Genomic DNA, 138,495 nt, shown 5'->3' with positions numbered 1-138,495 from the left:
CCAGTTCTAGTTGGGCCCATCCCAGTACTGCCTGCCTTAGGGCCCTGCTGACTTGATAGATTAATTTCAGCCAAGGCATCACAGCTACGTGTATCAATGGCCATAGAGCATGCTTCAGTCTCTGCCTTCCCCTAGGAGATGCTGTTTCCACACAAGTCGGGAGGGGACTGGGTCAGGGAAACACATGACACCCTCCGGCGAGACCACATAGCCCTGCTGAAGGTGAGGCAGAGCTTCCACACTGGGGCGACACCCAAACGTGAGGTTTCAATGATGCAGAAACACGGATTCACTCAACAGCCAGAACACAATCCATGAGGTGCCACGGGCCAGGCACCACCTAAGGAAACACACATCTAGGGAGACACAAGAGAAAGGCGCCGAACCAGGACCCTCACACTCTCAGATGCCTGGAACAGGTTGCTGAGGTCAGGTTTTAGATGGGAAACAGTCCCTACAAGGGCCCTCGGGCCGCGCGGGCTTCTTGTTTCACCGGAGAAGAAAAGTGGTGTCAGCTTGGTGTTCACTCAGTAGTTTCCACGTGTTAACTCAATCCTCACGACAACCTTCTGAAGGAGCTACTATTATTATCCCCGTTTCACAGGTGAGGAAACTGAGGTACAGAGAGGTGACATGACTTGCCTCAGGCCACACAGCCAGTGAGAGGCAGAGCCAGGATTCAAAGCTCTGAGGTCTGGCTCCCAAGCGTGGGCTCTCGGGCACCCAGGCCCGCTCCACCAGCACGGTCACCCAAGAGATGGGCTCCTCACATGCCAGTGCTCAGGGGCTCATCTAGCCCAACAAAGGAGGGGATGTGACTTGCCCTGATCCGCTCAGCTAGTGACCTTAGATCAGGGAGGCTCGAAGGCCCACAAGGCTGCCACAGGGGGGTCTCCCTTTTTCTCCCCCATGGGAATGACCCCAGAGAGAGGGGTTGTTTCTCTAGTGGCCACTGCAATGCCATGGAGCACACCCTCTCCCTTCTCACTGCCCCGTGCTGTGGTGGCATCAGGGAGTGTTAGGCAGGGATATCACTCCCAAAGGTAGCCTCCCCATGACAGGAGCTTGCCTCGACCTCCTGCTGGGCTCCTTGGCCATGACATCTTAGGGGCTGCATCCCTCTGCCTCCCAGTGTACCTGTCAGCTTTGAGTGAGCAAGGACGTACTTCTAGGTCCAGCTGGTTGACGGACGAGCCAGATTCATATTACAGACACCGGCAAATAAATGCTCTCACGAGCTTAAAAATAAATGCATGACAGTATATTCATGGAGGCTGGGGAAGCTGCTTGGCCAAACCGAAATTGCTGAGATGCTCCGGGCATGGCGGTTGGGCCGTAAGCACTCTCGTCTGCCCAGCTGGCAGGGCTGCAGGTTGAGGTGCTTGGGGAGGTCTGGTGAGCAGGCAGGCAGGGCTCCCCTGGCCAGGCAGAGGCCGCAGAGCGCCGGGAGCCCATGGCCCTCTGAGGCCTAGTTCCCACGGACACACAAGGCAAGCTGGAAAGCCAGGCCAGGCCCAACATGATTCTTGACTACAAACCAATCCAGGCCCCGAGGAGTCTGGATTCCATTGACACGCTGCTTCAGTAAAGAGCTGGCATGTTGAGACGGCCAGGCAGCTATCTGCTATGGGTCTCAGGCTTCAGAAGGAAGGTCTGGGCTGAGCTGCAGAGTGATGTGGGAGACGGAGGGAAGGCAGATAGATGGAGACACAGAGCCAGAGGCGTGCAGGAAGCCGGAGCAAGAAGGCACAGACCTGGAGTCTGGCTGTGTAGCTCTGACAACATGAGAAATAGAAATGCCTTTTGGATTTTATTGGTTTTGGGTTCTCTGCACCTCTGCTCGCCTCCATTTATTTAGACACTCAGATCTGATGAGACCAGACAAGAGCTGGAGCCTACGGAAGCGGATGAAGGTCACATTTCTTGTCCTTCCAGGGAAGCCTCCCGGGGTTGAGGCTCCCCGAGACAGCGGTTTCTTGCAGGCTTGGCACCATAGTCCCACAGATGGGAGAGGCCAGACGGTGAGCTGAACTTTACAAGTCCCCAAAGGGCCCTGCCCTTGGCTGGCACACCATCCAGGGCTCCCCCAGGCAGCCAGGAGACTCCAAGCTCCTCAAGGACAAGCACCAAGGCCGGTGCTCTCCTTTCTCCACTGTGGAGTGGTGGCTCTGGGGCCTGGTGCTGGTTTCTAGGTCAGTCCTCCTCCCCAGATCATGCACAGAGACCCTCCTGCCTGAGAAAACAGGAATGGAAATGTAAACACCATGTCCTCAGGCTTCTCAGCACTCCCAACCCTCTGTACTGATGACCCTCTCACACATTGGTGGCCTCATGGCCTCTCTGACTGTTCCCACGGAACAGAATCGCCAAAACAAATGTGATAGGGACACAGCAGGAGTGTCCCTCGTCTACACACAAGTAAACACAGCATGATGACACCGGAGTCTCCCGATGAAGTCCTTGGCTCCGTGGTACAGCTTGTTCCTTCTTCTGTATCCGCACCTGGTGTGGCCTTCTCAGAGCTCCACTGCTCACAAACTGTATGACCTCGGGCAAGTTATTCCAGCTCTCTGGGTCTCGGTGACCACAGGCAAGCACCTTACAGGCTAAGTGTCACTCAGTGGAAACAAAGCAAAAGCACCAATGCTGGCACCTGGCAGAGATTATCACTACGGTAGCTCTTGCCCTGACCTGCATCAGCCCTTGTTCTCACGAGCGACACAGCTCAGGCAGGCTCCACCGAGAGATGCGTGCCAGTGTGCAGGTAAACTACAAAATGCCAGGTTCAGGTACAGTATTACTAGTAGTATCATCACTAGTTCACAGGACTCAGGGGCCTGAGAGATGCTGAGGCAGAGCAGAATTTTTTTAAAGGAACTGGAAAAAAACTGCATGTCACTGTCAGGCTGCAAAATTAGGGCACTGGGAATCTGAGATGACAGGACTGGCCCGGAGAGACCGCTGAGCCAGACGCAGATGGCCCTGAAGAGCGACTTGCTGAATTATAGAGCAGCCCTGAAAATGAGCGTCCGCCCTGACCAGCCCGGGCAGGGACGCGAGCAGGGAAATCAGCTGCCTTGAGTGCTGGTTCAGCAGAAATTACCACTTGTGCTGAGAAAGTGACCAAGTGGTCGGGGGAGGAAATGAATACCTGAGAGGACATGATCACATGCAACCCACCTTCTCTCAGTCAGAGTCCCAGCAGAAAATGAGCGGTGTGTTTAAAGGGGTTTAAATGAAGAGAATTTTTAGAGGGACTGCTTGTAGAAGGGCATGCAGGATTAAGGGAACAACTGGGGGTGACGAGGCACCCAGGGACCAGCACCACTGCAAGGCTGTAACCATCCCTAGACCTGAAGGGCCGAAGTCAGGGAGTGGTGTCACTGACCCAGCAAGAGGAAGGCCACAGAGGGACAGGATGACACTGCAGCAGGGAGGGCGCCGCTGGGATAAGTACCTCGACCTCTCTCCCTCCCCGCCCCATCTCCTGCCAGTGCCAATGTCCTCCACTAGCCAAACCCATGGGAAACGGGGCGGGGGGGGGGGCAAGGAAGCCACTGGTGCACCCCACAGGGTCAGCCTCTGAGGCACAAGGCAGGTTGGAGACAGGTGGAGAGAAGCTTGGTGGGAGGAGGAGCAAACTGAATACTCATGGCATCAGCTACAGAAGAACAGGGAACTAAGAACTCCAGAGATCCAGTCCTCACAAAACCATTCACATGGCTGTCTCCTTCCACCACCGAGAATAGGGTTCCACCTCCACCAGAACTCTGGCGAGGCTGAGCACCCACTGATACTGAGCCCCACGGAGAAAGACCTGGGCTGTGCCCTCTGAGCAAGAAATCCAAAAGGGGGTGCCCACAGAGGCATTGACATACACGCCAGAGCTAACTACCTGACCTGGCCGACGTCGTGGAGGGGAAGCCCAATTAGCACATTTGTTCACTGGGTCTCCTCACCCTCTTCACTCTCATAAGCAGCGACTGGAGCAGGCTGTCGTGCCTTGATTACAAACACCAATGGTCAGGAGGTACCATAGCTGGAGAAATCCCACCAGTCCTCTGTTTTATATCAAAGAACCATGTTCTGTCAATAATATTCATGTGCTATGTGTATAACTGAAGGAAATGGTGAGCATCAGTGTTAAAGCCAGAGACGGGGCGGGGACAGGGTATAAATGAAGGCAACAGAGAAGCAGAGCCCCCAGAAGGCTGAGGCGAGCTTCCTGGCAGGAGCTGGTCAGACATAGATTAAAGGAAGGGAGAGCAAGGATGATGAAGGAGGCAAAGGGGAGGCACGGGATGGGCCCCAACTTCCCGCAAAGGCACCCTGGGAGAGGGGGCCCTCTTTGCAGAGGACCGGCTCTGATGACCCAAAGTTGGGCCCCTCTGGAAGAGCGGTATTGTCACTGGGAAGGTGCCACTGTGCACAGAGGAACCAGAAGGCGAGAACAAAATGTACAGGACCGGCTTTGCGAGCATGAAAGGACAGAGAGATGCAATAAAGCAGAGGCTGTGCCCAGATCAGCCCAAGGCTATTTTTTTTGCAGGCTCCATGGCCCTGGGCTCATTCTGGAACAGTCCCCATAGCTCTTCCTTGAGAGGAGAGTTAGGGAAGCGGAGAGGTCGATCAGTGCCATTAGAACTACAATTCAAAAGGATGTCACCCCTTGTCACGCGTCCACCAGGTAAATTCCATCTGGTTTTCCCCTCCTCTCCCTCCCCCGTGTGCTCTGCAGGCACCATCACGGTGCATCTCCGAAAAGACAGCCGAGGCCATCTCAGCCTGGTAGCGAACCCACTGAAGGAGAACCGGGGGCCCTTCAAGGTCTCCACGGAGTCGGCGGCAGTGGCAATATGGCAGACTCTCCAGCAGACCACCAGCGGCAGCGGTGGCGCCCACACCCTCGCCCAGTGGCAGCACACTCAGCTGGCACACTCACTCAAGGAGAGGTGAGGGCCACTTGGCAGGATGACAGAAACCCACTGGGGATCAGCACCGCTCCCACCTGGGCCAAGCCTAGCAGCTCCCCAATGGGGCCAAGAAAGTGAGAAATTCAGATAAAGGCTCCATCTAGAAACACCAATGTGACCAAAGGAACGAAAGGACTTCCGTTCATGCCATTTTAGAGGGAGGACTCCGATGCCTTTCTCTCAGCAGCTGCCGCACATGCAGAGTCCTGCAGAGAGCAGGCATTTAGTACACGCTTGTTTAATTACATACCTGTTTCACTGAGACCATGAAGTGTCTCTGGTGGGGGGAGGGGGTGGAATGCAAAGACCCAGAACAGTTGACACGAAGCAAAGTGGCTAATGGTAGTCAGAAATCACCTTTCCTTAAGGGCCAGGAAGGGACGAGGAGAGAGATCAACACAGCCACCCTGCGGGACCTAGGAGACGCAGGCAGCTCAGGGCACCCGAGGTCCTGGAGAGGTCTCCAAAACCTCTGATACTGTTAGCTGACCTTTCTCAGATGGAAAGCACCCCTGGGGACTTATAAACCATTTACGGGGAAACAAGAGGGAGCTAATACAATGAAAATACCTCCCTTCCCCAAGGAGCACAGCGGATGTAATTAAGCCTCTTGGCTCAGCATCAGGAAGCGGGTACACATTATCTCCGTTTCACAGATGGGGAAGCCAAGGTGCACAGGACAGGAGAGAGGGTGGACCAAGGATCCCTGATTCCCACCCCTGTTGGCATTTTGAGGTCTCGAGGAAATAACAACACGGCACACAAACAGCCTAAACCCCGAGACTTCTGATTCCAGGCAGGGTCGCCGCCCCCGTGCTATGTTGCCTCAATAGTGCGAGAGTAATCCAGATCACTTACAAGTGAACTGAAACCACCACAGCCCTCTGATGAGGTGACACGCTCTAATGAATTATTCTGGGGTTTAGAGGGACCCCCTGCCAGGGCGGCAAGGTGGCCTGATCTGGTGCCCAGGGCCTGAATGCGGCAGGAGGGACTCTCCGAGGCCCCGCAGGCTTCCTGGAGAGTAGCCAGAGACAGTGCACTTCAGCGTCCAGCCCAGGAGAGCCCAGTCACAGGGACAGGCACCGGTGCCCTGACTGTCGTGCGCTTCCCTCGCCCACAGCTCAGCCACGTCCCTCCTGAGGTCAGAGTTCCACCTCAACGCCCACGTGTCCTCGCTGGTGGAAGATGCTAACGGAAACCAGGCCGAGAGGAGGAGCTTTAACCCGTGGGGTCTGCAGTGTCACCTGGCCCACCTGACCCGCCTGTGCACTGAGTACCCGGAGAACCAGCTGCATCGTATCCTTGCCCGCACTCCCTGCCCCCTAGTGGGGTGGGGGTGGGGATTAAGAACAGCCATGCCGACGGAGGTGGGAGGGGAACAGGGCCAGGGGAGGGGTGGGTGGCGAGACAGAGACTGACACGTGAGGGAGACTCTGAGGCACAAGCCCTCAAGCCTAGGACCTAGAAGAAATCTCATCTCTCCAAAAAAAAGTCAGAGCGGATGGGGAAGTCAGACTGGGATCTGGTCAGGCCGCTGCCTCTGCCACCCAGGGAAGCAAGGACAGGCTGGGCCAGGGGTCTCTGGGGGCAGACAGGAATGATGACTGCCACGCCGGGTGGGGGCGGCACACCCCATCCCCTCTTCTATCCCTCCAAATCCTCCCTGCAGATGTCTTCCTGTGGAGCTGATGGCGTGAGGGGGTGTGGCTCCCCCCTCAGGGAAGTGCCCCTAAGTGGACTCTTAGAGGAGTCACGACCCCCTCATCCTCAGGCTGCCATGTTCTCAGCGAGCACATTTAGGCTTGCAATGCCCCTTTGTCAGCGCCGGGCTCCTTCCTGCAAACGAGTGACTGGTTTCACAGTGTTTACTAAGACACATCTGCAACCCTAATCCCTAAGAAGCTTTTGCAGGATAATTACTCCGCTGAAATTAATATTCCTGCAACTCATCTCCAAAGCTAACATCAACCCACTTCTCCCAAAAGGTATTGGCCCATTCAGTGACTTGAGGTTTTAGCCTTATGATTTTCTGCTATAAAATGTAAATTGGGCATGGCCTGCCAGGGATTTCACGCCCGCATTTAAATTTCAACCTCAGAGCAAAAAGGAAAAGGAAAAGCAGCTCACAGGCTCATAAACTCCCCCTAAGTAAATGGACTTATTAAAGCAGCCTGCAAAGCTAATACCTTGAATTCTTAAGAGGGACGCCGGACTTGTCTGTAAGGAGAGAAGGGAGAGAAGGACTGGCACTCAGGGTGGGGGCCTTCACGTCCTCGGAGCCTTCCTGAACTTGGTGTGACCAGGGTTTCTGTTGCTGGAAAACGTCGTGTCACAGTACAAGTACCCCTGTATCCTTGACCTGAAGATGGGGACCCGGCAGCACGGGGACGATGTGTCCGAGGAGAAGAAGGCCCGTCACATGAGGAAGTGTGCTCAGAGCACGTCAGCCTGCCTGGGCGTCCGCATCTGCGGCATGCAGGTAGGTGGCAGAGGGCCCGCTGGAGGGCGGGGCATCCTGGCACGTCCACTGTGGGGCAAGGGTGTCTCCCAACTGCCACCACTGCCCACGGAGCCCTTCGCTTGGGAAGCAACACAGGAGGCAGTCGGGCACAGCCCTTCCGCCCCGGAAATGCATATCCCGGTCTGTGACACGCTGGGATTTTTTTTTTAAGAGACCCTTTCAGGATAGTGGTGTCAAAAATCCACCATTTTTTAAACTCGGTCTCAGGGTCTCTGGCAGCTGAACTTCCCGGCGGCCACATGGGTCCTGCCCACAGTGAGAGCAGACCTTTGACCGCAGCGTGTGAGCAGGGGCTGAGGAAAGAGCTGAAAAGGAGCCTCTCCGCTCACTCGCTCACTCAGCGCACTCCGCTTCCTCAATTACTTGAATGATAAAGTCGAACCTCTCCTTCTCAGGGACTGTTGAGGCACTCTGCTCTTTGAATTCTTATTAGCCATTCCTTCTTCCTCCTCCACCTTTTCTGCTTTTCGCTGCCTGTTCTGGTTAGTGAAGTGGGAAGGTGGTAACCTGTTCAGCGGAGGCAAAGGAACGGTTAATTTTTTTATTGCCCAGACTCTACCCTGTTTTTTGCAGCTCTGATGTGGCTTGTGGCAGAGGGGCTGCAGAACGGGAAGAAATAAACTTTCCCCACGCGTTCACTCTTACAGTCTATCTCCTCAAAGCAAAACCAGACACCGATTTGACGGTACACGTTCAAGCTTTCCTTAATTGAAACTGCCACCCCTTGAAGCTGGAAGTTGAGTCTATAAATTTGTTGCACAGATGTCCCTTGGGAGGCTTGGAACGCAGTCCTCAGGAGAATGCAGTGTGATGATTTGGGGTGTAAATGGAATCTCTCTCTGGACCTCAAATCTTCTGAAATTGATCTGATTTATTTAGACAGTGACACCCGTCGTGTATTTATGACGGCTAATTTAGCAGCCGATGTCCAGCCCTCCAAAGCAAGTCTATCATATCTTTCTGATTTTTTTCCACACTGGTAGAAACATATCACATAATCTGAAGGCAGGAAAGACCTGAGAAACTGTCTTGGCCAGGTATGGGCTGCCCTTCCCAGGTGAGCCAGGGAAAGGTGTGCCAAGTCATGGCCATGCCAGCCACCGGCCTCAGTACAGCCTCTGCCATCTGAATGAAATGGGAGCGGTTGCCACTGTCCCCCCATCAGTATCTCCTCCATCTGCTCCCTTCCTGTGGCCAAGACATGACAGGGGAGGGGAGAGGAGCTGGTGCCAAGGAGGACCCACCAGCCCCACAGAGCTGCTGTGAACTGCCCCCCACCCACCCAGTCCAGGCTCCCCTCAGCTGCGCTGGCTGATCCATACCTGATCGAGCCCATCTTTTTATCTTTTTCTCTTCAGTCACCCTGCTCTACCCCAAGAGCTCTGTTTCCTTAGAATCTGCAGAGAAAGGACTTTATAAACTTCAGTGGGGAAAATTGAATCTAGTTGGCTTTCCAAGGCCATTGGCTGTGATTTCAGATTCCTGCTAAAGCTTACTAGTTTGGATTTGCTAATATTTGAATTGAAGAGGGCCAGAAGCCAGGGTTTAAATCATGATCTGGAGGATGACATTGGAAATTCACAAGAAAGGCAATCCAAAGCTTTTCCTCATGGGTGGAGGGTCACCTCTGTGGAGTGAAGGATCTTTACACCTTGGATTCCTATTAAAGGCCTGCACAGAAAGCATTTTAAAATGTGAAAGTTCCACTGGTGCTTGATGAAAGATCATCCTTCCATTCATTTCAGCCACTCTTGCCCTGCATCTCCCGGAAATCTGTTTATATATCACGTTAGCTTGTAACACTGCAACCATAGCAGGGACAATATTTTTTTTAAGTTGGCAATTCTTCACATTTTCTTTCTCTTTTTATTGGAAGGTTTATCAAATTGATAAGAAGCACTTTCTCTGCAAAGACAAGTATTATGGAAGAAAACTCTCTGTTGAGGGGTTCAGACAAGCCCTCCATCAGTTCCTGCATGATGGAACCCGCCTCCGGACAGAGCTCCTGGAACCCATCCAGCGCCAGCTTCGGGCCCTCCTCTCGGTCATTCGGAACCAGAGCTCGTACCGGTTCTACTCCAGCTCTCTCCTCATCATCTATGATGGGCAGGAGCTGCCAGAAAGGACCTCAGAGGGCCTGCATCCTCCGGAGGCTCCGCAGCCGGACCACGGCAGCTCTTCTGGAAGCCTCTCCAAAGTTGACATCCGGATGATCGACTTTGCTCACACAACATACAAAGGCTCCTGGAATGAGCATACCACTTATGATGGACCAGATCCAGGCTATATTTTTGGCCTGGAAAACCTCATCCAGATCCTGCAGGATATTCAAGAGGGAGAATGAGGCTTGTTGCGCCTATCCAGATTTTTCTGGAGCGCAGATATCAAAAGGGACCTATTGGCAGCCGGGGTACTCTAGACACTGTTAGAGGTCTTTGTAATCATTATATCCATGTTTGAAAGCCATACGTGGCATATTAATGGCTGCTAAAGAAACCAGCTCTGGAGATAATTCCATGTACTCTGGCATCTTATGCTAATGCTGGTCGTCAGAGGCTGGACACACAGTGTGAAATGGCACCATTTTAGAGTATACTGGAAGGCTGCAGCTTGAGTGAGAAGCCAGCATTACAGTGAGATTCTGGAGAATTCGCATTTAAAAATGCTTTTTGTTGTCATGCCGAAGTCTTGGCAAGCTGTGAGGCAAAAAACTCTACTTGAAGAAGACTTGAAGAGGGAGTTCATGAGTGTATGGCTTGTCTGCTCGCATGGGCTGCCCACTCCAAGGGCAGATACAACATTATAATGAATGACTGTCTCTTACCTTCTTAAGAGGCATTCTCTGTGGGGCAGGAAGAAGTGGGACAGATCTGCCCATCTCACCACCTTCCTGCCCGGGGTCTGAATGGACAAGGTCAATCCAGATACAGCCCAGGCAAATCAAGACCCCAGGTTCTCCATTGTTTCCCGTGGAGATAAGGGTCTCTTTCTAGACTTCCGGGTACCTGTTGGAAGTGATGACTCTGCCAGAATCTGGCCACAAAATGGCTCTAACCATGAAATGCAGCTTCCAGGTGGGGGTGGATTGCACAAAAGAATGAGCCACTGATGTTACATTACACTCCCCGCTTTCTATTTATTTATTTTGGGGGTGGGGTGGGGGAGTCAGAAGAGAGAAGCCTGGAGGGCCAAAGAAACCAGGCGCAATGTTTACAAGACTGGTGGACAAGTGTAAATACGGAACAAAGAGCAAACAGTTCTAATTAATTCCTTCTTCTGCAGTGTGGAAACCTATTACAATGCCCTTGAGTCGAGCACTAAGATACGTTACCTAATTAGGGAAATAAATTTGTTAATAAAATTGCTGAGGTCACCAGTGATTATTTGGTGCGCCTTATTACCCTTTCTGTTTGTTTATTCTGATCATCACAGTGCACGAAAGTTCCAATTTATGGCTGACTAGAGTATACAGCAAGAACAGTTCACCGATTTCCTGCAATCCTTTGGGGATCCGTGGGTGGGAAATGGTGGCTAATACAATATTTCCATGCATCTACAAGGCAGGTAGCAGGCCTGGGAAGTAGGTGGTCCTTTTATCTGAACTTTAGACAATGCAGAGTTAAATAATTTCTGTATTCTCGTGGCTAATTACCATCAACTTTCCAAAATCCACATTTAGAGAAGGAAAGAGTGGCCTGGATAAAAAAACAAAAACATTGTTTAATTTTAGGATACATTATATAGATTTCAAAGCAAGTTAACTTCCCTAATTAGGTTTGGCTGAGGTAACGATGTGTTAACTTGCATGCTTTGCACCCATGGTGGGAGAACTGAGTCCAAGTATGTTGGGTGGCAAAAGGAAGTCAGCCGAAAACTAAATATTTGCTAATGACAAAACGGAGCCCTAAATGCTGCTTTTTCTAGGCCACTTCCTTGCTTGAAAATCTGGTTCACCAAGTCCAAAGCTCCCTGCCTTCGCTTCTGATTCCTGCCCCCGTTCTCAGCCCTGGGTCCTGTGGGACCTGCCTGAGGATGAGGGGGATGATCAGCAAGAATACGAGTCTTTTAGGGCTGGCCACCCATGTCACTAACTGTGCTGCCATCGCTGTGCTCGCTCCTGCCCACGTGACCCTTCTTCCCTTTAGTCACTCCTTTATCTGACAGTACCCTTCATATGAGGACTTCTTCCTCCTCCACCAATCACTCAAGCCCCAGCCCAAATCCCCACCTGCCCCTGAAGATGTCACCAACAAAAGCGCAGTTTGTCGCAAGGGGCAAAGTTGGCTAGTGGTTTTAGACTGTGCGTCCCAGACCACTGGGCTCACAGGGGTCGCTGCTGTCTGAAATGTATATGAGGCTTTGCTGATCCAGCTGAATGAGTCAACCCAAGCACCGTAAACCCGGACAGAAGGGGAAGAACAGAGAGGCAGGGAAAGTAGAGAAGATGGCGGCCATGTATGTATTTGATCTCCAATGGGAGTTTACTTTAAAATGGCAAGAGGGGTGAGGGAGCCCTGAATATCTAGTAACCAGCAAGGGTACACCGACCTGAGAAGCTCTCCCCTGTCCATCTTTTTTGCTAAGCACTGGGGAAGATCCAGCTCTTGGGAGCATAGATTCTAGTTGAGGGGGCAAGAATAAGACACGTGAACTGACGACAAACCGCATAAGACAGTACCCAGTGATACAGAGGATTCATCTGTGTGGTGCAGATGATCAATCCTAAGAGTTGAAGAGGTCGGCTGACAGACAACACACATCATAGAAACTGTCGGAGGAGGTGAGACTTCATCTGGGCGCTCAAGGGTGACAAGAACAGGGAAGGGGTTGGCTGAGTGGAGGCAAGGAAAAGTCCAGCATGCTCACGAGTCTGCCAAACCATCCAGAATGGGGATTTTGTGGTTGGGAGTAGTACAATGAAGAGTAGAGAAGTGGAGTGAGCCCAGATGGTAGAGACACTTGAAAATCTGGCTGAGTAGCTCATTCGTTTGTGATTTCATTAATCTGTCCTTCCTTCCTTCCATTCATCCATCCAACAAATACTTTCTGAGTGCCTGGTACATACAGCACAGTGCCAGGGCCGATGTAGAAAACAAGGAAGTGTGAGGATCATGTCGTTATCCTTAAGAACCTTATGACTTCATAAGAAAGTGAAGCCTCTCATATGAAAATACCATGGCGGCTTCGACAAGGCATGGGAGCCGTTTGCTCAGCCATACAGAGTGCTACCCAGGAGAGGAGAGGCAGTTAGGGCTCACTGTCATGTGGGGTGATCATGGAGGTGTTTGAGGCGTGCCTTGAAAGGGAGGCAAGTCTGAGAGGTGATTAAGAAGGCAGGTATTCCTGTTTCCGATTCTGTGTCTCCCTCTCTCTCTGCCCCTCCCCCGTTCATGCTCTGTCTCTCTCTGTCCCAAAAATAAATAAACGTTGAAAAAAAAAAATTAAAAAAAAAAAAAAGGGGCGCCTGGGTGGCGCAGTCGGTTAAGCGTCCGACTTCAGCCAGGTCACGATCTCGCGGTCCGTGAGTTCGAGCCCCGCGTCAGGCTCTGGGCTGATGGCTCAGAGCCTGGAGCCTGTTTCCGATTCTGTGTCTCCCTCTCTCTCTGCCCCTCCCCCGTTCATGCTCTGTCTCTCTCTGTCCCAAAAATAAATAAACGTTGAAAAAAAAATTTTTTTTAAAAAAGAAGGCAGGTATTATCGATGAGCGTGGGAATAGGAATCAAGGGTTTTGCTCAGGGAACAGCAGCGGAGGGTGTGGGCCACAGGGGCTGATGTGAAGAGGTACCAAGAGAGATAAAGACAGACCTGGAGAAAGCCCAGCACTTGAGGACTGAGAAGGACCTCCCAACCTTCCACCTCTATTGCTCCCTCTTGGCAGGAAGCCCAGAAGGGCCTCCTGGCTGGCTTCCCTTTCCCGGCGCTGGGGAGCGCTCTTCTCCCTTGAACTGAGAAACATACAGGGATTAGTCAGGGTGGGTTAGCCGTTATAACAAACGCCCCCCAATAACAGGAGCTTCATGTTACAATCAGGTTTGGTCAGCAGAGAGCCTCCGCTCCACACAGTCATCCAGGGACCTTTCATCTTGTGACACCACCACCTTCAATCAGCCTCAAGGACTAAGAGTGAGACAGCACAGAGAAGGCACGCACACATTCCATAGGCAAGAACCAGCCATGCATGGGCCCTGCCCAGATGCCAGCAGGCTGAGATGTAGTTTGTGTGCCTGGAAACGGGTTTGATGAGACCCCGGTCAGTCTCTATTATAACCTCCAGGATCCTCGTGCCAAATTGATACCTGATTTAAGGAGGGAGAAAGAAAGACACAAAGAGCACATAAGGGGGCACAGGGGGCAACAGGGGCCTGGCAGTGCCAGAGCTGCGGGCCCTGAGCAGATCCTTCCCCTGGCCATGTCCTCATACAGTGAGGGTGAGCCCAGAGCGCTGGTGGACCTGGTTCACGTCTCCCTACCTCAGCTGCCTCATCTGCCCCCAGGAGCTCTCACTGGATCCTCGAGACAGGTGATGCAGAGGAATAACCTTCTCCTGACCTCCCCACCAAGGGGGGACAAGGGCAGCCTGGGAGCCAGTCACCCAGCCCTGCCTCCTCCCTCTGTCGTCGCGGTGTGATTGAAGAGGAAGCGACAGAGTGTTATTACAGCTTTTCCATGATGCAATGTCATCAGGAAGCCCTGGGCCTCTGGACAGCACCCTGGCAGTCCCATCGCTCTTCCCAGCTGCCTGGAGTCTTGTAGCCCATGCTGGAAAGCACAGGAAGCGGTCTAATAAAACAAATGGCCAAGCAAGGCCACTCATCAGCAGCTCTTCAAAATGATCTAAACTTCTGACTTTTGATTTAAATCTGCATCCACTGTGGCCAAAAACAGAAAACAGAAGATGAGGGAAGGAACTGAAATGAAGGCGTGGGTGCCAAGAACTGGAGGGGAGGGAGGGAGGGAGGGGGAAGCAGCTCTGGGACAATACCAAGTTGAGCACCAGCCAGGCCGGGCTGACTTGTGGCCAGGTTGGGTCCTTTTCATTAGGCATTGCTCAGAACTTCCCTCTTCTGTTCCTAGGCTGCCCTGGAAAGGCACAGGAAGTTTGAGGGCTAATCTGAATCCAGAAATCGATCTGCTCCTGATTTGCCCTTCACCCTTCTCCCTCAGACCTCTCAAGAGAAGAATCTTACAGGGGCGTCAGGTGGGGCCTGGCAGGCCAGGGGACCCGGGTCTGTACTCTAATGCCGTCTGTTCTCTTCAGATCGTTTACTGAGAGATGACTGTACCGCCAGGGCCTGCTGTCGAATAGTGACTAGTGTTTTGCGGGGGCCAAGAGTGGCAGGGCCACTCCTTGAACTGGGGGCCAGGGAGGACCTCTCTGAGGTGACATCCACTAGAGCAGACTGAAGGGAGGGAGGCAGGGCCCAGGACAGAGGACACACGTCTCCACAGAGCGGAGGGGCTCTAGGTATGCTGGGCTGTGACTTAGGACCCCACCGAGGCCTACCCCAGCACACCTCAAACACCCGCCGATCTTGGTAAACAGCTCACCTCCGGAAAAGGGCCGCAATCTACTGCCAGCCTGACCCTCCCCGGGCTCACCTCTATGCAGGGGCATTAAGTGACTAACTTCTCCCAGGCAAATCCAGACCCACTTTTGGTGGTAACATATCTGCATATTGCAGCCAATCATTTTCTCTGGTTGAATAAGTTGAAGGAAGAAAAATCAGGCGATCGTGCCCCACAATACAGCTAAGTATTTAATTCGTTTTTAATGTTTACATTATTAACACCGGCATTACAAAACGATATTTTTACTTTCAAGCGATTTAAATCTGCAATTCGGTGTCTCAATTACTGGGATCATTATAACCTGAAAAACTGAAGCAATGCTCGCTCCCTCCTCTCCTCCCCCTGTGGTGCCGGTTTCTATAAGGAGCAACCGGGACTCCATGGAGCCCAAATACCCATTCCAAATGGATCAGGAGGCACTGCCCTGGTAGAGGTTTTCAAGAAGCCAGGGGAGGTCGCATTCGGTGTGGAGTGAGTGACAGCCGGCAGGTGGGTGTTAAAATGGTCATCAACTCTCCGAGGACTGGCACTAACCAAGTCACATTCCAGGCGGTTGCCTATTAATGTGTCCAGAATGGCGCTGGGTGACTGACAAGCCAATGAGCTCAGACTCTGGCTCTGGCCACCCACAGGCATGAGAAGGTGGAGGGCACAGGTAAAACAAGACTGGAGAGGACCCATGTGTCCTAAACCACACCACACATGCAGTTCACGGTAACACTGCAGAGAGGCCGGAAGGGGCATCCTGATGGAGGGGGTGAGAGCGGGGGCTCTGGAAGCCACTCAGCTGGGGTGCAAGTCCAGGTTTTGCCACTTACCAGCTAGTGACCTTGGCAAGTCCTCATCCTCTCTGTACCTCAGTCTCCACCTCTGTAAAATGGGGACAATGGTGGTACTTCTGAGCGCCATTATGAGGACAAAATAGCCAGTATTGTGTAAGGCGTTTGCTGTGTGCCTGACACACAGCAAATACTCAGTGAGTGTTACTTTATCACTTTAATTCCCATTTTTTAAAGAACTGAAGCTCAGAGAGATTAAATAACCCACCCAAGGTTGGCTGCTCCAAAGACCTCTGCTGCTCCTGTGCCTGGAAGCCACTCCTGCCCCTCGTGTGACGCCAGTCTCTCTCAAATACAGGCTCCTCCAGACCACCCAGACCCCACCCCTGCCCCAATCGCTGTGGACCCAGCACCCTGCCTCGAATCTCTCCCTCGCACTTACTGTATATGAAATTATCTTGTTCCTTTATTAAATGACTTAACACATTTAAAAGCACTATTTTCATCGTTATAGGACACGTGTTCGGTTTGTTGCCCATCTCGTCTGACTTAAATGTAAAACCCACAGATCCGGAGGGGAGAATGGAGGGAGGCGGAAGCAGCTTTGGGACGATACCAAGCTGAGCGTCAGCCAGGCCGTGCCCTCGCCCGTCTTGTGCACCATGGGGAAGGAACTCAGGACTGGCTTCATGGCTGTGTGAGCTGTGCAGTCACACAGGGCCCTGCACTCCGAAGAGCCCCACACTTGGTTTAATGCTCTGCTGTTATGGTCTTACAATTCTTAATAATATTTTAACAAGGAACTTTACATTTTCATTTGGCAACGGTCCCCCACAAATCATGTAGACAGTCCTGAATGAATGAATGAATGAATGAATGAACAAGCCCACATTCCAACCCAGGTCTATAAGACTCCGAGGCCTCACTACTGAACCAAGCCCAACAAGATTCCAGTGGGGGTAAGAGAGGTGGGCAGAGCAGTCTGAACCAGGGGCAACCACAGCCTACCTAGAAGACATTGTGATGGGGAAGGGAGAGCCTTAGAAGCAGACATTGGTTTGAGTTTCCTAGATGTCTAGTTGTTCTCAATCTCTCATTCCACTTGCGCCTCGAGTGGGGTGAAAACCATTTAATGCCACCTAATGCTACTCTTCCTCTCACTGAATGAAACAGGGACCTCAGACCCTGCCTCCTAGGACACTGTCAGCCAGCCATGTGCTCTTCGAAGCCACAGCTGTGGTCAGGCCTCAGGCAGAATGACAAGGCCTCTGGGCACCCAGCACAGCCCTAGGCGCCTGGAACTTGACAGTAAACAGATACAATCCTCGACCTTTTAGGCCTGGGGTCGGCCATCAAAACTATGTGGCTATAAATACAGCTGATGATGAGAGCAGGGAGGTACTGTTGGACCGGGAACGAGGTGAAGATGCCCCTGAAAGCCTCATTTTTCCACTCCTCCTGAGCTCTTCTAATCTCAGGTAGGCACCCCCTGAACTCACTTACCTCAAGTGAGCATTGCACACCCCAGGTCCCCAGTGGTCCTCGTTCAATAGGTCTTTACTCTTAAGGCCTTCAGAACAGTTCAAAGCTGATCCTTGCTAAAATCATTCATTGATCTTTCCTCAATTAAACCCCTCCCTCCTCTTCTCTCTCCCATTTCTGCCCCAGGCCTGGCTCTTACTGCTCACGTCCCTCCATTCCCACTTATCCAAATTCTAACCAGCCTTCAAGGTCCAGCCCAAATGCCATCTCCTTCAGAAGCCATCTCCGATCTTTCTCCCCTCACTCCCCCGAACAACTAGAAGTAGTATTTCTTTCTCCAAACTCCCCAGCATCCTCTAACATTTCAAGTAAGGCCCTCGTGACTTTGAACTTTGGGTTGCGTATTCACTACTCCACATTCTACTCCTTGAAGGCAAGAGTCTCCTGGGTTCACCTTTACAAAGTGGGCAGGTAAGAAGAAAGAGGTTCGGAGAAGCTGAGTGTTGTAAGCAGAGGATGGTCTTGGCTAAACGCCAGGACAGTGAAGCTACAGAGCAGGGCTGAGGATTTCTTAAGGAAACTGGTGGGGTTATCTTGGGAAGAAAAATGATGGGCACACCTGGGTTGCTCAGTCGGTTGAGTGACCGACTGACTCTTGATTTCAGCTCAGGTCATGATCCCAGGGTCCATGGACGGAGCCCCTTGTCGGGCTCGGCGCTGAGCATAAAGCCTGCTTGGGATTCACTTTCTCTCTCCCTCTCCCCTGCTCACGCTCTCTCTTAAAAAAAAGAAAAAAGAAAAGAAAAGGAAAAAATGATGACATTCCACATGATGTTGCAGCTGGAGATGTAAAAGAGAAGACTGGGTAAAACAAGTTTCCGAGGCTGAATCAACCCAGCTGACTTCACTCAAGCTGGGAAATCTATGCCTCCCATGGAAAAGTGCCTGGTGTGGGCAGGGGGGCGCTATGAAGGGATACTAATATGGCTGGGAGAGAGGAACAAAAGCTAAGGAGCAGTACCAAGTGGTAGTGACAGGTACAGGGGCTGTGAGAAGAGAGAAGGGGAGGCGAACAACTTGTGCCTGCTACATGATTAAATTCAAACACATCTTCATCGAATAACAACCCGTATTTACATGCAAATGTATTCGTTTATGCAAATTAGCAGAGGTCTCAGAGGAAGTTTTTTAGTCTGGCTCTTGTGCAGTCATTGAAAAAGAGAAGCAAACCTGTCCCTGGGGTACTCCGCGTCTGACTTGCCCCTGGGAGCTGGGCCGGCTCCAGGAGGAAGGAAGGCTGAATTAGCTCCGCGAGCAGAGACAGGAGAGCAGCGCCCCCATCCGGAGAGCGCCAGGGCGCCCGCGAAGTCGCGCATGCTCGTTCCTCCCACCCACCCCATCTCCTCGGGAAGCCGGAGAGCCTAAGTGCGCAAGCGCCACCGGCCGCTCCGACTCCTCCCATGAGGGCGGGGACAAGCGGGGCCCAAAATGGCGGCCAGCCGCTACCGGCGCTTCCTTAAGCTCTGTGAGGAATGGCCAGTGGACGAGACCAAACGGGGCCGGGACTTGGGCGCTTACCTGCGGCAGCGGGTGGCACAGGCCTTTCGGGAGGGAGAGAACACCCAGGTGACCGGACTGTGGGGTCCTCCTGCAGCGGGGAGGCGGTTGGGGCGATGGGAGGAAAGGACGAGGCAGGGACGGGGCCAACGAGCGGCTTGCCGAGGTGTTCACGCATGCGCGCGCCTTCCCACCCCGGTCGCACGTGCGCGCGGACCCTCCTGTACCCCCGGGAACTGCAGAGAGCGAAGACCCAGCCTTTTATTCAATGCTCTCATCTGGCTGCACTTTGGAGTGACTGAAGAAAGCTTTTTAAAAATCTAGATGCTCAGGACCATCCTGAATCAGAACCACTGGGGGTGGGGCCTTGGCCTCAGTATTTTTTAAAGTTCTCCAGATGATTCAAGGTGCAGCCAGGGTTGAGACACACAGCAGCAGTCGTAGACAGTGACAGTCGCAGGCTTATAGCTCCCCCGACACGGTGCTGGTACCTCGCAGTGTTGTGCACTGACGTTGAGCTGAACCTCCGGGACCTCTGTAGGGCCTGAGCTAAGCCTTTGTGTGCTACCTGGGCCCCTGTTAGCCCGTGCAGCAGGTTTGGGACCTCAACCCATGCCCCTGTGTGTAAGTAGTAGACCTGATTCCTGCTATCCTCCAGGTTGGTGTGACGGCAGCTCTGGGACTCATTCATAAAGCACATCTTCGTTGAGCATCCACCATGTGCTAGGTGCTGGGGAGACGGATGAGGTCCTCTCTGCATCTCAGCGTGAAATTTAAGCTTAAATTCTAGTTCGGGACACAATAAGGAAGTAGACCTATGTAAAGTAGTCCAGATCAGTACTATGCTGGGTGTAAAACAGTAGCATGATAAAGGGGTACTATTAGTTATGGTAGAGGAGGACTTGCTCAGGAGGTGACACATAGATGAGACATAAGGGAAGATGAGCTGAACTGATACTAAGTGGGAAGGGGCATGCCAGGCAAAGGTCCTAGGCAGGAAACAGATTGATGTGTTAGGGAGCCGAAAGAAAGCCAGAGTGGCCGAAGAGGAGTGAGTGGGAAGGAGTTTGCTAAGAGTTGAGGTCAGAGGAGGACAGGAGCCGGGCACAGTAGGGTCTTAAAGGCACTGGCTAGGAGTTGGATTTTCTCATAAGGCCAGTGAGAAGCCATTGGCGAAGTTTGTGGAGACTGAGTGTCCTAATTTAGTTGTTTTAAAAGATCATTCTGGTTGTGTGTGGTGAATGAATTATAGGGGGCAAGGATAGAAACAAGGAGGCCAGGGGTGCCTGGGTGGCTCAGCCGGTTAAGCATCCAACTTCGGCTCATGATCTCATGGTTGGTGAGTTCAGGCCCCGCATCGAGCTCTGTGCTGACAGCTCAGAGCCTGGAACCTGTTTCAGATTCTGTGTCCCTCTCTTGATCTGCCCCTCCCCCATTCGCATTCTATGTCTTTCTCTCTCTCTCAAAAATAAATAAACATTAAAAAAAAAAAACAAGGAGGCTAGAGAAAAGGCAAGAAACAGTGGTGGTTTGGATGAAGTTAGCAGCACAGGAGATGGAGTGACCAGATTTGGCTTGCAGAGTGAAGGTTGCTTCAACAGGACTTGCTAATATAGTGGATGTGACGTAAAGGAAAAAAGAGAAACCAATGATAACACCTAGATTTTTTTGGCGTGAGCAACTGGGTGGGAGGAGGTGCCGTTTATCAAGATGGGAAAGACTAGATGAGGAACAGGTGGGGTGTGGGAAGAACATCTTGAGTTCGGTGTTAGACATGTTAAATTTGAGATGCCAAGTGGACTTACCTCCAAGTGGAAATGTCAAGTAGTCAGTGAGATATTTGAGCCTGGGGCTCAGGCAAGAGGTCAGAGGGAGGAAATGGGATACATAAACACACAACCTGAACTTTTGCCAAACTTGGCCAAGACCTATCAAAGCAAGGACATGTTTTTTTTTTTTTTTGCAACTTAGCCCAACACAGAGCCAAGCCAGCCCACCTAACAGAGCAGGAACATGGCCAGTGGCATCGTTGAAATCAGATTCCAGATTGGGTAGAGAGCATGGATGGAGTGTCTGGTTCAGGGCTTGTGAGGAGTAGGGCACTACACTGACACGCCTTTTACACCGGTCTTCACTGGTCTGATGTATAAAGATCTTGAAAGCAAGAACTGTACCTCGCCCCAACTCTGCAAACTCCATAGACTTTCTAGGATTCTGCTCCCTACATCATTTTAGTGTGAGCTTCCTGAGAAAAGAGATGGTGCCATTTTTATCTTTCTCCCCTGTCTAGCATAGTTCTTGACACATAAAAGACAATCAGTAAGTGTCTGGATAAACAAATAAATGACTGATTGGTTATGGCTCATGAGGTAAAAATCATTTGAATATGGTTCCAGATGTGGCAGAACTAGATGGACAGAAGTAGTGAAGAGAGAGAAGGAATAATTCTGTGTCCTGAGTGGTGAGAATTAATTTGAGAGCTTGCTGTGCGAGAGGGGGGCAGGGGGTACTGTGGGAACTCCAGAAGAGGGACACAGCCTGGTCCTTACCGCCAAGACAGAGCCGGGCAGATATGCAATTTACGCTACTGAAATCCCAGCGGTAAAACCAGCCAGCAGTGAGGCTGACAGAGGCTGGAGCCTTGGGGAGGAAGTGTGATGTTCGCCTACTTGACTTAGTGTAAGAGGAGCCAGAGAAGGAGGGTAGAGCTTTCTCTTTTGGAGTTGTCATCCTTTGTCATCACCTGGGGAGATAGTTCTAATCAGTCGAAGGCGCACACAAATTTGAGTCACGGTTTTAGATGCAAGTCATGGCTCTGTTGATGGTTCTGGAGCAGCTGATGAATGCATCCCTAGTAGAGCAACCCAGTATATCATGATGGCAGCGAGCACATTACTCAGGACCACTGTCATGGTACCTCATCCTGATGTCACCTGAGAATACTCCTGGGCTTCGTAAATCTTGGTGATAATTTTTAGAGGGAGCAGCCCCTTGCCAGAATTGAGAACAGCACTGTGAGTCGCTCCCACTGACGCCCCCGGGTCATCTATAAACCTTGAGAAAGAGAGGTGGTTCTGGTAGACTTTTCATTAAGTTGGCAGCCGGCAGCAGGCATTAGACCCGGTTGGCTGATTGGTGTGGAGTTTCTCCTTGGTTATGCCAGTTGCCAGAAACACAGGACTGGAGGGGGAGGCAGCTCTAGTCCACAGCCTCTTTGTTCCTGTAGAGGAGAGAGGCAGGCAGTCCTCTCGGCCTCTTGGCTTCCTGCGTCTTAACAATAACACTGAGTACATGCCTGGCACATTGTGCATGCATCATCTCATTTAATTTAATCCTTAGTGCGGCTGACTGAGGCAGCCATCGCTTATTCCCATTTTACGGATGAGAAAACAAAACCAGAAAAATAAAACAACCTCCTCAGGGTCCCATGGGAGTTAGGTGGCAAGACAAGTAAGCAGCAGACCCAGCTGTTCTGGCCCTGATCTTTCCTCAGCTGCCGTTTCTCCCAAGTTCTTTCTTGTTAGAAAGTCCCCTTGGTCCACAAACATCAAGCCACTCCTTTTCCCTCGTGCCCTGCTCAAGCCTTTTTGGACCATGGACAGTTTCGCCAAAGAATTAAATACCTCCCTGTGTTTACCCACCTGCTTTTCTTTGCCCCGGCCATGACCTCCCTACTGTGGATGGGAGGAAAGATGACCCTCGGGTGGGACAGCAGTGCAGGAGAGCCAGACTCGCTGGAAGGCAAACGAGCCCTTCAGACTTGAAAGCAGAGTACAGAAAGCACCGCCTCCATTTATTCCACCTCAGGATGCCCTTTGGGGAGTCTCACAGTCCACCCAAAACCCACCAAGAAGGAGGTGTGGTGGGAAGCAGGAACACACTCAACACCTCTTACACCCTCCGTCCTTTTGTACAGTTTTTTCAAAGTTAATGGTTATGGGCTTTGCCCACTTTGAATACAGTTTCTTCAAGAAACACGTACCCTGCCGCACCAAGAGCTTAATAAAAGAACCTCAATGTGGGGGAAGGTGGCAAAACAACCGTAATTGTTGACTTAAGTACAGGGAAAGGAGCAAATCCTTCTACTGAGTTCATTAGGTACCCAAGCAGCTTCCTTTAAGCTCCCCAACTGCACACCAGCACCCACTAATCCAGCGTGGGGCACAGCTGTGAGGAACAGCCTGGAAATGCGGCCACCCGGGAAGGGGCTCACCCACCAGTGAGTTCTTGTATTATGTCCAGGTTGATACCATACCCACCTCGTTTGGAAAAAAGTTGAACTGTGTTCTCAGGCTTGCGGTAATGGAAATGCTAGTCCCAGTTCTCAGAGGAGAATGTGAAAGTGTGTATAGAATTCTGTTTTCTCGGTCATCCAGCAGAGCCCCGGTCTTCGGCATTCCTGTGTGGCCGGGACTGGCTCCCAGCTTCCTGGCATGTGCTGGCAGGGGTGACACTGCCTCAGCGCTGCCCTGCCCCATATGTGGGCCCCCCGAAGGCAGGTTTTTGAGGAATGGGCTGAGGACAGATCATGCTGTTTTTAGTTGCAATATTGAACCCATTGCAAAACAGGAGTTACGAGGAGAATCATCTCTGAGGCGGAATGCAGACGTCTCCATCTTTCCTCCTCTCCCAGGTCCAGGTGGAGCTAGAGTGGGGTGAGGTAGTGTTTAGACCTGGGGATGGCAGTCTTCTGTGCTTGGTTAAGGATGCAGGTGCTTCTCGGTGGGGGACAAACTACTGACCACTTTCAGTGGGTCTCCGCTTTACTCAGAGCTCTTTGGGTCTGCCTGTTGCCCTCTGAACAAGTGGCAGGCAGGTTTGTGAGGCCTTCACCGTCCTCTGATCCTTGGCGGCAGCCTGAGTTTTGCCTTGCACCGCACCCCAGCACCGTACCCTGGTGTAGGGTGTCTTCTCTTGCCTCCCAAATTGGCTACGACGTTAAGTGGTTCTTAACCCTTGAGGATCTCGTGCACTGTAGACACCGCCCCCCAAACACACAAGGCTTGCCAAGGTTTGCTGCCTTCCCAGGCCCTCCTTGGTGGCTCAGCTTAAGACCCTGCTTGTCTTTGACCCATGCATCCTTGTCCCCTGCCTTTTCACGCGTCCTGCCAGCCACTCCTCTGATCCGTATACCACCCCAGGCTCAGTCCCAGCCTTGCCAGGACGCTCCTCAGTGCGGGACTCTGGCTCCCCCTCGCTCTGTGAACTGTCACCCGCGGTGAAACTTGAGACCCCTGCCACACCTGCCCTGTTAGCCAAGCCTGGTGACCCGCTCCCACCTCTGATTGCCCGTTAACTCTGGCTCTCAGTTATACGCTACCCCGGAGCCATGTTTGATTTTTAATGCGCGCGTGTCTTGTCTCTTCAGCATGATTGCCAACTTCTCCAAGGCCGAGGCTGGGTCTTTATGTCCCCTCACAGCCCCTAGCAGAGCATTCTGCATAGTAGGTGCTCAAGAAATAGATTTGCAACTGAAGGGAATAGGCTCCCATAACGGAATGAACTCATTTCAGAAGTTCATTACCAAGCCATGAAAACCTTTTTTCATAGATCCTCCTGGACTGAATCCAGCTCTACCTTAATTAGCAAAGCAATTTGCGACACCCTTTCCCAAAAGTGCTTATGCGTCCCTTTGTGTGACTAGAATCAGGGCCGCCGTGTGTACCAATTGCAGTCACCACCCAAAATTCAATTTTGAAAATCGAAATCAGTGCCTGCGGCACTGATGTAGATTTGTATGTATAAAAGTTTAATATGGTAAAGAGAAATACACTGACGACTGAGCAGGGGAAATGCAAAAGGAGCAAAAATAGAGCCATAAAGGACACTGTGTCAGTTGCACATCTATTTTATTCACATTTAGGGAGCAGAGCTGAATTTTTCATAATGTCCCACTGCTGCCTTTCTCAAACCCAGAGCTGCTATTAGTCCTAAAATGTCCGTAATCTCATTAGGTGTGAATGCAAAATCAGGTAATTTAAAGCTTGTCTATAAGAATATTTCTAAAAGTGCACAGTACATTTCATCAGGAAAACTGTATATTTCAAAATTCAGAAATGTTTGTGCTGGCATCTGTGAATAAAAGTGTACGATGTACAAGTGTGGCCAGGCTTCTGGAATTAGAAAGATATTTCTCGATAATCTTTTAAGCAGTAACTGAGACTTTTTTAATTGCTGAGCTTGGGTTGGCTGTGCCTGGGACCCAGAGTTGGCCATGGCCACTTCTCTCCTTAAGCAGTAACATCTGGCCAGAAGTTGGCATACCTAGTTCTCATCGCCTCCGTCAAGCCGCTTTTACAGCCTGATAGAGACATCTTCTGACTTCAAATCAGAAGTTGGGTGACAAGTTCATTTTTTGGTGGTTATTGTCAGGTGTTTGGTTCCTTCTTGGATCGTTAATGGAGCACCAGGCATTATGTAAAATATCTAGGAGACTGTGTCTTTACTACTGAAGGAATTTTAAGAGATGGAAAAAACTCAGAGGATCCCTTTGTTGTTTGCACTCAGACCCTGTGCTCTTTGCCCTCCCAGGAACAGTGCTCTGCAAGGGTGACCTCAGCCTCCTCCTGTGCCCTTCCTCTGCCCTTTCAAAGAAGGGAAAGGACAGGAAGGGAGAGGACACCTGTCACCCACTTGAGGGTGTATGTGGTAGGAGGTAGCTGAGTAGCCCTGTAGCAAATTCTCACGGTTAGAGAAGTTGGAGGAGCAGCAGGAGGGGAGCTTGCATGGGCAAGATTTTGGAGGGTGAGGATCTGGTCAGAATGGGGGTTTGATCAGGAAGCGCTGTGTTGGTGGCCGAGGAGGGCAAGTCCACGGTGGGAACCCCTTTCCTCCACTTGGGTGGGAAGGTGGTCGGATGGTGGTAAGAGGGGAAGGTCCAGATGGGCGGCCACCAGGTGAAGAATAAGTGTGACAGATGACTGCTCACTTGGCAGAGACTGAGGGTTGGTGTTTCATCCCCGGCGAGCTGACCGCGGAATGCTTGGTGACCGCCGAGAGCCTCAGGTCAGAGCCGGTGGTTCGGTCAGGTGCGGCGATTTTCCCTGCCTACATTACTCCGTCTCTAGCCACGCCCCAGCCATCACACTGGCATCACTGATCCACCGAGAATGCCATCACTGCCTTTTCCCTGGACATGTGCTTAAGCCTGCCCTGGGCCTGGAAAGCCCCCACTCCCTTCTGTAGCCATGACCCTTCGGCCAGTCTTCCCCGGCAGTGTCCACGGCACCCTTCATGCCACTGTCACCAGGATTATCTATCTCCAGGCTTGTCCCGAACTGTTCTGCTCTTTCCTCTTGTAGTTTGCAAGCTAGAGGCCTGTGCTTCCTTCTACAACTATTCACTACCAGTAATATTAACAAAAGCTGATCGCTCACATTTATCAGTGTTCCAGGCCCCAAATTCAGAGCAGCCCAGGCATTACCTCATTTTTCCTCACACCGCCCTCAGAAATAGGGGCTATTATTATCTTCTCTTTTAAAAGAAAGGTTAAGTTGGCGGGTATGCTTCAAAAATGTCAGTGCTTGAAAGACAAAAGAAAGGCCGAGGCACGAGGAACCATCCCAGCTGAAAGGAGAAAGATACACGACAGATAAATGCAGTAGGAGATCCTGGACCAAAAAGATTTTTTTTTCCTGTAAAGAGTATTACTGAGACAATTGACAGAATTGGAATATGGATGATGAACTAGATAAAAGTGTCATATCAATGTCAGATGTCCCGTATTTGATCACTGAACTGTGGTTATGTAAAAGAACGTCCTTGTTCTTAGGAAACATACTGAAATATTATGGAGTAAAGGAGCATCGTGCTCCAACTTGCTACCAAATGGATCAGAAGGAAAATGCATAGAGATGGAGAGACTGATAAAGCAAATGTGGCAAACGTTTTCTTTATAATTTTTTAAATTTATTTTTGAGAGAGAAAATCTCTCTCAAAGCATGCGTGCACACGTGTGTGAGCAGGGGAGGGGCAGAGAGGGAGACACAGAATCCGAAGCAGGCTCCAGGCTCTGAGCTGTCAGCACAGAGCCCGATGTGGGGCTTGAACCCATTTATTTATTTATTTGTTTGTTTGTTTGGAGGAGCAGCAGGAGGGGAGCTTGCATGGGCAAGATTCGTACATATTTATTCACTTACGGAGGACTTAGTGGCAAATGTTTTCTAAAGTGTGGGAGGCAGGGGGAATTGCACGATTCGCCCAACCTTCTGTAGCTAGCTGATAAGTGAAGGGGCCAAGATTCAAAGCTAGGCAGTGTGACCCTACTGCTCTCCACAGCCACGGAGACCTGCTCATACACAGGGCCGAGCACGCCGCGGGTTCTCGGTGCGCGATCTTTACGTGTGTAAGTGAACTCATCCTCCCAAGAACGAAGACAGCAAGCAAAAGATGAAATGCGTGATTTTCTTTTGATAATTGACGGAATATTCTTCAAAACTTTGTGCTGGCGTTGTTCTCATTCCTTTTGTGTCATGTACCTTCTGTTCCCCTACCTTCCGTGTTAGCTCTTGGTCGCGCGTGCTCTGCTGAAGCCAGGATGTTCCATGTGCTTTCCTCCAAAGTGCATCCTGCAGAATTCTGCTCCAGCTGGACTTTTCCCTGGAAGCGCTGCCCCGCAGGGGTCAGAACGTGATCTCTGGTAGCACATTTCCCCATCCATTCTTTCTGTCCTTCCCTCAGCGCCAATCCACTCAAAGAAAGACTTTGATCATTATTCAGTGAACACTGGCTACCTCCCCAGCCCAGAATCCTCTCTCTTCTGATGTGGCTACCTGGGCATTCTCGTGATGAGTGGCCTCAACCCGGGGATGGATCAAGTTAAACTAAGTGATGGATCGTCTTTTTTGTTGGCAATAAAGTGGAGACCTCATTTGACACGCGCAGAGAGGCAGAAGCAGAGCTGACTTATTAAAACGCTTAACTACTGATTTATTTATGCTTTGCCTTCTTGGAGAAAGGATTTAAGTTGGAAAAATCTATCATTTGAATTCTGGGGAAAAAACATAAAAGTGAAAGTTTTGTTTTTGTTTTGTTTTTCTGGGGAGGTTTCAGAATTCTTGGCAGAGTAATATAAGGAACTGTAGATAAATAATAGCAAGAGCAGAAGGAAGGGAAAACTAAAAAGAGGTATGAAAGGGGAGAAAACACTTCGCATCTGCACGTGCCGTCTTTCCTGGAATTTCCAGCAGGGGCACCAAGGGTATTTATTTCTTGTTTTTTTCCCCTCTCTATTCACAAGGCCTCAGTGTTCGGGCCCTATCCTTTCCAGCGGCACTTAATTGGACTCTCCCTCTTGGTTCTCCTCAATTCAACTGTCTCATCTTAAAATACTGCCTTCTTCATGTTTCTTTCCTTATAAAATTGCAGCAGCTCACCACAGATGAGCGCTCAGACGATTTTCTTTTTTCTTTTTTGCCTTTCCTAAAAGAATATTTAATACATTTCATATTGAAGGTTTAACTCAAAAAGCTCCTTCTCCCACCCAGGTTCTTACTGCATATTCGGGCCCTCAGCCAGATTGGTCTGGTCTGAAGCATAGATAGCATTCCTGCCTCCTCTTGCTCACACCATCCCCCACCCGGAAGGCCTCTCAGCTCTCCCTTCTGCTCCCCAACTCCTTTGCATCCTCCAGAACCCAGCTTAGTGTCACTTCCACCATACACTGAGCACGGGAACTCCCCCTCCTCTGGTTCCTTGGAGCCCACACTCTCCACCACCACTCCCTGTCATGAGATCCACCCTTCTGATCATCTATTTTGATTGTGGTGCATCCCACTGCAGCCGGTGTGGGGGTACACAGGTCCCAGATGCCAGTTGATGAATGGAGTTTTTCTGCAGGTTGGGGAGTTGGTGAGGTGAAGCCATTACAAAAAGGTGATTTCTAATAGCTTTCTAATAGCTGGAGCTGTAGGCCAGGTTTGCCTCCCATGGAGTGAAAAAGCCAGTGCGAAAGCCTTCTGTAAGCTCTGTAAGCGGGGTCCTACCCAGTGGTGCAGACACGGCCTGAGAGGCGGGGCTTATTTGCCTACTTCCTTGGGGGGGTTCTTTGTTTTTCAGATCGCCGAGCCTGAGGCCTGTGATCAGATGTATGAGAGCTTAGCACGACTCCATTCAAACTATTACAAACACAAGGTGAGTGGGCCAGTCTTTTATATCCCCAGCCCTCGGACTGGAAATGACCAATGAGAGTGAGTGAAAATCTGATTATACAATCCTTTGTAAAGGATTGTGGTTTTGCTACTTTCAGATGTAACCAGTAATTTCAAGCAAGCCAACAAAGGCGCCTGGTAGAGGCTTTTAGGTCACCTAAATAAAAGCTATTTATAATTTCGAATAAAGGCCATGTGTTTTATATGCCAGTGCGTGCCCAGGGTGTATCTGACAACCGTTGGGTCTTACACATATTTTTGCATCTACTCTGATGGAACTGGTACTTCCCCACACTCCGGTGATAAAGTTGGGTGCTTTGGGAAAGTCCTGTCAGACAAAGCTGGGCTTTTCCTCAGCCCTGACATGATTACTGTCAAATTCCACTTAGTGTGGTTTTTCCCAAGCCTGAAAAATGTGTTCAAGTGACTCCAGAAATATACACAGCCAAATGCCTAGCCTACAGGGAAAAGGGATTTCTTCTAAATCCTCATAACTGAGAGTGTGGTCCGTGAGCAGCAGCACTGGCGCCACCTGGGAGCACGTTAAAAATGCAGAATCTTATATGTCAACTAATTTGGATGCAAATTAAAAAAAAAATTAAATTAAAAAAAAAAAAAGAAGAAGAAGAAATGCAGAATCATGGGCCACACCCAGACCTCCTGAATCACAGGCTACATTTCAAGAGGATTCTTGCGTACGCTCAAGCGAGGCCAAGTCTTTGACCTCTAGGTGGCGCTGCTCTTCTCCCAGCCCGGTCTCTGGCTTCCCGAGGCCCAGGCTGGTGAACTTTGCCGGGAGAGCAAGGCTTCCCCCAGGATCATCAGGTCTCAGGTTGTGCTGCAAAACTAATCTCTCCCCCACCGTCTCTCTCCTCTCTGGCCCGTGTGACCAGTACCCTCGCCCCAGAGACACGAGCTTCAGTGGCCTGTCCGTGGAAGAGTACAAGCTGATCCTGTCCACAGGTATTGACAGCACAGCTGCCCTTTCTGGTTGGTTTGCAAATGATTCTTTGAGTTTGAGCAGCCAAGGGGAATTGTCTACTAAGACCGCTCTGCTTGATGGAAATTCTTGTGGAATAGCCCAGAGGAAATTCTGAAGCTTCGGGGCTCATGCTTTTTGGCCATAAAATATGGAGAAGGTCAAAGGCATTATTTAAAAAAGAAAATCCATCTTCAGAGCTTTTAAATTCAAAGCGTGCGGCAGGGAACCGGGGAATACGTATTTGCCAAATGGAAGTAGTTGAAATCAAGATGGAAGGAAAATAATTTTATTTTTATGGTCCTAAGGGGGCTTTATAAACAATGAGGGTTTTAATTAAAACAAAAAGCTATTCAATACACTTGTATGGGGATATCCGTCTGAGAGTTATCTGACCCAGGGGACATGGTTTGTGGGTTAGATATGGGTTTAACTAGGTGTGTTTGGGAGTTGTTGACAGACCTCGATTAACAGAAAGGAAATACCCTACCTAGCCCATCCCCTCCTTACTTCCCCACCTCCATTGTCACTGGACAGGGAGATGGGGGGAGTGGCAGGGGGAGCCTGGGTTGATGTAGGCAGGTTCTGGAAAATTATTTTTATTGCCAAGGATACCGTATACAAAAATAGGCTAACCTTTTCTGCAAGGGCATGGCCCTGAAACATTTGCCTTTGGGCACTCTAGAAATTTCTCTCTCCTAATCCTCTGGCAGCCTTTCAACAACCAAGTTTTGGGGATTTGGCCTTCCAGACAACTCTTACCTTCTGAACAGATAAAGCCTGGTGGTATCACCTGCTATTGTGTGTCAACTCTGATCCTATTTTTTGTTACAATACTCTGGAAAACCGGGGTAAGGATAGTTTGGCCAGGCGGAATTCCTTTATCGACAGTTTTTTCAAATGTACACATAAAATTATTCCCATGTTTCTGGGCCTATGCAGTCACCAGTATTGGTGCATAGGGTCACTCTGAGGGCTCTAGAGGGTTTGAGCAAACTTTGGACTTGAAACTAGAATGGAAATAAGTTCCAGAGGCCCAGCCTCCACCTTCTTTGTTGGCCCCTGGACACCTGTGTGAGTTGGGGGAGAGCAGGCTGCAGCAGACGAGGGGGGCACGGAAGACTCCCCACCACTGGCCTGTGCTGCAGTTTGTTCTGGCCAGAAGTTCAGCTCCAGCAAACCTGCTGATGGTTCGTTTTCACAGTAAGCCTCCTATTTTTGTTGCGACCGTGTGGCACGGGCTTACTGATTGTTTCCTCTGACAGGGTAAGAATACACCTTGCAGTGTTTGAGGGCCTAGCGAGTCTGAAATGTGACCAAGGTCTGGGTCCCAAGCATGTTCACCTGGGCTTGGGGCCATGGGAGACTCTAAAAGAGGCCTCGTGGCTTGTGAGTGGACAGGGACCGCCCAGCATCCCACTTCACGCCGACGAGAAAACCTGGAAAGGTTTCAGGGTGGGATGTTGGGCTCATGGCTGAGGTATAGCATATGTCCTGACTTAGTCAAGAGCCCACTGACAATAAACGTAAGCTGCCTTTTTGTTCAGAAGAGCTGTTCTTTTTTCTCTAGAAGTTTTGCTAACTGATGAAAATCTAGGCTATGAAATTTAAACAAGATTATGTGAAAATCTAAATTTAAAATACAGGTAAAATTAGGTGTCATAGAACTTTAGCCCTAGAGAGACTTGTTGGTTCTCCACTGGGGGCAAAACTGCCACAGTCCCGCGTGGAGGACGTCTGGAGACATTTTCAGACGTCACAGCTAGGGGCCAGGTATGGGGGCTGCTACTGACATCTAGTGGGTAGAGGCCAGGTTGCTGCTAAACATCCTACAACGCGCAGGTCAGCCCCACAGCAAAGGACTGTCTGGCCCAAAATGTCAATAGTGCCGGGACTGAGAAAGCTGGTTTTGATTCCTTTGGGGCGTGAGCGTGTGCGTGTGCGTGTGTTCTTACACAAGGGCCCCACCAGCTCTCACCGGCTCCCTGCTGCCTTCATAGCTATGAAGACTGCCGCCTCTTCTCAAGTGTGGGCCAGCTGCCAGGGAGTTCCTTTAGTCTGGAACTTTTGAGGCAGGCGTTTTTATCTCCACCTTACAAATGAGGAGCCCGAGGCTAAGAGGGTTAAATCACTTGTTTCCCAGAGAGGAAGTGATCGGTGGGGACCCCAGTCCATCTCCTTCCCCAGTGCCTCTTCAGCTCCGCTGGATGTGGTGCAGAGCTTCAAATCCCACCTCCACCACTTCCTGGCTGTGCGACCTGAGCAACTTACCTAACCTCCTTCCGCCTTCACTTCTACATCTGAGAAGTGGAGACAGTATGGTCTGTGTGTTACAGGCCAAGTTTTGAGAGAAAGTCTCAGGGCCCGTGGGTCACGTCACTGACAAGGGCAATACCGTTTCTTTGCTGTTCTCTGGCACTGGGTGGAGACCACTGGAAGGGGCAGGATGTTCATGTGGTGCCTGCTGCACAAGTGCTGCATCCACACGAGTTATTTTTCTGTCACCCTGTCTTGATTTGCTTATCAGAAGTTGGGGGCCACGCTTCCCTCTTTCAGGAACATACTGTGTAAAAATCAGGGTGTGCTCGGATGGGGCCAATTTACATATTCATATTGTAGACTTCAGTCTCTTTATTTATTTTTTGTCTTCCCCTTTTGCAGACACCCTAGAAGAATTTAAGGAAATGAATAAAGGCATGTGGAAGAAGCTTCAGGAGAAGTTTGCCCCCAGGAATCCCGAGGAGAAGCAGAAGGCCTGGGCCCGGTCCTTATCTCGCCCGCGCACCTAAGCGTGGAGTCTTGTACATCGCCATCATAAATAAAACTGCCCTGATTTCCCCATCCTCACGGTTCAGGAATCTCACCCAGCCTTCACAGAAAGAAAGCCATTGCTGCTCTAAAGAAAGCTTCTGCCTGAGAAGGGATGCCATGGAGCGTCCACCCCCACCCGCCGGTCAGGGTAGGGAAGTCTCCAGAGGAGAGGAAATGCGGGTCTCCGTCTGGGCCTGAGAAGGGAAGGTGACGGGGCCTCTGGGCAAGGTGCTTCCTGTGCAGCCCCAGGAGCCCCACCTGCCAGGGGGGATCTGCTGGCTCCTGGCAGGATTCTCAGGCTCCCTTTTGTTGGAGTTCCTGGGGGATAGCCAAAAATAGCGGTAAACATTGAAGAAGGCATCCTGTTGCAAACAGAAAGCAGGAGGTGGTGTGGCCGAGAGATGAGAAGAGGCTGTTTGGCCGTCATTCCCACTGACTCAGAAGGACGGATCCGGTCCTCTGCCCCTGACCTTGCAGAAAACCCATGTTCCAAGTTGGTTTGAGGGACATAGTAGAGACACAGACGGTCTTCGGCCAAGTGGGGCTGCAGACTGCAGGCGGCTTTAGCGCCCTAGGCAGGTTCTGTGGGAGGCCACAGGACACCAGCCCCCTGGCCAGGGACACACACACACACACACACACGGTCACCTCATCCCATGGAACCTTAGTTGTAAATGCTCGTGGTCCCCACTTGAGCATTTCTTCTATCAACAACAGAGCTGAGAGAAGGTAGGGCAGGGGCTGACAGGCACCCCTCACCAGGAAGTGAAAGTGAGCTCTTAACCTCCTTTGTCCTTGGACTCCTCAGTATGTTTTGAAATACATACAATAAAATACAGACCAGTTCTACTGCGATACAGTTCTGTCCAGGAATCACTGCGAGACAGGATGTCGCTCAGGGCATCTACCGAGAGCCCGAGGTGAGGCCGGGCCAGTGGGCACAGGAGCCCCCACCGCCCCTGGGGAGTGTAGGAAACAGCATCCCTTTCTCATGGACTAGCGTTCTATTAATTTATTTAAGGCAGTTAACATATTAGTTCTCAGGCCAGAGGGTTTGTAAAACGTTACACCAAAAGGAGATAAAACAGTCGAAACCCAGCTGCTCCAACATGCCCCAGCCCTGCCCTCTGGGCCAGCAACTCTTCTCAGGAGGCCTAGAAGAGGCAGGTCCCAGGAGCAAGGCTCTTTTCCTCGGGTCACCAGTCCACCTGGGGCCGAGCTGGAGGGGTGGCCTGGATGATGAGGTCTACATGCAGTCTACAGCAGATCTGCGGCCCAGAGGGAGCCGTGGAGCCGTGGCCTGGGCTGAACACGGCACCCGTGAATAAGTTAAATAAAAAGCCCTAAAATCACTAGCAACAACAGCATTACTGCACCTCCCTCAGGAGCAGGCAGAGACCAAAATGTAGTGCTTAGAATAAAGACGCGACCCCACTCCTAATCCCATGGAGGAACACAAGAGAATGTCAGTTACTGCTTTAAGGAACAAAGCAATTGTCCTTCCGGAGGACTTCTCTCCTCTAAGGCATTAAGGTAAGCTGAGTCCCCATAAGTTTCTGAGTCGTTTCTAAGGGCTCTAGGCAGGACTGTCGGCTCTGTGGCTCCCCACTCCATGCTGGCCAGAGCCTGGCACGGCTTGGGGGGTGTCTGGCAGAATGGGAGCTGGAAGCCGAGTGGGCACCTGGCCTTGAGAGGCTGGCGGGCTGGCCGGGCCCCCTGACCCGCAGGAAGGGGCAGTGTTCCCGGTCACCACTCTCTGCGATGACCATCCCCTGCTGGGGCCTCCGGTGGCTCTCAGCGGCTCATGCAGTTCTGGACGTCCACAAAGCCCAGGCGTTGCCTGCGTTTCCGCTGCTCTGTCATCTGGGATTAAACGGGTGCCCACAGGTCGGGTCAGGCAGCCCAGAGCCCTCTCTCCATGGGCACTGGGGAGGGACTGGTGCCCACCCCTCACCGCCCCCCACCCTGCCCCTCAGACCCAGCTGCTGCTCAGCTCTGGCAGCAGGCCACAGCCCCCTCCCCCCCAGGGTGCCTTGAGGATGTCAGCCCCAAACGCTTGTCCTCAATTAGTGCATCACACAAACCCCTGATTTGGTGCAGCTGGGAAACACCCCACCTAAAAGAGGGGCGCCTGAGCTCATTTAGTCACTCCGGACGGAGAGGAGGGTGCTCTGGCAAGAGGGGATCTTGAGAAGTGGAAGGGTGCCCTGACATCCCCTATTAGCGGTGAGCCCCTCAGAGAGCCCCCGAGCAGCTGCTGGGAGTAGGGGTGAACGAGGGGGAGGACCCCTCACACCTGTAGCAGAGGTCCACTTGGCCATGTCTTTTCGGTGGACTCAGGAGCTGCCAACCTCAGTCTAACTTCCCATGGGGGAGAGAGCGTATTTGGAACCTGTCTTCCACCCCAAACCCACAAAGGAAAGGAAGGAGCGTGAAGGCCCCAGTCCCCTCCCCCTCTCCCCCATGGCAGGCTGGGCTGTGACCTCCCACGGATGGTCTGGTCTGGAGCTGCCCGGCGTGGGACCCCAAGGGTGGGGCCAGGATAGGCCTGGGTGCACACCTGCTCCTTGAGCTCGTTGAGCTGGGCGGTGAGATGGGACACCAGCTTCATGGTGGAGTTGAGCTTATCCTGAAGAATCCGGATCTCATTCTGCTCCCCTTCCCCCTCGTTGCTCACTAGGGACATGGCCCTCATCCGGGGGAACCAGTCCAGGTTCTTGTTCTGAAAAAAATCACCGGTGGGATGAGCAAGCTCCGGCCCAGGCTAGGAAGGCCTCATTTAGAAGAGCAGTCATGGAGGGGGAACCCGCCGTCACACCCTGGACACATTCCTCCCCAGGGCTGTGTCATGGGAAAATCTGAACTGACTGGGGTCCTCCCCGGAACCAGAATGAGCTGGCAGTGAACCCTCGGCGGGCGCTGAGGCCACCACACTGTGACAGGCTAACTTCCTTTAGCCGGCCTCAAGTCTCGCCAGTATCAGCACCATCTGTTTACACTCGGAACACCCTGCGAGGTGGAGGAGGGCTCTGCAGCAGACCCTGAAGCGCCTGCCTTCCTTCCGCCCCACCCCGCCACGCACGCCCCACGCCCCAGGAAGATGCGAGTCGGACAGATGGCACACTGAGGGAGGGGAGGCGCCGCCGGGGATGGCTGGCATCCGACACGTGTCTCAGAGGCAAGGCCACGTTTCCCACGACCGAGGAGGAGCGGGAGGGGGCCACCAGTTTTCTGGCTCCTCGTCACAAGCTGGGAGTTCTCAGACCAACAGATAAACCTGCACTCCAAGATCAGTTCCAATTATACACTCAAGAAACAAATACAACTCCCCCCGCCACCCCATAGGTCTTTCCTTTTAGCCTGCAATTTATCTGATGTGCAGTAATCTGAAGATGCACTACATTGAATGGAACTGATGGGGCTTCCTTTACCCGAAAAGCTACGAGACCTTTTTGTTTTTTTGGTTCACTGCCTTCACTCCCTTTTAGTCACTACAGAAATTGGACGGAGTAACTTTGATTCCTCCGAAGTCTGATAGTTGAAAGTTTTTCCAGGCTCCCTCTCGGCCTGGACCATCCAAACTCCGGGAAGCTGCCCTTCCCCTTGCCGAGCTGGAAAAGGCTCCCTCAGAATGGTCCCCCAAGCAGCAGTCCCGGGACAGGGTCTGCCTGCTCCCCCACCTCCTCGGTATCGGGCAGCCACGGGCCTGGGGACACCACGCACGTCCTTTGGGGCTGACAGGTTTGTTGTGGGCTTTTCCCTGACAACAGAGGCCATGCAGAAGAGCTCGAGGACCCTCGGTAGGTAGCACGGGCAGCCGGCGGGGCCCCGGTGAGGGCTGCCCCCAGCTGCTCCTCAGCTGGCCCTCCCACAAGGGTTAGCGACTGTCCGCCCCCCCCACCCCCCCAGCGGCCGCTGCTCCCGGGCGGGGTCCACACCTTGATCATCTGGGCCACGTAGCTCTCAGGCCCCGTGTAGTCCGTCTTGTTTTTGACGCGGACCAGCACGATGAAGTACAGGTAGTTCCACATGTTGTGCTCGAACTTGATGTGTTCCTCAAAGGACACCGTCTTGTTATCAAACTTGTCTCTCTCCAGACCTGACGATGCAGAGGGTGAGGACGAAACCATCAGGCTCCAAGAGCCACCGTGGGGCCACCTGGCAGAGTAAACACCCACCTCTTGGGGCAGTGGGGGCATTTGTTCCCCGGGCTAAAAGGACTGGTGAATGCATGTGACAGCCCACCCTGGGCTATTTAGGTCACTTCTATTTAAAGCACCAGCCACTTAGCCGTGGCGACCCCGCCCTGCCACAGCTGTAGCCTCCCACCGGGGCAGCTCAGCACCACGGTGGCCAGAATCCCAAGAGCCCGGCAAGCAGGAGCAGTTGATAAGGGATTTGTCCTGCAGGTGCCACCCGCTCCTTAGCCTGCAGTGGGTGGGGAGGGGACTTCACACCGGGAGTGGGAAAAGCCCTGGACAGAGACCGGGGGGCTTCGGTTTCCTCTGGAAACTGAGAAGGTGTAAGGGGGCCTCACCGCAGATGAAGCACGTGGTCTTAAGAATCTCCTCCTTCTTCTGCTTCTCGCTGCGCAGGTCAGCAAAGGTGTCAATGATCACCCCAAAGATGAGGTTCAGCACGATGATGATGACAATGAAGAAGAACAGGAGGTCGTAGACCACACGGGCTGGGAAGAGGGACTCCTGCAGGGGGGGAAGCAGGGAGGCTGGGCCCCGTCGCCCAGGCAAGCCAGACTCAGGCAGGGGTCAGGGCTGTGACAGAGGAGGCTCGGCCCTCAGCAGAGGGGGACGAAGGCCCCCGGCTCCCGGGGCCCTGAGGGAGGAGAGCAGACCCAGCCTCACTGTGGGCAGTGAGAAGTACAATCACAAGCCCTGAGTGTGGCTCAGGAGACAGCGGACTCAGAAAGGATACCAGCGAGGCCGGCACCCTGTGATAAGAGTTTGGCATGGGGCACTGAGGCTGCAGGTCGAGGCCTGTCTCTGCCCCTAACCTTGGGCTGGGGACAGAGCCAGCTCTGAACGCCTCTGCCCCACCCTCAGGACGCCTGGCCTCACACATTCTAGAAACACTGTCTGACCTTGGAAGCGGCTTTCCCATGTGGCCGAGGACAGACTGAGTACTGGTAATGCCTGGCTGCCTGAGTCAAATCCTGAGGCGTCCTCACGGAGCAGACTCAGCTTCCCCACCCTGCCCTCCCCTGCTGTGGGCCGGGGCTCTGCCTCGCAGATGAAGCCAGCCAGCACAGCCGGGGATCCGCCCGGTGTCTGACTCACGCCTTCCCCAGCCTGGGCAAAGCTCGGCTGCCAAGGTCTTTCCTGAGAGCAACTACAGGGAGCCGGTGGGGAGGCATGAGCAGACGGGGGTGGGGAAGCTCAACAACCATGTAACCGCGCACTGGACCCGGTGGCCAAGCAGGGAGAGGGGATGCGAAGTGGGGGCTTGCAACATCGGAGAGGGAGGGGGGCCGAGCTGCTCCCCCAGGCCGTGACCGTGACCCGAGAGCAGGACCTCGCAGTGGCTGACGTGGCCAAGGCTCGGGCCACGTGGATTTGGGAGCGGGGCAGGGGATGCTCACGTCTTTGGAGGGCTTGCGGAGAATGTCGCCCACGCCACCACCATTGCGCAGCCCGTGGTTCATGACAGTGACGATGCACATGAGCAGCGTGTCGCAGGCCCGCTCCGTGCTCTCCAGCTCTTCGTTCCCTACAAGCGGAGTATGTGTTCACACCCAGGCCAAGCCACCCGCCTCTGCGCCCCTGCCCCAGGCGCCCAAGACACACTGCCCTCACCTTCCAGGACCTCAGGCACTGAGACCCCTGAGACACAGTCCAGCTTGTCCCCACTGCACGTGCCCACAAATGTGGCAGCTCCATGTGGCATCCCCAGGGGGCTGGCTAGAGAGGACGTGGGTGAGGTCACCAGGAAGTCCAATGGCCATCATTCCCCTCGCTGTGCCCCCCGCCCCACATCCTCCATGAAGCCTTCCCTGATCCTGCGAGCTCCCCCCTCTGTCAGGCTACACGTGAAGGGTCCTCATGCCCCTGCTATGCACAAAGGACAGGAAGGGGGGGGGGGTCCACACCCCTGAGCCTGGCACACAGGCAGCCCCTGCAAACACTGAGTTTCAGATGGATGCCAGGTCTGCAAGCAGGTGGCTCCTCAGGGAGCAGAAGACCAAGGCTCTCCCACCCCCTCGGTGTGTCCCGGGGCAAAGGGAGGCAGATTGCTGTGAACTAGACACCCCCGCCCCAGGACCCAAGAGGAGGAACTGAGGCAGGGCGCCTGGTCCTGACACGGGTCATCTGTGCAGCCCCTCTCAGCCCCCACACCCTCCCAGGAGAGGAGCCGCCAGACCTCCAGAGTGATTGCCGGGCAGCCGGTCAACCTCAAGGATGAAGTCATCCTTGAGGAAGAGGAAGCCAACGATGGAGAAGAGGTAGACCAGGATGAGGGCCAGCAGGGCGGTCAGCAGGATGGAACGGCCATTTCGAGTCACACTCTTGATGACGTTGAACAGCGTCTCCTCCCGGTAGATGAGGTCAAAGAGCTGCAGGGCAGGGACAGGGCCTTGAGGGGCTGCAGACGCCGCTGGATCCAAGGGCTGCCCGGCTCCCAGTGGTTTCCCACAGGCTCCTCCAGGAGGGTCTGTGCTTGGGCAGGTGGAACCAGCCTAGTGGGCCTGGCGGGGAAGGCTGCTCAGAGGCACCTGGAGTTCTAAGGCCAAGGGAAGGGAGTGGCCCGGGAGAAGGTGTGAGGGCTGAATGGGCAGGCAAACACCACACCCGGGGGAAGAATTTTTTGTGTGATTTGTGTGCGTTGGCTCACTTCAGCCTCACAATCACTCTAGGAGGTGGGTGCTGTTAATCATCCTTGTTTTATAGATACAGAAGTGAAGGCACGGGGCAGTTAAGAAACTTGCCCCAAATCACAGAGCTTGTAGGGGCCACGCTGGGATGCAAACCCAGGTAGTCTGGTTCGAGTCCAAGCTTAAAACCACTACCAGACAGGGGAGATGAGCCAGATGGGGGCCGGGAGTGGCTGTCAGGGCCCTGAAGGCTGGGCTGGGGCCAGGTAGAGGAGGACTCTGCAAATCCAGCCCTCCCAGCCCAGCAGCAAGAGGACCGGACAGAGAGACTGGCACTGGGGAACCACTAGCAACTTGAGGGAAGCCCCGACCACCCCCACCCCCCCCCACCCCTGCCAGCCCCAGCCCCCAGAGGGCTCACCAGGATGCTGTAGAAGAGCTCATGGACAAAGAGGCCCAGGACACTCGTCAGGATGTAGCCCACATGGTAGAGGAACTCCATGTCCATGACCATGGCCTTATAGCCCCGGATGAAGGTTCCGCGGTTGCCCACAAAGCTCACCACAAATACAATCTTGTTGGTCAGCTGGGGGCAGTAGAAGGCATGGGGATCAGTGCCCCACGGCCCACCCTGAATCTCCACTCCCTGTCGCCCTGCCCCCCCAGTGACCAGCTCGGAGGCCAGCCCTTGCCCGGAGTGGATCTGAGCTGGTCCTGCTCAACCTGGCAGGCTCAGCATTAATGAAAATGCCTCCAGAAATGTACCTGGACTCTTGGATAGAACAGGTGAGGAGCCCCGTGGGCACCTAGCTCCAGGAAGAAAGTGAGATACAGATAGAGTCAGACCAAGCAGACCAACCTTGGCCTCTACGGTGACTTGGTAAGTTCAGAAAAGGGGTCTCCCCCCACCTTGCTCTGGGTACTTTATTTCCAGCTGTCAGGAACTGTCATAATATACAAATCTTTAATGTCTACAGTACACACAGTGCCTCTGGGCAGTGCCCGACTAACACCGTCTACACAGCAGCCCTGAAGCCGGTGCCCCAAAGTGACTCCTGGCTGGCTATCTCTGAGTGCCGGTTGCCCCAGGCTGTCCCGGGAGACAGTGGAGGCACAGAACGGCCCTAACCGTGGAGCTTTAACAAGCTTGATCCCGATACAGGCACAAGGGGGTTAGGGCAGAGCAGTGGCTGCCGGAAGACAGCAGGCCAGCCCGAGGTCCAATGGCACCATGAGCCCCAAGGGTGGTCTGGGGTGAGGGCTCCCTCTGACACTCACGTTGAGGGCGCCCAGGATGTTGAGTGTGGGCCCAATGCCCAGGTAGTAGATGGAGCGCAGGATGAGCGCCACAATGAGGGGGCGGATGCTGTAGCGCTTGGTGAACAGGGCCGCGATGGAGAAACAGATGAGGATCCAGAACAGCAGTGAGATGAGTGGGGAGCCCAGCACGCCTGGGGGCCAGGGTGCAGGGTGAGCACTGGTCTCTGAAGCCCACCACAGCCCCAACAGACCCCGAGAAGCCACCTCCTCCCGGAAACCTTCCCTATTAAGTTCTTGGTCACCTGGTATTAGGGCCTCTCCTGCACCACCACACCTGCATGTCTAGGCTTAAGGCAGGAGAGGCCCTATCCAGCTGCTGCTATCATAGCTGAGCTCTGGCTCATGCGCGTGGGCCCGTGTGTGTGAGAGAGACGTGTAGTGTCTCGAGGCCAAGGACCCTGTCATCGCACTGGACCCCATCTGTCTCTCCCCCCATGATGGGGTGCAAAGCCCAGAAAGTAGTGCAGGGGTGCCTTTCCCCCACTCTGCATCTGGTCCCCTCAGAGCCTGGCTGGCCACAAGGCTCTGCCCAAACCCAGGGAGGAGGCACGGTGGTCTCCAGGGCCACAGTCTGCCAGCCTTGTGTCCCCACCTGTGGACGCGCCCTCCATGTAGGGGTAGAAGAAGGCAATGATGATGTTGATAAAAACTGCCAGGTTGAAGGAAATACTGCCCCACAGGGTCATTCGGCGGGAGAACCAGTAGATCAGTGGCATGCCTGGGGGAGATGTGGGTGGGTCTCTGGTTAACATTGTCCCCTCATCCCACATGGCCTCCCCCTCTGGGGCCCCCAGCACCTGCTCAAGCTCCAGGCCCCGCTTCAGGGGGAAAATGTGACTGGAGCCCTCCTGGGGTGGGGTGGGGTGAGGCAGCCCCCCCTGGCAGGTAAGGGGGTCACCAGGGGGCCTTGCCCTCCCGCCCCGCGGGGGTCCTCACTGCGGAGCTTGCGCTGCCACTCCATTTCGTTGTGCAGGAAGGAGGACTGGTCGAAGAAGTCGCTCACTTTGCTGCCCTGCTCATCCTGCTCCGTGGTGGTGAAGAGCCGGTGCTTGGTCTCCTCCGTCAGGAACTGGCAGATGCCAGGCACTGGGAACACGATCTGCTCCATGCTGCGGTCCTGTCGCACGATCTGGGTGCACACAGGCACGTGGTCACACCTAGGCCACAGCCCTCAAGGGCCAAGTTCACAGGCCCTCACTCACAGCGCCCCTACTGCCCTCGGGCCCCACCTCTATCTGGGATGTGTGGTTCTCGTAGTAGGCCAGGGGGTCCTCCTCCTCCTCTTGTGCGGGCGCGGAGGACTTGAGCATCTGGGACAGCTGCTTGTTGTTGAGGCTGAGCTGGGGGTAGAGGGGCCGCCGAGGTCAGGCCCCGCAACTTTCCACCGCTAGACCTCACACCAGAGCCCTACCTGCTCCAGGTGCGCCCCCTGCCAGACGAGACCCAGCCTACTCCAACTAGGATGCAGCCCAGAAGAAAGAGGGGATAAGGGGGGGAGAGCCTGTCGAAACCATTCTATAGGCCCCTCAGCACCCACGGCTCCAGCTCCAGGCTTCCAGACCCGTCCCACAACCCGGCTCCCACCTCTACCCGTAGGTTTCACCCCGGACCACCCACCCTCCCGGCTCCTCCCACCCTGAGCCCCGCCTCCCCATTCCAGCCCTTTACTCAGGTTCAGGCCACACCCCCGAGTCGTGCTCCGCCCAGAGTTCCTGGACCTGCCCCCGGGCTCATCCCGTATTCCAACCGGCCCTCCGATCTCGCAGTGCCCTCATCCCCTCCCTCAGTTCCTAGCCTCGCCCCCAGATACCAGCCCATCCAATCTCCCGCCAAGCCACGCCCCTAGACCTAAGCCCCGCCCCACACCCAGCCTTGTCCCCGCGCCCCCACCATAGAAGAGATGCCCTCGGCCTCCTCCTCTTGGATGCGCTTCACTGGCTTGAGCAGGTGCTGCAGCTGCTTGTTGTGCCTGGAGAGCTGAGTGAGAGGGCGGCGCAGTCACGGGGCGTGGTCGCTGGGGTGGGGGGGAGGGCAGGACCGCCGGGGGCGGAGCCAGGGGTGGGGCTGGTACCTGCAGCGCCAGGATGTAGATGTTGTGGCCCACTTCCCGTGGGCTCACCTCCGAGTTTTCCCGCTCCTCCTCCTGCAGGTAGGCTTTCTTGATGACGTCCACCTGGCAGGGCAGGGCCTGTTTGCCGCCTTCCTGGCGCGTAGGGAATGCCCCGATCCCGGTTCCCCTACACCCCAGCCAGGCACGTCTTCCCACCTGACCCCTGGCCCCAGCCTCACCAGCTCCTGGGGCCGCAGGCTGATGAGGATTCGCTCAGCGTTTTCACTGTCGTGCCGGCTCTCCATCAGAGCCAGGAGCAGCTTGGAGGCATTGTCCTGTGGAGAGGTGGGGAGAGGGGGAGAGGCCACAGTCTGAGAGCCCCTACGATGCCCCCCAACAACCTCTTCCACGGTCTACTCCATAATAGCCTCTCCTGGCCTGCAAGATGCGCCGTAACCTTCCCATCCCCGCTGGCCCCCAGGACTTGCTGAGAAGTGTCCTGCAAATCCAGCCCACCCACTAGCTGTCTTCACCGCCACCCCATGGCAAGCAGACGCAATCCCCAGAAAGCGGACACGTACGTGGGAGACCCTCAGATAAACCCAGAACACGTCTGCTCCTAGAGTGTACGTCCAACACTCTTGCTCACACATTCATTTACGTATGCATATTGACACGTACATATTAAACATGCCAACACACCCCAGTACGCACACTCAACACAGGTCGCGTCACGTGCATTTGTGCACACGCATCCCATGCACACTCACATGGAGTGCCACGGGCCCCACCTTAAGCTGCAGCACCAGATCCATACGGTATTTGCACAAGGGACTGATGTCATTAAGAATCAGGGCCGTGATGATGTCTATGCCGTTGGACTCATGCGTCACGATGCAGGTCTGGCAGGAGGCAGTGGGAGACACGGGGCCCAGGCCCCTCAGAACTGTGGCGCTCCGGAGGCTCACTGTCTCCCCTGCCCAGCCTGCTCCACCCACCCACACCTCCACACTCCCCCTCGGCTGCTCCTGGTTCTCATGGCGACTTACCTGGTTCTCGTGGCAGGGGCCCTGACAGTACTCAGTGAGGGTCTCCAGGGTCTGGATGACAAGGCCCACGTTGTCCTCATTGATGTAAAGCCCCAGCAGCCCCAGGCCACCGGTGGTGCTGCCGCACATGATGTCCAGGAACTGCAGTGTCTCACACACCAGGTTGTAGTTGGTCTTGTTGTTCTGGGAGCGCAGGAAGTTCTGCAGAGCACAGAAGGGTGGACATGGCACCGCTCCCGCAGGGAGGCAGAGGCCTGCACGGACCACACGGTGAGCACCGCAGGGCGTGACCGACGGGGAGGGCGGGGGCCCACGTGCTGGCTGGGGGAGGGGCGGGGCAGGCGCTCACCTGCAGGTCTCGGTTGTGGTTCTCACACAGCAGCTGCAGAAAGCGCAGGATGGGCTGCATGATGAGCACGGAAGTGCCCATCTCATTGCTCTGCACGCGCTCGCCCACCTCGTGCCCCCGGCGCAGGCTGGGGCCCAGCGAATAGCGGGATGGGGAGCCTGGCATCGAGAAGGAGGCCACGCGACCTGCAGGGAGAAGCCCGGTAAGGCTGGGGCTGCTGGAAGTAACCGGACCCTGCGTTCCCACCCCCAGGCCCCTGCCTGCAGATCTCGCCCCGTGACCCCCCTCACCCTGAAGCCTCTGACCCTGGCCCAGCACCCAGTACAGCATCTTGTACTGCTGTGACCTCTGACCTTTGGTGGTGGGGTCTGCCGACTCCCGGTCCTCGCGCGGCTGGCTGCCCAGGTCATTCATGTTGACGGCCACCGTGGACTTGGTCTCCTGCTGGGCCCGCTTCATGCGGTCATGCAGCACCTTGAAGAAGCGCTCTGACTTCTTGTCACTTGTCATCAGGTTGTAGAAGGATTTCTGGGGGCAGATGGTGAGATGAGGGACAGCCTCAGCACGGGCCTGGCTCTGAGCAGCCCTTGCTGGGTCCCTGGAGGGCTCTATCCTGTGCTGCAGGAAAAAGCACCTGCAGGACCACAGACAAGCCCCTAGACGTGCCTCAGGACTAAGGCTGGGGCAGGGTCGGTCAGGACTGTGGAGGCGGAGGGGGAGGGTCCGTATCTGCTGTCCATGTGATGCTGGAGGCCCACCCCAGGCTCCTCACCCCCATCTGCATCTGCCCTTGGCCCTCTGTCTGCTCCCCACACAGCAGCAGAGATGCCCCTCAGAAGTCTAAGTCTCGGATTTCCTCTGCCTGAAACCCTGCAGCGGCCCCATCTCACTCACAGGAAAAGCCACGCCTCACAGCTCGCATGAGGCCACACGATGGCCTGCCACTTCTCTGACCCCAGGGCCCACCACTCTCCACTCCTCTGCCCTCTCCAGCCACATCAGCCACTTCCTCCTCATGGCCTTTGCACCTGCTGCCTGCTCTCCCAGGACAGCGCCCGCCTGTCCACATGCTCACCTCTGGGTCCAACGTTCCCCTTTCCAGGACACGACCCTGATCCCTGCCCCAGCACTCCCTAGGCCCCTCACCTCCATCATCACTGTCCAGCATGCTCTCCATGTTATGTGGGGATTACGGTTATTGGCTGTTGTCCTCATTAGGATACAGGACCAAGAGAACATGGATTTTGTCTTTTTTGTTCACTACTGAATCCTCAGTGCCTAGAACACTGACAGGCCGTGGAAGGCACTCGGTGCGGACTTACTGAAACAATGCACGAATGAATGAATGGGGATAAAGCAATCGGGGGGGCTTTTCAGAGGAGGCAGTCCTTTAGTTGGGCACCAAAGGCTGAGGAGGATGTGGAAGAGGAGGGAAGCAAGCCTGAGCAGAGGCCAAGAGGCAGGAATGATGGATGTGATGTGGGCAGCATAGTGGGGAGACAGGCTCAGGCCTGGCTTGAACAGGGTGGTCTGCATGGATAGAAAAGAGGCCAGGGTAGCCAGACTCGTGCCGGCCACCAGCACCTAGCCCTGCGGCCCCAGCTACGGGGTACACTGTACCTCCTCGTAGAAGGCACCACCCAGGACCCCCACCCAGTCCACACCTGGATCTCCGTGTTGCCACCATCCAGCAGGCGGATGGCCAGGCCAATGCTCTCCTGGAAAATCTTCTCATTCTTGGTGCTGGTGATCAGGTCACATACCAGCTTGGTGGCCCCCTCCTTGTCCAGCCGGCACTGGGTGGCCGCAATTGCTGACCAGTCTTGGTCCAGGCCTGAAGTTGGGGAACCCGCGTGAGGGGAGCCGGTGGGGCAGGGGAACGGAAGGGGCACCCAGGGCCTAGGCAAAGGGTCACCCAGAGGCACAGCCAGGGGGCAGGTGGTACTGACCAGGGCTCATGGGGTCCGGAAGGTCCCCCCTCGAGCTGGACTTCCGGTTCTGGAGGTAGTTTTGTAGCAGCATCTTGCGCAGCTGATTGCCCTGGAGGACAGGGAGTGAGAGCCCACAGTGGCACTTTTCACCATTTAACCCCTGGCCGGACAGTCCTGGCCCCGAGCCCCTGGCACTTGCAGCCGGGCCTGCACGGTGTCCAGCCCGCCTGGCCACTCACCCGGTCCCCGTACTTGGCCTTCTTGAGCAGCATTTGCTGCAGGGTCCGCAGCACCTTGACACACAGCTTCTCCTCCGACTCCATGAGGTCCTTGGTGTGCTGGATCAGCCTGGCCAGTGAGGAAGAAGGGCACACATGGGGCAGCCTCTGATGCCTCCCTCCAGCCACTTCCCCTGCCCTGTGCCGGGCGGGAACACACCCGGCCCTCTGATCCCGCAGGCTGTCCAGTCCCCGCAGGGCCCTTCCCTGTCCCAGGCTGCCTCGCCCCTGCCCCCCGCCCCCCCCCCCCCACCGGCCGGGCTGGCATCGCACTCACTTGGACAGGAAGCCCCCACTCTCACAGCGCTGGTAGGCCTCACTGCCCTCCAGGAAGAGCAGCTCGGGCCAGTGCAGGACGTCCACCAGCACGGACAGTTCGGCCTGTACCAGGGGCCTCAGCCGCTCCTCCAGGGCCGTGATGATGTCCTGGAGCGGGCACGGCACAGTCACTACCGGGCAGGTGCAGGCCATCCAGGCCCAAGAGATGAGTGAGGCTTGACCGCCATTCCCCACACCCCAGCACCAAAGGGCCCCACGGATTTCTCTGAGCCTGTCTGAGGGGTCCTGGACCCACGGAACCACCCTGAACAATGCAGGATGTCTGTCTGCCCAGAGCTCCTGGCTGGGAGCCACAAGCCCTGCACTTTCACCCAGCCCCTCGTCTAGCTGTGTGACCCAGGCAAACCCCTCACCCTCACCCTCTCTGAGCCTCGGTCTCCCGCCACGTGGGGATAGCAAGCCACCACACCCCCCAGAAGTGTGTGTCTCAATAATGTGTTGCACAAACAGGAAGGGGCTATAAGGACTGAGAGTTGTCCTGACCCCCTCCGTGAGCACCAACCCCACTAGCAGGTGCCTGGGTTCTCCTGGCTTCCCCTGGAAGGATGCCCCTCAGTCCCTGGCCCCTGGCCTGCCCTTAGCAGAGGACTCCTTCCTGGGGAGCGGGGGCAACACAGGAAGGGATGCTTCCCCGGAACATGCCCTTCCAAAGCAGCTCTCGTGGCAGATGCCAGGCAGCCCCACACCCACCTGCAGCTTCTCGATGATGTTCTTGTAGTCCCACTGGTTGGCGGTGGGCGTGACACGGGGGAAGGCCCGCGTGGTCGCCTTGTAGTTGGAGGCGTTGCGCTGGGCTGCAGCTGCACAGCTGGTGCTGCTGCTGAGCAGTGAGCTGATGTGTGCATCCAGGTCCATGGGCAGTGAGATGGCCCGGCCTTTGGCTGGGGGGAGAGAGGAGGGGTGCTGGAGGGCGGGGGGGCGGGGGGGCAGGTGGAGGCCTCAGCCAGCCAGAGGGGCCAGGCTCAGGGCTGCTCGACCAGGGCACAGGGTGAACTAACCAAGGTTCTGGGGTACACGCCGGCCCCCTCTTGGGCTGAGGTGCCCTCTTCCCCCTTTTTGGGTAAAAAGAGGGAGTTTCTGCCTCTTTGACTCTACCCTGGCTCCACTCCGACCCCTCCCCGTCCCCAATGCTCCCTAACAATCTTACAGGCTGCCCTTCTGCCTGAAACCATTTGCAAGCACAGGCAACTTCGGTTGGGGAATGTCCCCCAGCATTCTCCTCTGGGGAACTGGCTCAAAGCAGAGAACAGCTTCTCTCAATTGCTAAGATGCTAGTTGGACACCAAGAAGGACCTACTGAGAACTACCTGGAAGCAGACGACGAGCGAGCTTAGGAATAACGTGTTTATTTTGAGGGCAGGCGTCCCTGTGGTGAAGGGAGGGGAGGGGTGGTTGGAGCTAGCCAGTGCCCCTGGCGCACTCACCCACCATGGCGAGGGTCCGGATACAGGCCTCCACGGAGCCCTTGTGCTGCTGCTGCAGCCACGGACACTCGAGCAGCCGTGTGGTGGACTGCAGCAGCTGCACCACGATTGTCTGGTGTGTCTGCAAGAGGCAACACGCCTACTGCTACAGCCCGACCCACCCTCCAACGTGGAAAGCCCCAGGCCCAGTGACCAGGGCCCACTGAGAATGGGCACGATAGAGGAAGAAGGCCTCCAACAGATACCATGTGTCTTTGTGCCAATCGGAAAAAGGTACTCCCTTTCCTCTCGGCAGTGCACAACCTGCCCGACTGTACATGGCAGCCCTGTGAGAACTCCCCAAAGTCCAGACCTGGGGCTTCTAGTCCTATTGCTGGCCTTTTCCTTCCTCTAAAAAAAGTTTTTAATAAATTAATATTGTGGGAAGTTGATGTATTTACATGGTTCAAAACCCAAAGCATGCTATGAAAAGGCACACTTCGAGAAGTGTCAGCCAACCTTGACCCCATCAGCTCCATTCTCCCACACTCTGCCCTGGGGCTCAGGAGAGGTGGGGAAAATTGATACAATTACCCATAGTCCCAAAGAGGCCCCAGAGCGCAAACATATGTGTGTCAAAACAAACCCACCCATGCTGAGACCAGGACCTGCTCCACCCTCAGTCCATCTATAGGTAGCCCCTTTCTTGGTCACTTGTGTGTCCATCCAGTGTTGCTTTAGGATTTAGGTATTGTCATAGGCTCCCTCCTAAAGGGAACCTGCCTCTCTTTCCTTCAAGAGGCTCTGGGCTATGACATCTGAGAATCTGGGAATCGATTAAGGGGCCATGACTCTTCCAGTGATTTAAGACAAACTCCTGTTCGCTAGCCTAGAACTTTTTTGCTGATACAGGTAAATAAGACTTCAAAAGGCTGTCTATTTCAGTCCTAGGGGCACCTGATCAATTAAGCCAAACACCAAATATCTCTGTACATCGGACCCTCTGGATTACTGCTCTGACTCTGCTGTCCACTGAGGTAGGCATGACCATCTTGTCTTTGGGGAGTAAGTGCTGCCAGCTGCCCCCCGCCACCCTGGGATCCGTCATACCTAGTGAATTTACGAATTCCTGTTCTAGGGTACTGCCCCCACTGCAATTCCTGACCCGCAGAAATTACAGAAGAATAAATGTTTGTTGTTTTAAACTGCTAAGGTCTAGGGTGATTTGTTACACAGCATATGCAATTAACACACTTGTATATGTCCTTCTGCTACGTCTTTATGTGCCATGAGCAAACAGGAATATATATCCTCTTTTCCCTCTTTGCTACACAAAAGCTGTGCGGGCAAGAGCGGCTCACCTGCAGGGAGGTACTGTTCTCCGAGAACGGAGAGCTGAAGAAGGCGTTGATGGTGTCCAGCACGACAGTCAGCACATACTTCTCCAGGGTGGGGTCAGCCAGGCGCTTCTCACGCTTACTGCAGACCTGGGGTGGGAGAGAGAGATGCCTGGGGGGCCCCACCGCTCCTGCCCCCCGCCCCGAAGGCTGCCGGGGCTCCCACCCACGCCCCTGCCCAGCACAGCGCACCCACAGGCCCACGCCCCACCCCCCGGGGACAGACCCGAGCCATGTCCAGGGTGAAGTTCTCAAAGAGTGTCCAGATGTGGTTGCTGGTGTAGATCTCCTTCATCTCCACCTCTGTGTCCACGTAGCAGTGATTCACGAAGTTCACGTAGGCCATTTTCACCTGCACAGCCCGGAGCAAGGTCAGGGGCGCTAGCAAGGCCGCTGGCCCAGGCTCTCCCTCTCTGCACTCAGATTCTCCCCTGACCTCTCCGTTGCTCCTCTCCCCACACCCCTCCTACCAGCCCCCATGTCTGCCACTCCCCCACTTCCCTCACCAACCTTTTCCTGCCCTGCCATGGCAAGACTGAAAGGCTGCCTCAGCCTGGATCTACCCTTCCCCCCGCCCCAGCCGTCCCCACCCACCCCAGCCACCTCTCCCAGTCCCCAGAGGACCTCGGTGATGCAGTCCTCGTGTGTCACCACAGACACCACGTCTTCCAGGGGCAGCAGGGAGGTGCACTTGATCTCAGTGTAGACGTTCTTGCCCTCGGCACAGGCAGCCAGCAGGTCCACCAGGGAGATGTGATACATGAGGGGGCTGTGGTCCTCCACACCATCCCGGGCAGCCTTCATCATGTCCAGCAGGTGGGCCAGTGAGGCCTTGTCATTGTAGAACACGACCACGTCGTCACCTGCATTGGTCAGCTGAAGGCAGGAGGGGTGCCCCATCAGACCCCCTGAGTCCAGCAGGCCCTAGGTTTACCCGAGAGAGATGGGGACTCTGACCTCAGCCCTCACCTGACATTCAGGCAAACCCCACCCCCCTGCCTGGCCCTCGAGGCCGTAGGCTAATGTTTCGGGCCCTCTGCCATCAGGGCCGAACCCTGGACCCAGAAAGTGCCCCCCTCCTCCCCTAAGGAAAGAAGTCCCACTCAGGCATGTTTCAGAGGTGCCTCCTCCAGGAAGCCCTTGCGAATCCCACCCCTGCCTGGCTCACCCCCCCTACCCCCACCAGTGCTCCCACAGTGTGTAATTTAAAGGCTCACAGAGCACATGCTGCATCCTCTCGTGTCAGCAATTATGTTATTCACAGTAATATAATAACAGCAACTCATAATTCGCATCGCACAGCACTTCCAGCACAGGGCATCTCGTTTATTAGGTCCCTCATCTCACTTCACCAGGCTCCTTTCTCCCCTGCCCCCACACCATGCGGTAAGAGGCTCCAGGGCAGAGTCCACGTCTGTTCCAGATGTAGACTCAGCCCTCCACCCTTCATACCTTCAGGTAACGGGCCTACTGTGTACCCACGATGTGCCCGATGCTGGGGCCCGTGTACGAAGGATGTGGTCCCCCGCCCTGAGCTCACACCCCAGCGCCTTCCCCCACGTGCACAGAACAGGTGCTTCATGATTTTTAAGTACATGATAATAGAAGGATAAACAAAGGAATGCGTGTTTGAGCTCTTTCAGGCCTGTTGTCTGAGTTCTACTAGACCGGCCTCTTTGACCTTAGTTTTCCCTCCTCCTTCCAGCACCCTCAGCGTTCCTCTCGTGACCCCACTGCCTGACTCCTCCAACTCCGGGTCCTGCCTCCTGAGCGCTCCCTCTCTGTGGCCACCACCCATGAGTTCCCATGCGCCCCGCGGCCTCGTCCTCACCTCCGTCATGATCATGTCCTGGCACTTCTTGACGTACTTGCCCTCGGCCTTGATGACGGTGTGCAGGAAGTCCAGATACTGAACGTGCCGCCCGTGCGTGGCCAGCAGGTGCACGAAGTGCTGCAACACGGGCTCGCTGATTTCAGAGCACAGCTGGTAGTTGTTCAGGAAGATGTGCTGCATGGTCTCTGCCTCCAGGAGCTAGCGGGGAGGGCATCCATCAGAAAGGGGGATCTGGGCCCCACTCCACCCAGCCGCCTCCACCTGGCGTCCTTACCCCTGGTGTGAGGAAGAGGTGCAGGTGCTTATGCAGCAGGGCCTGGTTGCCGGGGTTCCCCGCGCAGAACTTCTGCAGGAACTGGTGCGTGTACCGCAGGATCTCCATCATCTTGGCATCACCCTGGGCACGGAGAGGGGAGGAACGAGGTGAGGCCGGGCCTGGTGTCTGCGCTCAACGGGTGTGGGGGCAGATCGGGGCTCGGGATTGGGACCACAAGGAGGCCAGGTTCAAGGTGAAAGCTGGGCCTCCAGGTCAGGACAAAGAAATGTGTGAGGGGCTGAGGGTCAGCGGCTGAGGCGAGGCTGGAGCGGGGAAGCAAGGCTGAGGGGTCAGGGTCAGGTGAACGCTGGGATGGTGTCAGGCTCAAGAGTCAGTGTGAGGCTTGAGACATATCAAGATCAAGGTCGGTCAAGGGGAGGTGTGGGTGTCAAAGGTTGAAATGAGGCTCAATTTGGAGTCAGGGACCAGGTCAGGGTAGGAGGGCAGAGCGAGGCCAGGGTGTGGAATCCAAGTCAGGGGTCAGTATGAGGGGTCATGGGTCAGGGGTCAGCCTGTGCTGACATCATGGGTCAAGGGGAGACCGGGGTCACATGGACCAAGGGGAGGCTGGCCAAAGGTTACAGTGAAGCTGAGATTATCAGGATGAAGCCAGAGAGGGAAACAGAAGCTGGGGTCGGGGTCAAGAGTCAGAGTTAGGTTAGCATCAGGGGTTAGGGTGCGGTTTGGGTTAGACTGGGGTTCAGGGTGAAGCTGCCCGGGGGATGAGAGGTCACCTTGTCATAGGGGATCTGCAGCAGGTCCAGCATGACCTTGTGGGCGTCCATGTTCTTGAGCAGCCTCTGCTGCTTCTTCCTCATCTGCTCCCCAACACCGCACATCTTGTTCAGCCGCTCCAGGATCTGGGGAGGGTGGGAGGTGAGCCCAGAGCCCCTCCCCTCCTCCTCAAGCTCCCCCTCCACCCAGGGCCCCGCTCAGGCTGGTCGGAGTCCCCGGCCAACCCCAGCCAAGTCCCAGCTCACGCTGGGGACAGGAAGGGGGAAGGAGGCCGCGGTCACGGAGTCAGATCACTGCAACGAGGCAGGGAAGCACTAAAAACCCAATCCCACCCATAAAAGTAAATAGAACAATATGACTGTGAAATGGAATTTCATTAAATTCCTTCAGCTTTAAAATAATGCCATCTGGACTTCGGCAGGGCTGTTTTTAATGCACAGGAAAAGCCAGAGGATGTCAATCTTGAGGACCGGTGGCCGGCAGAGTGGGGAGGCGGGAGAGGCCAGGCCCCAGAGCCTCCAGGGGGTCCTCGGGGCCCCCAGCCACTCACGCCCTTGACGATCTGGTAGTTCTCACTGCTCTTCTCCCCAGGTGGGTGCAGAAAGCCCTCCTCGTCTGTGGGCCGCTGCGGACACAGGGAATGGGGGTCAGCCAGGCCCCGCCCTCACTGGAAGCCCTGTCTCCCCAGCTCCCCACGACCTCACTCACCTCCTTCTTGTCTTTGGTAGCACCTGCCTCCACCTCCTCGCCCTTGCTGCTGCCCTTCTTGTCGACCCACAGCTCCGACTTCTCGACCATGGTCCGCAGCCGGTCCAGCTCTGACTTGATCACCTTGTAGTTCTCCACATCCTGAGCTGAGATCAGCAGCTGCACCTGAAGGTTGAAGGCAGGCTTGCCTGGTGAGACCGGTGCCCCCAGGTCCACTGCCTCGCAAAGAACCCCGGTGCCTGATGCCCCGGCCTCTGGTCCTGGCATCTCCATTCTGCCTCTGCTCCCATTCAATGTGTATGGCCCTGCCATAGTCCACCACCTCCAGGAAGCCTTCCCTGATGGCCGAAGACCTCCCTGCACTCCTTGGCATGAGCTGCCCCATCACCTGGCTTCAGCGACTCATTGACTTGTGCTGCAAAGGCCTGTCACTTGGTCACTCGGACCCCAAATGCAGGACAAAGCATCCTGGCATCACTGAATGCTGGCTGAAAGAGGGATCTGAACCTCGGCTCCCACTTCGCTCACTCTGGTCAGTGGGTAAGGAGGGAAAGCTTCCTGGGCCTCAATGTCCCTCTAAAAAAACAGGAGAGTAGTAACCACATTGCCAGGGCTGCCCCGAGAATTCCATTAACATGAGGCCAAGGCTCAGTGTCTGGCACACCCTCGCTAAATGCCAGTCCTGTTTCCCAGGGAGCTGTCAAGACCACACGACATGGCGAGGACACAACCAGTCACCTTAGTGAGGGCTGACTGCACGCCGGGCGTGATTTGAAGCACTTAGCAAACGTGCACGTGGTGTAGTTTGTTAAACTATGAAGTGCCATCCACATCATAAAGAGTGACAGGCCTTGAGTCAGGCTGAGAGGGAATAAAGATGGCCCAAGACTTGGCCTTCACCTTTAAGGAGCTCAGCAAGGCCAAGAACCCCAGAGAAGCATCTTGAACTTCCCCTGAGCTGTGAGCATCTACGTCACGGTCAACCCCCCGGTGCCCAGCACAGGCCAGCGCCCAGCCAGCGCACCTGCCCGCTCGGTGCCGGGGCCAGGTGGTCCTCTGGCCACCCCCCCGGGGAAGCCCCTTTGGGCCTCCTTCCCCCTCCCCAAGGGCAAGGGGGCTCAGACAGGAGCAGCACCTGCTTGAAGGTGTGCATGGCCTCCTGGCGCTGGCTGAAATGCTTGAAGAGCAACTGAAGGGCCCCCGAGACCAGCGGCGCGTAGTCGTGCATGCTGAGGTGGATAAGCACCCGTAGGAACATGCGGCCGCCCTCGTCGTCCACCTCCAGCATGCTGCTTGTCTTCCTGCAGCACAGGCGAGGGGAACAGGTGGCCCGTGAGCTCCCTGCCAGCCGAAGGGAAAAGCGTGCTCCCCGCACCCCCTCGGCAGAGGCAGCGCCCAGTGCAATACTTGCTGAAAGCAGTGATGGTTTCTCACCAGTTTGTAAACAGCCACCGCCCTGAGCTCCCTGAATGATCCCCGGGTTCCCTTTGATTAAGCAGCGGAAGCGGCGACTCTTCACACGGGACCCACAGACACCCCCCAGGGACTCGCAGAGATCGGCCGGGGCCGTGGACAGAGGGCGGGCAAAATCCACGGCTTTGGTTTTACCAACCTCTAACTAAAGATGCAGCATTTCCTTCAGTGAGAAAAAAATCAGCACTACCTGTGATTCGGTCACCACTACAAATCACAGATGTTTTCACATCACCTTATGGGTGTTACAGAAATCGCGAAATGCCAGGTACGTTCATTGCCACTTGGAAATCGTGGTACTAATTATAGCCCTGGCCCAGTTTGTTATCTAATGTGTTAATAAAAAGGCCCATATCTAACTGGCGTGTCTAATTTGTTTTCTTCAATATTTTGATAGCTGTATCTCAAAGCACTTGCTTTCCTTTGTAATTCACGTGCTTTATTTTATGAATTTAAAAATGCCATGCTGAGCAGGGGTCCAAAGGCTTCGCTAGATCCCAAGAGTGTGGCGTGGAAATGGTTAGGAGTCCCCAACCCCCAGGAGGAGCCCTCCCCCTCCAGCCCTCTGTACAGTGGGCTATCCCCCCACCTCCCCCTGCTCCCCTCCAGCTACCTGGTCCAAATCCCAATGCACAAACAGGAGCACAACAGCCCTGGGTGAGGGCAGGGGAATGACCAAGATGACACTAAGGTCCAAGCGGCCCCTATATCACTGGGGCCGGGGAGGCCTGACAGGGCAAACACACAAAGCCAAGGAGACCCCCGCCGCAGAGCCCGGCAAGGGGCTGCGGGGAGTATGACCCAGGAGGAGGGGCCAGCCCCAGCCCTGGGAAACCCAGCCTTGGAGACCCCAAGAGGGGGATTCTCACACCGTTGTCAGCATCACCCACCCAACCCCTCACACAACCCCCCACGTCAACTCTGGCCTCACCCTACTCCAAACATGGCCTCCGCCTGCTCCCCGATGCGATCCAGGTTCATGTTGGCAGCTGTGGGGAGCAAGAGTAGGCAGATGGGGGCAGGTGGCCGGTCCGTGCCCAGGAAAGATGAGGATCACAGGGGGAGGGAGCAGGCAGGTCCCCAAACCACCTCGTTCCCTGCACTTGTTGGGTAGCAGCCCCACCTGCATGCTCCTTCTCAGAGCAGCCCCACCACCCTGCAGGGGTGAGCAGGGTTCTGAGCTGGGCATCCGGAGACCTGGGTCCTGGTCTGGTTCAGCCTCTGACTGGCTGTGACCTGAGGCAAGTCCCCGCCCCTCTATATGGGCCTCAGTTTCTCCATTTGGGAAATAGAGAGGATGATCTCTGCCTTTGCCTCTTACCGTGGCAAATAAATGAGATACTAGGGAGGAAAGGCCTTTGCAGGTTGGGAAACAGAGGCAGGGCTGGGGATCCAGCCCCAAGGTCTCCCTCATCCTCCACCCCACTGATGTGTACCCCTGGGCGAGTCACATAGCCTCAGTCTGAAGGCGGGGGAAGGGAGGGGTGGGGAAGGCAGCGGTGGGGGCTCACTTGTGGAGTCGAAGGCCGGGGCTGTGCCATCGGCCCCACTGTCCTGCATGGGAAACACCTCCACAAACTCCTTCTTGAAGACAGACAGCAGGTAGGAGATGCGGTAATCCAGGCGGACATTGAGGATGAACTGGAGAAGTGGGGAGGGACGGGGTGGCGATTGGACTGAGGTCGGAAGGCCAGTTGTGCCCCGGGGGTGGGGGGAAGGTGGTACCCTGAATGAGCTCTAGCATTTGGGTATCTCAGCATAGACGTTCCAGATGCTCCAGCATTATCACAACCTAAAAAATCAAGACTCCTCTCCCCAGGGAGGTCCAGGGTGCCCTCTCCTCCACTCTTGACCCAGTGATGAGGGATGACACCTCCTCTCCAAATTAGGCAGAGACACCCCTGCCCCGTCCCAGCCCACTCAGCCCCTCCTTCCCAGGCAAGATACTGACAGGAAACAGAAGGAAGCTCCCCAGGCCCAGAGGCCGACTCTCATCCTCCAATCTTGCTCTGCCTGGGGCTGGGGGGGGGGGGGGGCCGGCGGGTGGAGAATTGAAGACTGAGGGGGAGCAGGAGAGGCCACTGTGGGGCAAGGGGTGAGGACACAAGGTTTGAGGACACCCTTGACTGGCCTCTATCCTTATGGGGCACAGAGAGCTTCTGGCCATACCCCAGAACACAGATCTGGAAGCCCTTAGCCCCTAGATGAATCAGAATCCCCCTCCTCTGACTCCCCTCCTCTGACTCCCCTGACCAGACCTTGCCCAGACTGGGTCCCCATGGAGGTCACTGTATTACCCTTCCCGTCCTCTGCTGACAGTAAGGCAAAAGCAAGCAACCACTCCTTGGGATCGTACCAGCCCCTTCTCCAAGTGTTACTAGGGGGTCTCAGACAAGACTCAGAGCAGGAAAGACTATATCTGCCTCACCAAGAAATGGCTCTTAAGACTCTAGCTCTGCTTCAGAATCTCTGTGTGATGGCGGGAAAGTTCCCTCCCCCCTCTTCCTTTCCTCATCTGTACAATGGAGGGACGGAGCTAGGCCTTGGTGCACACCAGAATCACCCGGGGGGCTTGTCACAGCACAGACCGTGGGCCTGCCTCAGAGGCTTCTGATCCGTAGGTCTGGGGCGGGCCCGAGAACATGCATTTCTGAGTTCCCTGGTGAGGCTGAGGTTGCTGGTCCAAGGACCACACTTTGAGAACCACTGGGCTACACAGCCGATCACTATGGAGCCCTCCAGTACTGGATCTTATAATCTGAGCGGGAGTTCACCCCACCAACCTTCCTGTCCCAGGCTCCCCTCTCCTGCCCTATTCCCAACACCTCCCACCACTGTTCTGGCCCAGCCACCTGCAAGATTTCCAGGATCTTCAGCTTGGTCTCCATCACCACAATGTCTTCATTGTCCTCAAACTTGCTTCGGTCCAGTGGCTCAGTGGCACCAGAGCCAGCAGGCAGGCTGGGGGCGCCAAAGACAGACTGCTTTCGGCTTAGCACCATGGTGGACATCATGTGGCCCACACCCTGGATGGACCGCCGCACGTTCTTGCCTGCGGAGTGGGAAGCACACGGGGATCACAGGGGGCGCACAGCAGGACCGCTCGGTCTGACTCTGTCTCTGTCAGCTGCAGGGCTAACCCAGAAAGCCTTCCTGGGGGAGGTGAGCTTTAAGCCAAATCTGGGCAAAGAAGGGATGGCCAGGGCAAAGGCGACCATCTGATAATAGATGACAGGGCTGTTCTCCCCCACCTTCCCCATCTGACAGGGGGCCCCTCAGGCAGGGCCTGTGTGTCTCCCTTCCTCCCTCATCATCTCCCCTCAAGACCAAGATGCCTTGGAAGGCAACGCCCCCAGGCCCCGGGGTCTCCACAGAGCCTGGACAGGAGCCCCTCTGGTCCAGCAGAGGCCAGGAGGCAGGCTGCACAGGGTGTTGATCAGAGGACTTCTGGCACTAGGAGGAGATGGAGAATGCCAGGGGTGGGGGTCTGGCCACAAAGCCTCACCGCCTGAGTCATCGTAGGCCTGTAGCATGGCCGGGGGCCCCTGCACGCAGTCGATGATGCCCAGCAGAGTGCGAGTGAGCCGCAGCAGCTCACTGAAGCTGTAGAAGCCGAAGTAGATGAGATTGTGCGCCAGGCTGACCACCTGCGGGAGGAGGAGGCGGGGCCGAGGTGAGTGGGGCGGGGCCGAGGTGGGTGGGGCGGGGCCTCGTGAAGGGCGGGGCCAGGGCGGGAAGGTAGGGCCGAGCAGGTGTAATGAGGGTGTGACTAAGTTCTTGGGTAAAGGCAGGATCTCGGGGAGCCTGGACACAGCCACCCTTGTGCCCTAGTGGGCTGATAAGGAAGTGAGGCCTACAAGGAAGAATACTGTGCCGGGGGCGGGGGGGGGGGGGGGGGGGCAGTGGGGATAGAGCGGAAATGCAGGAAGGTGGGGCGGTAGCTCCCCACAGGCACCTATGAGCCAGGTGGGGCTGAAGGGGTGCGTGGACGAGGGGGAGCCAGCCCTCTCCCAGGTAGCAAGGGGAGAAGCCTCCCACTTGGGGAATCCCACTGGTCCACGCAGTCTCCCTGAACTGGCTGGGGCACTGAGGAAAGGTGGGGGTCATGGAGCCCCCAACGCACCCCAGGGGGCAACTGAGGCCTAGTGAGGAACCCCCCGCCAGAGCCCCCGCCAAGCACCAGCCCCCCCACCCCCCTGCCCAGCCAACCTCAAAAGTGAGCTTGTTCTTCTCCTCATTGGCAAAGGGCACGGCCTCGCTGACCACATTGTTGAGGTAGTCCTCCACGAAGTCCATAGTGCTGGCAAACTTGTTCTTCTTGTCGTCTCGAGAGGCGTTTAGGTTGGAATCATAGCTGGGGGGCGGAGGCAGTGAGGCATGAGGGTCCGTAAGATCCTCCCACCCCAGCCTCGCTCGCCTGGCCCACCCTCCCCTACCCATCTCACTCCTTGATGGTGATGGCTGTGGGGATCTCAGTCCAGAGGCGGGCGAACTTGACAGGTGTGACCAGCTCCTGGGGGTCCCTGTCCACGTGCACGTGCAGCATCAGGTGGCAGAAGGAGGCGCGTAGGTCAAAGGGCAGCATTTCGTCTGCCATACACAGGAAGATCAGGTCAACACCCAGCTGCTGGGAGATCTCGTCGATGGCCAGGTACTGGCGGTCCAGGCACATGCGGGCAAAGAGCTTCAGCTGGTACCTGCAGGGAGGGCAGGGCGGAGGGTGAGGACACGGCAGGTGGGGGCCAGCGAGGGCTACTAGCAGTTGGACCTGAGCAGGTTGAGAACTTGGGAAAGTGGCAAGGGGACGTAGGTCAAACCAGGCATCTGCCCACATAATAGGAAGGACACAATTCTGAGTGAGCACGGTGAAAGGGAAAACAGCCTGGAGTTTTGCGTATTTGCACTCTCCCCGCTCCTTGCTGAGGAAGAAAGGAGGAAAGCACTTCCTGGCTCAGCCAGCCCAGGTCTTCACAGGGAAGAGGGCTGGCTGGGTGACGGGCCGGGAGAGGAAGGGGAAGGAAGTGCAGTAAGGCGACCAGCCTGGGCAGAGCGGGGGGTGCAGGGTGTGAGCCCGGGATGTGAGAGCTACAGAAATGGCGGCTGCAGGCGACACTGCTCTGCCCCAGGGTGGCGGCACACCCTCGGCTTCCTGCTCAGAGCCCTGCGTGACCTGCCGTGGGCCCTGGCGACAGATGGCCCACCACTAAGGATGTGTGAGCTTGGGCAAGTTCTTTAACTCTCTGTGCTGTCGCTCCAACTTCGAGGGTGACAATAGTCACAGGGTTACGGTGGGGCATCAGTGAGTGGCCAGGTCACTTTGAACAGTGCCTGGTACATGGCCCGCATTTGATACGTGTTACCCAGTATCTCATTTTCTAAATCAATAAGTTTGGAGACAGGTTTGGGTTTCTTTCAGGCCCAGTCACTGTGCTCAGCTCTTTAGCTACACAGTTGCCCTCACTCGGCCTCCCTGAGGAAGGCTGCAAGGCTGCTGGGGCTCATCCCCAAGCAGAGACTGGCTGAAGGCCTTCCGAGAAGGCCCAAGGGCACAGGTGGCACGGCACGAAGCAGGGGAAGGAGCTGGCCCCGGACGCACCTGTAGTAGCTGAGCACGTTCTCGTCGTGGGCATTGCCGGCCCGCGCCTCCTGGGCCAGCTGCCTCACGCTCTTCTCGTGGTGCTCGTTATTCTTGTCGGTCCAAGTAAGCCACACCTCCTCCTCTGAGTACTCGATGCTCAGGTACTCGTGGGACTGGGCCATCTCCTTCACCGGCCGCAGCCTGCAAACCAGGGCCACCCATCACAGGGAGCAGGGGGCTGGGGCCGGACTCTGTGCCCACAGCCCTCCCCGAGCATGCCCAGCCACACGGACCCCTCCTGGAGCTTGGCTGAGTGCCAGCTCAGACAACTTCCTCAGGCCACGCCCTTCTCAAGGACAAAGGATCCGGCTCATTCCCCTAGGCCTCCCTCCTCACGTAGCGCCAGCACAGGGCTGGGCACCCAGCAGGCAAGGGCACATGTCTGCAGACCGCGAGGGTGTCAGTTCTAGCGGACGGGGCCCAGGCTCCAAGGCGGCTGAGGAGCAGGGCGAGGCGGAGCCCTGGATGTGGGCAGGAGGCAGCGCAATGGCTCACTCAGTCTGGATGAGAATGTCACTGTTCTTGGGGTCCAGCACACATTTGCAGATGAGCTCTTGGGTGACAGGGATGGCGATGTGGTTGGACACACACAGGTCAGAGAGGTAGTCCAGGAACCTGGGGTGGTGACAGCAAGGAGGGCCAGGGGGCTCAGAGGCTGGTCCCTGGTGGGGATAAAGCCCAATGTCCTCCTTCCCCAGCGGATGGCACCGGCTCCCTAAAACCGGTTTACTGCTTCTGCTCCTACCCCAAAGCTTGGGGTATGGGCACGATGGACTCCCAGCTGCCCAAGGAGAGACAGTCATGGGCATCACCCTGATCACCCTGGGCAGGGGGGGGAGGGTAGCTGGGGGTCCAAGGGGTCAGGGTAAAGGAGGCACAAGGACAGGAGTGATATTCAAAATATTTTACAACTGGTTCAATACGGGCACCGACTTTGTCACCAGAGAAGGGTCTTGGACCTTCTGCTATACCAGGCATTGACCCTCTTGTTGTTAGATTGGGCCAAATTTGGGAGGGGTCCCAGAGAGGGGCTACAGAGGCCAGGGCCTCAGAGAGGTGGCAATTTACCAATGGAGGCAATAGTTTTTCACTATTTGTAATGAGCAGCCGCAGCGGACTCTGTGCCCCCAGAGGACTGGGAAGGAGAAGGGCATAGGTGCAGTTGGGGGGGGGGGGCGGGCCTCACCTGGGCTCCCTGTTCTTCCGTACGAGGCTGACGAAGGTCTCCACCTCGGTCTTGGTGATGTGCTTCTCCAGGAGCTTGCGGTTGTTGTGCAGGAGGGCAGTGATGGTGTCTTCTGCCAGGATGTCATAGCCGATCTGGGACTGCATCATCCCGAACTGCTTGGCGATGTGCTCCTGGGGAACAGACAGGCTGAGTCGTGGGGAGCCCGGCTCTGCTCCAGCACCCCGCCCTAGCCCTGGAGACAGGGGTCCCCCCCACAGGCGGGGGACCCCGACCCTAGCAAGGTGGCAGTCTGGGAGAGGAAACTGGCACCGGGCAGAAGAGTAGGTTTACGTAATCTAGTTCAGCTCCCAGCCTGTCTCCCTACCAGAGTGAAGCCTCCGCAGGCGAGGAAATTATCGGGCAGGACCAGCTACATAATTTGTGGGGCCCTGTGCAAAAACGAAATAGCAGGACCCTTCTTCAAAATTTGAGAATTTCAAGATGGCATTAAACCGCAGAGCATTAAAGCCAGCTCGAGGTCCTTCTCTGCACACCCATGAAGCTGGCCGGGTTGCCTGGTTCCCTGCGGTATCCCCGGGGCCTAAAACGGTGCCTGTCACGCAGCGTGTGCGTGCCTCAGAAAATATTTGCTGAACGAACAAAAGCAGGAGTGAGCAAGAGAGCAAGCCAGTGAGCAGGTGCATGGGGAGACCCCCGGGGCCAGGAAGGCTCAGGCCAGGGTGAGCAGCACACCTGGTTCTTACGGTAATCCTCCTGGGAATGCCGCAGCACCCGGTAGCAGAGGCGGAACATGTGCTGGTAGGGGGCGTTCTTCTGGTCTGACAGCTCCTCCAGCCGCACCAGGGGGCCCTCACCCCCCTTGTCACGGAAAGGGGCCTTCAGAATGCCAAAGATCTGGAAGGGCAGAGAGAATGAGGAGGGATCCCCCTATACCTGCCTGCAACCCTCATTATCCCAGAAACCCTCAGCCCCAAACTCACTCTGCCCCAAAGCCACACCACCATGAACCCCAAAGCTGATTTTAAGCTGGACTGAGACCTCCAAGCCCCCATCAATGGCCCCTCTTCCAGCTCTCACCCCCTTCTCCTGGCCAAGATTCCAATGCTGGCCTAAGCCCACCCATCCCCACATGACTAGTCCCATCTCAGATCCTGGACCAGGCTCAGCGTCTGGGGAAAGAGCTCAGGGCTGCCACAGCTCAGGGGTCTGAGGTTAAGAGAAAAGGCAGGTCAGGCCGGTGTGGCCAGAGGTCTCCACCTCTGGTCTCAGTAATGTGCTTCTCCAGGAGCTTGTGGTTATTGTGGAGGGCGGACACAGCCTGCCTCATCAAAACAATGTTAATGTAATTTAAAAATTTTTAAAGGCAGGGATTGGGTGAGGGTTCTGTTCTAGAACAGAAACCAAAGAAATGCAACCATATGGAATGAGAAAACCTTCATTGGATCCTGCTTCAAAAGAAACAACAACAACAAAAAACCTTTAAAAGAACATTTTGGGTGAAAAGTAGGGAAACTTGATATGGATTGGGCACTATTACCAATTTTCTTAGGTGTGATGACAGTATTGTGTTTATCCCAGGAGATGCACACTGGAAAACTTAGGGGTAAGGTGCGCCCTGTCTGGAAACGCATGGGTGGAGGGACAGATGTATAGATGCATGGTTACGTGAAGCCAAACCGGCAAAATGGTAACAAGTGCATTCAGGCAGTGGTTGTAGTGTTCACTGCGCTATTCTTTCAGTACTTTCTCATATTTGAACGTTTTCACAATAAAAATTTAGAAAGAATATTTAAAGTAATCTCCACACCCAATACGGGGCTCGAACCCACAACCCCGAGATCAAGAGTCGTGTGCTCCACTGGGTAAGTCAGGTGCCCCAGAGAAAAAAATATTTTTAAAGCACAAGTTCTGGGGGCACCTGGCTGGCTCAATCAGTAGAGCATGGGACTCTTGATCTCGGGGTCTGAGTTCAAGCCCCATGTTGGGCATGGAGCCTACTTAAAAAAAAAAAAAAAAAAGCACAAGTTCTAGACCCAACATCCTGAGTTCAAATCCTGGCCCTGCTGCTTCCTAGCTGCAAACTCTCGGTCAAGTTACTCCACCCTCTATGCCTCAGTCTCCTCACGGGTAACATGGGGATAATAATACTACCTCCCCCAGGTGGAGAAGATCAACTGAGCCAAGGGCACTGGTATACAGTCAGTGCTCAACAAATACTCATTTTTGGAAAAGGGGTGACGAGAAGCTGCAGACACAGAAGGTCCACTGCAGATGGGAATGGCTCCTGTCCTGGACACCCGGCCCGGTCCCCAAGGCCACTGTAGGTCCCAGGCGGGGTCCGCCCCATTCCCCACACCTGTGCACAGGCACCTGTTTGAGGATGTTCTGCTCGCGCATCAGCTTCTGCCGTTCCCGGTTGGGCTTGGTGACCATGATGTCCAGCACATTCTGCCCATTGTTGGGCACATCGCTGACGAAGAACACCAGGTCCTCCAGCAGCTGGATGACAAACCTTCACAAAGGGACGCCAGGGATGACAAGCGTGAGGCACCGACCCTGGGAAACACCCCTGGGACACACCCGTCACATGCCCTTCATGGGCAACCAGCCCTGCCTGAAATACGCTCTCATCGAGTCACCCGCCCACCCTGCTGGCCAAAGCACAGAGCCCATCATCAGCCTTCAACTTCTCTCCCCAGTTTCACGGCTCTCAAAATGGCTCTCAAAACACATTCCTCGCCCCACCCGCCCTGGATTCCAAAGTGCCCCCAAGACAAAGAATCTCATTACACTTCAGTCTGGAAAGGAACAACTGGGCACAAGGCAGGGTGCTTGATGTGAAGGGCTCCGCATTTCTGCCCTGGCCCCACCACTGATTAGCTGTGTGACCATGGACAAGTCTCTTAACCTCTCTGAGCTTCAACCCATCATCAGGGTTAGTTCTGGCAGTACACGAGCAGTGAGGCAAGGGCCCGGGTCCACCAGGGCCTGCAGGAACCAGTCCCCACCTCTGTCTCCCCCACCCCAGCCACGCCTGCCCGGCTTCTGCTTTGTGACTCCTTCGTCCATGAAAAGCAGACCCTTGGAGGACAAGGCCTCTCAGGAGACCTCGATGGCCCCGCCCTGCAGCCCACCTGCGGTCATTCTGGCTGATGAAACCCTCGCTGAGTTTCTCCACGGCACTGGCCAGCATGGAGCTGGCATCGTTGGCAAAGTCCAGGTCCCGGATCTCAGACACCGGAACTGACACGATGGCAAAGGCTTCCTTGTCCTCCTTGGTGGGGCAGGTGCCCAGCTGCAGGGACAGGGGTCAGCAGGGCACCCAGGGACGAGCTAAGGCCCCAGCCCCAGCCCCCCAGCCCCGGGCGCCTCGCACCATGAGCCGAATGGGCCGCTCTTCCTCAATGTCGATGGGTACGTTGGTGCTCTGGATCCACGTGTTGGTGCAGAGGTGCCGCAGCCGGACATAGGAGTTCCTACAGGCGGGGCCAGGGTCAGGGCTCGGGGATGGGGCCTCGGATCGCGTCCCGGCTGTCTGCTCTACCCCCGATGCTCCACATCTCCACCTGACTCCACACCCACGGGACAGGGAACTGCTCCCCTCCAGGCGAGGAGCCCAAGCCAGAGAAGAGTGACCAGCAAACAGCCCCCAGTCCCCCTGCTGCCCTTACCGAGGCCCACGTGCCTCACCCGCACTCCCCAAAACCGGCTTGTTTGTAAACTTGGAACCAAGACTCATTTGGACAAATGGAACCACTTAGACTATTTATCCCACTTAGTGTCAAGACGCATGTGTTTCATAGCGGAAACGCTCTTGTCTCTGATTATGAAATATCATTACCTTTCTGAAATGAAAAACAATCTGAATCTCAAAATGCACCTGGCCCCAAGAGTTTCAGCTAAGGGATCGTGGGGGCCTGTAGCCACTCAATTACTTCTCCCATGAGTCCTGTTGATGGGTAGACTTGATATTCCCACTTCACAGATCAAGAAATCAGGGCAAAGTGATGGAGTAAGCTGCCTGAGGTCAGACAGCTAATAAACACTAAAGCCTGATGGACACCTGGGAAGTTGCTTGATGTTATGGCCCAGAATCTCAGGGTTGGGGGAAGAACTTAAAGATTGGGGAGCCCCGGCCCCACCCAGTGCGCCCTGGACAAACTCGTGCAGCCTGAGCTTGAGTAGGCAGACCAACGGGGGCAGGTGGCTGATAAAGATCCCTGGAGAGAAGGCATTTTGATAAAGCAACTTGCATGAGGCAGCACCCACATGCACAGAGCCCAGGGCCAGGCACACAGCAAGCATTCAGTGGTGGTTAGCTGTCTACAGCTCTCAGAGCTCCATCCCCAGAGGGACGGGACATGCAGGTCCTGAGGCCAAAGGATCTCAGGAAGACAGAGGAGTGTGGGATTCAGGGAGCTCAGAGACAGGATGGCCCAGCCTGGAGACTCCCATCAGCCCCCAGGCACATGGCACCTACTCACCTGGGCACAAAGGAGTCAGTTTTCTGCAAGGTGGTGGGGTCCAGCTCAAAGAGGGAGGCAATGTCGTTGCCATGGGGCACAGCCACCAAGCGGTACTTGATCTTCTCCCCAGCGTTCCGGCGACCTGCACGACCCTGAGCACGCTGGGGTAAGGACCCCCACTCAGGCAGAGGCCCCTCCCTCCTCTCAGGCACCCTGAAACCACCTGGGGTTCCACTTGAGAGGCCTTCTCCCTCCGGCTCACCTCCCAGGGTTTCACGGCCACCCTCCCGTGGTCCCTCTTCCCCCGGCCCCAGAGCCCTACTTTGGTCCTCACCATTCCTGCCGCCTTGGACTCACAGGTATCGCCTTTGTAACTGGGGTTCTCCTGGACAGAGACATGAGATGGGGAAGGCTATTGGACACTGAGCTATGCTCACATGACCCCAAAACAAGGTCTACCCCAAAATAGCCCTCACCCTCCCAGGGGCACCCACCCCAGCACTTAAACCCAAGTCACTCGTGAAGAAGCCACCAATGAGAGCCCCCAGGCCTTGCCCTTCATTCCCCTCTCCGTGGACACCCACAGATGAACACACACACACACACACACACACACACACACACACACACACACAAATGCCCCAATATAACCGGCCTGCGTATTCCGGACAGACATGAATGTGGAATGTAAGTTATACAAGGGCTGGGGATTTGGCTCACCGTTGTATCCCCAGGGCCTAGACTAGCTCCTGGCACATAGCAGAAGCACAGTAATACTCATTAGTATACTCGTATATACTCATATAATACTCAATTATATACATTCATGCACTTACTTGATAGTATTTGTTAAATGCAAGAGTGCAGATAAGCCAGGGTCCGCAGTCACATATGTCTGTGTGTGCAGACGTGCAACAGGCACACACGCTCACACATGCCCACACGCACGCACACCCTGAGCCCCCAGGATGCCCCCCTCTCCCTCCCCACTCACCTCGGCAGCCAGGTAGTTGCCCGTGGCCAGGTGCTTGAAGCGATACAGGCCATTCCAGTGACCGGCTCCTCCACGGCAGGGGTCATGGTGGACCACCTGAGGGGTGCAGGGGTGAGGCAGGAAGGAGGACTGGCCAGGGAGGGGTGACCCTGGGGAGACCTGGAGGAGTTTACTCTGGACGCCTGGAGAGCTCTGGGTGAGTGGCACCTGGACACCCCTCCCCCACCCCAGCTCTACCCTCCAGGGGGATGGGGGAAGAAGAGGGGAGCCCAGGGCTGGGTTCTGGGTAAGACACAAGCTCTGACCTCCACTTCCCAGAGGGCATTGGAGCTGGTGGCCGAGGTGGCGGATTGGCGCAGCGTGGTGCGCAGGAACACCTGCAGCTTGCCCTTGTACTCGTCACACGTCAGGAACTTCTCCTGCTCCGCATGGAACAGCCGCACCACGTCTCCCTGTAGGTGTGGGTCACGGGCTCAGGACGGCCAGCCCCACCTGCATCAGATGCAGGAGCGGCTGGCCGGGCCCCCGTGGCTCCTCCCAGAGCCAGCAAGCAGAGGGTGAGATGTGTACTGGGCCCCACCAGCGGGTGGCCGGGGCCAGGGGCTGGCCCCTCAGCCGGGCGCTCTGCCCAGATCCCAAATCCAGGATGTCCAGATGACTGGGGCGGGCCAGGCTCTTATCCAGATCCTTCCCCAGCTTCCTATGTCAAACCCACCCTTGACTGTCTCCTTCCCGGATTTATATCTCTAGAAACCCCACCTGACCTCTAAAGGCCAATCTCGAGTCACCCCCTCAATGAAGGCAGGAGGGATGTCACCTTCTGGGGCCCTTCTAGGCCCATGGCTGCACCTCCCTAGGGCCCTTTCTGCCCGATCATGGGTAGTTCTTGCCCATTTCTTCTGCTCCCACAGGACTAGAACAGCTGGCTTATTCATCTCCGAAGCTTTGGACACAGACAGCAACTTTGGGTCCTGGCTCTGCTTCACAAGCCGTGCGACCTTGGATAAGTTCCCTAACATCTCCGAGCCTCAGTTTCCTCTCGTATACAACGGGGCTACTATGACCTCCTTGCAGAGATTGCGAGGATTATAATTTGTATAATGGAGTCACGCTGCGCGCTTAGCACGTGCCAGCCTCTGCGTGCCCACCTCACGTGGACTTTCTCACCTCCTCCTCACACTGACTCCCTGGGTACATACATCGCTATCCCCACCCTACAGGTGGAGAGGCTCAGGCACGGAGAAGGTAAGCGTCCTGCCGAGGGTCACAGAGCTAGTGACAAATGGGACATGAATCCGTGCTGCAGCTCCAGAGCCCTAATCTTTCCACCACACTTCCTCCGGCAGCGAACCTACAACCAGCAGGTCGTCTATTACCGTCTAGTAATATATCTATTACTCCAACCACCAGTTGCGACCACTAACAGCATTATCTGGCCTCCCTACCACTGCACTGGACACAAAGTTCTCAGTTAACACCTGTGGAGTGAACACATGAGTGAATAACTAGACAGATTATGTGAGTTGCTTTGGCGGAACCTTGTGACCCTTGTATCCACGAGGCGCAGGGTTGAGAACAAAAAAAAGGGGTGGACTTTGCACACTCAGATCTCACTTCCAGGTTGCCTGGCACTAACATCAAAGCCATGACAGATTCACCGAAACCAGTCTAGGCAGCACCACGGGGTTCGACCTGATGATGGTGCTTCATTTTCTCAGGGCCACACAGATTGGGGGCTGGAATGTGTAATCGGAGAAGGCTTCTGGGAGGAGGTGGCACACAGGCTGAGGCTTGACTGATATGTGGATGACGCGCAGGCTTCAGGGAGAGATAGAAAGGCATTGAACAGAGCGTGGGTGAACTGGAAAGAGCCTGGGAGACGGGAGAGGGAGAGTGATAGGCTGAGGCAGCCTGAGGGGGGCAGGAAGGTCTGATGGAGCAGCCTGGCTGGGAACGGAGGGTCAAGGGAGCCACTGCAGGCTTCTATGCAGGGGAAGATGCAGGGAACACAGGGCAGCCTCCTTAGGGGGCTGCTCTCGGGCCTGTCCCCTGTCCCTTTAACAGATATCATGGTCAGATGCCTGCCAACTCCCCTAGCTGAGGAGCCCCACCCTCTTTGCTACCCCCATATCTGCCCCTCCCAACTGCCCCTCCACATAGAACCCACACCCCAGTAGGCTGGTTCCATCCCCTGAAGCCCCACTTGAACCTCTGGATGCCTGGTTTTTAGGGCTTGTCTAATGGTGTCTCCAGCCCTCTTTCCCCCTTGCTCTGGTCCCTCCCTAAGTCGTTGCCGCAGTGTTTCCCAGCAGTACTGTGTGCCCTCCAAGCCTGTCTGGAATCGGGGCACAGGCCCTGACTCAGCAGCCTCAGGCCCTTGCCCAAGAGGGCATAGGGCAAAGGGCAGTGCACCTGGCTTGGATCCATGGAGCAGGCGTGGGGGAGGAAACAGAGTGCTCAAAGGATCTGGCTCTCCAAGATGAGGGAACGGGGACCCCTATCCACTGACACACTCTTAGCAAGAGGAAAATTCGAGGCTCGCCACGATCCAGAAAAGATGGAGACTGAGGCTGGGAGGCTAGAAACAAAAGATGGGGTGGTCCGGTGGGTGGCGGCGGGGGGGGGGGGGGGGGGGGGGGGGGGGGGTGGGGACAGAGGGGAGGGCCTGACAGAGAGCAGGGCTGGGTAAGGGTAGGTGAGGGAAAGCAGAAAGGGGGACCTTCAGGGCCGGTCTGGGCAGCCGGCAGGCAGGTGGCAGTGGGCAGTGGGCTCCCAGTCCTTACCCCTTTCAACACCTCCTCCAGGTGGTCTCGGAACTGCATGAACAGGTTGATCTTCCAGCTGGTGTTGCAGTTCACAGAGTTGACCTGGGGAAGGGCAGAGAGAACCCTGATGCCAGGCGGACCGCCAGCGGTTGGAGAGTGGGGCATGAAAGGCCCGGTGAGGGGGTGGGGGGAGGACCAGCCCAGCTCCCATCAGAGCACAGAGAGGAGGTGTCTTCTCGAAGCCAGGGCCCCCAGGCCCCAGCCAGCTGCCCTGGGGCTGCCAGCCTGTGGGGCAAAGAATGGGGCAGACGTAGAGACCCAGCTCGCCCAGCTGGCCAGGTGGGAGTGGAGGAAAAGACCATGGTGGGGAGGGGCCCTTCTGTGCCCTCAAGGATGTTCAGACGCCCTTCCACTGCGGGCTGGCCCCACCACCTCACTCACCTCCTTGCAGCCAGCGTTGTCACTAAGCTCATAATTGCTGGCATGCAGAGGCTGCCCGGCGTTGACAGGATTCAGGATCACCTTGTCCCCCACCACCACCTATGGGGACAGGCGGAACAGGGTGAAGGTGGGAAGGGCCAGGCCTCCAGGCCTCTCCCTGGTCTCAGTCTGCCCCTCTGAGAAACGGGCACGACCTCATCCAGTCCCCACATCAAAGACCCTGTCGAAGCCCCTCTGGTGCTGCGGCCCGCACTTCCCACCAGGCCCCTCCAGCCGGGCCCTGTCCTTACATTGTCCCCGTTGCTCCGCAGCTTCCAGAAGGGCTGGATGAAGAGCCAGGAGCCCTCGTTGCCTGTTGCATCCAGTGTCACCCGCATGGCATTCTTCTCCAGCAGGGCCGGCAGCCGCTTGTTCACTGTCAAGTACTTGTTGCTCTTCATGTGCAGGAGCTGGGGGGCAGGCAGGGTGCAAGTGAGGTCACCGGGCGCCAGGGGGCCAGCCCATCGAGGACGGGGACTCTGGGCGGCCCACTGGACCTTGGTCACAGCTGGACACACATACAGTGTCAGATACACAGACATAAACACACGAATTGAGACACGTGCAGTCACTCACGCGCGCATAAGTGTGTGACACACACACACACACACACACACACACACACACACTGTCAGGAGCCTAGGTGAACACAAAAACAGCTAGCATTTCTGAATCCTTCCCATGTATTCATTCCCGTAACCTTACAACTACCAAAAGGGAAGTAATATCATTGGCCTGAATTTGCAGATGGGGAAACAAAGGCACTGGGAAGTTAAGTAACTTGCCCAAGGTCACAGAGCCAAGATTTGAACTCAGACCATAAGGCTCCAGCGGTCGGTGACCACTGTGCTGGAAACACACCCACAGACACAGCTACTCAGGCCACACAGAAACAGGCACACCCAGAAACAGATATGCAGTCACAGGGACACGTCCCAGAGGGCATGTCAGCTGACACCCCTCTCCCCAACGCCAGCCCAGCCTCTTCAGGGGGGGATGCAGGTGGGTCTCACCTGGATGACACTGCCATACTTCACGACGTCCCCGTGCACCTTCTTGTTCTCCGTGTCATTCTGCTTCTGCTCCATCTGGGCTGCGTGCTGCACAGACACACGCGGAGGTGGAACGCAGGCTCGGAAGCCGGCTCCTGGAGGGCCACATCCCCCCCCATGCACAGGTGCGCACACACACACACACAGCTTCTGGCACTGTACCCAGTGACCCACCCCCCCCCCGAGGCCATCTAGCCCATTCCCTTCGCAGGTGGTGAGGGACTGAGACTCAGAATGCAGAGGGGCAGCCTGAGGTCAGACAGCCTGCAGCCCAGGGACCCGAACCCCGATCCCCTGCCCCCTCCCCCCATCTGGAGGAGGCATGCCAGCAGGCCCTTGAACTCCCTGTGCCGTCTGACACTGCCAGCAGACAACCTAAGCTGTGCCTCACTACCCCCAACTCAGCCGATTCCTGATGCCCCCATCACAGGACCCCTCCCCCAGCCCAAAAACCTGACAGAGGCGCCTGGCGCTACTTCCTCCGCCTCCTTCCCATCCCCCTCCACCCCACTCCTCTATGATCCTCCCTCCCAAAACTGTGTGTGCTCCTAGCCACTGTCTTCACTGGTGGCCCAGATCCAACTCTGACAGATCCAACGCCAAGGGCCTTGAGGCTCTGGCTGGCTTCCCATTAAGGACACGTTTTTAGGCACTTCTGTCACATTAGACTGGAGGCTGCTTAAGGATAGGCACTGTCTCCTCCATCAGATTGGGGGGTCCTAGACAGGGCTAGACAGGGTCCTAGACAGGGCTCTGTCTCCTCCATCGGACTGGCACTCCCTGAAAGCACTGGCCCTTCTACCCAGTTCTTCTCCTCAGTCCCTTCAGCCAGGCCTCACAACGGAGGCTGGGGCAAGGGTGGCTGTTAGGGAAACTGGCCGTGTACCACATGATTTCCCATAAACCCACGGCGTGACTACACGTGTGTGTGTGTGTCTGTGTACATGTAAATGCCCGACACCCAGGCCAGATCCCCGGTTCAGCCTCGGCGTGTGTCGCAGCAGCAAGGAAGCCTGTGACAACCCCCAGCCCAGGAAGAAAGATGGGTTATCTGTTAACAGACCTCAGGCAGCCCAACCTCAGCCCCCTCTTTCCAGCCCAGTTCATAGCTATGGGGTGAAGCCCACTCTTCCCCCATTTTACACCCACCTCCTCAAGGAAGGGGACACAGGGAAGCAAGGTCTACGGGACAGGGGCTGGGACACCAGACCTGAGGGAGGGTCTCAGAAACAAAGTGCCAAGCTGCTGACCACAGCCAAAGCCTCGTGCTCTCTTTTTCATGGGGACTGGGCCCTGAGGTCTGTCCGGAGGGGACTGCTAGGATGTCAACTGAGCCACTGCCCCCAAGAGGTCCATGAGCAACCACCAGGCCTCTGCACTGTGCACTGTCCCTGTGTCCAACAAACCCAAGGTGAGTCAGAGATCTGAGGGCCGTTCAGGCCCTACTACAAACTCACAGGATGAAAGCACGGACTGCCCAGCCCCCTCTAATGGTCCCAGGACCCAGCTCTATAAAATGAGGAAGGAGGTTAAGACTGGTTTTCAAATCAGGTTCCCTGGAGCCACTGTCACCAGGGGCTACTGGTAACTCCAGGTACAGTTGTACAGGTTGTTCACTGCACTATGGCATCCAGCTGAAGGGCTCAGTGGAAGCTGAAATCCAGTCCACCTTTCACTCACTGAGCCATGTGCCCAGGGCATTAGGGCTATGCCAGCCTGGAGGAAGGAGCACCTTCTTCTAACTGGCACAAAGGGTCATATAGACAAGTGGATCACTGGGAAGGCACTCTACTTCCTCTCTCTTACCTCATTCACACCCACACATACCAATCTCTTGCATCCTGGGGTTTCCCACTTAGCCACAGGGCCCCTCTTGGCTCTGATGGGCAGCGGCCCCCGTGTGTGCACCCGGATTCCTGAGGCACATACACAGGTGCATGCCTGTGCGCATACACACCTGTAACTTCTGGAGCAGCACCACGTCAGCGATCTTCTCCTTGTCCTGCTTCGTCTGTTTGGCCTTCCAGTACTGCTTCTGGGCCGAGTAGCGGTTCATGGGACACACCTTGAAGAGGCAGTCTGTGGTGGGGCAGGCCAAGGGAGGGAGATCAGTTCATGGAGGGCTCAGCCTACAGCCCCACCCCCCAAATTCCACCTCCACTCTCCCCATCCTCCTGCCCCACTGGGATGGAGAGGTAGTGGTAAGAAGGACCCAGAAGAAGTTGGGGCAGGTGTGAAAGCAGGATTCCAGCTGGGAGGCAGACGCAGGCCCTCTTCCCCACGGGAGATTTATCAGAGGCTCTCAGGCCCGCACCCCATGCCCTGTCTGTGCCAGCTTTTGTGGACATCGGTGGCTGACAGTTCATACCTGCATCCTCCTCTGGCCCACTGCCATCTTGCCCACAGATGCCTGGGAAGTTGCATCCCTCTCCCTCCCCACCCCCAGGAGCAGCTGGCACAGGCACAGGATAGTCTGGCCTCTGGAGATGACTGTCCGCAGTGCTGGTCACTCCCCAGCTCCCTGTACGATCCGGCTGACGCTTCTATTTGGCCTGAAACCACATCCTTGCTTGGCTCTTCCCTTGCCCTGAGTCAGTGAGGTCTCCCCTGAGACCCCTCTTCAATAATTCTTCCTGCCATAGGCTCTGCTTCCAGGGAACTTGACCTAAAACCTGCCCAATCAAAATTCCAGAAACAGGTTCATTTTTACTCTTTTTCTTTTGGAAAGCAGATGAAACACTTAGGATTTTCATAAGCCCCCACTACAGAGAGGGCGTCAGATTTTTCTATTTATCAAAAGGAAGCATGAGTTGAAAAATCCTATTCTAAAGTGTGGTGGGAGGGGATCAGGGATTCTGGGTCATGGTGACGTGCTGGCCCGGGCGGATGGACCCACCTGACAACAGCACAGGCTGTCCTGTGAGGCAGTGGGTGCCCCGTCACAGGAGGGAACCACACCCTGGACGAGGCGCTGGGCTTATGGTCTCTAAGACCCCTCTCACGCTGCAGTACTGGGCCTCTCCAGCCGCTTGGAGCCCAGGACAGGGATGGCTGTGCTGGAGAGCCCCTCAAGCCCTCTCATCTACCCTCCAAAGGAAGGCTAGGTGCCTGCTCTGGTCAAAGCTGGTCATCCAGCCCCCGGCAACTAAAAGCAAAACTGGATTTTCTATCTAGCCCACGAGCAGGCAGAGGCCCCCTGGTGCCATCAGGAAGAGAGACCGAGTGAGTCAAAGACAGAGGGAAGGAAAAAATGGCAATTCTATTCGTAGATGGAGCCGCCAAGGCCTGCCCTGCCTAGCCCACCTTGGCACCACCAGCATGAGGGGGCATCACTTCTAGAAATAAGCGCTCAGTTTGTCGGAGAGAGTATGTCTTTACAAGGATCTGCTTAGCCCTCCAGAAGAAGCTCATGTGTCACCGCCTCCCAGAAGTCCTCCTGCTTCGTCAGGCTGGGTTGGAGCTCCCAGGGCTCCCCAGGTCCCCCGGTTACCACATCGATCGCACTGCCTTGTTAGAGGCCACTGGTGCCCAAGAGAAGTCAGACAAATGGAGCATACCAGGAATTGTTTTGGAAAATGGGAGGGTGGTTGTCCTGATAGAGGTAACAGCTGGCATTTAGTGGGCAGGACAGGGACGCTGGACACCTGCACCATAAAGACTGTCCGGCATGACTCCTGCCGAGAGTGTCCTGCCACACGTGTGCAGGTGGACAGCGGAGGGCAGCACTCTGGGCCCAGAGTGGCCCACAGAAACACAAAGTACTTGTTGCACAGTTTTTAGCAAACACTGAATTTTTCAGGAATACGACTCGTTTTGAAACTGAGAGAATTTGTGTTGTTCTTTGTGTTGCTCAAACTTGACCAGGAGTTTTTTGCTGTTTCAGAGAACGCATCACGCTCATGGCCGTGCCAGATGCCTGCGTTTGTGGCTGCCGTCTTCATGATTCACAGGCAAGCTCTGACTGCTTCCTTGGGTCTTCTAGTTGTGCCCAACATCGACTTCTAAAACATGTATTACTATCTTATAAATTGTTTTCCTTTTATGTCTCTTTTTTATCACACTTAGGGCATTAGACTGGCCTCGCTCCCTCCCCCCCAGCTCCAAGCTCAGTCAGATCCGGGCCCTGGACCCCCCATTTTATGTTACATAAATATAGACATGCATAGATTGTATTATTTTTGAATTCCACTTAATAATATTAAAGGGGGTTCTGGATCTGACAGGCTCATCTGCAGGCTGGCAGGGCCACGTGTCCTTCCCCGTGTCTCCAGCACCAGGTCAGGTCTCAGAGAATATCTGCCAGATGAACACAGGAATCTAGAAATGAGTCCCTCATGTGGATGAGGTGGGGCCTGAATCTATAGCCTAGAAGGGAGGAAAGGGATGGGGCGCTCAAGTGGAGGGAAGGGCAAGACAGTGCCGGAGGAGGAGGTGAAGTGACAGCAGCCAGTCACACTTGGGGTCGGGCAAACTGAGACAGGAGGGCCAGGGCCAGGAGTCTGAGTGAGCCTGGAGCCCACGGGTCTTGGCGGTCATGAGCTCCCTGGTCTCCCCACCACCCCCTCCCACTCCCAATCCAGAACAGAGAACAGAAGGAAAGACAGATGCTGCCCCGGGTCGCCCTACAGCAGAGGGGCTCAAGCCTTTCTGAACTGACTCGCCTACGAAATACATTCTTGGATCACCACTTTGTGAAACCACATGGGGACTTCTGTCCCTGGTAATAGGGGCAGGCTGTGACAGGGCAGGGCTGAGAACCGTCATTATCATGTCTTTTGGACCAACCCAACCAGAAAACAACTAAAGCAACCAGGTTTTTCAAATGGATATTATTTTAAGACTTCTTAAAGAACTGACAAAACAGTGAAGAATTATTGGGCCCCGAACAGAAGATCAAAGGGAAGTCCAGAAATACAGAAACACCCAAGCTACTTTTGCCCTGAGGATATTTGCTGATTCCAGAAAACACGGGCTTTTATTTGGATGACTCCATCAGGTGACAGGGACAGAAATCCAAGCCCAGGCCCATGGAAGGTGGGAGTCTAACAGGCGACCCTCCACTCAGGAAGCTAAGACCCCAAAGGGCTACACCCCAGGTGAAAAGAGCTCCTTCCAGCAATGAGAGTCCTGTTGGAATCCCTTGGATGGTGCAAGAAACCCAAAATTCGTGCCTGGCTTTAGGCGGTCTTGCATGGGTGGAGCCCCAGGAGTCTGGTAACAGGATATGCACACCCTCTCTGGAGGAAGGTAACTTCCTCCTGGTCCACAACGACTCATACCAAATCTTTCAATTTTTTTAAGCGTTTATTTATTTTCGAGAGAAAGAGAAACAGACGGCACATGGGGGAGGGGCAGAGAGAGAGAGGGACACACAGAATCCAAAGCAGGCTCCAGGCTCTGAGCTGCCAGCACAGAGCCCGACATGGGGCTCAAACCAGAGCCGAAGTTGGATGCTCGACCGACTGAGCCACCGAGGCACTCCGTACCAAATTTTTCAAATGCAATATCCAGTGTACAGTGAAAAACAACCAGGAACTCTTGGGAACTAGATGTGATGAGAGAGAACCAACCCACAAAACAGACAGTAGAAACAGATGTTGAAGAGACTTCAAACACAGGCATCCGTAGAACAGTTACACCTACCCTGCCTAAATCCACAAAAGCCTAAGGGATCCTTCGAAGGGGAAACTGTACAAAGTAACACCACAGGCTGAGAAAGAACCAGATAGAATCTCTAGAAATAAAAAAGCTTCAACAACCACACTTAAAACTCACTTAAGTATTTAACAGGGGAACAGGAGCTTAGGCAGGGCCGAAGGAAGAATTAATGAGACATTAACAACTCTTACTACCATGCATTCTAAGACACATTCGAATTCAATTCTATCCAATTCTTTAAAGGATGGTTGAGTCCCATTGAAGGGACCTCACAGCCCACTAATGGGTCAGAGCCCATGGCTGAATGAAGCACACTGCCCTGGAGCATCCCAGGAGTGCGAGGAAGCCAGCACTGATCCCTCCCTGCTCCCAACTCTTTCATCTCTGTCTTGGAAACTGACTACCTGGAACTTGTCAAATGTGCCTTTTTCTCTCACACAGATGGTCCCTTAGAGCCTCGCCTGTAATACACGTCAGAAGATGCTTGTTGAATGAATAAATGACTTGAGTCCTCTAAAATATTTGTGGCCCACCTCTCTGCGCACCTCCATGCTTTTACAATGCTGTGCTTTCTTGCCCAGAGGCAGCCCTGTCAGAACCCCAGAAGAGGCCAGAACGCTTCTTCTCACCAAACCACAGGGCAGAAGGGCAGTGAGGAGGAAGAGTGGGATGGGAGAGGGGAGATCGGGCTCACACGGGAGCTGCAGCCTCAAAGGCCAAGAGGTAAGTCTGGGTCCGGGCAGGTTTCCAACAGTAAGGGCTGTATGTGCTGGGGGACACATGCTCACGGCGGAGGGGGCACCACTGCCTGTGAGGCTGCAGACAAGAGGATGTTCACCTAGTAAACAAAGTCAAGTGACCTTCCCTGAAACTAAGGTATGTAACACTCCAAAAGCCACTGCCACTGGAGGAGCTTTAAAAAATACAAACTCCTTTGGGGCGCCTGGGTGGCTCAGTCAGTTAGGCATCTGACTCCGGGTTTGGGCTCAGGTCATGATCTCGCGGTCTGTGAGTTCGAGCCCTGCGTCAGACTCTGCGCTGACAGTGTGGAGCCTGCTTGGGATTCTCTCTCTCCCTCTCTCTGCCCCTCCCCTGCCCATACTCTCTCTCTCTCTCTCTCTCTGTCTCAAAATAGTAAACATTAAAACAAATTTTTTTAAATACAAACTCCCAGGTCCCCTGTAGATTCAGCAGGTTGGGGCGAGGCCTGGGGATATGCATTTGTAAAGGCACCCCAACCCCAAATAGTCCTCCTGTTCCCACCAGGTTGAAAAGCACCAGTGCAGACGACTCGAGATGCGAACACAGCACAAGGAATAAAGTTCTACAGTCACAATAACATCTAAGCCCTGTGTAAATCACGTAAACATCTGCTTTTAATTATTGTCAACGTTTAGACTCAACCTGTCGAACAAAACACGGAAGACTCCATGGGTGTGTACAGAAGAGAAGGCAAGGTCATTCAGCCTTGATGTAAAACTGAAAGTGAGCCTGGCAGAGGAGGGAGGGGGCGGGGGGCAGCGCTGGGGTTGCTGGTGGCCGAGAAATGAAGGCGGAACCATGATCATCAGGTTTATGAAGGTGACAGTGGAGAATCGCGACAGGCTGCCCTCAGGAGGATAGGGCAGAGGAAGTGGACGAGTGGCCCAGGGGAACTAAATTCTCCTAGAATAAGCAAAACATTGAAAGACCTGGGAGCGACAGGGGAAACATCGAAGAGTTCAAAGGGACTGCCTTCCGAAGTGGCTGAGGAGGCATAACATGGTACAACCCAGTGGGGGGCAGCTGGCAGACTCGATCAGCAGCCCAGATGCCCCTGCCCCCGACTCAGCAGCCTCGCCGCTGGTCCAGCCTTCCAAGAGCACACCTGCGTTTGCACAAAATGACAAGGGACAGGGGTCTTTGATGCAGCACTGGCGGGAAAGCTGGAGATTAGGGATAGCCCAAGTGTCCATCGGAGGGGACTGGTTAAATACTTCCCACCAGAGCCGCATAATGGAATGCTCTGCAGGTGTAAGAGACAGAGGTCAGAACTTCGGACACACGCTACACGCCACACGTGCGTAAACCGTGAGGCCATTATGCTAAGTGAAAGAAGCCAGTCACAAAAGGGCAAATACTGGGTAATTCCGCTCATGTGGGTACTTCAAACAGTCAAATTTACAGAGTTGGAAAGCAGCACGGTTGGGGGGGGGGGGGGGGCAGTGGAGAACGGCTGGTGGTGGTGATTATTTAACAGGTTAGACTTTCAGTTTTCTGGGAAGAAAAGAGTTCTGAGGCCGGAAGATGGTGATGGATGCATAACAGTAAGAATGTGCTTAATGACACTTAACTGTACACTTAAAAATGGCTAAAGATGGGGAACTTTATGCTATGGATCTTTACCACGATGTAAAAATAAATACTTTTTTTAACGTTTAAAACTATGTAAGTAGGGGCGCCTGGGTGGCTCAGTCGGTTAAGCGTCCGACTTCGGCTCAGGTCATGATCTCACGGTCTGTGAGTTCGAGCCCCGCGTCAGGCTCTGTGCTGACAGCTCAGAGCCTGGAGCCGGTTTCAGATTCTGTGTCTCCCTCTCTCTGATCCTTCCCCGTTCATGCTCTGTCTCTCTCTGTCTCAAAAAAATAAATAAACGTTAAAAAAAAAATTAAAAAAATATATGTAAGTAGTAGAAACACTATTTTCACACAGTTGTCGAGGATACAGAACAAAAATGAGTTGGTTTTTGTTTTGTTTGTTTCTTTTGAGAGTGTGTGTGTGGCACGTGTGCACGCGCGTGCACACACACGCACACACACGCAAGCACAAGTGGGGGAGGAGCAGAGACAGCATGAGAAAGAATCTTCAGCAGACTCTACACCTAGCTCGGAGCCCGACACAGGGCTCGATCTCACAGCCCTGGGATCATGAACGATCTGAGCCGAAATCAAAATTCAGACACTCAACCGAGTCACCCAGGCACCCAAAAATGAGTTTCTAAGTGAAACAAAAAAACAGAGACATTTCAAGGTTTCTATATACTAATATGAAAAGGTCCCCAGTAGGATCCATAGTAAGATTTATAAAGTAAAAACAAAAAAAACAGAATAGTGTATACAGAATGCTACTTCTATGTAAGAAAAGGGGGGAAATCCGAAGAGTGTATATGTTTGTATTTGACAAAGGAACCCTGGAGGATGCATAAGGAGCTCAGGAAAGTGGTCCCCTGAAGGGACCACAGTAGAGGAGTGAAGCAGAGGGAGAAGGCGGGTGGGAGTAGACTCTCTATGCCTATTTGTACAATGTTTTGATGTTTTCATATATGAATAAATTTCCTAGTCTGTTTTTTTATACCGTTGCCCCCAGGAAAGGGGGCAGAAGGTGAGTGAGGATGAGGTGGGGGGGCAATGTTGCTTTCATCTTGAACCTGGAGCCTGTATTCGCATTACTTTTATAAAATGGGGGGGAGGGAATAAGAACAAAATTTTAAGTGGCCAATAAACATATGAAAAGATGCTCCATCTCATTGGTAGTCAGAGGAACGCAAATTAAAACCGCAGTGAGATGCCATTTCACACCCAGCAGGCTGGAAGAAATTTAGTGGGACAGAACCAAGTGCAGCAAGGGGGGGGGTGGAAGCAAGGGGGGACGCACCCATAGTCTGGGGGGGGGGGGGATGTGAGCATGCACAGCCCTGCAGGAAGGCTCAGAAGAGCTCCCTTGCACCAGGTGTCCCCCACCTCGGGACACACCCAAGACACTGCTGCACGTGAGCCCCAGGAGACGGGTATGGCAGTGCCCGCCGCAGCATGGCCGGCAGCTGCCAAAAGCCGGAAATGAGCTAAATGTCTATCAACAGGAGAACCGATAAGTGGATTGCAGTTTATTCACCCGATGGAATATTACATAGCAATTAACCAGATGAACTAAAGCCAAATGTGTCAACATGGAGAAACCTCAAAAACCATGCTGAATTAAAAATGTGCGGAAAGATTTTAATACACGGGGTTATAAAAATGGGAAATCGTACCCTGTATCGTTCATGAATACAGCCCTACGTATTAATAGCAAAAGTATAAAAACAGGCTCCTGAATGGTACACACCAATTTCTGATGAGTGTTTGCCTCTGGAGAGAGAGGGAGGGGATAGGGATCAGGGGAAAAACCCAAAGGGCTTCAGCTACAGGCATAAGATGCTTTAAAAATGACAAGGTCTGAAATAAACATGGCAAGAAGGATCTGATAGAGCTCTCTTGACTTTTGTGTAGAGTTGAAATATGTCTTAATAGTAACAAAAATAACAATAAACTGGGCTTGGAAGGTGGGACAGGGAGAGCAGAGGCATAGCCTTGGGGGAGGTGGGGGGCCCCCAGCCATATAAGCACGGGGAGGTCACTTCATCAGCCTCTCCCCGGCATGGGCTCCCCCGAGTCTGGGTGGGTAAGTGGGTAAGTGGCCACTACATACATTCCTGGGGTTGCCATAGCTAGGTATGTGGGCTCTGAGCTTCCCTAAGGTAGACTGGGAGACAAGAGCTCCCCAAGCCCTGTACCGGGTCTCCCCGTGCCCCCAAGTGGAAATGGAGATAGAAAAAGGGCTCACAGGAGAGAATTGCTCAGACCCCAGGCCCAGTCAGCAGTGTGAGACTCAGAGCAGCCATAACCCCAAGACCCCTACGGCAAAGCAAAGGTCAGGGAGGGTGGGCTGGCATGGGGTGCCCTACACATTGAGGCACCAGCAACCTGGGCCTTCCAGGGCCCTGCAGAGTCTGGAAAGAATTCCCAGAACGTGTTAGGGCTTGGAATGGCCTCAGAAGATGGCTAGAGCTGAAACCACAAACAAGAAGCCTATCAGGGACTGGTGGAGGCTGGTCGGGAGCTTCACTGGGCTTTGCCAGCCCGGCCTGGGGGCCTCCAGGGTCAGCATGTGAGGATAACCAAGCTTTTGGGGGAGAGAGGTAGCAACCAGAGTTCCCAGCAACGGTTGGGCCCACCCAGGATGCTGTGACTGCACTTGTGGGGCCTCAGGAAACGGCCATCTCTGATGACATCTAGCCAACTTCTAACATGCCTGCCATGGCCCCCACACCCTTGCTGGGGACCTCCTTCCAGTGCCTTACAGGGTGGATGTGGAACAATGAGAACTAGGACTCCCAGGTTTGAGGCCAAGCTATGCTTTCCTCTTCTCTGGGCGTTAGTCTCAAAACTGAAGTAGTGGGAGGCCATGTCTCTTGTCCAAGTTCTCACACTCCCAACTACCTGCCAGCTATGGGGTGCACAGAGACCTGGTTCTGTCCCAAAGGTCGGCTCTTCTCAGGTTCAAATGGGCCACAGGGAGTTCAGAGGGGCCTCTGCCTGCCTCATCAAGATACCCCGGGCCAGGACCTGGGGCAGAGAGGGCACGGAAGAAGCTGGAGGCTGAGTCCCCCCTTCCCCCTCTCTGAGCTGGCTGGGCGCAGTGAGGCCACAGGGACCACAGGGCAACCCCCAGATCTTGGAGAGGGCCCCACTCACAGGCTTTGGGAAAACAGAGAGGAAAAGAAAGGAGGGAGTAGTGGGTTTTTTGTTGCCAAAAATTGGCCCCAGACTCTGTCCACTGGAACTCTAGAGCAAATCTTCCTCGGCCACACCCACCTGCCTGCCACCACCTGTCACACCACAAAGCTGACTGCGCACACCTTCCCTCTTCGTTCCAGTGCCCTCCCTGCCCTGGCACAGCCCACCCTGGGGACCCTCACCCTTACTAACTTCCTCCCAAGAATTTACCTAAATCCCCCAGCTAGAGTAGAAATCTGCCCCTCCATGAGCCGCTCCAAAGCTCTCCTACGTCTGGCTCCAGGAAAGGCCCAGGCTCCATCACTACCCACTCTCAACCTTCAGAACCCAGGGGCAGGCATGGTCAGAGCTGGGCCTCCAAGCAGGGGGCCCGCACCAGCACCCTGAAACCCCCAAAGCCCAGGCTCAATGCTTTCGAGGTTGGGTTCAACCTAGGGACTTTGGACGGGTCACAGCAACGGGAGCAGCCAGGCCTGAGAGAGGCAGCAGGGGCGGGAGGAAGCCTGAGGAGGGGCTGATGCCTGCATTTATTCCTCAGATGTGTACCAAGCACGCACTATGTGGCAGACGCTGCAGCCAGAACAGAGAACAAAACAACCAGAGATCCCTGCCCTGGCGGAGCTGACATTCTAGCTCCACAGACGATAAACACGTAACTAGAATGCATGGGGCATGTCAGATTCACGCTGTAGAGAAAAGGAAAGCAGGGAAGGGAGATGAGGGGTGCAATTTGATACTGGGTGGTCAACGAATGCCCCACCAAGGATATGAGACCTGAAGCACAAGCCAGGTGAATATGCGGAGTAAGAACCTTCCAGGCAGAGGAACAGCAAGTACAAAGGTACGGGGGGGGGGGGGGGGGGAGCTTGGCTGATAAATATGAGGAACAGCAGGGAGGCGGTGTGGCTGGAGGGAATGAGAGGGGGGCAAGGGGTGGGGGATGAAGTGAGAGAGGCAGCGGGGCCAGACTCCGCAGAGCAGAGTCTACGGTGGTGAGGAATGTCCAGTGCCAGAGGCAGTTCCCACATACCAGGGCACGTCCTGGCCTAAGACCCCCAGACTCAGCCCCCACTCAGAGGCCCCCGGTACAAGCAGAAGCACAACAACAGGTGTGGGGCCCTTCTTCCAGCTGGGAGGGCCCCCCCTCTATCTCCTCCACCCTTCAATGGATGGGCAAGGCCCGGGCAGACAGACGGTCAAGGATGCCGCAGGATTATCTTAAACCCCGCTCGCCTCCCAGCATCCCCCTCGAGCACAATCCCAGCTAATCTCTCCCCAGAGGAGCAGCCACGTGGGCAGACCAGGCGGCAGCAGCCCGGCGTGTTCCTACCTGCTTCCACCCTGCCCACCACACCCAGGATCTGTCTGATTGTCGGTCTCAGCCTCACAGGTAATCACAACAATAACACTTTACCCTGGCTGGGCACGGTGACAGCAGGGTGTCATTTCATTCTCTCAGCGCCCTTGGGCCTGTGGGGCGGGACTGAGGAGCCCACTGACCACGGAGGACACAGAGGCCCCGAGAGCAAAGGCCCTTGCCAAGGTCACTCAGCAGAGCGAGGTCTGGGTTCCACAAGCTCCCCTCGGGCGGGAGTCCTCCACAAGTCCCGGGCCTGGGGACACCGCCAGGGTCAGGAGCGGGGACCCAGAGATCACTGGCTCCAATCCCCTCACCACGAGGATAAGGAGACTGCGGCACCCGGAAGGGCTCTCACCCTGGGCCTCCTAAAGCCCGGGGAAATTCTCTTCCCCTCCCCTGCTCCCTCAGAAAATGCCCAGTCATGCAAACAAAGAAGGCCTTGTGGCCGGTGGGGAGTTCGGGGGAGAACGGCTCCCAGCCAGATGCGGGTGTGCCCCTGAGAAGCGGGGTGTGGCCCCCTGGAAATGAAGGCAGAAGCTGTCTGGGCCGAGGTAGCAGCAGCACAGCCTGATGGGGGTTCCGCAGAGAGTAGTAGGAGGGCTGCAGGGCAGCTCCTGGTCTAACCCGGCCCGTTGGGGCTGGATGGAGTTGAGTGAGTTCTGTCCCAGGGCCAAGACTCAGCAGCCTGGGAGGGAGGCTGGCGGCAAGAGCAGAGGTCTTACCTCGGAACTTCTTAGGGGGGTTGTCCAGGTCCCCTGCCGCGGGCTCCACCACACAGCGGTCATCCACCAACCTGAGGGACAAGGCAGCTCCATCAGCGGGACAGAAGAGACCATCTCCCCAGGCGTGCCTCCCTCAGGGCAGGGGATTCCAGGGCACTGGGGAGACCTCCAAAAAAACCTCTCCATCGCTGTCAACCGCCCCCCCCCCCACCATCAAGTCTTTCCCTTTCCTGGCACCGCTGTTAAAAGGCAAGGTCTTTTGGGGTGGGGATGGGAGACCCCAGAAGAAGCACAGAGACACATCCAGCTCCCCCACCCTCCCACCCCTCACTTCACGGGGCTGGAGCTGTCTTGTAGGGGGTCTGCCTCCAGTCTGGGCTGTTGCACACTGCAGATATAAATCCTATGAAAGCCCTGAGTGAGACACTGCTGCCCAGACCTAAGGGACAGTGGGCAGTGTAGGAAGGCAAGGGAAAAGGACCAACAGAGACACAAAGTCAGAGAAACTCAGAGAGGGAGGAAGTGAGAGACAGAGAGAGCAGAGCAGAAAAGATAGAGTCAGAAAAATAAGCAGGATACAAACAGAGACAGAGAGAGACTAGAGACAGATGGACAAGTGGGAAAAGCTTATGAGACACCAAACTAGGAGGACCATCCTTTGGTCTCAAAGACAGGACAATGAACCTTGCACCTTCTCAACCTCAGTCAGGCCCCATTCCATACCCTCCCTTTTGGCCTATCCTGGGGCCTAAAATCTCTTAAGCCACAGCTGTGATTAATCCTGAATCTCTGGAGGACATCCATCCACCCACTTACTCATCCATCCATCTACCCACCCACTCATCCATCCATCTACCCACCCACTCATCTATCCATCTACCCATCCATCCAACGACCCAGGCAGCTAGCCAGCCAGCCAGCCAGCCAGCCAGCCAGCCAGCCAGCCAGCGAGCCAGCCAGCCAGCGACCCACCCACGCAGCCAGCCAACGACCCACGCAGCCAGCCAGCCAGCCAGCCACCCAGCCAGCCAGTGACCCACCCCCGCAGGAGCCAGCGACCAGCCAGCCATACGACCCACGGAGACAGCCATCCATCCAGCCAGCCAGCCAGCCATCCAACTACCCAATTACACATCCATCCATCCATCCACCCATCTACCCACCCACTCATCTATCCATCTACCCATCCATCCAACTACCCACTCATCCATCCATCCATCCATCCATCCATCCATCTATCCATCCATCCATCTACCCACTCATCCATCCATCCAACTACCCACTCATCCATCCATCCATCCATCCATCCATCCATCCACCCACCCACTCATCTATCCATCTACCCATCCATCCAACTACCCACTCATCCATCCATCCATCCATCCACCCACCCGTTCCTACATTTAAAATTATTCGGGGCGCCTGGGTGGCGCAGTCGGCTAAGCGTCCGACTTCAGCCAGGTCACGATCTCGCGGTCCGTGAGTTCGAACCCCGCGTCGGGCTCTGGGCTGATGGCTCAGAGCCTGGAGCCTGTTTCCGATTCTGTGTCTCCCTCTCTCTCTGCCCCTCCCCCGTTCATGCTCTGTCTCTCTCTGTCCCAAAAATAAATAAACGTTGAAAAAAAAAATTTAAAAAAATAAATAAATAAATAAATAAAAAATAAAATTATTCAATGCCATCCTAGCCTCTAGGATAAAGTGATGATGATGATCCATCATTTCAGAAGCCAGATCTTATCTCAGTGTTTCACAACTGTTACCTCTGAATTCTCACCAACTTCCCCACAAGGGGCTATTCATTAACTCCATTTTACAGAGGAGGAAACTGAGTTTGAATGCGAAATAATTTGCCTGAAGTCACAGAGTTGATTCCAAAACCTCCTTCTCCTCCCCTCCTTAGGTTGGCTAACAAGGCCTTTTGTGGACTGACTCCACCCACTCCCTAATTGGCCTCACAACTTCTGCTCCAACCATGCTAAACCTCCAGTTGATCCCAAGGTCCCTGGAGCTCTCATCTCTAAATAGGTGGTCCTGGAAGCCTGCAATGCCCTTCATGCTCAGCCCTCCCTGGCTCCTCACCAAGACCCAGGCCTAGCAGACCTCATTTATTCTTCCACCCTCAGCCCCTCTCTCTACTCTGTGAAACCTTCCTTGGTCAGCGCCCTCCCTCCCCCTGGGCCTCGGGCCTCCTCCCCCCCCCCCCCCCCCCCCCCGTGTTCCCACAGCACCTGGTCCCGGTCTCTCCTACTGCCATGCCTCTTCCTACTGCAACTGGTTGCCATGTCTACACTATGGGTTCCTTGAGGACAGGACCCCAGTTTTTCCTTTGGCATCACCAGCACTTTGCACAGTGTGATCCATAAAAATAATAAAAGCAAGCAGGATTTTGTTTCTAATGTTTTCATATGTTGTTATTTAATTTTCTAAATCTGCTTTATTATTATTTCCATTTGGTGGGCCGAGAAGCCAGAGCACAGAGAGGTAAACAATCTGGCCAGGAACATAACAGCCAGCAAGCAGAAGGGCCGAGCTTTGAAGCCAGGCCGCTCAGTGTCAGAGTGGATGCTGTGCACGACCTTGCCATGATGGGGAGGGGAGAAGGCAGCTTGCTCTGTGAGGACCCCTTGGTCTTCTTCCCTCTCCCTAGCTCCCAGACTGGCTCAGGGCTTGGCCCTCTTTCCTCTTCCATCTGCATGCACACCCTTGGGCATCTCAGCCACATTTGTGGGCTCCAAAGACCACTTAGACACTCACCAATGACTCCCATATCCACCTCACCCCCAAACTCCAGATCGCGGATCTAACTGCCCACCCAACACCTCCACTTGGATGCCCATAGCACCTCACACTCAGCATGTTCAAAACTGAGCTTCTGGTCTGCCACCTGAACGTGCTCCTCTTAAAGTCCTCCCCATCTCAGTTGATGGCAACTCTGTCCTTCTGATTGGTTGGGCCAAAAACCTTGGACCAATCTCTGGCTCCTCTTCCACCCACACTCACACCCAATCTGTGAGAAAACCTTGTGGGCTCTATCTTTAAGATACGCGCAGACTATGACCTCTTCTCATCACTGCCACCACCACCTGGCCCAAGCCACCACCCGCAGTCATCTGGATGTGTAACTGCGTCCTCACTGATCTCCTGATGTCCCCCCTTAACCCCCTAATTCCTGTTCCCCACACAGCACACACACCTTTACTTGAGAAGGTGAGTCAAATCAGGGCAGTCCTCTGCTCAGAATCCTCCGGAACTACCCATCTCGGAGTAAAAGCCTAGAATTCACACGGGCCTAAACCCACATGACCCAGCCCTCACCTCTCTGACCTCATCTCCTCCCCCTGCCCCTTGCCCACTCTGCTCCAGCCCACCGCCCTCCTCCAGGCTCCTCAAACTTTCCAGGAGATTTGGCACTGGCTCTTTTGTCTGCCCCCAGATGACACCCTCCTGGCTCCCTCCCTCACCTCCTTCAGATGGCGGCTCAAATGACCCATTCCCCTGAACACCCTTCCTCCCTCCCTCCCGATTCTTTTTAAAACTGGAAACTGCTGTTTCTCACACCCGTTATGCACCTCCCTGCCTCACTGTTCCCATAGTCCTTCTCACCACCTGGCCTGCTCTATATTTTACTTATTTATTTTGGTCACAACCCCCCTCACTTGGAATGGAAGATCCATGAAGACAGGGATGTGTCTGTTTTGCTTCCTGCTGTATCCCCAGAATCTAGACCACTGCCGGGCACAGGGCAGGCACGCATGGACTATATAGTGAGCGAATTAATTCGTTTCGCTAGCTGCTAGGGAAAGTATACAAGAAGCAAAAGATAAGGTCCCTGCCTCAGGGAGTTTAAACTCTCATTGGGAAGACAAAGCACATACTCAGAGGAGTTAATGATATAAAGAATATGTATGAGTGCCAACTGGTGGTACCAACTGTGGATTTTGTCCAAATTCAGGGAAGGAACAGGTCAGAGCTTGGCCAATCAGAGGTGTGAAAGAAGAGGCAGGAGCTGTACAGAGCCTTGAATAATTCATAGAATTTCCTGTAAGACATTAGTGAATCAGATTATCTGGTTGCCTCTTAGCAAAGCCCTGAAGGAAGGGGACACAGGATGGATATGTTTTGATGGGGGAGGGGAGGAAGCACTGGCCAGGACTGGGGGCCAGGGGGTGCCGGACAGCCATAGGGCGTCCTGGAAGTCAGTGTGGCTGAGGAGAGGCTGGGGTAGCCCCCAACAGCCCCGATCTTGTCCAGCGCTCAAGGCCTTGGGGTGGTCCCCTCCTCAGAGATTCTGTCTGAGGAAAGTCCACCCTCGCCCTGACCCCACCATGACTCCCCTGGGGACTCCTTGTCTGGGCCACACGTGCAGGAAAAACACATGTAAATTCGGATGCCTGGCGTGCTTTTCCTAATCCCCCTGGCACAAATCTGCCCTGTCATTACGCGGATGTCCTTCTGTCCCCACCCACTCTGGCACAGCTTCTGAAGCCCTGATATCTCCAACTCAGCCCCTCCCCAGTGCCCCATGGAGTGCGGGAGTGCAGGCTAAAAACACATAGGGAAAGGGAGGGATTGATCAGGAGGGGAGCATGGCCTCCAGGAGGAGAACTTCAACAAGGTTGGGAAGGAAAACATCCTCCACCTGCAGCTGAGAGAGGGCAGGAACGGTCTGTAGGAGGGACCAGAGCAGAGAGGCAAGCCATGTGGGAGGATAAAAGAGGCAGGGGTGTTCCCGGGAGATATCAAGAAAACAAGGTCAGTAGATGGGACTTTCAGAGGGTCCTCCTGGCTCTCACATTCCACCCCCTCCGTCCTCAAAGTGTGGGTCCGGAGTAGCAGAATCAACATCGCCTGGGAACGCTGGGCTACATTCCGTACCCCTCCCCAGGAACAACTAAGGGATGGCACCTTGCCCTACTCAGCATTTTATTTCCCATCTGATGCATAGGGGAGCTCCCCGCCTAGCCTGTAAGCAAAGCAGCTGTCAGCAGAATGTTTAGCGTCTCCAATGTCCCCAAGCGCCCCCGCGAAAGCCTCCTTCCATTCCTCTGTGTGTACTCATTAAGACTGAGGCAACCCCTGAACAGGCTATCAGTCGGGAGGGGCGGGAGGGGTGCCTCGAGAAACCATTAACAGATTAAGCAGGAAAGTCCTTATCAGATGGGCTGCAGGTAGACCTGAGGCCAGAAGGAGGCCCGAGGGCCGGGACCCACGACAGGTAAGTTCTGACGGAGGGGGCGCCTCAGGGGGCAGTCCGGGCGGGGGCGCAGGCCAGACTGTGGTCGCGAGCGCCCCTCCAGCCCCTCCCCCGGAACCCGCCTACCCGGCGTCTGCAGTGCCCTCCCGGCGCCCCGCCCCCGCCGCCAGGCCCCGCCCCTTCCCCACCGCCCGGCGAAACTCGCCGCCCCACGTGCGACAGTCACCCGGCCGCGCCGCCTCGCCCGGGCCTGCCTCCGACTGCAGGCGCGCGCGGGGGCGGGAGGGTGACGTGCGCTGCGTCCGCGCTTTCCTCCCTTGCGCTGCCCAGCTGCCCCCGCGGCGGCCCCGGACCCCTCCCCAGCCGGTGGCACCCACGTCCGGGGGCCGTACCCCCGCACTCTCCTCATGGGGGGAATCTGCGTTGATTAAAGGAGCCGGACACCGATCTCAGGTGCGCGGCTTCGCGTGCGCACCTGGCGCTGTAAGGAGAGCCGAGCTCTCCAGAGGGAGGTGGCGGCGGCGTCGCTTCACCCCACCCCTGACCTCTCCCGAGCGCGTCTCGGTCTCCGTCTCCGCCTGAGGTCCCGGGAAAGGTTGACTCCCACCCTCCGCCAGCCCGCTGATCTCATCGTCCCACCTCCAGGCGTTTGCACACCAGAATCCCTGTCCCTGTCCGAGTCCTGCCAAGCCCTGCCATTTTCAAGGCTGTGCTTAGACTCCTGCAGAGTTCCCTGCCCATTCCCACCACATCGCTCCTCATCTAAAAGCAGGTGACACCCCAGCCACGACCACGTTAGAAAAACCAGTGTGCGGAACACGTTGTAAATTGTTGTATATTTTATATCCAATACCTAATTCTGTTCTTACCACAGTCCAGTGTGTGGTTCAAGGAGTGAAATTAAACACTACCATCACCCTACCCCCTCCGGTCACACACACACACAGCTGGTCAGTTGGTGGCACGTGTACAACCGAGGTCTCCATGGGTTCAACAAAACCTTACAGAGAAGCCATTAGGTGCTGGGTGTCATCTCTACCATCAGGAAGCTCATACCCAACATGCTGAGTGACCTGAAGACAGGAGTCATGTCCTAGACCCCTGCATCTCCCCACCTCAGGGCCAGCCCAGAGGATACTCAGCAGCCCTGAGGACAGTCCCTACTGTGAGCCTTCCATCCGCTGGGAGGCACAAAGCCAGTTTGAGCCTGCACCATGCAGGGCCCGACAGGGCATCCACGAAGTGGGCAGAGAGAGATGAGCGCAAGTGGGGAGGGGTCTGGCCGGAGGCCTGTATTCAGGGCTGCCCTGGACCCTCTGAAGAAGAGATGGTTGAAAACTCTGCTCTACACAGTTGTGGCGGAGGTTGCCGTCCCTGAAATGTCCATGGGGTCTGCACCCCCAGACCTCAGTCTAAGGGAAGAGAGGAAGGCAAATGCATCCAGGGACCAGAGTGGCCCCATTCTGCCCTGGCTGGACTTTGAGATCCAGGTGGGAGTCATAGAAAAGGCAGTGGGGCGGGTCAATGCTGTCTGGAAAGATTAGATAAGGAGGAGGAAGAAAGGACCTAGAAGTGGGTCAGGTGACTATCAGAAGAGCCTGAATCAAAACCTGCACCTACCAACATGGCCACTATCACAGAAGCCACAGGAGGGGGAATCATAGACTGGGAAATGCCTGAGGGACTCTAGTCAGCCCCTCCCAATCTGGCCTGGAAACTGAGGCATGGAGGGGAAACTGAGCAGCAGGTCACACAACAAGTTAAAGGAACAGTCAGTTCCAGACCCCAGATCTCTGACTCCCAGACCAGGACACTGGCCACCACCCCAAAAATCTAGGCCAGATCCATGGAAGGCCTCTCCCAATGCAGGCCCTGTTGGAATACTGGGATTGGCTGGTGGTGGATGAGGGCCTTAGAATCCCTTTCTCCAAATACCCAAAGTCCCACCCACTAGGTGGGGGTGGGGAGGAATGTTGGAAGAGGAACCCAGGTTCACTGGCTGGGATGGATCTCTGGCTCGGATCTCTGGCTCATCGGAGAAAAGAAATTCATTTCTGCATCCCTACAAAAACATCCATTTACTTCACCTCTACATATCTTTCTTTATGAAGGATCCACCATGTATCACCAGAGAGCCCAGTATATGGAACTTAAAACAAGCATGAATCAGTAAATGTTTGTTGAATGACTTAATGCAGTCTGATGAAGGCTAAGAGATAGACTCCCTGGACCTAAGGGCAGGCAAGGTAGGCTTCCTCTTCAGAGAGCGTAAGTCTAAAAAGGACAGTAAGCCACACACTCAGTGAACTCCAAGAATATTTCCAGAGATAATGGAGGTGGTAAAAATGACTAAATTTGGTCCAATAGAAATAAAGAGCAGGGCACTTGGGTGGCTCATTCAGTGTGTCCGACTTTGGCGCAGGTCATGATTTTACAGTCTGTGAGTTCCAGCCCCGCATCGGGCTCTCTGCTATCATCGCGGAGTCTGCTTTGGGGCCTCTTTCCCCCTCTCTCTCTGCCCCTCCCCTGCTCTCTCTCTCTCTCTCTCTCTCTCTCAAAAATAAACATTTTAAAAACAAAAGAAAGAAAGAAAGAACAATGAACAATCCCGGGCTAATGTGCAAGCCTTCAGGGAGCTGCCTCTGCCCACAGGCCTGGGTTTTTGGCTTTCAGGATTGGTGGACTCTGGTAAGTCCCAGGGTCTCAACAATGCTGCTCGGTACACAGGGAGATGTATCTGTTAGGCTAAGAAGAGGGACGGAGAGCTGGAGAGACAAGAGGGAAAGCTGAGAAGAGACAGAAAAGTTTAAACAGGGGCTGCCCCGCTGGTCGGCCTTCACCTCACCCACTGGCCTTGCTGGCCCAAGCGTTTCTCCTGCTCTGCATAACCCGGAACTGGACTTGTCCTGTCCTGCTTGACATAGTAACTGAGGCCTTAGGATTCAGCAGGGCAGGCCCTGAGGCCTGGCCTGCCTGGCTCCAGACTGCCGCAGAGCTCTCTGGGAAACAGAGCCGCAAAATCCAGAAAGTGAGATGGTCTATAGCATAACCCACCCTGTCTTGTCAGGAACTCGGTGTCATCGTGGGAAAGAACGAGGTGGGGGCATAAGAATCAGATGTAACATGTGGACCTTGATTGGATCCTGAATTAAAGAAACCAGTGGTCAAAGACAGACTGAGGACAATGGGGCACATCTGACTACAGACTGGGTATTGGATGCTATTAGGAAATTATTGAAGGGTGTGGTAACAGTACTATGGTTACACAGGAACATACCCTTATTTCTTAGAGATGTGTAATGAAGTATTTAGAGGCGAAAACATGCAATTATGTAATTTACCATAAAATACTTCAGCAAAAAATAGATGCAGCATATATGGCAAAATGTGGGCAATTATCGTCTAAGTAGCGGGCATATGGGTATTCTAAATGGTTCTTTTTACTTTTTTTGAATTATATGTATGCCTCTGGCTGGAGGTGAGGGACCAAAGTGACAGCCTAAGTGAAGGCCAGGGCCACCCACTGTAAAAGCTCTGTAAAGTCTCCCCGTTGCCAGCAGCAGCAGCATCTCTGAGACACAGACTGAATTCTGCCTTCCATGACCTAGATCATTCCCGTCACCGGTTTCTAGACTCCCAGCCTGGAGAGGACAGCTCTCCTACAGGCTGGGGGAAGCGGGTGACGGCTGGCTGGCTGAGTAATGGGAGGATTTGCGAACCAAATATACTGCCCCAGCACCTGCAGCTGCCCCCAGGGCTGAGGTTCATGTTCACTGCCTCTTCTGGCTCTGCCCACCTGATAGCCAAAAAAATACCTACGTTTACACACCACTGTGATCACTGTGCTCCTCTGCTCTGTCCCCTGAGGAGTCCCTCCTGCCTGTCTCCCCAGGTGGAAAGCCCTCTGCAGTGTGTCCCCACCCAGCCCCAGCCCCATCCCCCACCCACACCCTGGGCTCACTGTGTAGTCAAGGCCTAGCCTCATCTCCGTGCCCACAGTCTCCAGGGTGAAAGGCCCCTGCTACGTGAACCAGGGCAAGTCCTTTAGCCTTGCTAAACCAGGGGCCTTCATGCAGGGAACTGTGACTGCAGGGGCTCTGTGCTGGGTACCACTGCCAGCATGACACATTCAGGGGGACTCGGAACTCACATTCAGAGGCCTGAGACGAACTTCCTGGAGGTCTGGGTTCTGCCCACCTCCCCTCTCCCAGACCTCCTTCCCTCCTCTCTCACAGCCCCCACTTCCAGGGAGGAGCCCCCCAGCTCCACATGGGGTGTTTGCGTGGACAACAGGCCCGGGGTGGACTGCAGGGGCTCCATATGCGGGCCCAGGGGCAGTCGAAACCCAGAAACTTCCCCCTGAGCTGAGAGCAGAGCGCTGGTGTGGCCTCACCCTAAAATCCAGCACATCACCCCACCCCCAACCCAAGCCACTGCCCCACCCACCCCATAGCCCCACTGGGCCAAGTCGGGAGGGGATGCAGGGTCAGGAATGTAGGGCAGGGCAGAGTGTGAGCAAATGTCTACAGCAGGATTCTTTAAGGCTGAGAGCTGGATGCAGCCTGGGTCCCTGGCGTCCCTGCCCCCACCTCCCCGTGGAACCCTGGGGCGGATTCTGCCCTCAGGCAACCCCCACACAGCCCCTCTCTCCAGTTCACCACTCCTCTCTCCCTCACGGTCACCACGCCCAACTCTGAGGGTGGAAGCTGGTCTTTCTCCCCACACCCCCTAGTACAGCACCCCCAAACTTAGGACATGAAGGGGGGATAGAGCCCCTGAGGCACAGGGTCACCTTCTCAGTACCTCTACCGCCAGAGAAACAGGCAGAGTTTTGAGAGAGCCTGTGATGTAAAGATGCGCTTTTTCTTTGATCTCAGAATTCCACTTCTGGGAATTTAGCCTGAGAGGAAAACCGGACAAGTGTTAGGGCATGTATGGACTAGGATGTTCAGTGCGGATTGTTTATAAGGGCCAAACTTTAGAAACAACCTGAATGCCCGATACTAGAGTTGCTTGAATAAATGAGGATACATCTTACCGAGGGACACTATGCAGCTATAACAATGGCGTGTGGGCATAAGAAAATACAGCTTAACATACCCACCCCCCTGTATGACAGGATACAAAGCCATATGTGCGGTTTGACATCATTTTGTAACTGTTTATTTGTGTAAATAAAAGGTTTGAAGATTCACATGCAGAATGTTAATATAAGTCACAGTGGTATCACAGATCATTTTTTTGAGTTTTTCCAGTTTTCTCTGTGGAACATATATATTTAACTTTTTTTTTTTTTTTCAACGTTTATTTATTTTTGGGACAGAGAGAGACAGAGCATGAACGGGGGAGGGGCAGAGAGAGAGGGAGACACAGAATCCGAAACAGGCTCCAGGCTCTGAGCCATCAGCCCAGAGCCCGACGCGGGGCTCGAACTCACGGACCGCAAGATCGTGACCTGGCTGAAGTCGGACGCTTAACCGACTGCGCCACCCAGGCGCCCCAACTTTTTTTTTTTTAATTTAAATTTATTTATTTATTTTTGAGAGACAGAGGGAGACAGAGCACAAGCAGGGGAGGGGCAGAGAGAGGAGACACAGAATCCGAAGCAGACTCCAGGCTCTGGGTTATCAGCACAGAGCCTGACGTGGGGCTCGAATTCACAAACTGTGAGATCATGACCTGAGCTGAAGTCAGACGCTTAACCGACTGAGCCACCCAGGTGCCCCATATATTATTTTTTTAACAAAAAAATATGTATTTTCAAAAAACGAGTTGCATGAATTGGCCTAGCTGAGGCCCAGACCCTGCCCTGTGCCCCAGGGCATCTCCAGGTGAAAGGAGTCCGGCATCTCCAGTGAAATCACAATTAAATGAAAGCCAAAGGCAGGTCTGAAATCTGCTCCAGGAATGTAGTCTGCACGGGAGGGGCAGTGCCCTCCCCCCTGGAATTACGTGTGTCTCAGAGACTTAAGGCTCAAAGGGCCCTTATAGACCATGTCACCCAGCTCCCCATTGTATAGACTGGAACAGGCTGGAACTCTATCGTGGTTACTACTGACTCCCCAGTGACTAGAACAGTGCCTGGCACATAGTAGGTGTTCAATAAAGGTTTGTTAAATGGCTTAAAGAAGTCTGATGAGGGGCGCCTGGGTGGCTCAGTTGGTTAAGCGGCCGACTTTGGCTCAGGTCATGATCTCGAGGTCTGTGAGTTCGAGCCCCGCATCCGGCTCTGTGCTGACAGCTCCGAGCCTGGAGCCTGTTTCAGATTCTGTGTCTCCCTGTCTCTGACCCTCCCCTGTTCATGCTCTGTCTCTCTCTGTCTCAAAAATAAATAAAACATTAAAAAAAAAAAAAAAAAAGAAGTCTGATGAAGGTGAAGAGATGGGTCCTCTGGACCAGGTAGGCTTCCCTACAGCCTGTCAGTCTAGAAGGGCCCTTAGATCAGGGATCCCCACCCCAGGTAAAATCACTGGGGAGTTTTTAAAAAATCCAACCCTTAGACCCCAGTTGGTCTGACATGGGACTTGGAAGCTGGAAAAAAAAATGTTTTCTTAAAGATCCCAGGGGAGAGGTGTCTGAGTGGCTCAGTCAGTTAAGCAACTGACTTCGGCTCAGGTCATGATCTCACGGTTCATGGGTTTGAGCCCCGCATCGGCTCTGTGCTGACAGCTCAGAGTCTGGAGCCTGCTTCAGATTCTGTGTCTCCCTCTCTCTCTCTGCCCGTCCCCCATTTGTGCTCTCTCTCTCTCTGTCTCAAAAATAAATAAGATGTAAAGAAAAAAACAATTAAAGATACCAGGGGATTCTCAGGTGCAGAGCACCTTAGAGAACATCAGGCTGAAGGAAACACACTCTGAGAAGGCAGAGTCTTGCCAAAATCAACCAGAGAGTTAGTGACAAAGCAGGAGAACCCTGCCCCTAGGACTACTGATGTAAGGGTCCTGACCCTGGGGACCTGGGGCTTCCTCCATATTTACCTCCATGTTTTCTGGGTGCTGACCTCCAGTGCCCACCCTTCTGGGGAAGTGAATCAGGCTGGAAGGTGGACAGAGAACCCCAAGGGGGGCGTCTTTTGACCCTATTCCCTGTGATCACCCGGCCCTGGGCAATACAGGTTCGGAGGCCCTGAAAGCCCCCAAATGGAACTCCAAGCAAGGAAGGCACTTTGACAAACGATGGGAGCTCAGTTTCAAGACCCAGTTCACCTGCACTCCCCAACTTACTCCTTGTGGGCCAAGGCCCACCCCTCTGGCCACTCAAAAAAGACCTGCAAGGAACTGGATGTCAGACTCTGAGGGGCCCACCCTGCACACTCAGGGCCAGTTCCCCACAGCCACTGGCCAGGAGTCGCATTAAATCCTCCACCTTTCACTGGCCCTGATCAGTCGCTCCAGCCCTGGCCTCTGCTGCCTTCCACCCAGGGTGAGGCGCAAGGCAGTGGTCCTGGCCACACTCTCTTGCCAAGAACAGGCATGGGCCTGCTTTCCCTTCCCTGCCAAGGTCCCGACCTGCTCCAGGATCTGCTGCCCAGACCCCTCCCATCCTCTCAACCTGGAGTTAATGTACAATCTTCACCAGGAGCTCTAATTATTCAGGCAGCTCTAATTAGCTTCCTCCACTTTGCCCTGTAGTGCCTGGCCAGAAACTGAAGGCTGCCCCGGACTCCCTCCTCCACCCATGCCCCCCCCCCCCAATCTCCCAGCTGACCAGCTCCTCTGCCCACCAAGGGGGCCCCTGTCTTCAACAAATTCATTTCATCCAGCCCTTACTGGGCACCTCCTGGAGATCAAACATTGGACTAGCCTGGGAACTCACTCAAATCACAGACATGGGCACCCACAGTCAGGGTGAAAGCCAAGGGGCCCCTTTCTGGGGCCACCAGAAAGATTCTGGCGAGGATGGGGCAGAGAGAGAATGACTTAAAGCAGTGCAGCTCACACTTTAAGGCACCAAATCCCATGGGGATCAGCAGGCAGCTTCCGAGGGACAGGCAGAGGTCAGAGATTCTGTACTTGGAGCAAGCTTCTAGGCGACGCTCCTGCTGCTGGACCAAGGACTATACTTTGAGTAGGGAGGACTTAGCAGTGCTTAGAAATCATTCTCTCATTGACTGAGTTCCCAGAAGGTGAGACACAAGGCTCCCTCTTTCGCCACAGAGGCCCCCCGTGCCCAGTACGGTGCCTGCGGACAGCCTGAGCGGATGAATGGTGTAATGAATCAGTTAATCCTGGCAAATTGCCCAGCATTAGATGGCCCTCCAGAAAAATCCCCAACTAATCGTGAAGCAACACAATCCCAGAGAGGAGTTTGTGCTAAGCAGTGCAAAGCACAGAGAAAGAAGGGTTAATTCTGCCAGGCTGGGGGAGGAGGAGCTGGATCTCTCAAAAAAGGTCACTTCGCATGAGGTCTTAAGGGTGGGTCAGATTTACCCAGGTGGAGACTGGCTGAAGGGCGGGGGCAACCCAGGAGCAAAGGTAAAGAGACCTAGAGCGTGGGGTAGGTTCCAGGAATCAGGGTAGTATTGTGCACCTAGAACTTCAGAGGGTGTGAATGGGGGAAAAAAATAGGAAATTAAGTGAGGGTGCCAGAATGCCAAGCTGGGAGGGGGGCATCCATCGGTGGAAAGTCAGGAGCTGTTGGAGGTGTTTGCATAGGGAACAGGCACCCTGGAGTAGAAGTGCTATCGGAGGTCACCAGGTCCTGCCCCAGGCTCAAAATGGACTGGAGGAAGTGCTCCTGGGGGCAGGAAGGGCCAAGGCAGGAGGGAGCTGTGTTGGGAGGTGACAGATCTGTTTTGAGGGGATGAGGGCTGTGTGGAGGGCAGAAGATCCTTCCCCTGATTCTGACAGATCTCATAGATACTTAAAAACCACTCACTTCGGGGGTGCTTGGGTGGCCCAGTCGGTTAAGCATCCGACTCCTGATTTCAGCTCAGGTCAGGATCTCACAGTTGGTGGGATCAAAGCCCTGGGTCAGGCTCTGTGCTGACAGCTTGGAGCCTGCTTGGGATCCTCTCCCTCTCTCCCCCTCTCTCTGCCTTTGCACTCTCTCTCTCAAAATAAATAAATAAACATTTATTAAAAAAAAAAAAGGGGGGTGCCTTGGTGGCACAGTTGGTTAGGTGGCTGACTTCAGCTCAGGTCATGATATCGCAGTCCGTGAGTTCAAGCCCCGCATCCAGCTCTGTGCTGACAGCTCAGAGCCTGGAGCCTGCTTTGGATTCTGTGTCTCTCTCTCTCTGTCTGCTCCTCCCCTGCTTGTGCTCTATCTCTCTCTGTCTCTCAAAAATAAATAAATGTTAAAAAAAAATTTTTTTAACCCCACCCACTTTGTGCTCAGCCCTGAACCAGGCACTAAGCAACAGTGGAGATGATCATTTGCCAAAAGCTCCCAGTGCTGTTCAGACACAAGGTGGGGGGCTTCCGTCTGCCCCCAATTCCCCCACATTCTCTCCTCCTTCCCTCAGCATTATGGGAGGTGTTTACTGTGTGCACACTATGTGCAGGCTAGTAGTTTCAAACAGCAGCCCTGGCCAGAGCAGCAGCAAGGGGTCCCCCCGGCCCGTGCTCTCTGGGGGAGGCCTGCACAGATGCTGGCCCAGATGTGGTTCCACCCCCATCCTCTGGGGAAAGGAGCAAGAGAAGTCAAATCTAGTGAGGGCGAGGACATGTGGCTGGGGATTCCACATCTGAACGGGGAGGGGAACGAGAGAGGCACCAAGAAGGATAAGGAGAGCAGGTATGCTGGAGTTCCCAGTCAGAATCCTCTGCTGGCAGAGCCAGCCCTCCAAGCCCCAGTCCTGTTGGATTCCCCTTCCTACCGGACTAAAGCCAAACTCCCAAATACCCTGGGAGACATCAAGAGAACCAGGTGATTCCCACTTCCCAGCCTCAGGGGTGAGCCAGGCCAGGTCCAGAGCCAGACTTGGGTTGAGGGCTCCAGGGCTGTCCTCCAAAACCCCCAGAGAGGAGGCACCTTGTGGCTGGCGGGTGTCCTGATGCGTAGGGAGAGCAGAGGAGGGTGCGTTTATCCTAAAGGCAGCCGGGGGGGGGGGGGGGGTTGGAAGATGAGCCAACTTAACACAAGTCCCCAGACTGAACATGGGACAAAGGGAGCAAGACCTGCCCTGGAGCCTGGCCGGAGAGGTGGAGAAACCACTCTACCTCCTCACTCCCCCCCTGCCCCCCCCCCACCGCCCGTGCGACTCACCCAACTACTCCTTTGAAGATAAACCTATTGGCTCTGCCTAATTCCTTTCCTGCCCTATGCCTGCTTCAGGCCTAGGCCTCTCCAGGGACTTGAATAGATTCCCTGCTTATCCAGACCCTGGGGGGTGATGGCCAGAATTAATTAATGTTTGTAAAGAGCTCGGGAGATCCTGGGACCGGGGACCAAGGGGCGCCAGATGAGCCGCGCAGGAAATTGACCGGGAGAGGCGGAGAGAAGGGGCCAGGACCTAGGATTCTTGGTAGGGGAGGGCTGAGAAGGCACTCCTACTTAAGGGGGGCAGGGGAGGACAGAGCTAGAAGGAAAAGATGCGACCCTTCAAAGGTGCGACTGGACCCTAACAAGAGGATTTCGGGCTCCAAGCTGCCCCTGCCTTCCCCCACAGCTCCGCCCCTCCCCCCCCCCCCCCCCCCCCCCCCCCCCCAGCCAGTCACGTCCAGGCCCGGATGCCTTCCCCAACTCAGGCCCCAGCCACCCACCTGCCCCGCCCCGGGACCACCTGCAGAGGAAGTCTCAACCTCTCCTCCGGCTCCGAAGAAAGTCGAGAGCGCGAGGGTGGAGGCTTCGCCTAAGGGGCGCCTCCTACCAACTCCCGCAGCGTGCCCGACTTCTACCTGGGCAAACATTTCACTTCCTTTCTCTAAAAGAAGGAGGCGAGCCGTTACCCGCTCCTTGAAGCTGGGGACTTCCAGGTCCTCTGTCGGGGGGCGGCGGCAGGACGCACGCAACTGGTACCAGGGCCTACGGCGCCCCTTCCCTGCCCGCGCCCCCCTCGAACTCGGCTCACTCACCCCAAAGTGCTGATGAAGCCATTGACGGAGCCCTCGGCGTACAGGGAGACGATGTCCCCGATGTGGAGAAAGCTGGACATCTCGCTCATGGCTGCGGCCCTCCGGGGACCCGGGTTGGTGGGAGCGCAAAGGGGCGCGAGGCCAGGCTCGGTGCAGAGGACGGAGGTGACCGTGGAGGCCGGAGGGGCGCGCCCCCACCCGCGAGCAGGGCGCTCGGCGCGGCCAGGGCGGGCTAGCGGCCACCGGAGCGGAAGGCGGCGCGGCGCGGCCCGGGAGCCGCTGGTGGCGTCCGGGTGAGGAGGTGCCCGCGTCTCGGCGCGCCCGCCGCCCGCCCGCCCGGCCCGGCCCGCGCGTACCTGCAGTGTAGAAGGAGCAGGAAGTCTGGGGCCGCCACACACACATGCAAATTCCGCCCGGGAGGCGGGGAAGCCACACCCCGGCCCCCCCCGCACCCCACCGCCGCCGGCCCGCCTGCACCCATGTGCGCCTGCCCGCCTCCCCGCGCCCTGCGCCCCTCGCGCGTCCGGGGCCAGGCCTCCCGGGCGCCGAACCAGCCGCCTGCCCTGCGCTACTCCGAGGAGTCCTGGAGCTCCCGCTGGCTCCCGGGTTCGGAGTTCCAGCTCCAGCGACTCCCTAGACAGACTCGCGGAACCGCCATCCCTGGGAGGCCCAGCCGTATGGGGGCTCTCTCCCCTTGGGGTTCCCCGGGCTCTCTACTCCTCTGCCCTCGGGTCGGTGAGAGCCAGTGCGGGCGCCGGCGGAAGGGGGTCCAGCGCCCCTGCGGGCGCTACCTTGAACCGCGCGCCGAGGACCCGGGAGCGTCCCAGCTGAGAGCCGTCTCGCACCGAGAGGCGCGCTCATTCCTTTGCAGCGCAAATCGGGATTCATTTTTCTCAACGTGAAAAGCCTTTTCATTGCACAATAGAAAGTGCTTGGGCTTGGAGGGGAAATGAAGCAATGGGGTGGGTTTTGTTTTTTTCTCTCCACATTCCTGTGTACAAAGAGATCCAACTTCCGAATCAGTTCGGCCGCTCCCTCTCCAGGAGTTGGCTCCCAAACTCTTGGCTCCTTCTGTCTTTCTTTTTAAAGGGGGGGTGGGGAAGTGGCGAAAGAGAAAGCTACCTTCTCTCGCTAATAGCGCACCGAGTGCCAACAATGACAAGGCCGGTGCTGGCCCTCTGGGAGTGACCCGCTGCGGTGTCGCCGCCGAGCTCTTGCTCACGAAGTCCTGCCCTCAAACCCACGTCCCCAGCTCGCCTACTTTCTGTTCTGTTCCTGGGTGCTTGGGTGTTTGCTTCTTAGTCCTTTTATCTTAACTCCTGGCACAGAGTGCCCACAGCCACCCCCATTGGATCACATTTATTCTTCTGAAATCCCCACCCGGACTTCCTGGGAAGGGGGGTGAAGGGGGGCTTGTCCCTGGGAGAAAGGGAGGAGGGGACTGGATTGAAGCAGGAAGAAGAGAGACCCAGGGAGGGGTGGAGGCAGCTAAGAGCAAAGAGACAGCTGCTGACCCAGGGGAATGAAGAGAAGAGTCCTGGGTGTGTGGCTTTTTCACAAAGACCCCTAGAATTGGGGGGTGGGAGGGAATACCTCCAGGATTGCTGAGTTCAGTGTTTTAGTTTCTTATCAGGACCCATAGTAATAAATACATTTTACATCAGAGCAGTCCACCCCCTTACCCCCTATATGTAAGTGAAACAATAGTTTCACAAAACAATACTTACCCTTGTGACCTGTGATGCACTCTGATATTTTCTGTTCTATTTCTGTATTTTGTTTTGTTTTTCAATACTGATTGTGACCCATTTAATTGCTTTTTTTGATGTAACCAAACATTTAACTGCAGTTTGGAAAAACCTCATCCAGACTTCTCTGCCAAAAAGAGATGACAAAAGCCCAGAGAAGGAGCACCAAACCTCAAGGTCACACACGTATATTCATGGCAGCTGGAGCCAGAAGCCCAGCCCCTGACTGGCAGCCCAGTAGTCTCTCCAGTACCCCCACACAGCACTGGAGCTGGAGATGTCCATCCCTGGAGCGAGCCCTGCTGGAACAGCTCTTCTTGCTTCCAGAAGTCAGGCCTCCACTGATAGAGCCCACAGATGCTGGGAGCCCAATGCGGGCCTTGATCCTGAGACCCTGGGATCATGATCTGAGCAGAAATCAAGAGTCCCACCCTTAACCGACTGAGCTGCCCAGGCATCCCCCCAAAAGGTTTTTTTTTAAGAACAGATGCTACAACTGCAGTGAGTTCACTCTGCTGCTCCCCTGCTTGAAATCCTCCTGAATCTCCTCATCCCTGACGGAATAATGCCTACACATCTTAGCTCAGCACACCAGACCCTGTCTGTCTCCACCCCTCCCCACCCCTGCCCCCTGGGCAGACACAAAGATGGCTCCTCAAGGAGGAACCGTGGTGCAGACTGCTCAAGAGTGCAGGCTCTGATTCACAGGCCTGAGTTCGAATCCCAGCTTCTGTTTCCATCTGTTCAATAGGAAGGCCTCTGTTTCCTCATCTGTTAAATGGGAAGAGTGTGGTGCCGACACGTGAGGGAAGTGGGATAAAGCCATCCATCAGCACAGGATCCCCTGTTAGGAAGGACTAGGTGTTCATTCTCATTACCCAGGACCTCATCCACTCCTATCCCTGCGCCTGGGCTCATGGGCTTCCCTCTACACTCCCTCTCTCTATTCCCACAGTCAGAATAAAACTCCTTTCCTGATGTCCTATAAGTATTATCACGGAATATTTTAAGAAATAATAATATTAAATAAAATATTAAAAACAGAGTGAGGGCCGGTACCTTTCCTTCAGCTTTATCAAATGTTAATATTTGGCAAATTTTGGTTCCAATATATTTTTTAAAGAACTGAACCTGAAAAAATGAAGTTCCTTATGCTCCCCCCCCCACCCCAACTCCATTTCCCCTCCCTCTCCCACCAGAGATAACCACTATCCTGATGTGGGTACCATTTTGTGCAGTTCTTATGCTACATAGGGATGTATTCGTAAATAATGTGGGTATATCATAATCATAAAATAATATGCCATCACTCTGTAGGGTTTTATATTTTATCTAGATGGTTTCACCCTGTGTCTATCTTTTGATACATGTAGCTGTGGTGTGACAGTGTGATACTTTCTGACCATGTCACAATTTGTTTATCCATTCGCTTGTGGATCATGAAAGCCCCACTTGAGTTTTTGTTATGACAACAATGTTGCACTAAGCCTTCTTCTGTGCATACACGGTGAGAGCATTGTTCAGACTATGGCTTGAGACCTACTAATGGGTCAGATCAATTTCGTGGCTGAAGGTCAGCATTTTTAAAACTCAAAATCGGGGTTGGCTGGCTGGCTCAGTCGGTAGAGCACACAACCCTTAATCTCAGGGTCGTGAGTTCAAGCCCCACGTTGGACGTGGAGCCTACTTAAAATAATTAGTAATAAAATAAACAAATAAATAATACTCAAAACTGATTAGAAAACAACGTGCATTAAACTGCAACTATATATTCATAGCAGGAAAAAGAAAATAGTGTGTGTCACACATCAGGTAACTATCAGAGAGTTTAGCATGTGGTCTCTGTGTTCTGGCTCAGTGTATGCTTACTGAGAATAATGTCAAATTTTTCAAAAACTCTACTTTAGAGTGAGAACTTGAAAAGTGGAATTGCTGGGTCACAGGGTACGTCCTTCCTAGAATTGCCAAATTCTTTTTTTTTTTAATATTTTTTAATGTTTATTTTTGAGAGAGAGAGAGAGAGAGAGAGAGAGAGAGAGAGAGAGAGACTGTGAGCGGGGGAGGGGCAGAGATTGAGGGAGACACAGAATCCAAAGCAGGCTCCAGGCTCCGAGCTGTCAGCACAGAGCCCGACGAGGGGCTCGAACTCACAGACTGTGAGATCATGACCTGAGCTGAAGTCGGACGCTCAACCGTCTGAGCCACCCAGGCGCCCCACCAATGTGGCTGTTCTAACTCACCCTCTCACCAGCCACTGGGACTGTGCCCACTGAACCACACCCTCACCAGCACTATGTATTGTCAGACTCTTTAATGTGGAATTTTTAACTTCCCCCACCACTACCATGGAACATATCACGGGCTACCTTGAATTGTAATGATCTCTGTCCTTTCTGGCCTCCCACAGCCGACTGTGAGCTCTTCACTTTGTGTCTCCAGACCAGGGCAGGCACATAGTAGGTGCCTGACGAGTCCGTGTGGATTTTTTTTTAAGTAGGCTTTACGCCCAAGGTGGGACTCGAACTCACCACCCCCAGATCAAGAATCACATGCTCTGCCAACTGAGCCAGCCAGGCACAAGTCTGTGTAGATTTGAACTGTCAAGGAAGAGGAAGGTGAGGAAAGTATCTAAGTTACACCAGGAGATAAAAGGAGACTGTGGGAGCCCCAGCTCAGGGTGTCAGGTGCCTGGATCCCATGGGTGGAGGGTACAGAGCTTCTGGGGATGCTTTAAGCAGTTGAAAAGGAGAAGCAACAGGCCCCACCCTTCCTGAGTGGCTTGAGCAGGATTCTATTAAGCTGGGGCCAAATTCATGCCCATGAGGGAGACCACCACGTCCCCAAGGCAAATGGTCTGCCCAGTCCAGGCCCCAACCTCAGTGGAGGTGGGGACCTGCACCCACCTCCTATGGGAGCCTCTCCTAGAGGGAAAACAGGGTGGATGAGAAACTCTAGTCAGAAATCCCAAACTCAGGCTGCACAGGGAGCCAGTGATTGCAGGGACCTCCCAGGGGGACCTGGGGGGCGGGGCTACGTTGGGGGAAATTACCTTTTGCCATCTCTTTTCTTAACTTTTGAATTTCGGACAACGTGGATATATAGCCTATAAGCCAACATAAATAATAATAAAGATGTTTGGGGCGCCTGGGTGGCTCAGTCGGTTAAGCATCTGACACTTGATTTTGGCTCAAGTCATGATCTCACGGTTCGTGAGTTCAAGCCCAGAGTCTGAGCTGACAGTGCAGAGCCTGCTTGGGATTCTCTCTCTCTCTCCTTCTCTCTCTGCCCCTCCCCTGCTCATGCATACATGAGTGTTCTCTCTCTCTCTCTCTCTCTCTCTCTCTCTCTCTCTGTCTCAAAACAAATAAAACATTTTCTAATATAAGAATAAAGATGCTATTTATTAAAATAAAGCATATTATAATGATACAATGTAAAGTTATAAAATAAGGCATCACCCCCAAGAGCCAGCAGGAAGACTTCCAGGAGCCCTATCTCCACTGTCTGTCCAACCTGGGCTTGAAGAGGTGAGGGAAGAAAGGATGGTGATGCTCAGACCCTTTCCCTGGACTCAGATGGAACACTGGAGAGGTGGGCAGGAAGACAATTGGCTACCAGCTGTGAACCCTAGTCCTCCTTCACCCGTGTGCCCCCACCTCAACGGCCTCCTGGAGACTCCTTCCCAGCTCTGTCGTGTGACCTTGCATAGGGTACAGACCTCTCTGGGCCTCAGGTTACTTCTTGTAAACAGAGTTTGCATCGCCTTCCCAGATTTCACCCTTGGCTCTGATTGTTCTTTAATTTTGTTCTGGCCCTCCAGGACCGCAGTTGGTGCGGGGGCGCGGTAGGAATGCCACCCCCCCATGTTAGTTGTGCCATCTTGTGGTTTGGAGAAAATAACAGGTAGTTCTTAAGGGGTTCCTCTGCCTCTCACTCCTGTTATGGAGACAGGGCCAGGAGAGGAGGAGCCAGAAGGACTGACTCAGTGCAGCAACCACCCAGCCCGGTCACCCGCCGTGGGTGGGGTGCCAGCCCAAGCCCTCTGGGGTTCCCAGAGAATTCCTTCCCCATGCCATAAGCTGCCCTGGGCGGGCACCCCGGCCCACAGTAACCGCTCAGCCACCACCGGGGGCCTTCACAGGAGCCTTCACTCACACACTCTCCCTCCCTCGCCTCACATAGTCACACACTCTTCCTCACACACTCACACTCTCCCTCATATACTCACGTACTCTCCCTCACACATGCTTACACACTCACACGCTCACACCCTCACTCCTACACCCTCATCCACACGCTCACACACACTCACGCACTCACCCTCTCAGGAAGCCTGAAAGGAAACAATACTTGCTCTGTCTGCCTTCACCCCACCCCCACGCCCCAGTCATCGAGGCCATATCTATTTGTCTCAGACCACCTACGACATGCAAGGGACCAGAGAGGAAACCGGCTGTAAGAATGCGGCCAGTGAACCCTAACACGTGGTCCTGGGATGCTGAAGGGAGAGATAAAAGAATCTGCTCTGGGATTCCTGCGGGTCACAGAAGGAAGCGTGATTCCTTCTAATTTTGACCTCTTGCAGGAGAAGCACCCTGGTTCTGCAGCCCTGAAACTGAGGGGCCCCTACGCCAGGTCTTCCCTCCTCCTCTGCCCCGAGGTGTGCTGGCAGGTAAGGTGTCAGGCGTCCCCGGGCACCTTCACAAACAGCGAAGAGCACAAGTCCCGGAGCAAGGCCGCTGGAACCACTTGCCAGCTGTACAGAGAAGCCGTCGGCCTCTCTGGCCCTCCGTGTTCTTGTGTGTAAAGTAAGAATACAGCACCGTATCAGTAAGATCCTGGCAGGAAACCGCCACCGCATCCCCGACGAGGGGCTAAAGAGAAGTTAATGAATGGATGTGAGACTAGGGTTAAGGGCCCCAAGAAGGGACGCTAACAACGGCAGAGAGCTGTTACCACTCCACGCCCGAACAGTAGCCGACAGAACAAACGCCCAGACCTCTCTCTCCCCTCCTGTCCTCCAGTTTTGCTAGTGCCCCTCGTTGCTCCGAGGGAAAGGGAGCCTAAATAATTCAGGCCACAGAGGTCAGCCTCCCAGGGCACAGAGCAAGCACCGAAGAGTGGTCAGTGGCCCTGGGGGGAGGGCGTGAATGGAGAATATCTAGCATAAAGAACTACTTTGTAAAGCCCTTAGTGCGGTCAGCAAATATTCTATGTAACTGTCTTTATTTGCATCGTCCTGAGGGTCTTAATAAAGAGAAGTGCTTGTGGATCCAGAGAAATGACCGTCTAATGGTGGATTTTGTTTTACAGGATTGCCAAGGAGGGAACATTGATAAGGCAGAAGATTTCATCAAGCTCTCCACAAATCATGCCTGAGTCCCCTCCCCAACTGAATAATCAGTTAATGAGTACCCATTACACCCACTGGCCCGGAGGAAGAAGTACAGGAGGCTGGACTGAGCTCAAAACCTCCTGAAGTCAGAGTCGGGAGTGGTGGACGTTACAGTGGAGGCTGACTGCAATCCCCAGTCATTCTGCCAGGTCACCCCATCCGTATGACCAAGTCAGCATGCTGGAGCCCCCAAGAAGAGGGCAGGCCTCTGGCAATTCTGCCTCTTTCCAGATTTGGGAAAAGGGCCCCACACCATTGTGGGGAAGCTGCACAGGCCTCTGTGAGCATGCCCGGGCCTCCGCACTTCACCTGCCAACAAGGGAGGCCGGTTGGAAGGAGAGGGGGGACATCATCCCAGTGATCCTATTGGGAAAGGGGGCCAGCATGGAAAATCTCCCGGGGGCCAGGACCGGGCAGGAGCGGCCTTTGTCTGGCAGGAGATGAACAAGATGACGTCAAGTCCACCTGGGCTGGGTCTTGGCCTCCAGCCACGCCCCACACCCACCTTGGCAGGACCCAGGCCCTGCCAGCTGGCCCTTGCCTGGGCTGCCTGGCCAAAACTGGGAATGACTGAAATATAGGGGTTCACCTCCCAAACAGGACCTGCTCCTATGCCAGCTTTGCCGGCCTCTGTTTCTGGATCATTCAGAAGGAAGAGGTCCTGCAGCAAGGGGTGTGCCATGCCCTCCCAAGGGGGCAGGGAAGGGTCAAGGCTGAGGCACTCTGAAGAGGGGAGGGACAGAAAGGCCTGCTGTTTGCCCAGGAGCTGAGCAGACACTAGGGCCCTTGTCCTGGGGCAGCGGGGGAGGCTTCTGGCCAGATGGAGAGCAGCCGGGGGAGAGGAGGCACTCTTGGGCCGAGCAATCAGCCTCTTCCTCCCACACCCCCACTGAACTCCTGGGACTCTCTTCCTCTCCAGCCCAAAAGGAAGAGAGGAGCCTTACTGAGGCCTGTTGAAGCCCAGCCCCCACTCCCACCCAGACATCAGAACATCTGGAGGCAGTCCCAGGGTGCTCAGAAGCACCCCAAGTTGTTGAGCAAGGTGCTGCCTTCCTGAGGCACCGATGCTGTAAAACCCTCTGGGTCTGGGTGGTCAAAGCTGGACAGGCTTTTCTCTGGAAGGGGCCCTCCTGGTCTGCAGGGAGCAAACCCAGTCTCAGACCTTCAGGGCAGGCTGGTGAGGAGGGCTGCGTTCAGCCATTTGACAGATACTTGTTGAGTCTGTGCTCTGTGCTGGCCATTCTACAGGGGCAGCAGGTTGACAGCTCCCTGAGGGCCTAAGCACCCTGGTCGCCATGGCACCCAGCTCCTGCCCAGCCCCTGACCCAGAGCAGACCTTGGACAAACATGGGTTGGGCAAGCTGAACCTCAGCAGCTCCTTCTTTGGTCGGCATTGCTGAGATTCTATACCCTCTTTCTAAACGTAGCCACACCCAGGAGCGGCCCCCAGCACATCAGTCAGCCCTCAGTATTTGTCCAGGGTTGGCTGGGGTAGCTAAGAGGAAGGCTTTCCCAACACTTGGAGCAGGAGCCAGGAAGGGGAAACTATTGACAGACCGCTGCCAACACCTGTTGCCCACCCCTAGGTGGTGCTATGGCTGCATGAGTGCACTTACTCCGGCCTCCTCCCTGCCCCATTTTACAGATGAGAAAACTGAGGCTCGCACAGCCAAGGGGACTTCAAGGCAATCAAACAGCTAATGGATCATTCCCATTCAACAGATAGAGGGGAAACTCGACTATCTAAGTGGCTGGTGAAGGTTGTACAGCTGGTAAGGTGTCCCCATGTTGCAGATAAGGAAAGCTCAGGGCGGTGGAGGGATTTTCTCAGTGCCACACAGCTAGTAAGTGACAGAGTTGGGACCCAAGCTCAGGCCTGCCTGACCCCCAGAGCATCCCGGCTTAATTTTCCTTTTGCAGAAGGAATCTGGGAGGGGAATCTGCTCACTCATGAGTGTTGCTCAGCAGAGGGTGGTTCCTACGCCCTCACAGACCCTGCCTGGAACTCCTTTTCAGTGGTGGCTGGGAGGAGCCTCTCGCCATTGAAACAGGGACCCTACCAAGGCCTGTCCCTCCATTTAGATCTTTCCTCTGACTTCACCGTCCAGCGGGCCTGGTCTGGCTCCCTCCATCCTGAGCCAGGTGGGCCTCCATGCCCCAGGATGGGCCCTCTCTGAGCACCACCATCTGTGGGCCACATGCAGGCGGCACCTGCCCTGATTCCTGCAGACTCCAGCACCAACCACCATGATGCATTAGCTCTCCCGTTGTCCCAACAGACAAAATGCACAGCAGGAGGGAAAGAAGTTAGACATCAGGGAGGACTTCCAGGTTGTCACAGATGGAAGATGCAGGGACCCCGGACGACAGAGGTTGTGGAGTTCTTTAAAAGAGGAATATGCCAGGCTGCCCGAGGAAAAACCCAAATTCAGGGGTTCCAAATTAATTAGCTTCCTTTGGCTTCTCCAGCTCCCTCCCCTTAGGGCCTGAATGATGGGATGGGAACTGGAAGGCTGCCTCCAGAACCTGTTCAGACCTCTGACCAGGGCACACCCAGCAGCTCACACTGTTCACATTCAGAGCCAATAAGAATGAGCATTTCCTGAACCTTACTACGGTCCCTCTATGCCTCTATCAATGCATTTGATCTTCAAGTGGCCCTAGGGAAAGGGCACTGCTATTATGTCCACCTAAAAGGCGAGGAAACCAAGGCCCAAGGCCTTTTCCAGAACTCTCTATCTTCCCAATGTCTGTTCATCCTTCAGGGCTCAGCTTAAGTGTCCCCCTCCCCAACAGGTCACACCAAGGACCTCTGCTCTCCGCGGGGCAGTCAATGCACAAGGACCACCACCAGGCTCTCCAGGGCAACCTGCCACCTCCTAGCTCTCCACCTTGAATAGACAACTTCCCTAAACCTCAGTTCCCTTATCTGTCAAGTGGGGATAATGAAGTACCAACCATAGGGGATGGTGGTGGGCATTCACCAAGATGACAGACCTCTGATGTACCCTTGACTCATGTCCAAGGCCACAGCTTCCTGCAGCTCTGAGCTCTGGTAACGGGCTCTTTTGTCTTCATCCAGCTCCAGACTTGCTCGGCCAACAGACGGGGGATCAGGAGGCTGGGTCTTGGAGACATGGAGTGCCGAGGGCTGAGGGCAGGACCCAGCTGAGGCAGGCACCAAGGATACCCTGGCCCTGGCCATATAGGGACCAGGGTGGAGGTGACACCCAGCAGGTCATCTGTCAGGTGCTTGGTTGGTCATGGCCATGAGGTTAAGCCAAGTAGTTCCTATTTACCTCTTGGGGCCAGAGGGAGGGGGTGCCATCCTGTCTCAGCTTCCCCAGTGCATTCTGAGAGCCCAGGGAGTCACCTCCTGGCTTTGGGTCTAGTGGAGGAGGAGCTCAGTCTGGGTGACAAGGTGGGAAGGGGACTAAGAGAAGGATCAGGAACAATTTAAGGGTAACATTTGGATTACTATTGCTGCGTAACAAATTATCCAAAACTTCGCAGCGTGAAAAAAACCACCATTTTATTTTGCTCAGAGTTTTATGAGTCGGGAATTTGGGAAAGGCCTGCTAGGCAGCTCTCACTTAGGGTCTCATATGATTGCTATCAGATGTTGGCTGGGGCTGGAGGCATCTGAAAGGCTCAGCTGGGCTGGCTGAGCAGGACAGTTCCCTCCCATGGCTGGGAGCTCAGCTGGGGCTGTGGATGAGGCTACTGCCATGTGGCCTCTCCAGCCACATTGGCAGTCTTAGGGCGGTCTGACTTCTCACACGGGCTCTGGCTTATCCCAGAGCAACTGTCCTAAGAGAAGCAGGAGGAACCTAGGTGGCCTTTTATAACGTAGCTTCCACAGTCACAGAGCAGCACTTCCACTGTGTTTTATTGGTGGAAGCAGCCACAGCCCTCCCAGATTCAAGGGGGGAAGGACATAGGTCCCACCACTCCCTGGGAAGAGTGCCAAAGGACGTTGGGACCATGCTTTTTTTTTGAGAGAGAGAGCGTGCGTGCAAGTGTGAGCAATGAAGGGGCAGAGAGGGAGACAGAGGATCCAGAGTGGGTTCCAAGCTGAGAGCAGAGTCCGATGCAGGGTTCAAACCCACGAACTGTGAGATCACGACCTGAGCCGAAGCCAGCTGCTTAACCAGCTGAGCTAGCCAGGTGCCCCTATTTATTTTTTAATTTAAATTTTAGTTAACATACAGTGCAATATTGGTTTCAGGAGTAGACTCCAGGGATTCATCACTTACATGCAACATCCAGTGCTCATCACAAGTGTCCTCCTTAGTACCCATCACCCATCTCGTCCTTCTCCCACCTACCTACCCCCCTCCCTCTGTCAACCCTCCGTTTGTTGTCTGTCTTTAAGAGCCTCATGTGGTTTCCTTCTCCACTTCTCTCCACCTTCCCATGTATTCATCTGTTTTGTTTCTTAAAGGGACCATGCTTTTAAACTACTAGAGGTAACATCTCAGAATGGGTCTCTCCCTGTGCTAACTGGGACCTCACAGGTTATAGGCCCTGAGGGATAGCAAGAGACCTTAGGCCAGCACCCATCCTACAGATTTGAAGACTGGGGTCCTGGGAGTGCAGAGCTTGGCTCTCAGCACGTGCCTTGGTCCCATCCTGCCTGTCTCTGACAGTGAAGGTCAAGGAGTGCTCAGGCCCTGAGGCCCAGGCCCAGTCAGGGACTTGGAGAGGCTTGTGGGGGAATGCGTATGTGCAAGGGGTATGTAAGAGTGTGCATGCGTGTGTACAAGCACTGGCATGTGTGGATGAACAGGGGAGGATCACTCCACTTACTTACTATTGTGCCTTGTTAGCAAACTCCCCTCTTCTAGGGACCCAGATTTTGCAGTGCAGTAGAAAAGGTGAGGCAGGACCATAGGGAGGAAAGGGCTTCAGGAGGAAGGGGCCAAGTCAAGAGTGTGTGCTGGGCAAGAAAGAGGCCTGTGGGGGTCAGAGGGGCTAGGACTCTGGTCCTGGGGTCTCGGGGTTCAGGGCTCCCAAGAAGCTGACAACAGCTAGTCATCAGAAACCCTTGACAGTTTCCTGGCAGCACAGGGGAGCACCTGCTGGGAGAGGGTGGAGACTTGAGGGGTCAGGGAGGCCTGGAGAAGCCCATGGTCCTCAGCCCCCACCCTGAGGCCAAGAGGTGAGATACCTCTTCAGTACCCTGCCTGTCCCCAAAGCTGCTCTAGGCCTCCAGTAGCCCATACCACAGTAGCCCAAGGCGAAGCAGCCAAGGCAAACCAGTGTCCCAGTGTGTGGCAGCCTGTCACCCAGTCTCTTTCATCGCCTCCAGGGCAGGGACTTGTCCACAGCCAGACTCCCAACAGGCTCTCAACAGACATTTGTTGATTGAATGGGGAGTGGGTGCATGCTGGAGTTGGTGTGGGGCTGGGGTCTGCCCTGGCCCCTGGCCCTTGCTCCTTCGCTCAGCCTCCAGGCAGGGTGGCTGCTGCAGCCACTCCCTAGCCCACTCCAGAGACCCACCCAGGTCCTCAGCCACTTCCCAGGCGGCAGACATGTTTGGCCCTACAGGCCTCTGGAAGGAGGCAGCTTATCAGAGGGGAAAGGACACTTTGTTCAGGCCTGGCCATCTGCCTGGGCTGGGGGCGCCTTGTTCAGGCCTGGCAGGCAAAGCAAGGCACTCCCTGTAGTCAGATCCCAGCAAACAGACGGGGATGGAAGGCCTGGAGAGGGCAGATTCACAAGGCTCTGTGCCCCAGGCCATGCCAGGACCTCGGGGCCCCTCTCAGAGGTCCACTCAGGCCCTCCCTTCCCCTCTGCAATTCTACCTTCTCTCCATTTGTCTCCTACCTCTCTGACTCCTGATTAGATTTTTCACTCACTCGCTCCATTCGTTCATTTAAGCAACATTTAAGGACGACTTGGAAGGTGCTAGTAAGGTTCTAGACCCTGGGGACATGGCAGCCAGCAAAACAGGCAACCATGCCTCATGAAGCTTACATCCCAGTTGAGAGACAATAAGCACAAAGATAAATGAAATATGCGATATGTTAGATGATGAAGGTGCTCTGAAGAAAATAAAGCAGGGCAGGAGCACAGGGAGAGAGCCAGGTGCAGGGGATGAAGGGGAAGAGATGATTTTTTTTTCAACATACGGTGGTTAAGAAATATCCCTCCCTCCCCCTGGGGCGCCTGGGTGGCTTAGTCGGTTGGGTGACCAACTTTGGCCCAGGTCATGATCTCACAGTTCATGAGCTTGAGCCCCGTTTCAGGCTCTGTGCTGACAGCTCAGAGCCTGGAGCCTGCTTCAGATTCTGCGTCTCCACCTTTCTCTGCCCCTCCCATGCTCATGCTCCGTCTCTCTCTGTCTCTCAGTAATAAATAACAAGTTTAAAAAAAAAATTTTTTTTTAAAGAAATATCCCCTGAGAAGGTGACAGCTAAGCAAAGGCCTCAAGGATGTAAGGAAGTTCCTCACCTAAATTCCTCGAGGCAGATCCTCCAAGGCAGCGGGAATAGCAAATGCAAAGGCCCGGAAGCCAGAGCGAGATGATTTTGCGCAAGGCACAGCAAAGAGACCAGTGAGGCCCGAGCACATAGGGCAAGGAGGGCAGCAGGAGATGGGGTCAGAGACCCACAGACAGCCGGATGAGGAAGGGCCTCATCGGCCTGGGGAAAGGACTCTGGCTCACGCTCAGGTGATGGGGAGCCAGTGCAGGGCTCCGAACAGAGGATTTACCTTTCAAAATAACAATAGCTCCTGCTACATAGTGTCTAATATGTATCAGCCACTTTTCTAAACACCAAACATGTATTAGCCCATTTAATCCTAATAACCTTTATTAAAGATGAGGAAACTGACCAGAGAGAGTTCTCTACACACTAGATGTTAGTAGCACCCTCCTCCAACTGGTGACAAACCAAAAACGTCTCCGGACATTGCCAAATGGTTCCTGGCAGACAGCATTGCCCCCAACCCAGAACGACTACCCAAGTGTCCTCCTGTCCACCCCATCTGCCACTGTCCCAGCTCAGGCCCACACCCCTCTCACTATGACGATTGTGACAGCTTCCTAATTGGCCAGGCGGCCCCCTGTCCTCTCCACTCCATCCCCCATGGTGCATCTTGCCATACCACTCTCCCAGCTTTCAGCGATCTATGACTCCCAGTGCCCTGAGGATAAACGCCAAGCCATTTAGGATGGTATTCATGGTCCTATATAATCCGGCTCCTGCCTATCTCTCTGGCAATATCCTTGAACCCTCTCTTCCCACTGGCCCCCACCATTCAGTCTAGCAGCGTGTGTTGAGCCTACTGTGTGCCAGCCACCATGGTGGGCACTGCTGACAGAGAGACCAGACCCCTGCCTTCACTGTATATGTGTCCAGGGTTGGGGAGAGCAGGTGAACTCGCGGGTCCTGTTTGTCCCTGGCCAGGGAGATGTGAGCGCTCCAGGAGAAGAGGTGTTGGAGCTGAGCTGTACAGGATGGGCAGGAGTTGTCAAGAGGAAGCAGAGAAGACCCAGCAGTCGTGGGGCAGAAGCTTTGAGAGGATGGGGAAGGTGTGTCTGTGATGTGGGGCGCCAGGAAAGGCCCTGAGAGAGCCAGTGTGAAGAGGGATGGATGGCGAGGAACAAAGGACTAAGCATGAACAGGTGGACCGAACAAGGAGGCCTAGGAGAGCAGTCCAGGGTGGTTCCGGGAGGTGGAAAGCAGGGTTGTGGTGCAGGCTGAACACCTTCCCCTCACCACAGGGTTCTCCTGGCAGGCATGCCCTTCCCCCCTTGCTTTATCTAATTTCGCCTCCTCTTGCAAGCCCAAATCACAAATGGTTGCCGCCTCCTTGAAGCCTTCTGGATTCCTCCTGCTGGAATTACGATCTCCCTCCTCTGTGCTCTCCAAACCTGGTATTACAGGAATATTATCATCTGATTTTATGGCAGGGGTCCGATGTTACCCCCACACTTACGACTGTGAATTTCATGTAGGCAAGGAGGTGTCTTTTTTCTTCTTAAGTTTCTCCAAGATATAGTCCTTTACCTATTAATTATGCATCTTCTTTACAGTGATTTGTTTTTATATTTATTTTTGAGACAGAGAGGGAGAGAGAGAGCGCGAGCGAGCGAGAGCACACGAGTGGGGGAGGGGCAGAGAGAAAGGGGAGACAAGAGGATCCCAAGCGGCTCTGCGCTGACAGCAGAGAGCCCCCCTTGCGGGGCTCGAACTCCCAAACCGTGAGATCAAGCCCTGAGCCAAAGAGGGACGCTCAACCGACTGAGGCACCGAGGCGCCCCAGGGAGGTGTCTTTTGTCCTTGGTCTCCTGATGAATTAAATCAAACTGCCTTCAGCAGAGGTAGCCCGGACAGGCCTCGAGGCCTCAGGGAGCGGAAACACCCTGCGGTTCAGTGGCTCCCGCGCTGGCCCAGGTGCGCACGGTCGGCGCGCCGCGGGGCCTCCAGATGGCAGGGGTGTCGTGGCCGGGCTGCATTTGATGCGCCTCGGTGCGCGAACGCGCGGACCGCGCCAACGGACTCCTCCCGCCCTAGCGCTGCAATCGCCCACACGTGACCGGGGCCGCCTCCTTGTCTTCCGCAGTCCCTTCCCGGATCCATGCCCGGGCCGCCCCTCTCCGCCCTCTGGGGCGGGGCTGGGAGGTGCCACCGCGGGAGCCCCTGGCTGAACACTGCACGGAGGTGCGGGCCAGGGGGCGCTCCCTGGTGAGAAAGACCCCCCACCCATCCCCACCCCTAGCGACGCCCAGGACCCTTGTAATAATTACAGCAGCCGGCGAGGCCACCTGCCTCACGACCTAAGTGGCCTCCCAGCTTCAGTCCCTGCCCCCTATAGTCTCTTCCCCCCTCAGCAGCCAAGGAAGACTTTTAAAAACTGTAAACCAAAAAACAAACAAACAAACAAACAAAAAAACTGTAAACCACATTGGGGCACCTGGGTGGCTCAGATGGTTAAGCGAGGGACTTCAGCCCAGGTCATGATCTCATGGTTTGTGGGTTCAAGCCCCGAGTCGGGCTCTGTGCTGACAGCTCAGAGCTTGGAGCCTGCTTCGGATTCTGTATCTCCTTCTCTCTCTGCCCCTCCCCCTCCATCGCTCATGCTCTGTCTCTCTGTGTCTCTCAAAACTGAATAAATGTTAAAAAATAAATTATAGGGGCGCCTGGGTGGCTCAGTCGGTTGAGCGACCGACTTCAGCTCAGGTCATGATCTCACAGCTGGTGGGTTCGAGCCCCACATCCGGCTCTGTGCTGACAGCTCGGAGCCTGGAGCCTGCTTTGGATTCTGTGTCTTCCTCTCTCTCTGCCCCTAAGCCACTCGCATTCTGTCTCTGTCTCTCTCAAAAATAAATAAACATTAAAAAATAAAAATAAATAAATTATAAACTGTAAACCATATCATGTCACTCCTTGCTCTGACCAAATAAGCCCTAAAAACCCAGATGGGCAAAATACTTCCTTAACTCCTGACCTCACCTCTTACTCCCCCTCCCACTCACTCCTCTCCAGCTTGCCTCAAGGGTCTACTTCCAGTTCCTCAAACACCTGTGCCTGCTCCTGCCTCAGGGCACTTGCGCTTGCTGTTCCCCCTGCTATAATGCCCTTTCCCCACCCCCACTCCCCCAAGGCTCCCTCTTTCTCACTTCCTCCTGGCCCCTGCTTCTACGTGATCCTCTCAGAGCTGCCTTTCCCACCCCAACACTCTTATCTAAAACAGCATCCCATTCCCCAGCTCCCAGCGTCATCTTTCTTCATAGTACTTGTCGCTCCCTAATGTGTTATCTGTTTATTGTCTCTCCTACTAGCAATATAATAAATGCTAAAAAAAAAAAAAAAAAAGGTTTTGTACATCTTGTTCTGTGCTCTATTCCCCAGTGCCTACAATAGGAATGGGATGTAGTAGAAGCTTAATAAATATTTGTTCTGTGCCAAATAGCACTTCATTCGGCCCACAAGAGAAGCCCTGTGATTTGCCCATTGCGCAAATTGGAAACTGAGATTCAGAGGGGTATGGGACCCTCCACCAGCGCTGGAGCTGGGGCTCCAGGCTCCAACCCAGTGAGTCTCTCCTCTCTGCCTCTCTGTTCTCCATTTCATGTCCTACCTGGAAAAGAATACAGGTGGTTTCACCCTTCTCTTGTCCCAGGATAGGCAAGACTGACAACCAGTGACTCAGAGCCCAAGGCAGCATTCTCCTCAAAGGACCTGCCCAGGAGCCCACAGGGAGAGAGTCCCCCCCCCCCCGCCATCTCCCCAGGAAGGCAGGCCCAGCTTTGACCTGACCACTTTTCCCTGGGACCATCTGTTCACCCCCTCCCCCAGTTACCTCCTCTCCCCTTCTTTTCAGCCACCTGTGGGCCCCCAAAATACCCTCAGAATAATCTGGGGGCTGCTTTTCTTACCTTTATCCCCCCAGAGATACAGCGAGATAGAGACAGTGACACAGAAAGAAAGCGTGGTGGGGGAGTGGGGGAGCACAAGCCAGAGATACACATGCAGAGACAGGAGCGAGACAGGAGAAGATGGGAAAGATGAGAAACCCAAAAGAGCAGAGACCTGACAAGTTCCAAAATAATGGCTCCACTCAAACCCGCAGGCCAACCCAGGGCCACTGCCAACCCAATAGGGCCTTTTGAGTGAATTAGAGAGATGCACCCTGGTCGAGTTCCAGAGCCCTCTGGCCTTTGAGCCAAGCACACTGGTACAGGGCCCAACCCACAGAGCAGTGCAGAGCAGCCCTCCCTTGCCGTCTGCCCAAGGAGGGAAGGCAAATTTCAGTGACACCGGGTCCTCAGGTTTGACCCGCAGATGCGTCCATACAGTGGTCCCTGGAAGCCTCTCAGACACTTCAGGATCTCTCCCCATGGGCCATGAGCCTGAACCCAGCCCTCTGCACTTCCCCACTGGCCCTTCCCTAACAGCAGGTCCTTGGGCCATGTCACCCCTGCCTAAACCAGTCCCACCCACAGAAACCAGCCCAGGACTCCCAGGGGCCAGGACAAGGCCCTCATGCCTGTGCCAGTGCACAGACCCCCTTCTTGCTCGCATAGGCCACCTCCTAGCTTCATAGACCTTCTTCTCTGTAGTTCATAGGAATTTCGCCCCCGCCCCCGGCGGGTGGGGGCATGACCCTCCCTCAGCAGAATGGGCAAGAGAGAAGCAGAGAGGGGAGCCATCACCTAAGAGTCTCCCATACTAAATCAAGATTCCTGCCGCCTCAATCCCCAGCAGCCATACCCTTGTGGGGGCTGAGAAGGAAATGCTCCCTCCCCAGGAGCACAGGTGACCTATGAGTGGACACTTGGCTCACACAGGCAGCCAAGGAGCCTGAGCTGCCAGTGGGGACCCAGCCTACCCCAACCGAATGTGGGGCTGCCTGTGTACTCCACTGGCTGGCCCTACCCACAGGGCAACGGGGGAGGGCAGGAGCTGTCCTGCAGCGCTCTGGGCCCTGGGATTCCCCCACTCAAGCCTGGGCATGGCCTGGAACAAGGTCATGGCCTGTTAGGATGGGGGAGGGAGAGGAAATATCCTCTCCATGGGGTCCGTGAGGAGTGCTACATCTGTGCCGGGGGGAGATCGGGGGTCCAGGTGGAACCAGGGGACCCCCACAGGCCACTGTCTAAGGCCCCCACCCTTCCCCATAGCCAAGACTCTGGAGGAAATAATTAGGGCATAGGTGAGTCATAGGGTCACAAGGCTGCTTCCTGGCTGACTCAGGCAGGGGCAGTCAGATGGGCTTTTCCATCAGGATCTTCCCCAGCCCAGAGCCTGAGTCAAGGATTCCAGGTGAGCAACACCTCCTGGTATCCAAACTGGGCTTCGCCCTCCCTGATGCTGGATCCCCGAAAAGCCAGGTATGAGGGTGTGCCCTTCCATGGCCGGTAAGGGCACAGGATCGTGCACCCCCAACTCAAGCCTATCCTTGCCTCTGGGATTTAGAGTTGGGTCGTCTAGATGTCAGGACCTCCCTCTGACCAGGATCCCCAGAGGCACCTGGCAGTGAGCATGGCACAGAGGGGCCATGACCAGGGGCAGCAGGTTGAGGCCCTGCCCCCCACTCCTGTAGCAGGGGCCCTCCGGCATCATCCCAGGGCCTCCTACCTGTCCCCCAGCCAGCCCTCCAAGCAGGTCCCCGTGGCCCCAGGGCCGCTTTCCTGGCTTTGTCCCTGTGCTGGTTGGGCAGGAAGTTCCTGCTGGAGAATTCCCGGATCCTCCCCATGAGGCCACAAGCCTGGCCTGGGAACTTAGGAGGGAGGGAAGTCAGGGATGCTCCTACCAACAGGATCTGGTCTTGTGGGAGCAGGGGCTCTCCTGGCATTCTGGGCCACCAGTCCTTCCCCACCCCCAGGGCAGATGCACCAAACCTCTTGCCCTCCAGCTCAGATGCCCCACTGGGGCCCCTCCACTGGAACCCAGGACTCTGCAGTTGGGGCTGCCACACTGGGGACTAGACTGAGACCCTGGATAGCCTTGAGCTTGTGAGCTTGCTCCTAGCTTGAGGATGAGGCGGCAGGGGGGGGGGGGAGGGTTCCACACATAGCCAAGGAAGCCAAAAAGTCAAAGTGGGTTTTATTACTATCACAGGCCTGAGTCTGATGGGTAGGAACATTCTGGAGCAGGCCCACCCTGCAGACACATGGATTCCATTTATATCAAGACCCCTTGGCCCCAGGGGCTCCTTGGATGTGCCCTCAGAAGAGGGAGGCTAAAGCTCTATTCGGGTTGAAGGGATCTGGGAGCAGGGCAGACTCAGGGCCAGCACCAGCTTCACTCTGGAGGCCAGTTTCCCATCTCGTCCATCTCCTCCAGGAGCAGGTGCTAGGGGGCAGAAGTGGGTGAAAAAAGGTGCCTCAGCATCTTTGGGCTCTCCCTTCCTGCTCTGTATCCCCAGAATATTCCTTCATATCCCCAGAGATAAGCACCCTGAGGCCATGCCAGGCCCTCCCTCATATTCGCCCAGCTGGCCCCCAGTCCACCAGCCCTGAGCCACCTCCCTCCCACTGAATGAGGGACCCTTCTCCCTCCAACTTGGGGGGGATCCTTGGAATCCCAGAAGTCAGGCACCCCAGCGAACCTCTCCCTTCCCTCACCTCTGTCCTGGACACCACACCAAGGGGGGGCTGCACCCTTCCCTCCAGCCTAGGATGGTGCTTCAGCTGCCTCAGCGCCCCTCCCCTAGGTCCCCAGCATTCCCAAAAGGCTGGGGGGTGGCTTCCTTCCCCCTCGGCTTGGTGTCCCTGAGGACAGATAAGGAGAGAGTGGGGGATGGTGATGAGGATAGGACCCTTGAAACACCCACAGGAGGAAGATATTCCTGGGGCAGCTCTGTCCCCAAAGTGAGGACTGAGCTGGGACCCAACTTGCCACCACCCAGAAACTCCCTAGGGCCCCCCAATTCTGCTCAGGCTACCCCCTGGACTGTGGCCCCTGGCTCAGGGGTGGTTCTGGAAGGGAGAGGGAGGAGAAGGGGGCCGGAAGGGTGATGAGATCCCTTTAGTGTGAAAAGGCGAAAGCAAGAGCCCCTGGCAGAGCTGACCAGCTGTGTACTTTAGGGTGAGGTGCACGGCCTTGTTCCCCACAGCACACAGGGGCTCCTGTAACTCAGGCATGCGGGCTTAGGACAGTGAGAGGGCTGCCCCTCAGTGCCTGGTGGGCATGCGCTTCTGGTATTCATTCCCCCAAGGGGGTAAGTCATATCCCTAACACTGGAGTGCCCTTGGCGGCTGGCAGGCAGCCCCTCTCCATCTTGTCTGATCCTTCCACCAGTGTCCCCTTCCTTACAGGAAGCCAAAGCCTGCATTCAAAGTCACAGAGCAAGTCAGTGCCGGAGCAGGGCTTCAGCTAAAGGCTTTGGCCTCTGAACCTGACTCTCTTTCCTTTACTTTCCCACAAAAGTAAACGACACAGACCGTCAGGGGCCTATGTCCACCGAATGAAAGAACGGGTTGATGAATGAATGAAAATTAATTCAAAAAGGACACGGACACATTTTTTTCACAACAGATTCATCCATGTGCGCTCAAGAGAGTCTGGGACAGGCCTGACCTCGAAGGCCAGTGTCAAGGAAGGTGGGCAGTGGGTGGTCCTTGGTGTGACACAGACAGGTAATCTATATGTGTGTTTGTGGGAGTAAGTGTGGGTGTGAATGGGAGAGAAAGCAATATAATAAAAGCAACATTATGTGAATTACAGATGTACAAGGAAGACCTAAAGCCACCTAGACAAAAACGCCTCATCGTACAGATGAGGAAACTGAGGCCCAGAGAGGGGAAGAGACTTGCCCAAGGCCACACAGCAAGTGAACGGCAAAGTTAAGACTTAAAAAAAAATGGACTTTTAGGGGTGCCTGGGTGGCTCAGTCAGTTAAGTGTCCAACTTCATCTCAAGCATAATCTCATGGTTTGTGGATTTAAGCCCTGTGTCGGGCTCTGTGCTGATAGCTCGGAGCCTGGAGCCTGTTTTGGATTCTGTGCCTCCCTCTCTCTCTACCCCTCCCCTGCTTATACTCTTTCTCTTTTCTCTCTCAAAAATAAATAAACATTAAAAAAAATTTTTTTTAGTGGGGGCACCTAGGTGGCTCAGTCGGGTTAAGCGTCCAGCTTTGGCTCAGGTCATGGTCTCATGGTTTGTGAGTTCAAGCCCCCTGTCAGACTCTGTGCTGACAGCTCAGACCCCGGAGCCTGCTTTGGATTCTGTGTCTTCCTCTCTCTCTCCACCCCTCCCTCGCTGGCACTCTATCTGTCTGTCTGTCTCTCTCTCAAAAAATGAATAAACATTAAAATTTATTTTTTTAATTTTAATGGATTTTGGGACGCTGGGTCAAGTGAGAGACAGAGAGACTGATGGAGAAGTGTGTGTATGCACAGGGCTTCAAGGTCCTACTCAGAAATACCACCACCAAGAAGGGATTGTGCCTTCCCTACCCAGACAGTGGGAGGCTGGAGTCAGGGCCAGGAGCCGATGGAGTGGGAGGCCCGCTCTCTCTAGTGCCTTCACGCAGGGGGTGGTGGTCGAGACAGGCCAGGCCTACCTGGCCGTCCACAATGCCTGCCTCCTCCAGGGTGATCTCTGGCTGGGTCAGCAGCTCCCGGCCCTCATGACTGCCCATCTTCCAGAGGCGGGACTCCCGTTGTACTACCAAAAGCTTCTTTAACTCCGACTCCACGAAACCTGAGAGTCAGAGAGATGGGCATGGGACAGGCAGGTGGCTCCGGCTCTCCAGACCTCATCCCAGCCGTGTGCAGTCCCTGGTCACCCCCAGCCCCAGCCCTTATGTTTTCCATTACCTGGAACCAGCCAGATACTACCCGCCCACCTCCCTGACTTTGCCAGCAAACTCACTTGCCAAGCGCTCCCTCCCACCTGCATGAGTGTGAGTTTCTTCCCCTCCTGGGGAGAGCGTGCAAGGGGCAGACATATGCCTCCACTCTCCACCAGCCACAGACTCAAGAGCAAGGATCTGGAACTACCCAAACTGCCTAGGTTCAAATCCCAGCTCTGCCACCTACTACTGTGTGACCTTGGACAAGTTACTTAACCTCTCTGTGTCTCAGTTTCCTCACGACGAAGTAGAGATTATAATAGGACCTACCTCAGAGTTGCGAAGTAGTATTTCACGAAAAGTGCTCAGAAGGGGGTCTGGCCCATAGTAATGGCTATGTGAATGTCAACAATGATCATGTGATGTTATCATGTCATATCGCTACCACTGAGTCATCTGCTCACAATGTCTGGGTAGTGCTGGGGCACCGTCAACAGCAGGGTGTGATGGGAAAATCGGGGATGGAGATGCCCACTGAACAAGTTAGAATTCTGGGTTGGGAGTGGGTGGTGCTTCTGGAGCGCAAGCCGTAGTCACAATCCCCACCTCACTGCCCCCCCAAACCTTGAGAAAGGAGGACTCTAGCTAGACCTAGCCTGCAGCTCCTGCTGAGCCACCCACTGGTCCCCCTGCAACCCCTTCTCCAGTGGTCATCTTAGGTCCTCTGGTACCACCTGGTGGTAGGAACTGGTATCACACCTATGAGTCAGGGCCAGAGTGGAGCCCCCTTGGCCTGAGGAGGGCAGGTTGGGCGCCACACTTACCCACTGTATCTGTTGACCTAAAAGTCTTATGCAGCGGTGACTGCAGGGTGACAATGCCTGGGACACAGACCTTGAATGAGCTGTCCTCTTCCTCCATTTCCTCTTCCTTGCCTTTCTCCTCATCAGGCAAGCCTTCCTTGAGAGGAAACTGAGGGCATGCCCATGGGCCACTGAGCAGGTGAGGATGACAGGGACCCAAGCGTGCAGCCCCACCCCCAGATAAAACAAAAAGCAGGAGGGAACCCACCAGGTTAAGAGGGGTCTGCCCAAGCCCCAAATCCTGGGGCCCAGCCAAATGCGAGGAGGAGCCCCAACCAGGCTTCACCCACCCCCCACTGCCCCAGCCTGGTTCTACAGACCTTGGCCACGGCTGATTTCTGAAGCTGCTTGTACAAGGTGAGGAGGCGGCGGTTCCAAGGAGTTGTCCCCACCTTCGAAGAGGCCAGCCTGAGGTCTCCTATGAAGGTGCAGTGTCACTGACAGGCTGACAGGAACAAGGGGCAGCCCAGGCCCAGGCCGAGGCGGGCAAGGGCACTGAGCAGGCTGAAGTGAGGGGGAGGTTCCCTCATTTTCTTTAGCAAACACCTACTATGTGCTCAGCACAGTACCAGGCACTTTGCAAAGGACATTTCATTGACTCCTTGCAACTGCCCTCTGAGATAGATACTGTTATGGTCTCATTCCTTTCAGATGAGGAAACTGAGACACAGAAGCGGGGAGCAACTTGCCACTATCACACGACTTGGCATAGGGGAATGGAATGGACTCTGATCCATGCAGCCTGCCCTCAGCATTCCCTCAGACTATCCTGTGTCCTTCCAGGCCCCACACCCCTGAGGAGTCTGAGGAACAGGATCTATTTCTGGCACTGGCCTGACACCTGTGGCCACCACACTCACCGTCAAGCAGACACTCCTTCTCCTCCTCCTCCTTGGTGAAGGTCTCGGGGCTGACCTCCAGTGGCCCCATGGCCCTCTGCAGGCATCCTTGCTCCAACTCCAAAGCTTGGGCAAAGTGGCCCCTGATCCCAAAGCAGAGTCAGATGGGGGTAGCAGGTGGAGCCCAGACATGTGGCAAAGGCTCCCTAAACCCCCCAAAGTCCCCAAGGGCCCTCCTATAGGCCCTGCTCAGCCCCCTCCACCCTCCTGCCTCCAACAGTTCCCTGCTGGGCCTTTTGGGGTCCTCATCGTACAGGGGGCTATCTTCCCTTGAAGGTAGAGTGAGGAGGAAGGTGGGGAGCAGAGGGGGAGGTGGGCCCTTTCCTTACAGGGAGTGGTGCCAGGTCCACACGGGAGTGGGAATGAGGAGGGAGAGAGTGGGGAGGGAAGGCAGGGTGGAGTGAGGACCAGGAAGGAGCTGGGAAGCCATGGTGGCCTGGCTCACCTTGGCACTCTCTCATCCCAGTCCCCAGCCTGTCTTTCTTCTATCTTTGGCACCTCCACCCACATCCCCTGACTTGTGGGAAGACCCACCCCATCTCTGCCCCCCGCCCAATACTCTCACCCCCAGGCTCCTTCCCATCCTTGATACATCTGTCCCTCCATCAACCCCCGTGCCTTATTCCAGTCCTCTACCCATCTGAAGACCCACATTCCCGGGCCTTCCTCAATTGGGGTCCTCCCATATCCTTGCCCCAGTACCCCCATCCCAGGCTCCCGCCCGCCACCCACAGCCCAGTCCCTCACCTGTCTGAGGTCTCTGTATCCCCGGAGGCCTCCCCTACCTCCTCCTCCTTCTCTTCTTCCGTTTCCTCTTTCCCAGACAGGTTGCCCAGCACCTCCTGGCTTCTCCTGGGCAGGACAGGCTTCACCTCTACACCCTGGGCCCCCACCCTCAGGACTTCCGTGGGGGTAGGGGTCTGGGCCCCTGTGTCCCCCATCCCTAGCCCCAAGGGGTCCTGCCGTGGCAAGGCCACAGACAGCATGTAGGGTAGTGTGGTGGATGGCTTTGGCTCCTTCCTCCCCACCCCTCCATGGCGGTTCATCACCAATGGGGTGGCGGCTTGCTCTCGCAAGGAGCATGTCCGACTCCCTATCGGGGTCTTGTCAGAGCTCTTTGGGCTGCCCTTGTTCCCCACCAGGCTACGGAAAAAGCGGAACATGGAGGAGCGGCCCAAAATTCGGGATTGACGGTTTGGAGCTGGGGCCTCCATCCCGAGAGAGACCCTGACTCGAAGGGTGGGGCCGTCACAGCCACCCCACCAACTGCTTAAGAACAGGAGGAGTTTTCAAATTAAAACTTCCAGTTGGAAACTTCCAAGAGTTCTAGAAGGCAAAGGCCGGGGGTGGCGGGGGGAGGGCAGGGGAGTGATGGGGAGCCAGGGAGGAAGACATGGTAGAGGGGATTCGCTGGGGGCAGAGAGGGCAGGAGGTCGATGAGGCAGGGGGAAAAGGTACAGGAAGGCAGACTGGAGGCTAATGAGGTGGCTAATGAGGCTCCAGAAGGCATGGGGGTGGGGAGCAGGCAGAGGAAGCTGGGGGTCCTTGGACTGGGAATGGGGCAGGGGCTTTTGGGGCCTCTGCACACAACTCTCTCCACCTGGCTTGTCTTTCAAATCCACTCCTCACAGCCAGATAGTGTCTATCCTCCCTCTTTTCTTGCCTCTCAGCATCCACTTGCACATCCTCAGGTGGTACCCAGACACCCCTGTTTTCATCTCTGTTTATCTGCCTGTCACCTTTAGGATTTCAAATCTCTAGAGACCACCAGGGTGCCTGTGCGCCCGTCTTAATTGCACGTTGAATCTCAAGTTAGTATTATTATTTCCCACGACACCTATAGACTTGATTATAAACCCAGCTTAGTGACCCTGCGAGTTCCTTAAGCCCACTCACTGAGCCTCAGTTTGTTCGTCTGTAAAACGGGTGCAGTGGACAGCGTCTACTTCCAAGAGTTATTGAAAAGATTCAGTAAGAGCACCTGAGTGGCCTGATGGGTTAGGCATCCAACTCTTGGTTTCGGTTCAGGTCGTGATCTCACAGTAGTGAGATGCAGCCCCACATTGGGCTCCACGCTGAGTGTGCAGCCTGCTTAAGATTCTTTCTCTCCTTCACCCTCTGCCTCTCCCCTGCTTGCGTGTGAGTGTGTGTGTGTGTGTGTGTGTGCACGTGCGCGCGTGCACGCCCCCCCCAATAAATTAATAAAGCTAGTACCATACTGTTTAAAAAAAAAAAGAAGATTCAATGAGAGAATGGTAACTAAAGTGCAAGGCACACTGTGGTGCTTAAGCCATCCTGCCTTTTTTATTGGTATTGATTCATGAAAGAGGGTAAAGATCAAAGACCGGGACTGGAAATCAGAAGTGGGAGAAGGGGAGCCTTGCCACCTGCCCGGGGCCAAGTGTAAAGGGTGGAGCACCTCCTCTGCGGACGAGCCCAGACCGACCCCCAGGCTATAGGCCCTTCATCAGCATCCGGCGGCCACACAGCGACTTCCTCTAGAGGGAGCTAATTGGAGCCGGGAAGAGCCGGCACGTCTAGGATCCGGGCAGCCTCGCGGGTCCCTAGGGCCAAGCTGGGGCAAGCAGAAGCCGCGTCCAGACATCGGACTGTACTGACGCCTGTTCCAGGAAGCTGGGCCTGGGCACCCGACCCCCAGGAGCAGCCGCTGGCCCCTCAGGATCTCTGGCCTTGGCCCTGTGAGCCATCCCGGGCCTGGGCGAGGGTCCTGGCAGGTAAGGTGGGAGGGTCTTGCCCATCCTCCCGGCTTTCGGCAGCCCCAGGCCCAGGGGGTACAAGGAGCCTGCAGGCAGCCAGGTGGGGACAGGGAGGCCTGGAGACTTGCCTGGGCAGCTCCGCCAACGTCTGCTCGGGGCCTGATCCGGCCGGGGCTCCCTCTGGCTTCCCCTCAGACAGCTCCCCCATTGCCCTTCCTGTCAAAGAAATCGGGTGCCAAAGAACCAGGTCCTTTAGCAGTCTGGGGCGGGGTGGGGTGGGGGGTGGGAGTGGAGATCGGAGCCAAGGTCAAGGTCAGGGAGAGAACTTTCCTGGTGCTTCCTGCTGCCCTAGGAGCCCTAGACTGGGTCTGCAGCCCAACCAGGCATCTCCCCCTGGGGAATATTCTAAGCCCAGCAAGTAGAGAGCAATGGACTCCCCTTACCAGGAAGTCAGGCCACTTGGATGAGGGCAAGGGTAGGCCCAGGTCAGCATAGGCCTCTGGCCCTGGGGGCCATTCTGATGTTTCACCTACTCCCCAGCAGTGAGCCCCTGGGGTAGTGGCAGAGAGAGTTGGTGGTGCAATCAGCAACCCCCCTGCTGTCTTGGGGGTTCCAGGTTTCGTTCAGGGACCAGGGGAGAGGGAACGGCATCTTCCGGAAGGAGCAGGGATGGGGGTGTGCCAGGCAAAGATCTGTTTCAAGCTGGCGCCCAGGGACAGAGGAAGGGAGGGTCGGGCTTCTCCCTATCCCTGCCCCCAGTAAGTGGAGGGGTGGAGAGCCTTCCTCCACACCTTCCGGAGAGCTCTTGCCTTGGGGCACTTTCGAAAATGGCCCCAGGCCTGAGAGGCAGGAGGACTGGGGGGGGGGGGTAGGGTAGTCAGGTCCTCCCTGGGAGGAGGCCGTGGCTGTGCTCAGCCCAGGGTGGGACCGGGCCTTCCCCCGAGGTAGGAGGAAGGCCACTTCCCCCAAAGAGTGATGGAGGCAGCTTTGGGGTGGGTATGAAGGGGTGAGAATTGAAAGTGAAACAGCTCACGTCCAGGAAATACTCCCTCTGTTGAGGGTTCACAGAGCAGATCAGGGCTGTGGCCAGGATTGAGCAAAGAGGAAAACTGGGGCCAGGGACAGGACAGCAGGTATGTGGTGGGGATACATATGTCAGGTGGGGGGCGGGGTGGGAGAGCTGTGGAGAAGACTTCCTCAGCTCACGGCAAGGCAGGAATGGGAAGAGCCAAGGTAGGATGTAAACAGGTGATCTTGTCTTGAAAGGGTACCCTCTGAGGTCCACAAACTGGAAAGTAAATCTTATGTGAGTATTGAGCGTATGAACTCATGGAAATTCAGATTACCACCCTGACTCCCTGAGTGGCTATGTGGCCTCGGGCCCCAACTTCTTGGTGCCTCACTTTTCCCACCTGTAAAAGGGGCATGATGATGCTTACCTTGCTGGGTTAATGTGCATTTTCAGTGTCTGACACCCCTGGGGGAGCAGTAGAAGTATACCATAGGTGCTCAGGAAGTGTTCGTAGCTAACAGGCCTGAGTTGGAAAACAGGGGTGCTCTGACCAGCCAAGGGGAAGTGGGACCTCCGAGCACAAGTTTCATGGGTCATTGGCTAGAAGGTGGTAATCCTGTGGTAAGGGTGTGCTAGGGAGGGTGCAGGAGGCCCCAGGAGCAGCAGAAGGAACCCCAGCCTCTGCAACCAGCCTCATTTACCCAGGAGCGAGGTGAAAGAGGACTTGAGACCCAGGAGGGCACTACTCCAACCACCCCTCCCCAGGGCCCTGGCTGCGGGGTCCAGGACCCTAGGTACAAATCCTGACTGCCTTGCCTTTCTCGCCCTCTCTTGCTAGTGAAATGCTCAGTAAGTTCTGATTCTGCCGACAGACTCCACAGGGACCCAGGGTGGTGAAATGAGACTTGGCTGGAGCTAGGATGGAGGGGTCTTTTGGGGGAGTGGGGGACCCTCCCCCTCATCAACAGCCCCTGCCCGTCCCCATTTCTGCTGTCTCTCACCCGTCCCCACAGGATAGCGCTGCCCTCCACTGGGACCTGAGAAATGGCATCCGGGCAAGGCCCAGGTCCTCCCAGGCAGGAGTGTGAAGAGACTGCCCCGTCTGCTACTTCTGGTAAGGGTCTTTCTGTCCTCCTCCCCCACCCCACAGCCACCAGGGCTGTCTGAGAGGATGGAGAGAGCAGGAGTGGACAGGGCCAGGCCAGACTTACAGGCAGGCTCTCCTGCCCCCATTCACTCACCTTGGGTAAAGCAGAAAGCATCTCCCCACCCAGTGCCGGTGTGTGCAGGTGACCTCAGAAGCTGCAGTGCGGTCCAGGTTAAGCCCTGGAAGTGGGGAGGAGTCTGGGCCTGGGGGTGGGGGGCAGAGGCTAGGAGAGGCCTGGGAGTGAGCGTGAGGTGGGCACCATGCCATCTCCAGGAAGAGAGGCAGGAGGGGGTGAGGAGAAGAATGAAGAGTGGGGCGTGGCTATTCTATTCCTACAGTAGGAGAAAGAAGGAAGTTCCTACGCTTATCACCCCGGCAGCCCTGCTGACTGGTGAAAGCGATTGTTATGACTTTGGGGAGGAAGTAAGATGGCTGCCTTTCTTCCCTTTTCCAAGGGGACCATCAAAGGGCTGCGATTCCCAGCCCACTACAGACTGCTCCCTGGGCTTTGGGTTCAGTCCCCTGTATGTCACTGTGTCCCTATGTAACTCTTCTGGACCCAAAGCTGCAATTCTAAATTTTGTTTCCCACATTCCCCGAGCCATAAGGGCTACCCAGCCTGTACACACTAAAACTCAGGGGCCCACATGCCTGGGATTATGTCCTGGCTCCACTGCTCATTCTTGACTGTGTGACCTTGTACAAGTTATGTAAACACCCCGTGCCTCAGCTCCCCACCTGTAAACTGGGGTGTTCGTCTGCTTCACAAGGCTATTATGAGGCTTCAGTGAAACGTGCTAGAAAAATATCCTATACGCGATAAGCACTAGTTGTTAACTAAGGGCTGGAGTAGGGACACTTCTGTTCACGGGTGAGGACAGCCGAGGCCTTGAGGAAGAAAGACCCATCCACAAAGCATGGGGCCGTCCAGCCCTTCCTCCCTGACTCCTGGCTTTGATCCTCAGAGGAGCAGGTAGCCCGGGACACCGAGGAGGTTTTCCGCAGCTATGTTTTTCACCGTTATCAGCAGGAGCAGGAGGCTGAGGGGGCAGCTGCGCCTACTGACCCAGAAATAGTCACCTTGCCCCTAGAACCTAGCAGGTGAGCAATGGCCCTCTGGGCCCACGGGGGTATCTTCAGGGAGGCGGAGGCTCACATGGGGCTGCTGTGCAGGTCCTGGGAACTGGGGAGGCCCTTTTTATTTGGGGCTTGCCCCTGCCCCCCCCCCCACCGATCGGGGATCTTGGACCCTTTATAGAATATGCCTGTCCCGTGATCCTGCGCTCTGCCCTCATGTCTGAGAACACGGCCAGGAACTTCCAAGGAGGGGTCCACAAGGCCAGGGGCATCTTGGGCAGAACCCCCTCTCCCCGAGTCCAGGCCCCAGCCCTGCCCGCCCTCTGCCTGCTCACCTACCTGCCTCCTGTTCTCCAGCACCATGGGGCAGGTGGGTCGGCAGCTCGCCATCATTGGGGACAACATCAACCAGCGCTACGATTCAGAGTTCCAGGCCATGCTGCAGCGCCTGCAACCCACAGCAGAGAACGCCTATGAACTTTTCACCAAGATTGCCTCGAGGTAGCCCTGGCCCCGGCCTCTGTGCTGCGCTGTCACCCCCGCACTGTGCCCTGCCCGTGGGATGGGAGATACACGCTTCTCTGTCAGTGTCAAGAGACATGTGCACCACCCCTTGTCTGCTGTTGACTCACACATGGCCTCGGGCCCTGTCTTTCTCTCTCTGGGCCCCAGACTGCTCCTCTTTGGTATATAAGCTCACAGCTCTTGTGAGCTTGGGCACTCGGGACTGGACCAGATAGATCAGGACTATAGAGATGCCGGAGTAGGGATGTCCCCAGAGCTCCCCAGCCCAGCTGAGACACAGCTGGCCTTCTGATCTGGAACCATATTTCATACCAAAAATGGTCAGATTGCTAATGCCCTAGAAATGGCTTCCCTTTGCTACAGTGTGGTGTCCGAAAGGCCATCTGGTGTGGCTAGAGAGCCCACATGCCTGGGTCAAATCTCAGCTTTGCCACTTACCGGCTTTGTGAATCTATGGCCCTCAGTCCCCACGTCTGTAAAATAGAGGAAAGACGTTTAGAACAGTGTCCGGACTTAAAGGTGTCATCTGCTGTTACGTCTGGGTTAGGAGTCAGCGTCGAGGTGACTGAAGCTGGGGTGAAGGTAGGAGGAGGCGACTGATCGAGGATTAGCGCCCAGAGCTGAAACATCCTGCCCCTGTCCTTCGAGGCCTTCCCCACTCCACTCTGATTCCAGGTCCTGTCCTAACCTCCTCTTTGTCCTTTTCTCTCTGCTGTCTCTCGGGCTGCCAGGCCAGCAGCAACACCCACAGGTAATCTCCCTGCTGCTTCCGTCCGCTTGCTCTGCCTTCCCTGCTCTCTGCCCCTCTGCACTTGCGGCGCTGGGGCCACAACCTGGCGGCAGCACCCCGCTCAGACACCCTCTGAGTTTCCTCCTTTCACAGAGATGCAGGTTCTTCCCAAACTGAGGCCAGGCTGGGGCAACCTCTGCCACCTTGAGTCACAGCTAAGCCATTTTGCTTTCCAGCTGGGAGCGGGGTGGGTTGCCACCTGACGGTGGGAGAGGAGAAGCAGGCTGAAGGGCCCTCTGGGGGTCTCCACTGACAATATCAACACTCTACCTGCAGTCTATTTGAGAGCGGCATCAACTGGGGCCGAGTGGTGGCTCTCCTGGGCTTTGGCTACCGCCTGGCTCTACACATCTACCAGCACGGCCTGACCGGCTTCCTGGGCCAGGTGACCAAACTGGTGGTCGACGTCATGCTGCGTCACTGCATTGCCCGGTGGATTGCGCAGAGGGGCGGCTGGGTAAGTGCCCAAGCGTCGGCAGCCTCCTCCCTGCTGCTGGGGCTGCCTCTCTCCCAGCCCCACCCCAGCCCTGGAGTGCCTGTATGTGCCATCAGCCCCTCTATCTCTGTCTCTTGGCAGGTGGCAGCCCTGAACTTGGGAAATGGCCCCATCGTGAACGTGCTGATAGTTCTGTCTGTGGTTCTGTTGGGCCAGTTTGTGGTACGAAGATTCTTCAAATCATGACTCCCAGAGGGGCCCTTTGGGGTCCTAGCTGAGACCCCTGCCTGGGCTTCAGCCAAGCCGTCTCCCATCCCCCCCTTCTCTACAGGGGTCCCCCCTCAAGAATACAGAAGCTTTAGCAAGTGGACACTCCAGCTTTGGGAGAGCCCCTGCATGGGGGTCAGTTAGGCTGCCAGGGGTGCCCCAACATTGCATGGTGCTAATGGGCCCCCTCTCTGGGCCCCATCCTGTCAGAGAGGGGCTATAGCCTTCTTCCTCAGCTCTCTGGGACACCCTCAGCCCTATCTATTGGGCACTGGGGAGATTCACAATTTGGGGAAGCAAGAGGCTAAGAGTCACTCTCCCCTCAAAATTTTTAATGGTTATATCTTTATGTAATACCCTTGGAAGGACCCTCCCCCCACCCATTCCCACCACTCCCCATGCCAGGAAGTCTGGGTGTGGGAGTTAGTAGACTACCCTGTGTTCCCCAGGATTCAGCTAGGTGTTCTAGAAGGTCAGAGCTTGATTGCTGGGCCTGGAGCCCAGCCCTGGCCCTTCCTAAGCTCTCCCGCTGCTCCACTCCCCCCCACCCCATATCACCGTTGCAGTGGACTCTCAGGGATTCTGGGCCTCAGTGTGGGGTAGAGATGGAGTTGGGGGTGCAGACCAGAGCTGTCAGAACCTCATCAGCAGCCCCCAAGCCCCCCTCCCAAGATCCTCGGTTCTCTCCCTTCCCCTCATCTATTACCACTTAAACCCAACCTATTCACTACAAGTGAAGCCCACCCTGCCCCCATCACTCCAAATAAGGAAGGAGGAGGGGTCTTGGGTAAGTGGAGTGCTGAGGTTCCCTCCTTGCCCAGACTACAGAATTTAGGACTGGTTTGTTATTGTCAGGGAAAGGGGGTAAGGAACTCGTCTTGAGGTTTCTGAGAAAAGAGCTGTTAATGCCACTAGGAACCCTGGGGTTGGGATCTTCCCTCACGGCCTGGGCACAGTGTAATCCGGGGGTGTGGATGGGGAAACTGTGAATACTTGAACTCTACACCCCCCTGACCCCCCATTCTCCACACTCCTCACCTGCCTAAGCCCCTCCTGTGGGTGGGGTGGGAATGCCTTGTCTATCTTGCACAGTCTAGGGGTTTGGGGGTAGATTAAGCCAAATGCAGGGAGGGGATGCAGACGGAACCCACTGGCCAGCCCCCACCTTCTGAGTGTGTCTGAAATAAACTGCAATCTCTGATTCCCATTTGGTAATTTTTATATCCTCTGCTACCCGTCCCTCCGCCAGGCTGGATTGGGGGAGCCTGGGCGAGCCTCGCATTTACCTGGTTTATTACTGGATAAAAGCTCATATTAGGCCTCCAGAATCCAGTAGAGGGCTGGGTGTGGTTTTCCCAGGCCCCAGCCCCCTACAAGGCCTAGGCCCCTCCCCACTTTTCCTAGCCCCTTCTCCAGGCACTTCTAATCTCTTTGTGTCCCAGGCAAGTTTCCCACCCTTTAGGAAGTTGGGAGACTCAAGTTGCTGGGCTCTGGCTGGTAGAGCCTCTGCACATGCCTGGGGACTCCTAGAGGCCACCTTAGGCTTGCTTTGAATGCCTCTCTCCCCAGGGCCTCCTCCATCCATGCTGGCCCAAAAAGTCCTTCACCCCCACACCTGGCTCTGCCTGGGACACAGTGTCCCAGTCCTCTCTTCCCCATGTCCCCCACAACCAGCACACACAGGGCTTTTGATTCCAGGAATTTTGTGCTACATAGGAGTCCCTATGGGAAAAGGCAGCTAGGAGTGATAAAAATAACAAGCACGGGGGCGTTCAAATGTTCCAAAGTCTTTCCAGTCCTGGGCACCCTGGTCTGTGTTTCTGACACCTTTCCAAAATGGTCACGTGCAAGTCCTAAAGGATTTAGGGGCTTCACTTGCACTCCCTGAGGGGGTCTTGCCAATCCCCTCTCCCTTTGGACTTGGTCTTCAAACAGTCCAAGTACAGACTGCACCCTTGGATATCCCGCCCCCCTGCAGCTGGAAGGGTGGTGGCTACAAAGCAGCCTGCAATCTGCAGGGAAAGTTCACAGACAACCTATACCGAACACATACTACGAGCCAAGCCTTATGCGGAGAATTTATCATCCACGCCCAATCAGTAGGTTTTATAGCTGGTGACCTGGGGGATTGGGAGGTGGGGCTGGGGCTTTAAACTCCCAACTTTACAGTTATATAAAGGAAACTGAGGTACCTGCCCAGAGTCACCAGGTAGAATGGGTGGGAGCTGGCACTTGCCACCAGGGTACTGGCTCGAAGTTTTACGTAGAAGCCGACCCGGTGGGGAACGGGGCCGTTGGTCTGCAGCACAGGCCCGCCAAGGGGTCAGCGGGGAGGGGGTATATCCTTCCCCTCTAACCCCCGCGCGCACCCGCCGCACCACCGCCCCAGGGCTCAGAAGACCGTGGAGGCGGGCGGGCTGCCCGAATTCAAGATGGCCGTCGCCGCACCGAGCACGCCAGCGTGCCCTCTGGTGGGCGGGGCCCCCGGGCGCACCTCCCCACTGGGTTTTGAGAACCGCTGGCAGACTTTCGTTGGAAGAAGGCGGGCTGGCAGTGGCGCGAGCTGTGGCGGTCTCTGCCCCTGTAAGGAAGGAGTTGGAACTCTATCCTGTAAGGCATGAGGAGCCCCAAAACGTTTGGCTGGAGTCTACCCTGGTCCCCTCCACTCTACCCTTTATTCCGCCAGAATGAAGTTTGCAAAACCGAAATCTAAGTGCGTTCCGGGGTTGCCGAAAGGAAGGCGTGAGAAGTTGGGAGGCATAGGATAAGGCAGGGGTTTATGGGGGTGCAGGGGAGCAGATGGATTCCGCAGGTATTAAGGAAGTTAAATTCTCAAAATGGTGGTTCTTCTGAAATCGTAGCTTCGTTTCCATCAAAGAGGTCTAGATTCCTGAGTCTTTGGAGCCAGTGATTTGGGGCAGTCCAGCCCCAGGAGAGAAGCGTGTTTGGGTGTCGTCTGCTCAGTTGTGCGGTGTGGGTATGAAATCCACCTTGCCTTGTACCCAGCATCTCCCTGCCTCCCCGCCCCACCCCACAGTTTACCTTCATGTGTCTGCTAGTTTACCTCGTCTGAAAAAAAGTTTATTTCAGGTCACTAGGTGTCCATCCAGACAAAATCCTTCCTTTGCCCAAACCACTCAGTGAACTGAGTAAGTTTTTATGACCTAACCATCTGAATAGCTTTGAAATAAATTAAAATTCATTAATTAAAATAAAACCACCACCATATCCTGCTCCAGTTGTACCCACCTCAGATGTAAAGGCCCCGATCAAAGACTCTTGTAAAATATGGATTTAATTCAATCTCTAATCCTGTGTGTGTGTGTGTGTGTGTGTGTGCGCGCGCGCGTGCGCGCGCGTGCCTGACAGGGAGAGATGGAATGGTTACCAAAGATTGCTGGAAGTGTCCAAAGGTCAGGAACCAGAAAACCAGCAAACCCAGCTTCTGGGGCATGTTCACCAATTGCTGGACATGTTAAAAAGGTAAACACCAGACTATGGCATATTAAAGATGTGGGGGAGGGGAAATTCAGCCCACCGGATAATAAGGGAACAAAAAGCAGTGATCTGGCCTATTGAGCATAGGACAGGTAGCAGATCCCCAGCAAACTGTATGAATGATCCAGTTGAGGGGCAGCCTCACAAGACCAAGGTCAGGTGATGAACTAATATGAGCAGAAAACAGACTTTTCTGAGAAAGTCACTTAATAGCTGAAGGGGCTAAAGCCACAGAATCTCCCTCCACCTGGAGTATGGGATTTGGCAACCAAATGGAGGGGAGAGCATGAAGGTGTGCAAGTGACATCTGCAGAGTAACATTTGAGTAGGCGTCCATTGTTGAAATCAACATGCAAATCAGAAAAACTCTCTGCTCCACTTATCTCAACTCTTGCTTTGCAATCTTGGAATCATTCCTGGTGCCTAATGCTTCAACTTTTCCCAGCTTTGTCTAAGAACACAGCAGGAAGACAGTTCTTCAAAGTTGCCTGCTTCATCACATCACAGAGTGAAACTACTTCGCAACATTCAGACTTCTGTGATGATTGGCCCCACACAGGCTGCACTCACCAACCTTCTCATGTTTGGATCTGACCCCTTTCTCACCTGACCTCTGACTTTACTGAGAGCAACTTCTCCAATTCATTTCTGGCAGGCAGTGAGGCTTCCTCTAGAATGGGATCATTTTCTTGGTAAAATTCTCAGGTGGACCACACCAGGGAAAGATGGGGTGAATTTGGCACCGTCCGGCATCTCTGAATTGGGGGTGTTGTGAATCAGAGTGCAAGGGAAGCTCTGGGTTGGGCTTAGAGATATGGGTTCCCGTGTTTACTGAAAAAGAACGAGGTTTCTAGGAGCCTGAGTAACAATGCTGCTGGGTTGTGTGAGAGAAGAGTTCTGTGTAGGTTCAGAGCAAAGTGCTACCCTAGTGAGGGTGTGGGGCAATCCCTCCTCCCCGCCCCCCCCTTATATAGTGACATGTAATATAGTGTATGGTATAACATGTAGTGTAATAGAAGAGACTGTCTTCATATGGACTTAGAATCCTTAACACATCCTTTAAACAAAGATATAAATACCGTATCCACATTATTTCCATTTTTTAAAAGATATCTCTATGCCCAACGTGGGGCTCAAACCCACAACCCCAAGATCAAGAGTCACTGCTCCACCAACTGAGCCAGCCAGGCACCCCTATTTCTATTTTTTAAAACATTAAATCATCTCAAAACCCCATTGTGGACAGTGGAGGGATCAGAGTGAGGAGAGGGATTCCTCTCCAGAGAAAGTCGTTTTTCTTCCGTCTCACAAAACGCCTCCTAGATATGCCCCCTACCCATTACACTTAGAAGAAAGAGAGACCCTGGGATTTCTCCACATTAATCTGAGTTTTCGGGAAATGCTGTAGTGGCAAAAAAGGAGAAAGGAGGAAATGAACATGTGTTGAGTTATTATACTTATGACAGATGTCTCGTTTGGCTGTATAGCTCTCTAAGACAGAAATTACTATTCCCATTTTACAGATGAAGAAAAAAAAAGTATACTAAAGGAAGAACAGGATGGTATAAAGTAATGGTTAGTTGCATCATTCACTCTAACATAAGTGTTATTTTTGTTACTTTGCATAGGTAAATAATATAAATTAATACATTCATTAGTTTTGTTTAAACCAAGTTTTACATTTAGAAGGACAATTATCAGACTTTTCTTTAGTTATAGGGAAAAATCAATAAGATGATTGTAGAATTATGGCAAGAAAAATATGAACAGAAAACATTTTATTCTACCACCACCTCCAGGAGGAAAATAGAAATGACTAAAAGTAAGTCCAGGGGCGCCTGGGTGGCTCAGTCGGTTGAGCGGCTGCTTCAGCTCAGGTCATGATCTCGCAGTCTGTGAGTTTGAACCCTGCGTCGGGCTCTGTGCTGACAGCTTAGAGCCTGGAGCCTGCTTTGGATTCTGTGTCCCC

General features: G+C 54.9%; 5 protein-coding genes across 16 annotated transcripts in view; 3 read left to right on the top strand and 2 right to left on the bottom strand.

Annotated features, from left to right (window-relative positions):
- IP6K3 (inositol hexakisphosphate kinase 3) overlaps positions 1-9,862 on the top strand; it is a 21,376-nt gene extending 11,514 nt beyond the window's left edge. Inside the window, exons 3-6 of one of the 2 annotated variants that reach the window (XM_030315281.1) lie at positions 4,739-4,952; positions 6,097-6,272; positions 7,280-7,455; positions 9,374-9,862. In XM_030315281.1, the coding sequence (XP_030171141.1) occupies positions 4,739-4,952; positions 6,097-6,272; positions 7,280-7,455; positions 9,374-9,841 (1,034 nt within the window). In that variant the 3' untranslated portion in view covers positions 9,842-9,862. Of the gene's footprint in view, positions 1-4,021; positions 4,953-6,096; positions 6,273-7,279; positions 7,456-9,373 lie in introns of those variants that run through there. The other variant, XM_030315280.1, reaches the window with a different exon arrangement.
- Positions 9,863-18,794: 8,932 nt separating this feature from the next.
- LOC115513826 (ubiquinol-cytochrome-c reductase complex assembly factor 2) lies at positions 18,795-33,677 on the top strand. The gene is made up of 4 exons (XM_030315282.1): positions 18,795-18,953; positions 28,941-29,015; positions 29,926-29,995; positions 32,673-33,677. Exons 1-4 carry the CDS (start codon positions 18,816-18,818, stop codon positions 32,798-32,800), a joined length of 411 nt encoding a protein of 136 aa, XP_030171142.1. The 5' UTR covers positions 18,795-18,815; the 3' UTR covers positions 32,801-33,677.
- A 142-nt stretch (positions 33,678-33,819) lies between these two features.
- Positions 33,820-101,104, bottom strand: ITPR3 (inositol 1,4,5-trisphosphate receptor type 3). Of its 6 annotated transcripts, none has more exons than XM_030315274.1 (58): positions 100,901-101,100; positions 84,689-84,759; positions 73,372-73,493; positions 71,376-71,462; positions 70,614-70,772; positions 70,324-70,422; positions 69,901-69,984; positions 67,423-67,569; positions 67,118-67,213; positions 66,458-66,508; positions 66,142-66,284; positions 65,034-65,133; positions 64,792-64,952; positions 64,028-64,169; positions 62,390-62,551; positions 61,655-61,827; positions 60,964-61,083; positions 60,427-60,609; positions 59,276-59,527; positions 59,040-59,184; positions 58,336-58,477; positions 57,683-57,882; positions 56,342-56,471; positions 55,762-55,819; positions 54,493-54,658; positions 53,358-53,522; positions 53,200-53,274; positions 52,649-52,774; positions 51,873-51,995; positions 51,596-51,796; positions 50,389-50,640; positions 49,991-50,116; positions 49,729-49,854; positions 48,389-48,509; positions 47,655-47,845; positions 46,903-47,051; positions 46,587-46,695; positions 46,366-46,456; positions 46,081-46,250; positions 44,770-44,944; positions 44,417-44,601; positions 44,068-44,268; positions 43,810-43,920; positions 43,258-43,353; positions 43,040-43,141; positions 42,859-42,945; positions 42,198-42,308; positions 41,905-42,097; positions 41,561-41,686; positions 40,927-41,099; positions 40,070-40,234; positions 39,198-39,390; positions 38,633-38,737; positions 38,419-38,546; positions 37,360-37,525; positions 36,761-36,921; positions 35,383-35,544; positions 33,820-34,685 (listed from the first exon to the last, which is right to left on the bottom strand). In XM_030315274.1, exons 1-58 carry the CDS (start codon positions 100,987-100,989, stop codon positions 34,617-34,619), a joined length of 8,016 nt encoding a protein of 2,671 aa, XP_030171134.1. In that variant the 5' UTR covers positions 100,990-101,100; the 3' UTR covers positions 33,820-34,616. The 6 variants fall into 6 exon arrangements, 5 of the variants coding, with proteins under 5 accessions (XP_030171134.1, XP_030171135.1, XP_030171137.1 ...); XM_030315275.1 differs by having other exon boundaries at positions 66,142-66,275; XR_003968802.1 differs by lacking the exons at positions 33,820-34,685; positions 35,383-35,544; positions 36,761-36,921 and having other exon boundaries at positions 37,436-37,525; positions 38,633-38,733; positions 100,901-101,102.
- A 19,479-nt stretch (positions 101,105-120,583) lies between these two features.
- On the bottom strand, positions 120,584-130,147 carry LOC115513818 (gametogenetin-binding protein 1-like). Of its 5 annotated transcripts, XM_030315271.1 has the most exons (9): positions 130,028-130,147; positions 129,214-129,251; positions 125,805-125,909; positions 125,019-125,140; positions 124,479-124,576; positions 124,120-124,267; positions 123,065-123,204; positions 121,125-121,271; positions 120,584-120,852 (listed from the first exon to the last, which is right to left on the bottom strand). In XM_030315271.1, the coding sequence occupies exons 1-9, from the start codon at positions 130,046-130,048 to the stop codon at positions 120,802-120,804; spliced, it is 870 nt and encodes a 289-aa protein (XP_030171131.1). In that variant the 5' UTR covers positions 130,049-130,147; the 3' UTR covers positions 120,584-120,801. The 5 variants fall into 5 exon arrangements, with proteins under 5 accessions (XP_030171131.1, XP_030171126.1, XP_030171127.1 ...); XM_030315266.1 differs by lacking the exons at positions 129,214-129,251; positions 130,028-130,147 and having other exon boundaries at positions 125,805-127,129; XM_030315267.1 differs by lacking the exons at positions 121,125-121,271; positions 129,214-129,251; positions 130,028-130,147 and having other exon boundaries at positions 125,805-127,129.
- On the top strand, positions 127,573-134,235 carry BAK1 (BCL2 antagonist/killer 1). Of its 2 annotated transcripts, none has more exons than XM_030315272.1 (6): positions 127,573-127,792; positions 129,800-129,900; positions 130,899-131,034; positions 131,368-131,511; positions 132,602-132,782; positions 132,903-134,235. In XM_030315272.1, exons 2-6 carry the CDS (start codon positions 129,831-129,833, stop codon positions 133,005-133,007), a joined length of 636 nt encoding a protein of 211 aa, XP_030171132.1. In that variant the 5' UTR covers positions 127,573-127,792; positions 129,800-129,830; the 3' UTR covers positions 133,008-134,235. The 2 variants fall into 2 exon arrangements, with proteins under 2 accessions (XP_030171132.1, XP_030171133.1); XM_030315273.1 differs by lacking the exon at positions 127,573-127,792 and adding an exon at positions 127,852-128,907.
- The last annotated feature ends 4,260 nt before the right edge of the window (positions 134,236-138,495 follow it).

This window comes from Lynx canadensis, chromosome B2 (assembly GCF_007474595.2).
Source record: "Lynx canadensis isolate LIC74 chromosome B2, mLynCan4.pri.v2, whole genome shotgun sequence".
Classification (NCBI taxonomy): domain Eukaryota; kingdom Metazoa; phylum Chordata; class Mammalia; order Carnivora; family Felidae; genus Lynx; species Lynx canadensis.
Note: the sequence above shows the minus strand (reverse complement) of the source record. Positions and strands in the feature narration are given on the sequence as shown.

What these genes read in the sequence shown, in the direction of transcription:
- LOC115513826 (XM_030315282.1), top strand. Translation starts at nt 18,816, where the DNA reads ATGGCGGCCAGCCGCTACCGGCGCTTCCTTAAGCTCTGTGAGGAATGG. An exon ending in GGGAGGGAGAGAACACCCAG is followed by an intron (nt 18,954 to 28,940) that starts GTGACCGGACTG and finishes TTTGTTTTTCAG; the next exon opens with ATCGCCGAGCCTGAGGCCTG. An exon ending in CAAACTATTACAAACACAAG is followed by an intron (nt 29,016 to 29,925) that starts GTGAGTGGGCCA and finishes CCGTGTGACCAG; the next exon opens with TACCCTCGCCCCAGAGACAC.
- ITPR3 (XM_030315274.1), bottom strand. Translation starts at nt 100,989, where the DNA reads ATGAGCGAGATGTCCAGCTTTCTCCACATCGGGGACATCGTCTCCCTG. An exon ending in GGCTTCATCAGCACTTTGGG is followed by an intron (nt 84,760 to 100,900) that starts GTGAGTGAGCCG and finishes CTTGTCCCTCAG; the next exon opens with GTTGGTGGATGACCGCTGTG. An exon ending in AGTATGGCAGTGTCATCCAG is followed by an intron (nt 70,773 to 71,375) that starts GTGAGACCCACC and finishes CCTGCCCCCCAG; the next exon opens with CTCCTGCACATGAAGAGCAA.
- LOC115513818 (XM_030315266.1), bottom strand. Translation starts at nt 126,271, where the DNA reads ATGGAGGCCCCAGCTCCAAACCGTCAATCCCGAATTTTGGGCCGCTCC. An exon ending in GAAGGAGTGTCTGCTTGACG is followed by an intron (nt 124,577 to 125,018) that starts GTGAGTGTGGTG and finishes GCACCTTCATAG; the next exon opens with GAGACCTCAGGCTGGCCTCT. An exon ending in GTGTGGTGTCCAGGACAGAG is followed by an intron (nt 120,853 to 121,124) that starts GTGAGGGAAGGG and finishes TCTGCCCCCTAG; the next exon opens with CACCTGCTCCTGGAGGAGAT.
- BAK1 (XM_030315272.1), top strand. Translation starts at nt 129,831, where the DNA reads ATGGCATCCGGGCAAGGCCCAGGTCCTCCCAGGCAGGAGTGTGAAGAG. An exon ending in TTGCCCCTAGAACCTAGCAG is followed by an intron (nt 131,035 to 131,367) that starts GTGAGCAATGGC and finishes CCTGTTCTCCAG; the next exon opens with CACCATGGGGCAGGTGGGTC. An exon ending in TTGCGCAGAGGGGCGGCTGG is followed by an intron (nt 132,783 to 132,902) that starts GTAAGTGCCCAA and finishes GTCTCTTGGCAG; the next exon opens with GTGGCAGCCCTGAACTTGGG.